Source organism: Anopheles cruzii, chromosome X, assembly GCF_943734635.1.
Source record: "Anopheles cruzii chromosome X, idAnoCruzAS_RS32_06, whole genome shotgun sequence".
Classification (NCBI taxonomy): Eukaryota; Metazoa; Arthropoda; class Insecta; order Diptera; family Culicidae; genus Anopheles; species Anopheles cruzii.
Genome location: NC_069143.1, coordinates 3,953,966 through 4,088,965, shown reverse-complemented (window position 1 = coordinate 4,088,965; position 135,000 = coordinate 3,953,966). Strand labels below are relative to the sequence as shown.

Here is a 135,000-nt window from a genome sequence, read left to right as displayed (position 1 = left end):
CAGTGGAGTGAAGTCACGCTCCCAAGAGCAAGCCACGAGGAATAGGAATATCCGCGAAGACGAAGCAAAATTACCTTAAGACACCTTCAATCGTCGCCGCGCCCGCATGACGACCTACTTCGACTAATCAGTGTATCAGTGTGTGTGTGTGTGTGTATGAAAGAGAGAGAAAGAGATCGTGTGTGTGTGTGTGTGTGTGTGTGTGCGCGCGTATGTGTGTGGCATAGTACAATTCGATGCATTTCCTTTCTAACCTCGAGCTGGCTGCGCTCTTACACGGGGGCGTCACCTCGTCCCTCCATACTCGCCACACTCTTCACAACCTCCCCCATCCCCCGTCCACCCACAGAGCCGGTCAAGAAAACTTCAATAAAGATTGTCACCACTGAGAGAGAATAGAATCTGCCGAGTGGTGTTTTCCCGCTGATAGAGCAGTCGGTAACGCTCTTCGCTGTCAGCGCAGCTGGCCGTGGTTCGAATCCCGGGATCGGTTGTAACTCAACCGGCCATGGTTTCGATTCCCGATACCGGCGTGACAGGGGGGTTGGCGCGGGGCTAACAATCCCGTCCGTAAAAAATTAAATGTTACAGAAGAGCATCAGAGATTAGCATTGTCTCTGGTGCCAGGCCAAGACTGCTCAGCGGTTGTAGCGCCAAAAGAAGAAGAAGAAGAAGAAGAGTGGTGTTTTCCCAATGTACCTAGAGCGCGTTGTTCAGGCGACTGGCTGGCTTATATTGGTGGTGTTACTTCTTCATTGACTTGGCAAACTGTAGCTACCGGGTAGCAGCAGGGTCTATTAACAATCCACCGCGTGCGAAGCAGCTCCACTGAGCAGGCTTCTTCTTCTTCTGACGCTTTCTGTAACGTTGTGTTTTTACGGCGTGGTGGTCCTGCGCCAACCCCTGGTTTCACGCCGGTATCGGACTGAGACTGAACTCATATCGAGACTGAACTCATACACTCTGTCAACTTTCTATAGCCGCACTTTGAGTTTTGCTTCCGAGGGTAGTTTTCATAACGAGTTTTGCAAGTGGATTATTAATTACTAAGCCTACTACACCAATAAAAACGTGTAGAATTTGCTAAACTGAACATGGCAAGTCGGTGGGACATGGTATCTTTGGGTTTTGTTCTGCATTTTCAAGACCATATTTTGTTTCAAAAGAACCAATTCCGTTTTCTGGTTTTTTAGTGTAGGTGATCTTTTCTGATGAAAAAAAGGATAATTTGGAGTGGCTTGATGGGCTAACAGGCTACTGGCGAGATTTACGCAAAGATCGGGAGTACTTCTCCATCCGTAACTTTGGAGGAGGATCTCTGATGGTGTGGCTGGGGTTTTGCTCTGCGGGCAAGCTCAATCTGGCTTTTACATCTTTAAGGTGGACTCTAACGATTACATCCAGATTCTAGAAGACATCCTGATCTCGTTTACAGCTGTCAACCGCCGAAAAAATTGGATTTTCAACAAGATAATGCTAGCATTCACACCAGTTCGATAGCTAGAACATGGTTTGCTTGGTTGGCCAGCGCGAAGTCCGGATCTAAATCCAGTAGAAAATGTCTGGGGAATATTGGTTAGACAAATTTATGCGGATAGGAAACAATACAGCTCTATTAATGAGCTTAAGGCATCCATTTTGGAAGCTTGGGGACATATGGACACAAAAATGATGAAAAACCTGGTTGACAGTATGACAAACAGAATTTTCCAAGTCATTCAGCGATCAGGAAAGCCAACTGACTATTAGGAAAGCCAACTGACAATGAATACAGAGACGTGAAAAAAAACCACACATATTGAACATTTTATTAGGTGCGGCTATAGAAACTTGACAGTGCCTATGTCGTATTTGGTCGAAAAAAGCTACAAATCATAAAACTTCAATCCAACCAAATGGTCTTATTCATAATTTTGCCCACTCCCAGTCCCAAAACCAGAAGTTGAATCGGAAAGACGGTTTGGAAGATACGTTAAAAACGTGGGTGCGGCTATAGGTATCACACCGTTCAAAAAGTCCCGGGACTACCATAGAGATGGCGCTAATAATGCCATTTATATACCGACGTTCGGAAGTACCAACCTTCAGATGAGGTGTGTCAAAATTTGAAGTAATTCGAAGCATAACCAAGAAAGCTATAGTGGTTAAAGTGACGCTACTTTTGCAATCCTGAAAAAATGGACCAAAGCGAGTTTCGTGTGTTGATAAAACATTGTTTTCTAATGGGAAAAAACACTGTTGAAGCTCAGCAATGGCTTGAAAAACGTTGTCTGGACTCTACTCCGTCAAAACCAACCATTTTTCGGAGGTATGCTAACTTCTATGCGGTCGTGCTGATACAAATGATGCGGAACGATCGGGTCGGCCAAATGAGGCACTAAATCCAGAAAACACCAAAAAAGTATTGAAAATCGTGATGGATGACCGCAAAATGAAAGTGCACGAGATAGCTAAGATGGTGAACATATCAACTGGTAGTGCATTTACTATTTTGCACCAAAAATTGGATATGAAAAAGGTTTTCTCAAAATGGGTGCCGCGTTTGCTCACAATGGAACAAAAGCCACCATGGCACAATTCAATTGAAACGATGATTAACTTCAACGAATTAGGCTTTCAACTGCTTCCTCATCCGGATCTGGCCTCTAGCGACTACTGGCTCTTTACGGATCTCAAAAAGATGCTCCAGGGAAAAAGATATGGCTCGAATGAGGAGCTGATCGCTGCTACTGAGGGTCATTTTGAGTCAAAAGACAAACCGTTCTACAAACATGAAATTGAAAAGTTAGAGAAGTGTGGAATAATTGTATTACACTTTAAGGAGATTATGTTGATGAATAATTAAGAATTTTGCCGATAAAATGTTGTTTTCATAGTTAGTCCCGGGACTTTTTGAACGATGTGTTAGTTGACAGAGTGTACACCGAATGGTTTCTTCCAAGTCCCACCACAAATATACATTGTTAAATGTGCCGAATTTTGCTCAGTGCTGACTTCCATGTTAACATCTTGTAACTTACAAATCGAATGGAAGTTTTTTTTTTAGTGCGATTGTGTCAGCTTGATAAGGAGCATATTTACTTGAAATGGTTTGTATCGATCACGGGACCACAGGATTTCTGTTTTAGCCTTACAACTCTTACATTTATTGAGGTGTACATGTTTGGTGTCCCTGTGGTGTGGTAAGTATAACAAAAAGGCTACAATAAGTAGTCACTGCGAAAGAAATTGACGCACGCAAATTGTTGCCGGGTGTCAGACGTTCGACGGCTTGGCATCCACAGGTAGGGCCACATCCACACACTGTGAGCTGTACACACAGTGAGGGCAGGGTCTCGCACACGGCCGGCAGGTCGGTCGCCGGTGCGGGTGGTGGTGGTGGTCGCAGTCACCGCCGGACGGCAGGCTGACGATGAGCACGACGACCGCGAACAGGGCGACGAGGGCCACGTTCCAGAACAGCCACCCGATGCCGATGGCGCGCAGGAGCACCGGCAGGAGCCGCACCGCCACGTACACCGTGCCCCAGCTGATGACGGTGGCGAGGGTGTGCAGCGGGAACCGCAGCTCCTCGTCGTCCAGCTCCGCGTCCAGCAGCTTCCCCGGCAGCCGGTGGAAACCGACGGCGTAGCAGGTGTAGTAGAGGGCGAGCGCGATCAGTGGCCCGTTCTGGTGGGCCGCCGGTGCGGGGACGTGCGGAGACGGCGAGTGGGTACCGCGGACGTGGCACTGCCAGCCGAGGGCGAGCATGGCGAGCGCCATCAGCAGGGTGCTGGTAAGGAGCAGCACCCGGTGCGGGTAGTTGCCGGCCTGCAACCGGTGCCGTAGCAGCCACCCGAGGAGCGGGCCGGTAGCGGTGAAGACGGCCGCCAGCAGGGCGGCGGCCGCCGCTTGGCCACCGAACAGCCCGTGGCCGGTGTGCCCGTTGACACCGATCAGCTCCAGGACGTCGCTCAGGTAGAACAGCAGCGGAACGGCTCCGACGCAGGCCTGGAACGCGAAGAGGGCCAGCAGTGGCAAGAGCAGCGTCAGGTTACCCTGGCGGCGGACCGCCTCCAGCAGACCGCAGGGCGGCCCGGCAGGACTCGAGCGCTGCTGCCAGCGCTCGAGCAGCTCCTGCATCGCCTGCTGCGTGGCGTGGTCCGTTCCGTGCGTCCGCTGGAGCGTGGCGGTGGCGTGTGCCGGACGCCCCACCGCACTCAAGTACTGGGCCGACTCGGGCAGGAACAGGCAGGCGACGAAGGTGAACACACCGAACGCACCGCACAGCAGCGCGCTCAGTTCCGTCCGCACCGGCAGCAGATCTGATGGAATTGAGTGGAGTTGGAGTTGCATGGAGTGGGAGTCGAGTGGAGGCCACTTCCTCCTACATACCGACGGTGAAGCGAAGCAGCACGCCGAGGGGAAAGGCGGCCGCCACTAGTTCGTCTACGAGCGAACGCCACGGGGAGCGCCAAGGGGTCGCGGCACCAAGCTCGGCCACGTACGAGGGTACGAGGGTGAACGCGATGCCGGCCCCGACGCCGGCCAGGACACGGGACACACTGGCGCACCAGAAGGCGCCGGAGGAGGGGGCGAGCGCCTCGAGGGCGGCGGAACCGACGGCCAGCAGGGACGCCGCCAGCAGGAAGCTCTTGGTGCCGATCCACAGGTACCACCGGTGGACGAAGCACGCGGTGACGGCGAGCACGGCGGCCGGCGTCGCGATCAGCGAGATCGTCCAGTTGTCCAGCTGTGGTCCCGACCGCCCCCGGTGCAGCGCACCACTGCTCCAGCCCACCATCGCTCCACACGCCACATAACTGAGGGCAGCTGCAAGTGAATCGGGTCGGGTTTAGCGCGCACTCGGCTCGGACAGGGGAAACCCGGACCTGACTCCGACCTACCGATGAACGTGTACAGCACGGTGGCCAGTCGGTAATCCAGTAGGGGTTGCTTCTTCGCCTGCATCGCGCGGATCCGGAGCGATTGCACGTTGATTGCAGGACTTCTTGAGCGGCGCACTCTCGCACTAGTACTCAGAGACACCGACACCCAAAACGGCGCGGCACGGACTGTGGACTGTTTGGAGGCACGCGTAAGCGACTGCTTCGTCGCTAGACCGACTCCAGAATGACTGTCGGGCGCACGGGAACCCTGTCCAGTCAGACGCTGCGCCTACATCCGGTATCCCGCCGGCACCGTGGACGTCAAGATGGCGCCGGCTCACGATACGCCCGGTGGCAGAAAAAAACCCAACACACAGCACCGTTCCGCTGATAACTGTCCCGTTCTAGTGATCCGCTGCAACCCCGCCGGCGGCTTCGTCCGGGTGCCATCGTCGGGAATGTTTTGAGGAATCTCGACAGCGAGACAGAGAGAGAGAGAGAGAGAGAGCGCTTAACGGGCGTAATCTGGGTATTCGGGAGGGCGCACCAGCGTGACACCCAAAACAAACCGCGGGCCGTTCTGGGGCGAGCTCCTGATAAGCTATCAAGCTGATAGCACGTTCTATAGTGCATCCCGGCCAGTCGACTGTGGGACCGCGGGCAGCGAGCGCCGACAGTACAAGGTACGCAGGGGCATCCCACGGCACTGAAGGTGCTCTGTGGCCTAGATGACCAACCAGGGAAAGTCTGAGAGAGAGAGAGAGAGAGAGAGCTTGTAGTGTGTCTCTTCCGTTTGCTCAGTTTCTGGACCGGACCGGACAAAGTTCGTTGAAGCGTGCGGTGGCGTGATCGCTTCTCTACCCTGGCGCAACCGGATTCCGGTCCGTTCGGCTCAAACCTGACCCACGATAGAACGGCCTCCTGCCTCCAGAATTAGCTTCAGACGCCGCGTTCTAGACGCCGCCGGCGAGCCTTATCGCTACGGGCTACGATTAAGAATATATACGGCCGGCTTTAGCTGCAAGCGTTGTGTGGGAAGGCCACCGCGCTCATCGTACGATGTTTCCCTCCAATGCTGGGCCGGGGTTACAACCGCAACGGGAGCACCACAACAAATCCGCGGTCCGCGAGCGTCCGGGTATACTGTTTTGATGATCTGCTGTCATGGAACCCACCGACGACGACGACGACGACGACATCGGGCATCATGTAGTGTTATTGCGCCGTTACGGCACTTTGAAGGTTGATAACTACAGCAACTACAACAACAACAATCACCGCCGGGGCGGAAGTGATGCTCTGACCACGGCCGACGCCTGGACATCTGATTCAGACGACGGATTGGAGGCATTTGGTGGCGCGCTCGAACTCGGTTGCGGTTCTTTAAAAGGTGTGACGGGATGACGACGCGAATGGCGACCACACTGAGCGAACCGGTAACCACACCAAGGCCGGTAACACCTGCCGGCAGTGCCGGCAGTGCCGGCGGTGCCTCGGAGATGTACGACGAACTGTGTGTAATCGATCCTGAAGTAGCTGCCGTATTACGTGGCGTTAATTACTGGAATACAGTCTGTTCAGATGCTGTGTGTGTGTGTGTCCCCAGCATCGGAATCGCCGGAGAAGGATGCGTTGTTAGATGCTATATCTGTTGTGTTTTGATTACCACCCCTCCAAGAGAGTGCATTTGCCGAGTGCGCCTAACTGACAGGCAACCCGCATCGCACGACTGTCGTCTAGCCGAGACGCCGATTCTCACCGGCGGCAGAATCTTGGTTTCCCAGGCCGGAACGCGGAATTCCATTGGCGGAACTTGGTTCAGCAATTTTGGTTGCAGCGGACTGCAGCTACTTGTTTCGGGAGCTGCGGGAACTCTATTAACGCAGGACTCTCTATTAACTATTACTTTAAAAAATTATAAAGCTTCCCCCACGATAGCAAACGGTCATAGATAGTAACGGTCTGTGTGTAATTTAACTAACCAGGACTGTTCTCTGGGCCTGTGGTCAACATGTAGCTGATCGCGACAGAGTTCCAATAAAAAATACCACTCCGACTTTTTACATCATTCAATGCTATGGCTTTAACATGTCTTCAACATCGTGCTGCAGCGAACCATCCGGGACTCGAGAGTGGAGACCTCAGGGACAATCTACTTCAAGTCCAGTCAGATCCTGGCCTATGCTGATGATATAGACATTATAGGTCGACGGCTCTCCGATGTAGCCTCAAGCCTACACAGGGATTGAGTAAGCTGCTGAGAATCTTGGCCTGCAGATAAATGCAAATAAGACCAAGGTCATTATAGCGCCACCACCGTCAGCAGTCTCACCAACAACATCGGCGAGCATACGTGGGGGTAACGTGCTAATAGGTGACCGGAAGTTCGAAATCGTCCCGAGCTTCACCTATCTAGGGTCAAAGGTTAGCACCAATAACGACATAACTGAGGAGATTCGCGCCAGGGTGTTAGCAGCCAACAGGTCATACTATAGTCTGAGGAAACTATTTCGCTCACATCTCGTGTCGCGACGGTCGAAGCTGGGATTATACAGAACCTTCATAATCCCAGTACTCACATACCCATCTGAGACATGGACACCTTCTAAAACTGACGAAACCCTCTTAGCCACGTCCGAGAGGAAGATGCTCAGATTGATTTTTGGCCCCGTATGCAAGGAGCGACAATGGAGGAGCCGCTACAACAGCGAGCTGTACGCAATGTACGAAGACCTCATAGATTGCGTCGACCGGGACGCGATATTGGCCTGAGTGTCCAATTGTGGTGGACGAAGGCTCTCGACCGCGAGCGGTGGAAAGGTTCCTTGAAGCAGACAAAGACCGCTCGGCGTCTACGCTGCACTGCGCTGTCATCATCTGAAAGCCTACTTTGGACCAAAAAATGTACCTCAAAATTACCAAACAGCGGGACCAAATCAGGTGTGCTATCTCTCTGGGTGTTGGAATAACGAATAACGGGGGAAACAGAGCGCGTACCTGTGGCCCCTTGTTCTAGGGTGGCCACATAGGTTTTGCTTGACTAGTCAAGTAAACCGGCGTCCGTTGGTGGTCTCGGAAATCGGCCGCACCAATCGGCCGATTACCAATCGGCCGATTAGGCAAGCCCAACGCCCAACGAGTTTCGGTCTCGTTGTAATTACCGTCGCATGGGCCTCGTGAATCGAACAACTCACGTAACGGCGTCACGCGCCACGTGCTCAGCGGAGGCCCGTTTTCAATTGACCGCACGCATGTTTCCAGCGTAATCACACCATCGATTGCGTCGATTGCGTCGATCGCCAGCGGGAGTTGCGACCGGGAGTTGTATACTCGTCGGACGTCGGATCAATCCGGGCCGATCATCGTCATCATCATCAGAGAGAGAGAGCGAGAGCCGTTTGTGGTACGTTAAGCCTTTTAAAACTATTTCTCTCTTTATTTAGTGATAACAAACTCGTTAAGATGTCCGATTTCAGATACATACCGCCCCGTACAATATAGCCTGTAGCTTTTCGTTTAGTTTCGGTGTCTGGATGTTTCTGTCTGTTTGTTGTATTGCTTTTTCCGTATTCGTCGCCGTCGCCGCCTGGTGCCCCCGGTGGACGCACCCGGTCTACCCAGCCTTCCAGCGTGCGGGCCCGGTTTTCTGCGGCTCACGGCGAGATCTGGTCGCTGCTGGGTCCACCGATGAAGCTCTACGTGGAAGCTCTTCTACGGGAATTGGTCCCGGGTCCTGGTGGTTATCACCCATCCCCGTGGATGGGATGGGTGTGTGGGGTTGCACCTCTACGATTAGGGTTCTCCTCCCCCCCCGGTGGGGGGATCGAGCGGGGAGCGATCAGCTACTCACGAGCAGGAGCACTCTGGAGGCGCTCCCCGTTCCACCGCACGTCTGGTGACGGGTGACGCGCGCGGAGAACTGGTGGTGACAGTCGCACTCGAGAAGTCTGGCGCACGGCGCAGCAGAGGATTGGCTAGCTGTGTGCGGTGGTGGTGTTGGTGGTGGCGGGTGGTTGGGAGTCGAAGGAGTCGGCAGTAATACTGGAGGAATCTCGCCGGTCCCGTAGGCCGGTGATCGTGATCGTGAGTATTTGGCTAGGAGTATTCTCTGTGTGGTGGTTCGTTGGTTCGCTGCGGTTTGGCCAAGTTGCGGGGACTGCTAAAGGGGGCCGGGGGGGCGGGGCCCTTAGTAGTGGTTGTCCCATCGCCCGTCGTACGAACCGTCGTCTTCGTGGCCGGCAGGAGCGGCCCAGTTGCGGGCGCTGGCCTCGGCCAGCGCGGCAAAGTGGGCACTCTTGGCGTGCTGCACTTCCGGCGTCTCGACCGGCACACCATTGTGGATGACCGGGATGTGCTGCGGGTAGTAGGCGGCCGAGTGGGCGTGCGCCGGCGCGTATCCCTGGAGCTTGGCGTGGGCCGCGAAGTGTGCGGCCTTGGCGTGCTGCACCTCGGGCGTTTCGACCGGGACACCGTTCTTGATCACCGGCACGTGCTGCGGGTAGTGGGCCGCGTGCGGGGCAGCATACGCATGGTGGTGGGTGGCGGTGTGCGCGACCGGCACGGCGTGGTGGTGGTTGGCACGGGCCGCGGCATGGGCGGCGGCATGGGCGGCCTTAGCGTGGGACACTTCCGGCGTATCGGCGACGGGTCCGCTGGCGGCTCCGTAGCCGAGGGCCTTGGCGTGGGCGGCCGCATGTTCGGCCTTGGCATGCTGGACCTCCGGGGTGTCGATTGGGACGCCATTGTGGATGGCGGGCACGTGGCCATAGCCGGCCCAGAAGGGAGCGGCGGCGCCGGCGTACAGCGAGCGCTTGTGGAGCCGGGCCTTCGCCTCCAGGTGGGCGGCGAAATGGGCGGCCTTGGCCGCCTGCACTTCCGGCGTCTCGATCGGCGCCCCGTTATGGCCGAGCACGACCGGCGCGTGGAGGTAATGGGCGGGCGCGTAGTGAGCGGCGGGCGCGTAGTGGCCGTGGGCCGGGGCCGGACCCTTCGGCAGGTTCGTTCCCGACACCTGGAACCCGTTGATCGGGTCGGCCGTGTAGTGCACGTGCTGGACGTGGCCGTGCGCGTCCACGTACGAGTAGCCACCGTGCGTCACCCCGTGCGCATCCTTCTGCTCGTGCTTCTGCGAGTTCGGCTCGGCGTAGCCGTACGAGTAGCCACCGTGCCCGTCGTGCGCCTGGTACTGCGACGACAGCGCCACCGCACCGTACGAGGCGGAAACCGAAACTGCCCCCAACAGCAGCAGCACCGACGCTCCGAGTACCTGGAAAAAGCGACCAAACAAAAAGACACGACCACGAGCTTGAGTATTTTTGGAGCGTTGCAGGTGCGCGCGCTGACAGGTGGACAAAAGGTGTCGGCGAGTGTGGGAGCAGCAGCAGCAGGTTGGCAGTGGTTGATAGCAGTGTGGTTGTGATCGGTGATAGCAGCTGCTCCCGAACGCTTCTTGGCCCTACTTTGCGTCACAGGCACACACACAGGCACACTGCGATTACTTACGAAAGCCTTCATCCTGAGGTTCGTCTGCTCACACTAGATCGGCTCGAATCGAGAAAACTCTGCACGCACCACGCACGCACGCACCGACACACACTAGTCAACCGGAATGTGTCACTTCCTCTGCCGGGAGCTGGATCAGTTTGCTCTGCTCGAGAGAGATCTCGAGGCGGAAGAGTGCTCTGCGAGTGCTGAAACCTCCTAGGAGTGCCAAGGGATGCGTTGGACTCTAGGACTGTTTGCGGACTGTGCCTGAACAATGTGCCGGGACCGGGTTTTATAGGCCGGCCCGGGCCGGGCCCGAGCCGGGGCCGAACCGAACCGAGCGGCCGCTCTCCGGCCGCAACGATGACGTGCGCTATGTTCTTCGCCGCCCCACCCGGTGCCGATGCTGCTGCTGCTGCTGCTACTGCTGCTAGGTGAGTTGAGCCCTCCGGCGTGCGGGAGGGATGAAAGCGGGCTGCAAGCACACCCCAAAGCACCCCCTTTTTGGACTGGCCGACACACACGGAAACACATCATCACCTCGCACACCTCGCCACCACTACTCGCCACTATCCCCTAATCGGATTGAACTGTTTGCCAGAGCCGAAGAGAATGAGAGAGAGAGAGACAGAGACAGAGAGACCGGGGGGAAGTGAAGCGTGGGGAAAGAAAGCGAAAAGCCCCGTGAACGGTGTACCAATCGGTGGTGGCGGCGACGACGCCAGAACGCCAGAACAGGCCCTGAAATCGAGCGTCGAGCCGTGGCCAAGCGGAAATAGCACGCAGCTCGTTCCCGGACGGTCGCCGCAGCGACCCAGACCAGGTAAGTCTCTGAAAGGGCCGAAAAGCTGTCATTATCTTAGACTCAAACCAATCAATCCGAGCAATCTGAAAAAATACGCTTCTTTTAGGTGCTGGTCAACACAAAACCACCAGAAGAAGAACCATTGGCACCTGGTGCATGGCGTCCCCAAAAATCGCAACGACGCAACGCGAAAGGCACACATTCCAACCGTAACCGAGGAGCACGAACCGACGGACGGTTCCGGCTGAATGAATTCTCGAGTATTCCCGGTGATTCCCGAAAGGGTTGGTCCAGGTTGAGCTCAGGGAGAGGGTTTGTTGAAGTTCTTTGTCTTCGGAGAGCGACGGGCGACGGCGTCGGACAACGCCAACGCCGGCCACCGCCACCTGTGCGTTGGGAGGAACCGCCAGACCAAAAGACGAGTGAATGTCGAGGGCCCTGTGGCCGGGCGATTAAAACGGTATGAAATATTCATAGCACCCCCGCTCGGCCCCCTCCCAAGAGGGAATTAGGGCCGCTCTACTGGGCGGCCGAAGCGCTGAACCGGGTGAACTTGCTTTCACGATTCTAATACGTCTCCCACGGGGGGGTCGGGGGCGAACCCGAGGGCAAAGATAACATTCCATCCGACGAGCTCCGAGGGGCTCAACATCTCGGGGCGTGAATGTTGTTCTTGCAGGTGACACGGACTTCCTGGACGGCACGAAGGACGAAACTGCCGTTCGGCGCCATTCTATCATCAGCGTGCTCTCTGGTTGGATCTTGTTTTTTTGCGCGCGCCCCGTACGGCCCATCACCACCTGCGCGACGGGCCACGGATGGGGAGGAGCACCTCCGACAGCATCCGACAGGTAGTAGCGACGGCGTAGTTGACTGCGCAGGCGGCCTCAAGCGAATTAATCACGGTGTGCGGCGCGGCGGGGCGGGCATGTCAAACAAGTTCTGGAAGCCTCTCACCCCGGGGTCCCAACGCTGACCTCGCCACCACCGGCGAAGAGGACCTCCGGTGTGCGTAACTGATACCTCCCCCCCCCCCCGCGCCGGGGTTACCTCACCATCCTCACCTCCGTTCCAGTTGTTCCAGTGTTCAATCTGTTCATGGAACGCACCGTCAGATTCGCTTTCCATTCGCGATTACGCGGCGCCGTGCCGTGCTGTAGCCGTCGCTGCCGCCGCCGCCGCCGCCGCACCACCTTACCATTTCCCTTTTCACGCAAACACAGACACCACATTAGCGCAAAAAAGAATCGACAGACCAAACGCACAGACCGATCGAATTATGAGCCGCGCCAAACTGCAACACGTTCGGTTTCGCATCAATGAATCCGGGCTATTGCAGTTCGGCAACTGCTACACCGCCGCACCGCACCGATGGCCCTCTCTCGGAACCACCTCTCAGAACCGCCGCACGGCCACATTTCGTTATTTGCGTGCTCCTCTAATTTGGTCCACGTTCGAACGTCGACGACGCACGAGGAAGTCGGAGGCTTCGGTTACCTCAGTTAGGGGAAGCCCAGCCAAAGAAAGCTTGGCATCAACACCTAGAAGCCTACTAGAAGATTCACGAGATTCTTCGAGACTGGCTCTGTCAAGCTTCTGGCTATTCAGCATCCACTAGGATTTCAGAAACCGTTGATTCAATGTTGTGGTTAAGTAAGCGAACTCGGACTAACTGTGGGACAAAGTGTTAACGGAACCTTAGACGAGGATACTGAAACCCCTAAAACTATGTACCTAGAAAGAAGCAGGCGTCCTTATAGGTTATACGCAACATCAATTCCCGAATCACCAATCCAGGAGTCTCACACACATACTGTTCGGGAGTACGATGCGATAAACGAAAATAATTAGATTGGGGAGAAAGTAATCGACGTTTCTCACGATAGATACCTTTTGTGATTGATATCTCGTGAAGTATGGTTTGTACAGTTTCAAATTTAGGCTCGTTTAAAAGCTGAAACTTTACGCTTAAAAAGATGCTTTCACTGTTAAGTGTTTGTTCCATTCGTTTGTGACTCGTCATCGAAAGTGTCGATAAAAATCAAAGAAATAATCAAAGTTGATCGGCATGTTAGTAATCAGAGCATCGACCAGAAACTAAAGGTTAACCATCACACAGTTTTAAGCCATTTGCGCAAAGCTGGATTTAGAAAGAAGCTCGATGTTTCGGTGCCACACCAAATCACACCAAGAAAATGATGGATCGAATTTCCATCTGTCAGGTTCTACTATTTCCATCTGGTAGGTGGGACTTGAAAGGAATCGTTTACTATGAGTTGTTTTTATGTGGCCAAACACAAAATTCAGAACTCTACCGTCAACAACTGCACCGTTTGAAGCTAGCAATTGACCAGAAACGACCAGAGTCGGTCAGCAGAAGAAAACTTGTGTTCCATCAGGACAACGAAATGTTACGCACGTCTTCAGTGACTCGCCTGGAGCTTGGGAAGTTTTTGGAGTTGAGAAGTTTTAATGCTTCCAGCGTATAGTCCGAACCTTACACCAAGCGATTGAAACCTTTTTCGCACATGACAATTTGTGATGAAAAACTGAGATCAAAAAAGGATTGTGTAAACGGATTGCTAAAGTTTTTCGACAATAATGACTAAGTCTTCTACAAGAGAGGCATTATGAAAGTATTTAAAAAAAAGGCACATTTGTCATCAAAACGGTACATATTTGACGTAAATCAGACCATCGGAAAATATCTTAAATAAAGTTTTGAAATTCACGCACAAAACATCGATTTCTTTTTCCCAGCCCAATATACGTGTAGTAGAGTTAGGCAATAAATTAATGACGATAGCGATGCTGCTCGTAAACTTAGACACTCCGGGCCATCTGGATATGAACAGTCTAAGGACCAAACGAACAGTTGAACAAGTGAACAATAGCCCATTAGTAGCGTATGACTGACATTAGACTACGGGCTAATGTTTTAATAAAGTACTTAGGTACAAGGTTTTAATTAGTATTAATACTAGGCGTACTGCTGGCAGGTGTTATGATGGTAGCAAATTGGTTTTAAACATTCCGATAGCAGCCACTTCAGCTAAGCTAGCAGCAGTGATTACTTAATGGGGAGTGTGTTCCGAGACCAATGTCGATGTCGATCGCCCAATATCGTGCCAATTACAACGCACCAACGCAGCTGATGCAACTGTCATACGAAGCAAGAAGTGGTGGCCTCCCGCAATCGGCCGTGTACGCGGAAGCCTGCGCGTCGCGCGTTCTCCACCGGTTCCAATCTGTGAAAAATACTTGTCAAAAGCCAACTTCTTGGGCGTAGTGGTGTCTAGTGGACGTTCGTTCGTTCTAGTGGACGAACGCAACGCCACCTTTTGGCCATGTTGTTTCTGCTGGGACAGGACTAAAAAAATGTCGTTTCATGGCCAATCCCTCGCTGAAGCGGAAATAGATTTTTGAGATCTGGTAACGGCGGCGTAGCGTAGTGTCGCCACGATAGCTGGACGTTTATTGGACTCTCTCTCCCTCGGACCCGAACTATGGCGCCCGAACATGGCATGGCGCCAAGATCTGGCGCCGAACCCCCGTCTTGGCTGGTGGCCAAGTAAGAGAGAGAGAGAGAGAGAGAGGGAGGGAGAGCAAGAAGTGTCGGGTGATCGGGTGGTCTGAATTTTTGTAACATTCCTCGGTGCCGCCCAGGAACCAACCGCCGACCCACCGAGCCAAGCGCAGCAACCCAATCGCTTCCTTTTGTTGGGCGCGGACGGTCCGAAACGAAAGGTGCGCGCAGCAAAATCTTAGGTCTTAATTGGCGTGCCACAGACTTACGCGGCGCGCGCGGCCTCCACAACGTTGGCGCGGCGTGGCCATAGCGAATAGCGGGACCACCACCACAACACCTACCAGTAAGAGGGGACAGATTCCGGAGCATTCCAATGGCCAAGTGAGCGCGCTACGGCGGCCCCGAGCGCAGAACGATGCTGATGAGCGCGCGTAGGGTGCCGCCAAGTCGCCAGAAGGCCCCCCCGATTGGGATCCATAAATTCTCCACTCACCTGGGCGGCTCACCTGGGAGGCCTGCAGCACACCACCGCACCGCAGCCTCAGCCAGCCGCGCAACACCCGCTGCGACCCGCAGCACGCAGCCTTCGCCTGTGGCGTAATTTGGCGCGAGAGTGGAATGTGCCCGCACCTGCACTTCCCGGGTGTAGTGGGTGAGCGGTGTAGCGGTAAACTACACGGGGTCGGCGGCGGCGGGGTGGGACCGCTGGGGGACCGCTGCCGGCTTATCTTGGTTTCGATCGGCCGCCAGTGCTCGATTGCATTCTCGGTTGACTCTCGACGCTCGACGCGACTTCCTGCTTCATCCGAGCTCACCCGGGGAGCACCACGCAGGATCCGCCGATCCAGAGCAGCCACATCATTCATTAATTCCACTCCGAATTGCTCACTACCGCCCCGCCCACAGTACCATGACAACAAGAGCGACGACAACATTGTACAGCGCCATCGCCAGCCAGCAGCTTCGGTTTCGAAAGTAGTCCATATTCTGGGCCCCGGGGCCCACCCACTGAAGCGAGCGGGCGGGCGGGCAGCGCGGAGTCGCCGTCGCCCAGGTAGGCTCCCAGGCTCTCTAGCGCCGCGTCGACATCGGCGGCGTCGATCAATCATAATAACCAGTCCAGCGCGGCTCGCCTAACAGGTGAGCGGAACCAAGCCAGAGACCAGGTGCGCGCCTGGACCCGGGCCCGGGGCCCGGTGCCGTGTCTCTCGTCACATGTTGCGGAAGTGAGGCTGAGTGTGAGTGTGCGGTGTGGGTGCCCCGTCCAGGGAAGGGATCGCCTGAGCGTTTCTAGGCGACCATATAGGGCCAGGCCATGCAGACGACGACGGTGGCGGTTCTTGGTCCATGATTACAACCACCCTTGAGCACCGTCATTCGCACAGATTAGCCCTCACACGCAACAACGGGTCGGCATCGCGGAACGGGTCGTTACGGATCATTTGTTTAGTCGCTGGCTGAGCCGGTGCGGAGCGGAAGCTAGGACAGAGAGGACGTGCTCCGGTTCGTTCCAGGCTGTTCAGTAAGTTTGGCGGTTCGAAAAAAAACAACACTATTTTATGGTTCGGAACACTCTTTGTTATTCACAGTATAGTCTCCCGGAACAACCGGGTACCTGTACTTGTTCCGACGAGATTTCAATTGATGCATTCCGTTGCATTTTTTCGCAGGTCTGGAAACACAGATGGACGAGTCGCTAAGAGCTAGCTAACTCACTTTCAGTTACTCGACGATTCAGTAACCAATATTTTCAATGTATTAGATGCGAAGCGAAGAGTCCTCATATACTTTCAACATTCCGGATTCAAAAAAACCTGTGACACGTCGATACTAAATGGCTTGTGGATGACGGAATGAAGTGACAGATTGAAATGAAGCTTCACATACGTTCATATGAAGAGTGTACCAGCATAACAAGAAAAAGTAAGGTCAGCAGCAGCGCAGCCCTTTGTTGTTGAAGCGCACGACTGATTGAACAGCCCAGTATTTGCCTATTCAATCATCTGAACTGATTGACTTGTCAGAGCGACAGGGCTGCGTGACTGTCAGAACAGCGGCGTGCGGCTCACCCACCCCTCCCACCAAACGGTTGGTAACCGGTGACGGGTTACGATACCGGCTGCTGCAGCGCGCTGTGATCCACTGGATCCTCTGATTTCCAAGCCACTTCAAGTCCGGTCCGGTTTGATTCCGGGACTGATGGACTTGCTAGGTGCCACCATCTCGATCGCTCGATACGATTGCTTCCACGCCGGCATTGGCTGCGATTGGCGATGCCTGATCAGCAGGTGAAAGCAACGCATCAGAAGACATTTCCATGCTAGGTTCTATCGTCCCACGTCACCTTGTAGAAGGCCCGCTAAGGCCCATAACCAAGCGAAACTCCCGTCCAAAGAGCTCAAGCAAATGGAAATTGTCCTGGCAGCAGCAGTTTTGGGAGGGTATGCAAGCGATCCGAGCGGCATTCGTTCCGAAAGCGGCCGGCAGCGGCTTCGGGAGGAGTGAACTACCAAATTAAAATCGATTTCACGAAGGGCACCGCGGCACTGCGTAAACTAGATCGCAAAAGAGGTGCGTGGGGCTGTAGCAGACTGTTGCGATAAATTAGGTGTGTGCGAAAGGTGTGTGTTTGTGTGTCTGAGTTTGGGTGGAGGGCGTTTTGGCGGACCATTCTTGCGTAGCCGTAGGAGAGTTTTCCGCTTCGGTTGTGGCAACGAAAATTAGGAAAAGTTTATCTTCTCTGTCTGTGTTGCCAATAGCCCCCCCCCCGGGCCCACTTTCCCCACCCGGGGGAGGGGTTCCCACTCCCACTAGTTCCATAGTTCCACTAGTGTGCCTTCGCTTTGGGTTTCGTTCCGTTCCACCGGAGAACTGGTGGCGGCAATTATTTTTGTCTATTGAACCTAATTATCGCTCGCACCATACTCGTTGCGGCCTGCATCGTTGCCTGCCTGCATGAGGGTGGCGGCGGTGAGAGCTTTATAGTCGCGCAAGGACGTGGTTAACGCGGGTGAGGACATCGGAAACCGTTCTCCTTTCCCTCTGCCTGTCCCTGTCTTGCTCAGACTCATGCGTGCTCTGGCATCTTTCTTGCTCGCTTGCTCGCTCACCTTCAACTCCGTGCCAAAAAATGCAATGCCGTGCGCTACAGCGCGTGCCTATGCAAGGAAGTAACAGGGCCGGTAGAACGAGGTTATGAATGAAATGACAGAGCACCGGAGGCCGGCCATAGCCGCATGGGCATGGGCATTCCTAGACCTAGGGTTACGCGGTGGACACCCAGAACGGCCAAAACGACTGGCCCGCAAAGCCTGCCACTGTCATGCCTAGTGACACACCAGCGGCGTGGGCGTTTGAACGGAATGCGCGCTGGAAAAGCAGCCAGCCCTGGCTGGCTGGCTGGCGCAAGCGGAGCAGCGGCAGTAATTTTATTGGCGTGTTGTGAAACGGTCCCGAGGCCTGGCTGGAAAGCGATTGGTTTCATTAGCCTAGCTGCCCCGGCTCTAGTCATGCTGACTTGGCCGGATGGCTGGAACATGCCGGGGTGTGTGTGTGTGTGTGTGTTACGTGTAAGTTTTGGTACCAATCGAATTTGGATTGCTTCGCCGCCAACTGGGCCACGCTGCACTGCCGGTAGTGGCGGTATGCCTAATGGGACTCGATAGTTATAGGTGATATAGACATGCATATGGATGTATGATTTCCCCACCGCTGGCCAGTAACCGAGTGACATGCTATCCATTTTGCAGCCCAACTCAACACCATGCCTACTTGCGACCGCCGCCCCATGCCTCCCTGTTTGCTATTCAGTGGCAACTGTCCGTTATTCCGTCCGTTTGATTCGATATCTCACGCATGCGTATTCTTGTCATTGCCGGTGATGGTAGCTGTAGCGCTGATTGGTTAAGGCGATTTCTTCGTTAGCGGACGTGAATGTTACAACCCGGCGCCCACAGGTGCCATGATTGATCCAAACTGCACACGAGGATCAGACGATTATCGTTACCATAGCTACAGAGCTACGCGAATTATATCGTTCGGACCGTTCCATGACCGACTTGGTGAGGGTACTTCACCAGTACTTCCGATACATACCAACCATTTAGAGCGACGAAGCATTCGCACCCGCCTCAAACTCTACCGCCAAGGTCTGCCGAAAAAAATCCGTCCATTTTTATTACACTCATTTTGCGAGAGATTTGTTTTTATTTCAATTGATGCATGCATGGTTTCTGTTTTAATCAATAACTTTGCTAAAATCGAACTATTTGCTGTTATTGTCGCAAGTCATCCTGGGAAAAACGAAGCTCACAAAGTCGGTTAGTTAAGTGCAAAAAATAATTTAACACTGCAATATCACATATACAAGTTGAAAAAATAATTGATCAAATTGCACCGTATCAAATCGTAGTATAAACACATTAAAATCGTTTCTTTCATTTCTGTGATTAAAAATAATTTAATGTAAATTTTAATTATAATTTGAGTATAGACATTTTTTCTACCACTAGATCGGTGAGTTTTAGAAAAAAAAAGACCAGATTCTAGAAGGTACTTCGTGCAATTGACTATTGTTACTACATACAAGCTTTCTGCGAAGACTAGTCTCTAGAGGTATTCAAGCTATCCTTTGACTAAGAAGTTTAACGATAATAGAAATAAAATCAATAGATAAAACCTAACACCTAACATCATAAATAGAAGATTAAAATCCTCGATTCAAGTATGAATCAAGTACCAAGAATCAGCATATGGAATCAAAAAATACTTTAACCGTGCGTTGTGTCATCCTCCACGAAGTCGCGTGCTATCTCTTTAGTCACGCAGTCCACGTGACTTACCTTGTTGCGAAATCGTACCCCGTAAAACTTATGCGCTTTTTCCATCAGCTCCAAACGGAAAGTAGTGGTAATAAACTGAGCTTTATCGCTCAACTCGTGTATCATGTCAGCCACAGCACTTCGGTGTTGCGCATCCAATGCCTGATCGATTTCGTCAAATAGATAGAAAGGAGCCGGGTCACACTTTTGGATGGCAAATATGAGCGCTAGAGCAACCAGTGACTTTTGCCCTCCGGACAGCTGGTTCATTTCACGCATCTCGGCATCGACGCCTGTGAAGGACACTCGAATGCCGATGCCAGTGAATTCGTCGGATGTCTCAACTTCACGTTCCATATCATTTCCTTGGGTGTCGTTTGTGGTGCGCAGAATCAGATGACCGCATCCCTGAGGAACTAACTTCTTGAAAACCTCTGTGAAGTTGGCTGCCACCTGGCGGAAAGTGAATTGAATGGCCTCTACTTTCCGCGCTTCAAGCAGCTGCATCAGTTCACAAATTTTATCCTTTCCCACATCCAACTCGGCCTTTCGCTTGTACAATTTTTCCTTTTGTTCCGAAAAACTCAGAAACTGATCCAAGGCTTTCTTATTGACGTGATTATATTTCTTCAGATGTTGATTGGCCTTTTCCAATTCTTTGAATAGCTGCAATGGAAATTGAAAAGAGAACGAATGAAGATATGAATGTATTTGTCACACACCTTATTGCAGTGACGTCCTTACCGCCTTCAGAGACATCTTCTGGTAACTTGCGTCCGCGTTGGGAAGAGCACCTAAGCCAGCTATCTTTTCCGTGCATTCTTCCACCTTCTGATGTAACATATTTTCCTTGGTTGCCCATTTTTCCATCCTTTTGGAATCTTCTTCCATTTTCTCTTGTGCTTCTTTTTCCTTCTGTATCCAATTTTCTAACTCTTTCTGTTGGGTTTTCTGCAACTTCATGGCTTCGGTTAATCTGAAAAAGGAGTTCTATGAAAACGAATTCTCCGTTAACAGAATTATAGCACTAAAATACATACTTTCGATCAATATCCTCCGTATCGGTCAGCACTTTACGAATTCTCTTCTCCGTCGAAACCACCTCATTACGGCAGTTGTTGAGTTGGCGTTTACGGTCTTCAACAGAAATTTCCTGTAACGCCTGCACTAATTCATCCTTACGACGGAACAAATTATTAGTTAACAGATTTTCCAGCTTATTTTTTGTCACTTCCAAGCTCATACGCGATGTAAACGCTTCCTTGTTCTCTTGGTTTAGACGACGAATTTCGTCATTCAGTGAGTCCACCTCATGTTGGTCCTGCACCGACAGTTGAGACATCAATTCCTGGTGCAATTCGTTTTCTAAACCATCCTTGGTGCTATTCATAGCCTCGAGATTTGCCTTACACTGTGCTAATGAACGCTCTTTCGGATTTCGGAACCGCTCAATGCGCGATAGCTCGTCTTTCATGAGTCGGATATCGGCTTGGATCTTTTCGAATGCATCTTTCGATTTACCCTGTTTTGTTTCGGTCTTCTGCATCTCCGACACGACCGAATTGATGTTGCTCTCCGTTTGCTTCAGTTCATTTCGAAAGTCCGATAACTCTTTGTCCAGATCTTGAATAGTTTGTAGAAACTCGGATCGTTTCTTTTGCATCTCGAGACGTGAACGCGATGTGTTGAAATATCCGCCAGTGAGTGAACCTTTCGAAGAAACCTGATCACCTTCCAGAGTCACGCAATCCAGGCCCGTACTTTTGGCCAATTCAGTGGCACGCTCCAAGTTACGACAAATAAGCGTTCTTCCAAATATATATCTGAGCGCCTTATCATATTGTTCCTCATACTTGAGTTTCGATATCATTGGAATCGAATCGGGATCTTCCGGGTAATCGTGAATTTTAACCTGCAAACGATTTAGTGGCATAAACGTCACTTCGCCAGGTAGCTTCTGTTTGTTCATTTCCTTGAGAATTTGCGTTCCAACCCGGTCTGATTCAACAATGTGATGAAAAAGGCGATTGCCGGCAGTTACTTCCACTGCAGTATAAATGGATTTGTCACAATTAAAATTCTCAATTACAGGCCCATAATAGGCATCGGCAATTTCCGCATGTTGTCCGCCTCTTTGTTGGAAGCTTTCAAGTACCTTGCGCACGGAATCACGCCCGTTAAGTATTGGCTTGCCGGCCATCGAACGTAACGCTTGATCAGTTTTCGCCAATTCTTCTTTGTGACCAGAAAGAGTTTGAGTGACTGATGTTTCCTTTTTCCAAATGTCGTTCCGGATACTTTGATAATGATCTTTCTTTTTCTTTAATTCGTAGAAGTTTTTGTTGTGTTCATCAATTTGCACACGCAGTTGCTCGAAAGATTCTGTATGGTCCAGGATTTTTTTCTCTAGTTCGCTCTGTTTCGCAATATCCTTCTTAAGATCATCTTGCAGTTTATTTTGATGGGATATTTTGTCTTTGATCTGCTTGTTCAGAGACTTCAGCTCGCTTTGTATCCATTTATCACGTTCTTCTTTTGACGAGAACTGAGATCCTCGTCCTTGCTTAGCGTAAAGCTCTTTCCGCTTCTGCTCTTTTAGGTTCAGCTCCCGTGAACATTCCTCTTCTTTACGCCGCATAGCTTCGTAACGTGGCCGAACAAGCTCAAGTTCTTTTTCTTTCTCAGCAATAGTGATCTTCAACCGGTCTAATTCTTGCTCAGCGCGTTCTTTCGATTTGTTATCACCCTGCACTTCGTCAGACAGGTCAGAAATGGTCAGATCCAGCTTTGTTTTCTCACGCAGCAGCTGCTGATGCTCAGTTGCTAAAACTGATTTTTCATCCTTTGCTGAAACAACATCTTTCTTTGCGTCTTTCAATGCCTTTTGAGCTCCCTTCACCTTCTCTTGAGCTTTCTGTATATCTTGTGTCAGCAGTTTCTGTTTATCGCCGGAAGACTTCCGTTGCACATCCAAATCCTCCAGCTGCTTTTTCGTGTCTTTTAACTCCGTTTCATAAATAATGTACTCTAAAGTTCGTCTGGATTTATCCCATTTCTGGTACTCTGACAGCTCTTCCTTTTCTTCTTCCAGCGTTTTTAAACGGTCCTCGATGGTGCGAAGGTACTCGGAAATTTTTTCCAATTTTCCTTCACTCTCTCGCAAAAGGTTCATTGATTCTTCTTTTCGTTCGTCGTAAACTCTTGTGCCAGCTACTTCACGAAGCAGCTTGAGACGCTGTGAATCCGGAGCAGTTGCCATTTGATTGATTTTGCCTTGTTTGACGATATAGTAAGGATTTGAATTAGAGAAGCCAGCCGATTCTAACAAGTTCACCACTTCCGAACGCGGTACCACTTTTTTGTTTAAAAAATATTGATCCTTCTTTGCCCCAATCACACGTCGTAAGAATATTTCATCTTTATCAATCTGTAAAAAGGATGCAATGTAAGCAATTCATCTTGGCAAAAGTGTCCAGATGTTCCGGCATCATATGAGCGTCAAGCGACCCAATCTCATTGTGAGATAGTATGCATGACGATAGCTACACTTACCGGGACACGACTATCGGAATTATCGAAGATTATTTCAACATACGCAGACATAGCTATATATCTGAGCGCCTTATCATATTGTTCCTCATACTTGAGTTTCGATATCATTGGAATCGAATCGGGATCTTCCGGGTAATCGTGAATTTTAACCTGCAAACGATTTAGTGGCATAAACGTCACTTCGCCAGGTAGCTTCTGTTTGTTCATTTCCTTGAGAATTTGCGTTCCAACCCGGTCTGATTCAACAATGTGATGAAAAAGGCGATTGCCGGCAGTTACTTCCACTGCAGTATAAATGGATTTGTCACAATTAAAATTCTCAATTACAGGCCCATAATAGGCATCGGCAATTTCCGCATGTTGTCCGCCTCTTTGTTGGAAGCTTTCAAGTACCTTGCGCACGGAATCACGCCCGTTAAGTATTGGCTTGCCGGCCATCGAACGTAACGCTTGATCAGTTTTCGCCAATTCTTCTTTGTGACCAGAAAGAGTTTGAGTGACTGATGTTTCCTTTTTCCAAATGTCGTTCCGGATACTTTGATAATGATCTTTCTTTTTCTTTAATTCGTAGAAGTTTTTGTTGTGTTCATCAATTTGCACACGCAGTTGCTCGAAAGATTCTGTATGGTCCAGGATTTTTTTCTCTAGTTCGCTCTGTTTCGCAATATCCTTCTTAAGATCATCTTGCAGTTTATTTTGATGGGATATTTTGTCTTTGATCTGCTTGTTCAGAGACTTCAGCTCGCTTTGTATCCATTTATCACGTTCTTCTTTTGACGAGAACTGAGATCCTCGTCCTTGCTTAGCGTAAAGCTCTTTCCGCTTCTGCTCTTTTAGGTTCAGCTCCCGTGAACATTCCTCTTCTTTACGCCGCATAGCTTCGTAACGTGGCCGAACAAGCTCAAGTTCTTTTTCTTTCTCAGCAATAGTGATCTTCAACCGGTCTAATTCTTGCTCAGCGCGTTCTTTCGATTTGTTATCACCCTGCACTTCGTCAGACAGGTCAGAAATGGTCAGATCCAGCTTTGTTTTCTCACGCAGCAGCTGCTGATGCTCAGTTGCTAAAACTGATTTTTCATCCTTTGCTGAAACAACATCTTTCTTTGCGTCTTTCAATGCCTTTTGAGCTCCCTTCACCTTCTCTTGAGCTTTCTGTATATCTTGTGTCAGCAGTTTCTGTTTATCGCCGGAAGACTTCCGTTGCACATCCAAATCCTCCAGCTGCTTTTTCGTGTCTTTTAACTCCGTTTCATAAATAATGTACTCTAAAGTTCGTCTGGATTTATCCCATTTCTGGTACTCTGACAGCTCTTCCTTTTCTTCTTCCAGCGTTTTTAAACGGTCCTCGATGGTGCGAAGGTACTCGGAAATTTTTTCCAATTTTCCTTCACTCTCTCGCAAAAGGTTCATTGATTCTTCTTTTCGTTCGTCGTAAACTCTTGTGCCAGCTACTTCACGAAGCAGCTTGAGACGCTGTGAATCCGGAGCAGTTGCCATTTGATTGATTTTGCCTTGTTTGACGATATAGTAAGGATTTGAATTAGAGAAGCCAGCCGATTCTAACAAGTTCACCACTTCCGAACGCGGTACCACTTTTTTGTTTAAAAAATATTGATCCTTCTTTGCCCCAATCACACGTCGTAAGAATATTTCATCTTTATCAATCTGTAAAAAGGATGCAATGTAAGCAATTCATCTTGGCAAAAGTGTCCAGATGTTCCGGCATCATATGAGCGTCAAGCGACCCAATCTCATTGTGAGATAGTATGCATGACGATAGCTACACTTACCGGGACACGACTATCGGAATTATCGAAGATTATTTCAACATACGCAGACATAGCTCGAGGGCCTGTTCCTTCATGAAGTAGAGCCTGTCTTTGCTCAGGCCGCAAATGCGTGAACTCATCGCTAAGGACGAATTGAATGGCTGGAAGAGGTATTCATAGAGCGTCAATCTTAAATGGCAGTCATTTTTTTACACAATTTGCAATCATAGAATAAGTCGTACCATAGAAAAAGTTGCTTTTGCCTGATCCATTTCTCCCCACAACAACATTGTGCCGTTTGTCGAAAGGCTCCACAACCGTTTGTTCACGATAACTTTTAAAACCCTGAATGATGACCTGATGAAGAAACGTTTTTGTAGTAAAAATAACTAAACACAAAAGCCGGCATTACCTGTTTTATATGCATTTTTAAAACATAACACACAATATTTTGCCCGCGAATGAACGCGTCATCTGAAAAGACGCCGCGGTCTAAAGTCAGAGGGATAACAAGGAGAATCGCACCTTGCCTACATAAAGACCGTGCGATACCTATTCAAGCATACTTCGTTCGCACAGCCTTTATGTAGGCAAGGTGCGATTCTCCTTGTTATCCCTCTGACTTTAGACCGCGGCGTCTTTTCAGATGACGCGTTCATTCGCGGGCAAAATATTGTGTGTTATGTTTTAAAAATGCATATAAAACAGGTAATGCCGGCTTTTGTGTTTAGTTATTTTTACTACAAAAACGTTTCTTCATCAGGTCATCATTCAGGGTTTTAAAAGTTATCGTGAACAAACGGTTGTGGAGCCTTTCGACAAACGGCACAATGTTGTTGTGGGGAGAAATGGATCAGGCAAAAGCAACTTTTTCTATGGTACGACTTATTCTATGATTGCAAATTGTGTAAAAAAATGACTGCCATTTAAGATTGACGCTCTATGAATACCTCTTCCAGCCATTCAATTCGTCCTTAGCGATGAGTTCACGCATTTGCGGCCTGAGCAAAGACAGGCTCTACTTCATGAAGGAACAGGCCCTCGAGCTATGTCTGCGTATGTTGAAATAATCTTCGATAATTCCGATAGTCGTGTCCCGGTAAGTGTAGCTATCGTCATGCATACTATCTCACAATGAGATTGGGTCGCTTGACGCTCATATGATGCCGGAACATCTGGACACTTTTGCCAAGATGAATTGCTTACATTGCATCCTTTTTACAGATTGATAAAGATGAAATATTCTTACGACGAGTGATTGGGGCCAAGAAGGATCAATATTTTTTAAACAAAAAAGTGGTACCGCGTTCGGAAGTGGTGAACTTGTTAGAATCGGCTGGCTTCTCTAATTCAAACCCTTACTATATCGTCAAACAAGGCAAAATCAATCAAATGGCAACTGCTCCGGATTCACAGCGTCTCAAGCTGCTTCGTGAAGTAGCTGGCACAAGAGTTTACGACGAACGAAAAGAAGAATCAATGAACCTTTTGCGAGAGAGCGAAGGAAAATTGGAAAAAATTTCCGAGTACCTTCGCACCATCGAGGACCGTTTAAAAACGCTGGAAGAAGAAAAGGAAGAGCTGTCAGAGTACCAGAAATGGGATAAATCCAGACGAACTTTAGAGTACATTATTTATGAAACGGAGTTAAAAGACACGAAAAAGCAGCTGGAGGATTTGGATGTGCAACGGAAGTCTTCCGGCGATAAACAGAAACTGCTGACACAAGATATACAGAAAGCTCAAGAGAAGGTGAAGGGAGCTCAAAAGGCATTGAAAGACGCAAAGAAAGATGTTGTTTCAGCAAAGGATGAAAAATCAGTTTTAGCAACTGAGCATCAGCAGCTGCTGCGTGAGAAAACAAAGCTGGATCTGACCATTTCTGACCTGTCGGACGAAGTGCAGGGTGATAACAAATCGAAAGAACGCGCTGAGCAAGAATTAGACCGGTTGAAGATCACTATTGCTGAGAAAGAAAAAGAACTTGAGCTTGTTCGGCCACGTTACGAAGCTATGCGGCGTAAAGAAGAGGAATGTTCACGGGAGCTGAACCTAAAAGAGCAGAAGCGGAAAGAGCTTTACGCTAAGCAAGGACGAGGATCTCAGTTCTCGTCAAAAGAAGAACGTGATAAATGGATACAAAGCGAGCTGAAGTCTCTGAACAAGCAGATCAAAGACAAAATATCCCATCAAAATAAACTGCAAGATGATCTTAAGAAGGATATTGCGAAACAGAGCGAACTAGAGAAAAAAATCCTGGACCATACAGAATCTTTCGAGCAACTGCGTGTGCAAATTGATGAACACAACAAAAACTTCTACGAACTAAAGAAAAAGAAAGATCATTATCAAAGTATCCGGAACGACATTTGGAAAAAGGAAACATCAGTCACTCAAACTCTTTCTGGTCACAAAGAAGAATTGGCGAAAACTGATCAAGCGTTACGTTCGATGGCCGGCAAGCCAATACTTAACGGGCGTGATTCCGTGCGCAAGGTACTTGAAAGCTTCCAACAAAGAGGCGGACAACATGCGGAAATTGCCGATGCCTATTATGGGCCTGTAATTGAGAATTTTAATTGTGACAAATCCATTTATACTGCAGTGGAAGTAACTGCCGGCAATCGCCTTTTTCATCACATTGTTGAATCTGACCGGGTTGGAACGCAAATTCTCAAGGAAATGAACAAACAGAAGCTACCTGGCGAAGTGACGTTTATGCCACTAAATCGTTTGCAGGTTAAAATTCACGATTACCCGGAAGATCCCGATTCGATTCCAATGATATCGAAACTCAAGTATGAGGAACAATATGATAAGGCGCTCAGATATATATTTGGAAGAACGCTTATTTGTCGTAACTTGGAGCGTGCCACTGAATTGGCCAAAAGTACGGGCCTGGATTGCGTGACTCTGGAAGGTGATCAGGTTTCTTCGAAAGGTTCACTCACTGGCGGATATTTCAACACATCGCGTTCACGTCTCGAGATGCAAAAGAAACGATCCGAGTTTCTACAAACTATTCAAGATCTGGACAAAGAGTTATCGGACTTTCGAAATGAACTGAAGCAAACGGAGAGCAACATCAATTCGGTCGTGTCGGAGATGCAGAAGACCGAAACCAAACAGGGTAAATCGAAAGATGCATTCGAAAAGATACAAGCCGATATCCGACTCATGAAAGACGAGCTATCGCGCATTGAGCGGTTCCGAAATCCGAAAGAGCGTTCATTAGCACAGTGTAAGGCAAATCTCGAGGCTATGAATAGCACCAAGGATGGTTTAGAAAACGAATTGCACCAGGAATTGATGTCTCAACTGTCGGTGCAGGACCAACATGAGGTGGACTCACTGAATGACGAAATTCGTCGTCTAAACCAAGAGAACAAGGAAGCGTTTACATCGCGTATGAGCTTGGAAGTGACAAAAAATAAGCTGGAAAATCTGTTAACTAATAATTTGTTCCGTCGTAAGGATGAATTAGTGCAGGCGTTACAGGAAATTTCTGTTGAAGACCGTAAACGCCAACTCAACAACTGCCGTAATGAGGTGGTTTCGACGGAGAAGAGAATTCGTAAAGTGCTGACCGATACGGAGGATATTGATCGAAAGTATGTATTTTAGTGCTATAATTCTGTTAACGGAGAATTCGTTTTCATAGAACTCCTTTTTCAGATTAACCGAAGCCATGAAGTTGCAGAAAACCCAACAGAAAGAGTTAGAAAATTGGATACAGAAGGAAAAAGAAGCACAAGAGAAAATGGAAGAAGATTCCAAAAGGATGGAAAAATGGGCAACCAAGGAAAATATGTTACATCAGAAGGTGGAAGAATGCACGGAAAAGATAGCTGGCTTAGGTGCTCTTCCCAACGCGGACGCAAGTTACCAGAAGATGTCTCTGAAGGCGGTAAGGACGTCACTGCAATAAGGTGTGTGACAAATACATTCATATCTTCCTTCGTTCTCTTTTCAATTTCCATTGCAGCTATTCAAAGAATTGGAAAAGGCCAATCAACATCTGAAGAAATATAATCACGTCAATAAGAAAGCCTTGGATCAGTTTCTGAGTTTTTCGGAACAAAAGGAAAAATTGTACAAGCGAAAGGCCGAGTTGGATGTGGGAAAGGATAAAATTTGTGAACTGATGCAGCTGCTTGAAGCGCGGAAAGTAGAGGCCATTCAATTCACTTTCCGCCAGGTGGCAGCCAACTTCACAGAGGTTTTCAAGAAGTTAGTTCCTCAGGGATGCGGTCATCTGATTCTGCGCACCACAAACGACACCCAAGGAAATGATATGGAACGCGAAGTTGAGACATCCGACGAATTCACTGGCATCGGCATTCGAGTGTCCTTCACAGGCGTCGATGCCGAGATGCGTGAAATGAACCAGCTGTCCGGAGGGCAAAAGTCACTGGTTGCTCTAGCGCTCATATTTGCCATCCAAAAGTGTGACCCGGCTCCTTTCTATCTATTTGACGAAATCGATCAGGCATTGGATGCGCAACACCGAAGTGCTGTGGCTGACATGATACACGAGTTGAGCGATAAAGCTCAGTTTATTACCACTACTTTCCGTTTGGAGCTGATGGAAAAAGCGCATAAGTTTTACGGGGTACGATTTCGCAACAAGGTAAGTCACGTGGACTGCGTGACTAAAGAGATAGCACGCGACTTCGTGGAGGATGACACAACGCACGGTTAAAGTATTTTTTTGATATTAATCGCTGATATTTTATACTTGATTGATATACCATGATTTAAGCATGGATACTAATCTTTTAGGTGTTTAGATTTAGTGTAAAGGTTTTATTGTTATTTTAGTTAAGCCACTTACTACGTATTCATCAGAAACTGCAACCTCCGAGCAGTCCTGCCCTGCAACCAACTACCTCTACTGTTCCTCGATTGTCGTTTGACATATACGGGGACAAAAATCAATTTGAACACCTTCCTCTCGGACGTTGCTAACAGTGTTATGCCACTTATGGAGCGTGTTTTTAGGTTTTTTTAGCAGCCGGTATGATACCGCTTTGTAAAATTGTCTTGTGGGTCCGTATCGTACTCTATTTTTCTCGAGGTTTTCATCTTCCACCAATCATTTCTTTTTCATGACAACTCTTCTCAGCATTTCAGTGCGTTTTAACACCATAGCCAAAAAATAACGGAAAGTTTTTTTTCGAACTTGTTAGTGATTCCGATTAGTGTGAAATGTTTTTATTCCTAAGTAGGCAACACTATCGTCCGTTGATAGAGTCGTCGCTACTGCTTGTCGTTGCAATGTCGCTGGCCTATGTTCGATTCCCTAGACCAGCGTGACAGCAGGCGGGTTTGGCGCAGAACGTTACAGTAAGTGACAGCGATTAACATTGTCTCTGTTGCAGGTCAAGACCGCTCGGTTGTTTTTATTGCCGGATAAGAAGCAGAATCACTTATAACGGCAGTTGGTCAAAGAACTCAACGTTACAGTAAGCCACAGAGATTAATATTATCGTCAACAACGGATCGCCCCCGTTGTTGACGATACCACCGCACTATCTTTTTGAATAGTCTCGTTATAGTTAAATGAATGTCCAATTGTAAATGACAAATAAATTCAACAAAACTGCAAAGCATTTACTTTTAAACTTATATATTTTTCAATCATAGCGTTTTACAACAATACAGACCATTGCTCATAGTAAGACGCACAGTAAATAATCCGATACATCCGATAAGATACCTACAGTATGGTGCCGAAAAGTACCAACAAAGATGGCGGTATTTCAATGTGAAATCACCTATTGGCATGTTGGCAGGAAACTGAAACGTTTTAGCATTACAAGTCGCTGGGCGTAGTCGGTGTGCAGTTGCGTGTACGCTGAGACTTGAAATACTAAACTGTGGCTAGGCGAAAAACAAAACGAAACTTTCACATTTTCGAGCAGTCGACGCCCACCTGTGTATGCGGTGCCATGCGCGTATACTACACGGCAGCCAGATGGAGGGGGCCTGCAGTATGTGCAACCGAGCTGATACTATCTCGCAGCCCCGTCACCGATTATCCGCTGCTTGGAGAGTGTGTACTAGACCGGAATGTTAACCACGCAGGGAAGCGGAGCAACAGCAACAGAAAAAGGGGAACAAGACTGAAAATGAAGGCAGTAGGAGTAGTATGGACACCGTTTACGGATTAGTGTGCACCGCCGATTCGAAAACGAAACTGGACCTTCGGCGCACACGCCATGTAACGCGCAAGATGATTGAAACCGTGGCCACGAAGTCGTACCATACCGACTGCCACAAAGTACTCTCAGGATCCGCGGACGCCGGTCGCACTGCAGACAGGGAAACCCAAGCGCTACCGAGACCAATCGAGCTCAAGTCTCGATCCTTGCAGCCAGCATCGAAGCCTGGCGCCTGGCGTTCAGGGACAGCAAAACGGTACCTTCGCGTACCGCGTACCCTTCGCGTCCCAAACGCCCACACCCACACACAGTTCAAGGGCTTAGCTAATGATATTTTTTCACCCCCTAATGATCAATTTAGTCGTGCCTTGGACCCACGAGCCATTTTTCGACACGCTTTCAAGACACCGCTCGGTGATACGTGGGCCTTGCGCGGACCCTCGGCGTACGTCGCCACCCTGCAAGCAATCGACCTTCCGATCTCTTTCCGCGTCACGTTGCTGTACTTGTTCCAGGCGGGGCTTTAACGCGCGCGCGCGCGCGCACCCGCGCACCCGCGCAGGGACTTTTAGTATCAAGCAGTCCACACAGCGGGCTGAGCGATGCTGGCCACAGCTTGTCGGGTCCTCTCTATGCTGGTTACTTAGCTTAGCTCTCTAGGCTAATTGTAGGGTGGACACCGCTCCTCGGCTGGGTGGCGGCGGAACACTCGCGTGCGCGCGTGCCCGCGTGTGTGTGTGTGTGTGTGTAACGGGATTAGGCTTCACGCCCAACGTGCTGCTGCTGCTGCTCGAGAGAGAGGAAGGTCTGAGTACACCGGGCGGCTCGGGCTCGGGCAACTGTAGCCAAGGGTGGGCCAATAGAGAAGGGGAATAGGCTCAGCAGCAGCAGCAACAGCAGCACACGGCTCACGGCTCGGGGCTCGGGTGCTGGAACCCCCCCGTGCCGTGCTATGTGTGTGAGAACTAGTTTCATCGGCGGTGGTCGGTTTCGTGTTGTTTTGTTTTCTTGCCTGTCGATGTAAATGTAAGACCCGACCCTGCTCTTTTCTTAGCCCGTCCGTCGGGGTCTCTCCCTGTCCCGGGCTGATCTGCGAGCGCCACGAGCGTTCACTCTCGCGGTGCGGTGGGGGTGGGGGGTTCGCGTGTTTGAAATTTCGCTGCTGCGTGCGCTCAGTGCAGTCTAGTTCGGTCCGCGATAAAGAACTCCTTTGCGTACAGGGTCGCGCACGCGCTCACGTCGCTTGACTTCTGCAGCCGTGTTGTGGATCCAGGATCCGATCGCGTGCATGTGTGCATGTGTGTGTGTGTGTGGGGAGGGAAAGGTTTGCGTTTGCGTTGGAAGGCCGCGGGAATATCGGGACGGAACCCTTTGTAATCTGGCGGATTACAATCGAAGGGTAGCGTGTTGTTAGCGGGACGCTATCCTGACGCACCGAACCCGGGTGCCAGCCGTGTGGATCCGAGAGGATCGCCTTACCGGTGGGACCTCCTGCCCCGGAGCCCGGAGAGAAAGTGGAAGCGAAGTGTCCGTGAGGTGCGGAGTTCTGCGAATCTGCAGCCTGCAGTAGCAATTAGAGGGTGCGTACCGGAGGGCGGAGTGTGCAGTCCGGTGTTCGGTGCCAATTACCGCGAAAGGCAGTGTTTTTGCAGCACCCGAGCAGGTCGATAGGACGTAGGAAAAGTGAAAGGAGTGCGGCCACACAAGAAATGACCAACCTCACCGCGTAGGAGGCCGCTGCGCTGATTCCTGCGGCCGGGGCGTGACCGGACGAATTAGAACATCGACCATCGCGGGGGTGGGGGCAAGAAACATGAAAATAACGGCAGTCGACCGACAGTACACTACTAGAGCCCGTTGGACAACCGCAATCGCTAGATTGGCCGCCCGAAAGAAACCGCTGAATCGCTGAGTCCGCCATGAGAGACGGCGAGCGTCGCCATTGCCGCGTTTGGTAGATCGTGCGAGATCTGCCGTTTATGATATCCGCCCTTCCGCCGTCCCGTCGTGTCGTGGTGTGGTCCCGCGTGTTCCGGTTCGCGTGTGTAGTACCGTGTGCCACCCCGATACCGAGTGGCGCTAGTGGCACCGGTTGTTTCCCGACGAGCGTGTCGCAGAGCGTGTTACATATGTCATTGCTGCCTGCCAGTGCGCGGTCCACGGTCCAGAGCACCCCTCGCCACCACCACCCGAGCACTGTCGGCGTAACTTCAACTCATCTCGGCTGGGACTTTCAGGCAAATCCCCATCACCATCATCATCATCATCAACATCTTCCGCTTCACCGCCGTATTTACTATCAACGCGACGCTAAAAGCAACGATCAACAATGGTTAGTAAAATGGCGCCCAGTAGTAGTGTGCGAGTAGTATATTAGCAACCTCCTGGGGCAACTGGCTGCGCATTATTATGTCACACGTCGCACACGTGCGAACACTACTCGAAATCGAAAAGCCCAACAGCCGGCCATCCGAAAATCGGACATCGGCCCCGTGTCCGACGGAGTGATCGAAGCAGGCTAACACCTAAATAAAACAACACCAAGCCCCCCGCCCGGGTTGACGATTATGTAAATGAAGCGAAGCGCGCACACACGCGAGAAAGAAGAAAAGCGAAATTGGTGGCAACGACATCGCGCGCTACAAATGAAATCGAAAGGGGATGATGCGAAAGGAAACACGCTGATCAGTAAACGGTGGCTGGCTGGCTGGCTGGCTGGTTGGCCCATATCCACGGGCCGCCGCCGGCTCTGACGGAGTGTGGAGTGTATCGTTACGTAACCGACGGGTTTCTGTTACGCTCGCTCGCATGCGCCCGCGCGCGCGCTGCGCTTTCGGCGGCGCTGCTTTCTATCATCATCGGCCCCAGCGGTCCCCCCGCGGGTTCCCATCGTGCAGGGGCCGGGTGGGCCCAGACCCCGACCCAGGACGGTCCGGTTTTTCGCCGCGGCCGCGGCCGGTTTTGATTTCGTTTCGCGTGTTGGTCGTTCCCCCGCGCGGTCGTTTTCTGGCGGCTTCTTTTTGCGAAGGAACCTGCGCCGAGAGCGCTCTCTCATAACCACTAACCACTTAGTAGATTCACTTTCGTTCACGCACTATCTCGCCGTGCCGAAACGAGACATTATATCATCGGGGGGGAGGGGGGGGCAGGGGGCCCGGTGCGAGTGCTTGTGTGTGGATCGTGCATGGGTCGGTCTGGGGATGCCGCGATTGCATCGAAAAAAAAAACAGAAAAAAAGAGGGACCACCAAACGGCTCTAGTCGAGTGGAGCGGAGTGGAGCTTGCGGCTCTGACTTTGACTTTCTCTTTGCTTCGTTCGTATCGCTGGCGCCACAAGGGTGTCCCAACATGGGGCTGGTAGAATACGGGGCTTTTCACCGCAGAACGAGACCACCGCAGCAGAGGGCAGTCCCTGCCAGAAGTGGGCACCACCTGAAAAGGCTAAAGCATTATTCCCATAGTGGCCCAGGCTTCAGGCGATAATCCTCGCAATATCTGCGGGAGCTGCGGGTACTGACGGTACGGTGTGTGTGTGTGTGTGTGCGTCCATGGCCACTAATGGCGCACCACGGTCTGCACCACATTCGGACCACCGTGAGAAGGTGGCGGGAACCCCATTATTTGCCGACCAGCCGGGCCCGGTCTTATTGCTCTCGTTCTCCCACACGGTGGCCACGACTAATTCTTACTTTAAATTATCTGCTCCGTTTGGGGCCAGACAGCAGCAAAAAGTAGGCTCCCACCCCGCCGCCGCCGCCGTCGTCGTGGGGCGCCTTCACGTCCATTGCATAGCGTCGACGGGCAGAGACCCCACGGTACCTCCCTACCTGGGTAACCGGGTGCAACATGCAACGGTATTGTTTGTTTGCCAATTGGTGCAGCACTTGATGGGACGGAACGGCGGTGGCGGCAACGGCGATGGTGGTGGCACCACCCAGACCAGACCCCAGGCATCCAGGCATCCCACTCACGCGGAGCGGTCCAGTAGCAGCAGCAGCAGCAGCAGCCCTACGATACAGCGCCCGGGCCACGTCAAAAAATCTATCAGCTGGCATTTACATTTAGCAACTGCTGCGCCCGCCGCTCTCAAGGCTACGACGCTTGCAAGCCGTTGGGCTTTTAGGTGTGTTCCATTTTTCGTCTTCGTCGCGTTACCTCCCCAGATTCCCAGCATCGGCATCGGCAAGTGCCCGCCCGCCCGCCCGTCACACAGCGTACAGCAGCACCGCGCACCGCGCACCGCGCACCGCGCACCAGTCGTGACCGGTCTCGGTTTGGCCGGACCCGCACCTTGACGGGCGTTGGCGACCTGACGGGCGACCCGGGGCCCTACCGAACCATTTGCTAACCGCATGCGGCAGGGTGCGGCTCTCGACTCTCGCTAGGCGAGCTGTGTGTGCCGTGTGCTGTGTGTGTGTGCGGGCGCGCGCGCGCGTCCTCGAACTAGTTGGACCAGTTGCGGTGAGTCGACCCCTCCCCACCCGCCCCGCACCCTTCCCATCGCAATCGATGGCGACGGTTTCACCGGACGAAATCATTTTGGGGTGGCAGAGCAGTGGGAGCGCAGCGCCTCGCGCGCGCGTTCACGTTCCAATCGCTCGGCACCAAATTCTCGGTTCTTAATAAAGTAAGGACAAGCTTACTGCCCCGGGGCCCGGGCATACCTCCGCTCTCTCTCTAGCGGCACTCGTTCCTCGCGACCTCGGCCTGCTCACCGCAGCAGGGCAGGGCAGGGCAGTCCGCGCAGATACCAAAAGCCGCCGCCACCGCGCCGCCGAGACCATTTAAATGCCAACAAAGGGGTGATAGTGGTTCTCGAAAATTGCTTTTGGAATTACCGAGGCCACCGGCAGGAGACGGGGAGTGGAAGCGAATACCCTTTAACATCGTTCGCGCGAACGTTCTTTCACTTATTCGCGCCACTCGCCAGCGCTGTACTCTACGCCCTGGCCCCCTGGGACTGAGGGACCTGGGCGAGGTTCGGTCCAATTAGTAGAGCGGCCGCCCGGTAACATTACGTACGAAGCACCATGTACCAAGCAGCATCGAGAGGTTCCCCTTTTCATCGATCGATTCGATCGTCTAACGTTCTGGTGCCGCAGATCCCTATCCTGCTCTTAGAGTAGAGTCTCACGCCGGGGGTTAAGGCTGCACAGGCCAGGTTTCCAACGGGGGACAGATGTTCAGATCTCCGGGCTCCGAAAAAGCGGAAGCTGGCGGAAGGCAACCCACAGCATCGTTGCGCAGGATGCAGCTACACAACCTTAATTTAATTTCTGCCATCGATCTACAAAGAGAGAGAGAGAGAGAAAGAGAGGGAGAGAATGTTTTAATTAATTACTATTAATTCGGTTCGCCTAACCACTTTCGGTTTAACGACCCACATAAGCGGCCCCGTTTACCCGTGTTTCGCTCAATTTCTCCACACGTTCGATCGAAAAGCGAAACCAGTGTGCGGGGTGGAAAGTGGAAAACCGCCAGCATGCCAGCAGTGCGCTGGCTGTGTGACCATTTGGCCGCCGTGTCGATGGAACGCCCCTCGGTGCGGGCCCCACCTACCCAGCCCATTTTTTACCGCCTTCGGTTGGGCTTGGGGAGGAGGTCCAACTCGCGTGTTATGGCGCCCGTTGACGTAAGCAGCTCACGAGCAAACATCTCACATAAGAAACGCATTTTGAGTGTGGCTAACGAAAAATGCAGCCCAATGCGGTGGCGGACATCGACCCCCCGTTTTCGTCCCGTAAGGGGTTCAACCCTCATAGTAGTCCATTTGTCCGTTCTGGCTCACGTCCTCGCTGGTACGTGGCACATCTCCGAACTCTGCTGGCTCCTAGTTCGTTCACATTACGGTGATACGCTGCAGCAACCGTGGCCCACTTATGCTGATCCGGCGCCGATTGCGTAACTGCCCTTCGGATGTGCCCGGACCGCCGTAAATGATAGTGCTCCGATGTGGTATTTCCCGAGTGCTGGGCACCCTATCCTGCGACAAATTGTACCGCGGGATCTCTTCGATTGATGCATGCGCCAAAGTCTTTGAGATAATCGTTCATGAAGCATTACTACGGCGCACTAAACAGATCATCTCACCGCTCCAACATGGTTTCGTACCAAGCCGCTCTACCACCACGATTCTCATGGAGTTCTGCAGCTACATCCGACGTGATCTGGACAACGGCTGCCAGGGCAGCATCTTAGGTCCTTTGTTGTTTAACTTATACCTTAACTAGCAGGCCGGGGAACTCTGTTTCGCCCCAGAGGCAATGGGCCCCCGGTGATAGGAGCAGTCGGTAACGCTCGTCCCTGTATCGCAGCTGGCCATGCGTTCGATTCCCGATTCCGGCGTTCCAGGGGGGTTGGCGCGGGACTAACAACCCGGCCCGTAAAAACGAACGTTTAGAAAGAGTATCAGAGATTAACATTGTCGCTGGTTGGTGCAGGCTAAAACCGTTCAGCGGTCGTTGTCCAATAAGAAGTGAAGCACTTCATTTCGTCAGCTGATCTTGGAATTACTGGCAGTGTTTGGCGGAAATTTCAGGACAGTAAAATCATTGCCCCTCCAAAACATCTCGCAACATGCGCCAAACATCTCGATTATATACGTCATTAGTGAGCTAGTGAACGCTGCATTAGTGAGAAAGAGAAGCCAACAATTGTTTTCTGTTGCTCGCTCTGTCTGTCTCGTTGCAGTATATGAAAAAAAATACATTGTGCGTATTGTGGCTTCATTGTGACGCGATCGGATTATAAAAAGTATCCTATCTGGGGCCCTTGGATCTAAGCTACCTCCACACCAATTTTCAGCCAAATCGGTTCAGCCGTTCTTGAGTTATAAGTAAACAGCCAATAACGCGGTACTCTTTTATATATATAGATAACTTGATGTCAGTGGTGTCCTCGTTTATGCTATGCTGACGATGTTAGGTTATACAGTAGTATTAGGCAAACAAATGACTATGACAAATTACAAACGGAACTTAACAATGTGTGGGCATAGTGTTGTCGAAATGAACTCTGGCTCTGCATACCGAAATGCCAAACAATTATCAATTTTGTTGATCGCGGACCCCCGTTCCACGAACATATACGCTAGGTGATAATGCTATAGCGAGGTTGAATCAAGTTGGGGATCTCGGTATTATTCTTGACGATAAACTTACATTTAACGACCACTTAGATTCCCTCATTGCTAGAACAAACCGATTATTAGGTCTGGTAGTCCGTATGACCCGCGATTTCCATGATCCGGTTTGTCTCAAATCTGTGTACTGCGGTATTGTCCGTTCGGTCCTTGAGTATGCCTGTGTTGTTTGGAGTCCTTATGTCGATATATACATGTCCCGTCTGGAACGTATACAGCGCAGCTTCACCCGCTACGCTATTCTCCGCTTACCCTGGTATACTAGAGACTCTATCCCAAACTACAACACGCGCTGACTGCTGTTGGGCCTTGAACCACTATGCTCCAGGCGGGCCACTGCACAGTGCTGTTTCGTTGCTGGACTGGTGAATAATACGATCGATTCCCCATCGCTTTTACACCAACTACACCTGTCAGTCCCGGCTCGCTTGCTGCGCTCTACTCCGAGTCTGGAAGTCGCGTTTCGGGAAACTCATTCGGGAATGTTTGAACCGTTGAATTTCGCCATCAGACAGTTTAACGCCAATTATAAATATTTTGATTATAATAATTCTATATCCAGTTGACGGGCAACGTCTCCGCATGTCAGTAATCGATGTTTGTAAGGCTTAATTTATGTTTGACCATGCCCACGTTCAGGGTTATAATTTAAGGAAAACGTTTGCTAGTAGATCTTAAGAAACCGTGCTTGATTAAGCTCCTAGGCTCGTCAAGTTTGAAATAAGCAATTACAATTACAAATTTTGGTGGCCCATGGCACACTCTGTCATCCGGCCAATACTGTTTACAAAACAACGCCATGACAGTGCGGCGGCACTCGGAGTAGAGTTTGAAATCCAAAGCACATCCCGCAAACAATGCGGCGGCGGAACACACTACGAACGAGAGGCAGGTACACGGTGAATGCAGATTGCGCTGGCAGATTACTGCTGCACCCCCCGTAGCTCTATATATTCTGATGACTATTACGACTGCGTTTTGATCGATTCAGGTGTTCTCTTCCAGCCGAGCCAAGCCGAACCGGAGCTCGTCAGATCAGGGCTCCAGGTTAGGAGCGGATATCACGTTTTTTTTTACCTACGACTGACACCGTAACCTTCACACGGCAGGAAGTAGAGGTACGCGGCGCGCAACCTTGAGCCGTTGCACGAGTGGGTTGTGTAACGCGTAACGCAAGCCCGCGAATGAATGAATATCGATGACGACAACGAGCGACGAGCAAATATTTGTGATTAGTTTGCCGAACCAGCCGAGATGTGGACATACAGCCAATTGCGATGCGGGCCGAAGCACGGAAGCGCCTGCCTGTCGCCCAGGCTACTCCGTAAACCAGTTTGGCACGGCGGTCAGCCGCAAGAAAACAAAGAAATATCTATTTTAGTTGAAAACTCATCAATCAAACCGTGCTCGCGGGACACACGAAGGTATTTGCGGGGGGGGAAGTCCGTTAGCCTATCACAGCCGGCCTGTGCCGTGTTCGTCGTTATTGTCGCGGAATGAACTGTTGATGTTGAATATGTTTCGGATGGACGGGCAGAGAAGAGAAACTCTCTCTGGCAGCAACTCTGTAGACTTAATTTCGATGTTAGTTGGATTGATCTTCCTTCCTTCCCGCAGATGAATCGGATCCGGTTGGCGCCGGTGCTGTACCTCCTGCACTTGCTGTTCTGCTTGCACCGTGGCAGTGCCGACACGTTGGGGTCAGCTAGCGACGGAACTGGACGGTAAGTTTGAGGGGCTCTGGGCTCACGTGTTGCGCGTTATTCACGTGCTACTACGTCTTGCAGTGACATCCGAGCACGCACCGTGCGGAAAACACATGGTGGAGTCGAGGATCGCGCGAACGGGATCGACACGCCGCTGGACCAGCTACACCTGAAGTACTACAACCTGGTGCAGGTGGACCTGGTGCGCATGCCGAGCGAGTCGAGCGCTGGCACACCGCTAGTGACGGCCAGTGCTGGCGAGGGCCTCAAGAAGCTCGACCCGGCGGCGGCGGCGGCGGCCCCTAAGCAAGCCAAGCCGGACAGCCCGGCTCCGGTGAAGACGCTGGCGGACCAGGTCGCCGAGGGCAAGTACGGGCTGATCCACCGGGAGCTGTTCCAGCGTCGACCGCACCGCGTCGGGGTGCTGAGCTACCAGCGCAACGAGGAAGTCCCGCTAGACGACGAGCGTAACTACGGTGGCCTGAGCCCGGACGAGATCTGGCTGGCCGAGGACCACCTGCTGGTGCTGAAGGGGGGCTCGATCAGCTTCAACAACCAGCAGCAGCCGAACCGCTCGGTGTCCCCGTCCGCGTCCGTGGTGTGGAAACCGATCGACGACTACCGGGCGCCGGACCGGCAGGTTCAGATCCCGGCCAACCCGTCGGTGCCGCCTCCCTTTCCTGTTCAGCTCCGCGAGAACGGACCGATTGAGTTTATCCGAGGTCATCAGACAGCGGCATTTAATCCATTTACTAATGAATCGGCGTTCCTATTCACCAACAAAGCGTTCCCGGTCATACGACCGGAAGATTTCGGCGGGCAAAATATACTTGCCGGGCCAGCGGCGCACAATGGTACTGGCCAGCACCACGGGGTCCAGTATCCGGCCCCCGTCCACCCGCCCCCGGTCAGCGACAATCGGACGTACTCGAACCCGTTCCTAAAGCTGCCCCCGCTGGAGCCGCCCCTGGGACCACCACCGCTCGGTTCGCTGGACGACGCGCAGAATCGCACCGGGGTGCGCGACGAAGACGACCCGTCCCTATACTATCCGCCGCCGTACACGTTCGAGTACCGTGCGAACTACACGAACCCGGTCCCACCGGGGCCACTAGTGCCCGGCATTATCTTGCCGCCACCGCCAAACTTCTTCATTCTGAAGCCGACCCCCAGCGGGACCAACGGGACGGGCACCAGCGAAGCCGCGGGCGGATCGTCGTCGGCTGCGAAGCCGATGCACCGACCCAGCCCAGGACGCCCGACTAGCCTGCTGATGGCGGTCCCAATGCAGACCCAGATGCCGACGAGACCGCCGGCCCGTGTCGAGATACAGAAGGCCGTACTGAAGTCGTTCGTGCCGGTGATTGAGGTGTACGAGGCCGCACCGCTGCCAAAACCGACCGCTGCCGGCAGCAAGCGGCCGCGAGTGAAGCCGACGACCGTGCCGGACATCTTGAGCACCACCACGACCACCACCACTCCGACGGCGGCCACTCCGACGACGTCACTGTTGACGCCCTCGACGAAGCTGCACAAGATTCCGCACGAGGCGCACCGTCAGCCCGGCGGCAGTGGCCCGCCGCCCGTCAAGGCACCAGCTCACCCGATCTATGCCGAGTACTTCAACATCAAGTCGACGTCCGCGCCCTCGTTCTGGGGTGACGTGGTGTCACCGACGCCGCACCCGCCACGTACGTACCTGCCGGCCAAGGTACGGAACCCGGCCGGACACCAGAGCAACGAGTTCATCTCCACTTACGGCTACAGCCCGATCGAGCAGTTCCACCGGGAGGTGCACACGATCCGCCAGACGCTGCAAATCTACGAGAAGGCCAACAAGCTGTCGAAGGCCTCGCGGACGTCAAAGGTTCACCCGGTCCACCACCACTACGCAAGGCCCGAGCCAGCGGCTCCCGGCAGCACCCTGTACCACAGCGTGTTCTCGGACGTCGCCCCACAGTCGCCGGTAGTTGGGCCGCACAAGTACGCGTCGACCGGCAGCGGAACCGCGTACGCCAACTATGAACCACAGGCACCGGCGTCGCCACCACCGCCGCCACCAGCGTCGTATCATCACACCTTCCGACCGAGCCCCGTCCACCAGGAGCTTCCACCGAGCTACTACGTCACCACGACCACCGGTGACGGCGCCCCGTTCGGGACGTTCGGGCGTATCTATCCTTCGTACGTATCACCCGACCAGAGCGGCTCACACCTGGGTCCTGGGCCACAGCACTACTACCAGCAGCAGCAACAGCAGCAGCAGCTGCCCGCCGAGCCGAAGTACCCGTCGCAGACGGACCTGTCCTACATCGCACCGGTCATCCTAAACAACGGGGCCAGCGGATACAATCGGCAGCCGACCGAGGTGGACGGTACGACGACCAAATCCTACCTCATCCTGGACCACCGGACCGCGGGCCGTTTGCGTGAGCGCCAGCCACGGCCCTCATTGGTTGCACCACCACCTGTCGGGTACCTGTCGGGGTATCGCACCAACACGGCGACCAACGGTGGCCTCTACGAGGGCGAGCAGGGGCTGCCGGCACGAGACCGGTACCTGGAGGGCGACATCCTGGTCAACTACAAGCACCCGCTGCCGGCGCTAAACCCGGACAGCGAGTACTTGCCGTACCACCACCGACTGAAGGTTCGCAAACGCCAGAACCACCGCCAGATGGTGAGTGAGCCGAAAGCGTACCCTTCCACCGGTCAGCCGCTGTATTCGCACCGATAGGGCTGGCACTATTAGGCAGTAGCAGTAGCAGTAGTAGTAGTAGTTTGGCATGGGAGCGACTGGGCAGTGCACGGAGGCAGTTCGAGACGGATCGATCGACTAGTTGTAAATAGGTAAAACACTTTGGCGGTTACGTGAGGCGAGCTGTGGGAACGGTGGGGTGATCTAGCTAGGAATTGTTGAAGCCACGTTTGGGTTATCGTCATATATTAATGCAATACTGTACAATGGCACTGGGGAGGGCTGAGGGCCACTGCCTACACTGTTCACCACCACCGGCAGGGACGAGCAGCGTAGTCACAGGGTCAAACGGGATGCCGCAAAGATGCTAGGAGTGTTGCTGCTCGGTCTGCTGCGATCGTTGGGGACGTTATGTAAAAGACCACAAAACCACAATTATGTATGTACTACTCTGTACTTCCGCTTTATTGCTTGATGAATACAAAACTACGCATCCGATGAAAAAACAAAGAAAAAAAAATTGCATTGCTACACAACAGACAACGTCGGGCCAACTCATTCGCTGTACGTCGTGGGAGGCGCTGCCTTGGACTGCCGGTACTTGAGGTACCGGCTGATGATGAACTCGCCGACGAAGATGAGCAGCCCGGCCGAGAAGCCGAGCAACAGGATCCAGTAGGATCCGGCCATATCCGAACTGTTGACGGTGTGGTTCTGCACATCCATCGTTTTGCTCGTGCCGCTACACTTGTCCTTCGACGGTAAGTACTGGGAGATCCAGCGCTGTATGAAACCGAACTGGTGCATCCGCCGGATCTCGTTGTTCACCAGCTCCAGGTACGGGCTGTCCCGCGGCATGACCAGCGCAATCTGTTCGTCCAGAAACTCATCGGTGCTGAGCGCAAAGTCACACCGACCCGTTTCCAGAAACTGGTTCTTCATCAGGTACTTGAGATTGTTGCGCCAATCGATGTGGACGTGTCGGCCGCCCTCGATGCGGTCCACCAGCTCGTCCGTCACCTCCGTGATCATCTGGGCACCGCGGTACAGCTCCATGTACTTCGGGTCGTTCGATTCCTGCAAATCCACCGGACACCGAGGCGTTAAGCGAGGCATTACATGCAACGACAGGTTCACATCCGGCACTCACAACTAGAATCTCCTCCAGAAATGTGCCTTTGCGGATGCTCCAGGTCATACCGCGATCGTTTCGTAGCAGCTGCATCACCCTATTCACGGGGATGTCTATCTTCGGAAACGTTAAGAACGCCACCAGATTGCCACAGTAGGTGGTGACGATCACCAACACCACTACGTATTCGCAGGGAATCGACGGGTCGGTTCAGGAGGGGTGGGTTGCGGGAGGGCGGGGGGAGAATTAAATGTGCCTTCATTAATTATGTATCCTACTTTGAGGATGAACTCAGGTTTCAGTTGTGTACCTACCAAGCCACCAGGTTCCAATAATGATGCGTCCACTGTCAGCGTACGGAAGGTACAGTCCACCTGCAACATAACGGGCATTTTGACTGACTTTTTGGGAGAACTTCATTCCGCCATCACACTGTTACCTTGCTGCAGCAGTGCTCCGTATATGTACCAGAAGCAATTGTTCACTTTGCCCAACCCGGTGTTGGATGGTTTGTGGTGGATTTCATAGTAGGGGCTTAAGTTATTGATGAGGCACAACACCGGACCCATCAGCAGTACTGCTGTAGCGAGGCACATCCATGTCTAGAAGCGACAACCGGACAAAAAAAACATGCAAAAAAGCTGAAAGTGCCTGCGAGAGCCCCCAGTCTTGATCTCCAGTCAACACTTACGTCAGAACCGAAAGGAGACAAAAACAGCAGCACTCGGCTCAGCTCGCTTGTGGGGTTGAAAGATTATACCGATAGGTACAATTAGTCGCCTTCCTCCAACTCTATTGGTTCTAACACGGATCGTAGAACGTGTTGCCAGCTTACCGTGGTCTAGAAATGACGAAGCTGTACGTTTGGATGCTGACGGGATCTGTAAAGCCAACCAGTTTCTTCTGTCGCTCGTTAACCGTTGTTCCGATGGCCGCCAGCAGGATCTGAAATAAAACGATACATCCACCAGTTCAGTAGTTGCTGCACTGGCTCCATTGTCATCCATTCCACCTTATTAGCGACCAGTGTGTTGAAAATGTCTTGCGGTATGTCCGATGTTAGGCCTTTGGTTTCGTACTGCTGCAATTAATAGTAGTTTTCATTGCAACGATAATATTCGTTTACCGGCTACCGGCTACCGGCGGCTAGAACGATTGCATTTACCGTCGTGTTAGCGTCCAGGAGAGTTGCGTTTTGATCGATCACTCCTTGCGTGATGATGAGCGTGTAGGTAAAGTTCAGCTTACGGGAAAGCTCTGTGAGTACATCGTAAATCACACCGCTGGTTACTGTTGCGTATCCGGACTCGTTGTAGGAGACGAACTGCCAGGGTGGATTCTGTGGGCATCCGGAACGTGCGGAGCGTGTAAAATAAACATGTGTAATGTGGCTCCCGAAACCGACTTGAAAAGCTGGCCGCAAAACGTACGTGATAGCTGTAAAACACCAGCTGGCTGCCACGGAACCCGTAGCGAACGTGGGGAAACAGTGCGTCTGACAGCATAAACCCATCCTGCGGCGACCAATAGCCAATGTCTAGTAGAGAAAACTTTTTGCGCTCCTTCGAATCAACGCTCTCTGTAATGTGCGGGCAATGTATTACAAACGATACGTCGGTACTACTGCATAAAATGTTACGTATTACCCATGGCATAGTCTGTTCTGTAGACATAACCCCAAGTTTCCGCCGTTTGAACTTTCCACTTCGAGCATCGGTTGCAGTCGTCCTTTCCAGCTATCGCCGTCTGACTCAAAGTAGTAGAAGAAGTGAAGGAGGAGTACAGGAGTAAAGTAGTATGCAGTAGCATCATCCGAACCTACTCTGATCAGCTGGAGAAACTTGCTTTTCCGCTCCGCTTTGCTTGGGCGAATTATTTCCCACTCTTCGTCGGATATCTGCCCAAAAACCACCTGCTCGTCACGGATCAGCTTCGACAAACTTTGGACGAAGTGCAATAAAAACTTTTCCATGTAGCACAAAATGTTCACCTGAGAAAGAGTACGAACTGGCGCTTTAGTGTGGTTCCCGATGGCGACCAATTTTTACACTGCAAGTCTGCTTACGGTACAGTTCTGACTTTTGCTCTGGGAATTGTAAATGAAGGCCACATTGTCACCCTCATTGATTATAGTGGTGGTTGAGGTGAAGTTTTCGCTGCTCGATATAGGCAAAAAGTATAGCCACTGGGATGAAGGATTTACCAGCTTCAAATCCTGCCGTAACAATCGAGAGTGCGAAACGAAAAACATTGAATTCAGAGGAAAATGGGGCCAATTGGAAGTTGCTGGACAGCGTGTGCCGACTTAAGCTAAACCTAGACAAACCTTCGCAATTTCCATCAATAAAGCCAATGTAGCCGAATTCACAATCGATATGAAGTTCTTCCCTGAAATTGTTACACGAAACAAAGAGGATGGCTGTTGGTGGAACAGAGAGGGCTCAAGCCGGTGATGGATTTTACCGGTATATGCTGTTGGTATGTTCAGAAGCATTCGACGAATTTCCTTTCGTTTTTCCCAGCTATGCATCGGCGTATGGATCTTGAACTCCGTTAACGACAATCCGCGCATGCCCTCGCGGTCTTCCAGCAACGACAGAATACAACGGCTTATCTGGGAATCTGCAAATGTAAGGAAGTCGAGATAGAGATGACCGAAACAAAAATACAGTACCTATGTTGTCCTGGCACGGTTTCACATACCGAAGCTTTCGTCATACAGCAGCGTAACCGTGCGCCAGTCGATCGCCCGGGAGCTCTTCATGTCCAGTATGATTTGCGAAACCTCCTCGAAAATGCTGCCCAAGCCATCAGTTCGCGGAATCTGTAACCAACGTCATAGTTTTCGCCATTTTCATTCAAAGATGTTGGTACCGTCCCGATTCGGTACCGTCGACGTAGTACGTACCATTATTGCGGTGCTGGACGGCAGTCTCGGACAGTCTGGGTCCGTAATGCTTAGCATCACCAACCGTTCTCTGGATGCTTCTTGGTATATGGCCCACGTGTTGTCGCAATTTGATACCGAAATCACTGCTGAGAAGTCTACGCCATAGGTGGAGATGGGAAAACACGATTTTCGTTATCTTTTCGGACGAAGCATTCCTAGACTTGCTTTTGATTCGATTACCTTACCTCTCTTGAGGTTAATGCTTGTCCATGAATAGTACTTCACAACCAGCCCACCGTTTTTCAAGTTTTCTCGAATCATCTTTTCGACAATCTCCTTTGTTTGTTCTAGCATTTGCTCGTATATGTCACCTAGATACTCTCTATCAAGAATGATAGCTGATTCAACGAGATGCAACAGGCATGGCGAAATAAACCGCAAAGAGAAACACAACATTATGTTAACATGTCTCAGGAAAGTTTGACCGTAATTTAAAACGGATGTTGAGTGTGTTGGGTTGGGGATTACTAAATGGTTTGGTAGAAGCCTATTCTTGGGCTTGGGCTAAAACGGTCCACAGTGGATATTGTTGCATCATTGTGCATCATTATTGCACCAATGTGCGCAGTTCCGAAAAGAAATATTCAAACCGACAGTGACTCACGCTGAACTCGTTTTACTCACCGGCCCTTCTTTGAGGCCTTATCGCTTTCAATCGAAACGCAAATGATCATGATCGGATCTGTAGGGACTGCATTGGCTTCCTGGCAAGGCAACCGGATGAAAATGGTGGATTATGGGGTGGGTAAAGTTACATCACATTCCTTTTTCGTTCCGTCGTTCACAGGATTGGTCCCAATCCGTTTAACCGTGTAGTGTTCGAGGGAATTGCAGAGTAAAGAGCACCCAAATCGTACGGGAACGGTGGTATGAAAGCGTTTACTTACCAATCGATGCGTTCGTCGAAAGCAACGAAGGAAAATCGTCACAAGAAACCAAATCGAATAGAGAAACAACTAGTATTAACATGACTGATACCGCTAAGATTTTGTTGGCTGTACGTTTCTGCCGCCATACTGCCATCGAGTCGTTTCCTGGTGCACTGAAGTAGCTTCGACTGTTACCGTACACAATCCGCAACTGCAAGCTAAATATGTAGTTACAACGGTTTTTGTTTATAGTCCATGAGTAATTTCCTACACGGCCGTCGAAAGGGTTCCTAATCAGAACGCCAAAAGGTCAGCTGCACCTGGGCGGTAGGATTCAGGAGCAACAGTACATCCATAATTGAGAATCAATTTTCGTTTCGGTTCAACGGCAGCTCGAGGTGTCTGTGGCAGTCAATATATTTTTAACTGAGCTAATAATTCATGCATGTCAGTGACGACCCACTAGGCCTGGTCGGTTCGTCGAAGGATGCTTTATACAACTCGTCATCTAGTAGTGGGCCAGGCAATACTGTGCTTTGCAACGAAATCACAAATCAACCTTGCACCTGTACAAGTACCAGGATTGTACCTTCAATCAAACATTTTTCTTTTAGTTTTTTACCCAAATATAAAGCAAAATAAATGAAAAATATAACTTATAAATAAATATAACTTACTTATCCGGCCACTACAACCATCGAGCAATCTGGGCCTGCCAGGAATATAACAGAAGAAAAAAGATTAATGCTGATATTACTAAAAAAACAAAACGTTTGTCTTTTCTCGAAGTTTGTAGTGGTGAAGCAAAGTATATTTCAAATGTGATAAAGAAAGGTAACTAATTTGCTACCGTCTAGGCGAATTTAGTCGACGAAGTTTCCATACAATGCAACATATTCTGAAAAGTCGTGGAGTTTGCTTTCGTCTTTCGCACATCCGTTGCAGATCAAAGTTTCTTGTTCAATAATGGTTTGCTACAATATATGTTTATAAATATATGTATATATATTTATGTTTATATATATACATATATATATATATTTATAGACCTATATGTATAGATATTGTTTTCGTTAATTTAAAATCTAGGCGTACCTAGGACCACCATAAACCGTCTAACGCAAACTCCTAACATTATGATTGATTCGTAAGATAGATTCTATACAGTTTTACAATTTGTAATATGCTTGCATATTGCATCACATTAAGCCGTGGAATGCTCAATTCTCATTTAAAAGGCATGCTTTATTTTCTGTGTGTTTGGAAAATCAATCTGTTTCTAAACGACAAATAATAGACGAAAAGTAACGAAAGCAAATTTATTATCAGTTAAACCGGCTATGAGCACGCAACGCTGACGTCGATAAGTTTCTTCCACAGATCTATCTGTTCACTGTTTTTCACCATGTGAATGCTGATAGCTTTTTTGATGTTGCACTGATTAAATGCTATCCGCCGATTGAGGAATTCCTTCACGTTGGTCCGATGTATATTTAACAATTGTGCCACGATGCCTGTCGTGTAGACGTCCTCTAGCTTCAAATATGTTTGGCTTAGCGATTTCTCGAACACCTCACCGATTATGTCGGCAGTGAGTAAATAAGCGGGTCCTATAAAATAAGCGAACGTTAGATTTATAAATTACTATAGTTTACTAGCGCAAAATACATTGCCACAACCCGCCACGCTCTGTATTTTTGGTGCATCTTTACAATAGACAATACAAAATTCTCTCAAAGCATTACCGCACATACCTGTTGTAAAAGGTGGAAACACCGGTGGATAGTATTGTTCCGGGCTGACATAATATTTTGACTTTTTGTTTCGGATCGGTTTCCATTTTTTTGCCAACCGTCCGAAAATTGTTCGCCGTTGATTGTTGTGCACTTCCATGAATTGTAGTAGCTTCGGTACGTTAATGAACATGTCATCGTCCGTTTTAAGTAGGAATGATGCGTTAGAGCAGTGAAGCTTTGTCCACTCAAGAAGCGAAATGGTTTTTAACGTGAGATTCTTATAGCTGTCGATGAAGTTGCCGCGAATCAGATCACTATACATATAGCTCTCGGCCGCTAGCTGATCCTCCATTCGCGAATCGTCTGTTTGGCCGACGATAAACCCGATCGAGATATCACGGCGGCTACCATAGTGACCCCAGGACTGCCGTATGGCAAGTCGCTGATCGCGGTGGGTCGGTGCGGACGTAACAAGAATTAGTAACGACACATCGGTACCATTGTTTGGACACAGATTTCGTACGCAAGCGACATCCGGTAGGTGTCCGGAGCGGTACATATCTCGAGTTTTGATGACCATATCGCCATCAGTATCGACGGCAACAGCGACGGCGGCGGCGGCGGCGGCCGGTCGAGATGCAGGCGGTGATGATGATGAAGATGATGACGACACAGACGACCCTTGGGACGACTTAACCACCGACGGGTTTGGAATTCGCTGTATGTTGTTATCGGTGTTTTCGGCTGCCGTATCTTGTTCCGTTAATAACTGCTGCTGGGCAAGAAGTTGTGTCCTGTTTCTGTAGGGGGGCACGCGTTCCAGTGTTTTGCTCAATATATTGAGCCCACAGCCCTGTACAACTATCTGAAATACGTTGCACTTTTGTTTTTCGTAGACCGGTTCTATCAGCAATGCATTTTCGGACGATCGGGGAACTGTGCGATTCATGAGGTTCGGATCGTTTTTTCGGTGGTTTGAGTATCGTTTCGGCTCCAGGATGAAGTGCCGTCCATTTAGCGATGAATAGAAGACAATCGTTATTAAAATTACAATCACAAACACTACGTGTGAGACTTTTAACCCAGGGCAGGGCATCATATACTGCTGCTGCCGAGATCGGCACTGTGCTTAACTGCTTTGGCACTTGCTGTAGAGGACCAGAACTCGTCCAAAAAATCATTAAGATCGGCTGTTCTAAAAAACAAGAAAACCGAAATTAATCAAGGCTGTTCTTCCCCCCCCCCCCCCTCCCACAATATAGAAACAGGTGCAGAATATAGAAACAGGTGCAGAAAAGGAGAACTTGCAAAGTAAACAATTGCTACAATATACATCAATAATGGGCTGGCATTTTTTTCCCGCTCGACAACCCAATCCGGCATGGAAACGCGGGCAGAGCTTCCCACCTTGGTTCAGTTTACTTAAGTCAGGGTCAGTAACAAGAAGGCAACGTACCTTTTCGTAGCGTTGTATTCGGACGGAGATTAAAAATAATAAATGATTGGCTGATTGTCGCAGCACTTATGAATTATTTTCAGCAGTTAAAACGATCTGCAGACAGGTTTCTAATGGATCGGGTTACTACGAACTTCTTATTCATCCGAAATGATGGCTTTTACCTGTCGTGATAACACAATGTCCTTTGTAACACAATGTCCAACCTTTCTTGGAAACCAACATTAACGACCGACTCAACGAAATACAAAAAAACTGTAAGGCCTTCGCTTAGTGTAGAAAATCTTCGTAAATCACGATTTTACGGAAATCAACACAAACTCCCTCGGAAGTCTTCATTCCGCTTTGTTTAGCAAAAAACAAGTACCCGTATCTGAGAGAAATTTACACGACACAAGATACCCAGGAGAGACGGAGAGGGAAGTGCCAACAACAGCAAAATGTCATTTCCAACCAATCACAGCTAGAGATCCTGAACCGAGAGATGTGTGAACCGATCCTCTTGACACATGGTGAGTTGTCTGGTCTTATTTTTATTATTTTCTACTTTAGCCTGGTGCTGACTTTTGTCTTTCCGTAAAGTTGTTGATCACCAGACTCTTGCGTACACATAAACAAGCCGGTTCCAGGCACAGATTCGGCTTACTAGGTTCAAAGAAACAGGTAAATGACTAATTGTTGCTAGATACTCACATGAAACGCAATACACCCGTACAGGCAGCAAACAATCAGCACACACAAGCAGCAAATAACCAACTAAGTAGCTGCCAGGTACCTTGTTTAGTAGTGCAATGATTACTCAAGTAATAGGTTAAGTAATTACTAATACATGTGCTCTATATCGTCTCATTGTTTTCTTCCAGATATGTTTCATGTATGGCTACGATGTTCCATCCTAACACTGATTATCGCATTGGTTGAACAAAGCAGGGCCTGGACTGCCCGAGGGTGTGTCGATTTAGACTCTTCCACCTTCGATAAGGTGGTGGGAAAGTTTGATTATGCGCTGGTGAAATTCGATACGGCCTTCCCTTACGGTGACAAGCATGAAGCCTTCACGATGCTAGCTGAAGAAGTCGCAGCTAGTAACGATCTGTTGTTTGCTTTGGTGGGAATCAAGGATTACGGCGAAAAAGATAACACTGACCTGGGAAAACGGTTCAGCATTACGAAGGAGTATCCGGTTATAAAACTTTTCGCACGGAATGCAGTCGAACCGATCGATTTCCCTGCCGATCAAAGTGTAACTGTTGAAAATTTACGCATTTTTCTTAAACGTAATACAGATTTATACATCGGACTTCCAGGATGCACTCAAGAGTTGGACAGTTTTGCAAACAGCTTTCTAATGTCCGTACCCAGCACGGCGAGAAGTTCGATAATTGATCAGGTTGAAGCTATAGAAAAAAGCCTTGATGAAGCTGATCCATTGAAAAAATCATACATGATGTATGCCGCATTAATGCGTAAAATTAACAATTCCGACAAGCTGCCAGCGGATGTCGTTCAAGAGGAAATGAAACGTATTAAGAAAATATTGCAAGGTAAACTGAGTGATACTAAACGAGCTGAACTAAAACTGCGTATCAACATTATGCTATCTTTTCAATCGAATCAACCGAACATTATAAAGTCGCATTCCACGGAACTGTAAAATAAACACAGCATCATTCTCAAATGTGCAGTTAAGTGCACTTATTATTGATGTATGACCGTGAAAGAGTAACATTGCTATCTGACTTTTCTTTATTTTATTTTAAGCAGCAAAGCGGCACTACTAAAGAGTGGAGATTGGAAACAATTTAAATGAACTGAAAGTAGGGCTGTTTTGAATCACAATTAAAAAGGGAAAAAGGATGGCAGCAAACGTTAACTCGATCGACACTACTTTGCATAAAATAGAGTAACATTTATTATACATACTTTCTACTAAACATATATTTAAATATTATAAAATACGATTGGTGCGTTGAAATCTTTTGAAAATATTAACCGATTTCTTATCTCATCTGCTCAGAGTACAGTCAAAATCTGCAACAAGCGGACACAATAAAAACTCTACACAAACTTTTACTACTACACACGTCATGTGTGAAAACGTCAACCGCGTTGGCATTTGAGCAGCAAGCAAACATCAGTAAGGTGAGTTATCAACCGGCACCGCCATATCTTGCTTGCATAAAGCCTGAGCGATATCCAGTGGGTATGCTCAGTTCGTTGAAAAACTAAATTAACGACGCAAACGGATCGCATCAACGCACCAACTCTATATCGAAAATATGGAGTTCGGCAAAATGAAAGCGTATTTACAACACATTGAGGGTGGTTGAAGTTGCATAGTTACCCTTTTTTATGTGTTTCCACGAATAGAGCAGCTCCGATTAAGTATCGCCCGGACTTTATGTAGGCAAGGTCGGCAGTGATGGTGAGCAACGAACTTTATACAAGAGTAGTCTGACCTATGAAAAAAAAACTAATGCCGTGTACTGAGGAGAAAATTTACAGTTCAGTTTCAAAAGGGGTGTTTCCTTTTATCAGATATATTTTGCCATAAGTTAAGTTTTCCACCTTGCCGTTGGTCAGCGGGCTAGTGTGATCGAATCTTCGTCCCAAAATGCAAAAAAATAAGCCTTGTCGCCATGATGGCTTACGCTTGGGTGTAGTTTTATTCGCGATACTTAGCGTGAATATAGTGGATAGCGTCGAGCTGACTTTCGAGCTTCCGGATAATTCCCGCGAATGTTTTCACGAGGAAATACGGAAGGACCAGACTGCAACACTAGAGTTTCAGGTGAATATTTGTGCTCGATTCGTAAGTTGTTACGTGTCCTGATGATTTCCTATTTATGCTCGTGGCAGGTGGTAAGCGGTGGAAGCTATGATGTGGATGTGACTCTGGAAAGCCCTACTGGCGAAGTAATCTATCGTCAAATAAAGACACAATTCGATAACAATCAATTCGTTGCCACGGTGAGTACCCGACAGTGCAGCGGCTTGTTGAGCCTGAAACATCACGGAGCTTCCCTTTCATTATCTCCACCACAGGCTACCGGCATCTACACTGCGTGCTTCAGTAATGAATTTTCAACCTTTTCACACAAAATTGTGTACATGGATTTCCAAGTTGGAGAAGAACAGCCGCTGCCGGGCATCGAAGAGCACTCCACGGTTCTGACGCAATTGGAAACATCTGCACAGGAAATACACAAAGCATTGAACGCCATTCTCGATTACCAAACACATCATCGGCTTCGCGAAGCTCAGGGTAAGAACAGTAGCTCCCGATATCTTTGCAGCTGTTGACCGCACTAGCAGCTTCACCGATACCGATAACCGGTGCCGCTATTGACCTCTGCATATTCTTTTGGCATTGCAGGTCGGAAAAGAGCCGAAGATTTGAACGAACGTGTTTTGTGGTGGTCTCTCACGGAAACGGCTGCGATTCTGTTGATAGCAATCGGACAAGTGCTTGTGTTAAGAAACTTCTTTTCCGAAAAAAAACCAAGCCAAATGAACTATCAAGTAATGAAATGAAACTTATACTTATATGTAATAACGAAATAAAACTAATATGTACAGCTAGATGGTTCTGAGCTAAGTTGGCGTGATTTTCTTGGGCTTGGGCCCTACACAGGCACCCGAACAAAACATATGTGCGCAAACAATTGATAACGGTGAAAACAAAACTTCCGCACGGTTGGTTTAAGTTAATGACATTTCTTTATTTATTCTTTACAATTTTGCATACTATACTTTAAAACCATTCTTCAATCGGTTGACAAAACACGTCGCTAGCATGATAAAGGATTATTCGTCTGTGGGAGTATCTACGGAGTAAGCGGTTTAAAATAGTACTAAAAGGGAGAAAATGGCATACAGCAGAGCGCAGGGATACGCCAATAAGTATCGCTGATGGGGATCGCCCGTCATCAGGCAGAACATTTTGCTAGAGTTCATGCTCGCCAAAGCAATTGCGGCACCGGTAATCACCACACCGTAGAAATTGTTCAACGGAATCATAACGGACACAATGGACAGGCAAACGATAGGCAGCATACTGTAGCCGAGCACGCTGGCAATGCCGGAAATGCTGACGAACGATTCCACCAAGTGGCCCATTAAGTAAATCAAACAGTACATCACCACGACCGAAATCGCCGACAGACCGTAGATATACCCGAACTGAGCTTTGCTGTTTGATATGGACAGGCATGCGGCTAATACAAGCAAGAGCAAAATTGGACCGGCCAAATCACTTTCCTTGAACAAATAGTCCGTCGTATCCTTGAAGCTCGGTGCATGGAAAGGATTCAGCACAGCGAGTGATTTTTGGAGAATGCGTTGTGGGTAGATTTCCAGCTCATCCAATAGTGGCGCTTCGTCGAACTCGGACTCACCAATGTTGTCGCTCTGGCCCGGTACTGATTGATCGTACGGCAGCGTACTGTTGATCGTGTGTAGCGGGTACGGTTGCATATACTGTCCAGGCTGGTACAGGCCGGGCGTGTAGAAGGTCGTGCTTTGGTCAAACGTTTGAAAGTCGAGAACTTGTGCTTTGTCGGGAAAGCCACCGTAGCCTGGTGGGGCAACGCTCGACTCCTGCCAGAAGCCATCGTTCGATTGATTTTCCATTACCGCGGCGAAGAAACCTGGTTCTTGAATGTATAATAACGGGCACCGAAACACAGGCGCAAAGCCCTTTATGAGTGAAACAGTTTTCGGTTTTATATTTTAATCTTCCACACAAAGCATAAGCGATTTGACATTTTTACTGATTCAATCTTTTTTAATCATCTCAGATATTTCTTTAAATTGTTTAAACTCTTCCTCCTCTTGTATTTTTATTAACAGGTTGTCTATTTCCATCTTAACGCGCTCAGCATCTAATTGCTCACTAGGCATTACGGGGCCGTTTAGAAGCCCTAAAACTTTCTCGGAATATTTTATAATATTAGGGCGAAGATTGACATCTACTCGCGATTTTACCCATCGAACGATTGTGCTAACAGTTCGCCGTAATTGGATGAGGTCAACAGATACTAACCGGTTGGCAGAAAAACTCGTGCCGTGTAAGCAAACCACTCGGAAGAAAACAAGGGTCCAATCTAAAATGATTCGTACGGAGAGTGTTCATGCGCTTACCAAGGCCTTCACTAACCCAAATAAACAACGGATGATGATGATAAAAACGTGTCTTTTTACATGCCTAAATTTGACAGCCACCAGTTTATAGATACCAGTTTAAGACTCTATGTAAAATTCTACCAATGAGTTTGGTATTTGACAAAAAAAATCTTTAACATTTATTAACTTATCTTACTTATCTCAGGACTCAGGCATAAAATTTGAATACGGCTTTGATTTCTATACATGAGCCCAGCGAAAGGTGCAATAGTTGCAGATTTTGAGACTTACAACTCGCGAAAATTGAACATTTAATTAGAAATTATATAATGATCGTACGGTTGTTAAATATGATATACATATCACACCACATCTGGCATTAAATTTCTATGGTCTACTATTGAGAGACTTTACTGTATTCGAAAAACAAGTCCGGGATGGTTGTTAGTCTTCGATTCAAATGAACCTTTGCCAACTGAAAAGATTTTATTTTGACGCCACTTGTCAGTTGCAGGTTGTTTCCCAGCGTTTTGTAAACCAACGCCAGCGTCACAAGCAGCGATTCATTTTACAACGGACAAGTAGCGATTAAGTTGAGAAGAGCGGAAAAGTAAAAAAAATCACTGTGCCGATACACCCCGAAACCGATAGTGATGATGTACGACCAAGAAACGGATGAACGGGGCTATTTTGTGTACAAAAACCGGTACAACGGGAAGCAGGAGCACGACAATCCGAACCTTCTACTAATTCTTCTAACGATCAACGAGAAGCACGCTGCTTCACGGTACAGCACCTATCGTTGCGCCAGCAAGTTGTATGAGTTACAGAAAGCTCTCAACAGTAAGTACCGATCGTATTTCTCAAATAGAAAAGCTAGCCACTCCTAGCAGTTATCGCCTCTATTTTCTGTACATATTCCTTCGGCAGCTTCGACAATTCCATTTGATTTAGTGTGCTCGATTTTGAAACAACACCAGTTAAACCTTATCGACAGTGCACCATCGGTGAAACCAGCTCAACTTACGGCTGCCATTCACGACATTTTTTACGCTGCAAACCTAGTAGGGTGCTTCAGAGAGTTGTCATCGGTCCTGAACACAGAAACAGCCATCGCACTATTGGCAAGCTTCTTCTGGGCCGTCTTTGATCCTCGCCGAACGACACCGATCTCTGTCCTCGAGCTGCGCCAAACGTTTTTGCTGCTGTGCGATCATGCGGCTGTCCAGGAGCTGATATGGGAGCACTTTCGTTTGACGAGCGATCACAATTTATGTGTGTCGCGACATCGTTTTGAAATCATGCTCGGAGTGTTGTCGAAAATTCTGGCCTTCATTGGCGAACCGGATCACCTTCGCCCGGCGATGGTACAGCAAATTACTAACGAATGTTTCGCCAACTATCCCGGAACTATCGGGCTGACCGAGTATCAGTTTTCGTGTTTGTGGAAGCTATCGTCGCTTTTCTCCTACTACGCCAACGTAGTTTCGCTGGGCAGACGGCTGCGGGATTCGGAGAACGTACTTCATGGTATACAATGCACCGCTTGCCGCTTTCCAATTCGGGGACTCCGCTTCCAGTGCCAGCGATGTCTCGGGGTATCATTGTGCATCGAGTGTTTTAGCGCTGGCTACACTAATAAGCGACACGTTTTGACACATAAAATATTCGAGATCAACAGCACCGAAGGAAACGAGCGCTCGCGATGTGGTGGCTGGTTTTCGTTGATAGGGCACTGGCTGGCAAGCAAGGAGAAGGTCCTACGCGAACCGAATCCATCGACGTTCGACACAATCGGTGCGAAGCTGATTGACACTAAGTCTGTGGAGTTGATAGAGTCGCCGGATCCGACAGAGGACAAAGCTGGTGCAACAGAAACGATGCTGCCAGGCAGTTCCGTATCCCGTGTTGTTAGCTCTACGTTGACCCGCAACCTGAGCGGCTTTAGCGCGGACGAGTGTGCTGATTTCAGCAATGTAAAGCAGAAACAGTTACTCACAAAACTGATGAGCGTGACTAATGCGATGGAAGAACAATCTGAACATTACACAAAAGTGATCACAGAGTTGAGAAAGGAGTTGACGGTCGACGAACAGCAGCGGACAGCTGGCATTTACGCTTGCATCGATGATTATGTTCGCAGTCTTGCAGACAATCTTGTGCAGTTAAAACGGATCAATGCGCAAATGAAAGGTAGAACTCCGCCGAGTTGTAGTACGCCTTATCGTCACGGTGGCGGCAATGGTACCGGTGTTCGTCTTTGTGAACTGGGCAACGGTAAGCATTGGTCTGGCGTTATCCTTAGTTCTGTGTAACATCAGCGTCAACACTTATCACTTTTCAGCCACTGAAACGGATACTCGCAAATCAAAACGCGCCAACACAAAGCTTAACAGGACAGAATTTTCGATTCGCGATATCAGCACCTGGTTTCACATCGATCAACCCATGGCAGGCAATGAGAGGGAAAGAGCACCTCGTACCGCAGCATCAAACGAAACTTCGACAGTTGAAGGTAACCAAATGGTGGTCACAAATCGCCCCGTTGACGAACTTCCACGGAGCACCGAACGGCAGAAAATTGATACGGATCTGGTGAACTTTCGGGATTTGCTACAGAATGTGCGCGAAATTATTGACGACCTGTACAGCGACAATGTTGAGCTGGCTCACACGACGCAGCAAATCGAGATAGCGCTTGATCGAATCATCGCAGACGAGGAGCTAAAGCAAACGAACAACGACGATTAGTTTGCTTAATAACATAAGTAATTGTATATGTTTTCGGCAATGGGGCACACAACAACGATCATGATGTTTGGCACCATACTCCGCGTGCCGGGACGGGTTACTATTCGATAAAAATGCACGTCATTGGTGCTTCCATTATTGATATTGCCAGTAGTTTATCATCCGCGTTGGTGGTTTTTTCCTGCCAACGTTTACCTTCATCTACAGTCATCGATTGTGGGGACTGTGCAAGTTCTGCAACATATGTTTTAGTTAACATTTAGCATTTATTAACTCGCATTGTAATGTAAAAAACTAAAACACAGACAAACAATAAATGAAACTTCCATGATGATGAACTTACGAAGAAACCGCTTGCTACGTGTTCCGTCTCACGTTTCAGTAACGGCAGCCTTTACCTCGTCCAGCATGGTCTCGATCTGCTGATCGAGGGCGAGAATATGGCCGATATTGCAACTTTCATTGCCTATGAACGTTACTAAGAGTGGCAACTTGTTCATCTGCACCACTTGGTAACCGGTGTAGATGGAGATAATGTTCCGGTTTCGGCCCAGCCCGAGTTTGTTCGATTGCTCCGTGGCCATAGCAAAGGTGGTGTGAAACGCCGGGCGCATTATCATTCCGAGTGATTTATCGTCACCAACCCGCATCAGCGGCACTCCATCTCGGTCGGTGATTATGATGCAATTGAGACCAGTGACCCTATTGAAACGGGATAAAGAACGGAAAAATAAAGCGTCAGAAGTGCCAGCATACTCCAAACACCAAATGTAAGGGGTAAATATGGCCAATTTGATGGTGGACGGTATCAGAATTCCATCCCATTTGGTTGTGCACAGCAGAAGCAAGGAACACGGCGGAAATATGTCAAACATATGGTTGTTTAATCGGTCGCGGTCTTTTCGTTCTTACCGTTTCAGGATTGTGAGGAAAAACCTTTTCACATCATCGGTCATGGTCGGATCAGTGATCGGATCGGAGTTAAATAGTTTCGAATTGATTCTGTCTTATCACGCAGAAGAAATGGTTCACCGATCGAATTTCAATGTGTTTCTGTATTCTGACAGCCACGAAGACGTTTAAGGCACTATTTGTCAATATTTACGTTGATGTCACGTTGCGTCAGACACACTGCTAGTCGTTGCTATAACAACAATTGCAATTAAGCAAAATTACAAACCGGCAAACTACGTCATAATCCGATACCGATGCAGTCGGCCTTATGATTATTGTAACATTCATAATAATCAACACTCATTCGCTCGAGTTTTTGTTAGTTTTTAGTTTGCGTTTCGATTGTGTTTCATGTGGTGGTCTTTAATTTTACTTTCAGAATATTCATAAAAGTTCTATGGAGCGGAGCGTGGAAACCACACTGTCGAATTCCAATATGCAAACATGTGAACATTTTAGCTAAAAGGAAGACTTTCTTTACACCGTAGATGAAAAGATGCGTCATGGTAAACAAAACCCCCAATTTGATTATTGGAAGTTATTCAACGAACCGCCTAACGGAGTGAAAATAAGCATGCCTTGGTCGTAGTAGACCGTTAAGTCTCGCATAGCCTGCCCTATCGCCGAGGTAATCTCTGGTCGGCGTTTAAAGAGTACATTGAGGGCGAGCAAAGGAAGACGCTTACGGTACTACTATCGATCGTTGCCCGAGCAGCGGACCCGCGGTCCGAGTAGCTGGTAGCGAAATTGGGTCAATTCATGCGTTACTTATTGAAAGAAGCACACTATCGGGCGCGCGCGGGCTCACGATTAGCATCCGGCAATGTGTACCACAGCGATGACACAGCGTGGCAGGGCGGAATTTCTTTGTGCGCGCGCCTGCGCGCCCTGCCGGGGCTCGAGTTGCAATAATGCGCTGTCACCACCGCTCGGCATGATATAGGATCGAAAATACAATTGTAAACATATTTAGCAGCGCGCTGTTTGGTTCGCGACGGCGCCCTCGCCCAAGGGCCGCTAAGCAGGCGTTGGACTCTTTCTGGCTACGGCCGACAGGCATGATGCGATAAGAAGCGATTCGTCGGTGTACGCCGCGTGCAGGTGTATAGTCGGGGTTGGGGTTCTGCGCACATTGCGAGATATACACCACTGTGTTTACCTTCACCCCAGCCAGCTGACTGCCGTGAGTCACAAGCATTTTCTTTATTCCGCCGCTGTGCACCGAGCCGAGCGTCGGTGGAAACGACGAAGGACATTCCGCACGCACTCTCGGAACGAGGACGGCCATCCGTTTCTTGTGGGGTTCGCATGTGTATCGCATCGGTTTACCGATCTCCGATTTCCGATTCTTGCGTGTTTCAATCGACAGTTTTATAATCGTCTGAACAGTGTAAACGTGTACTGTGGAGTGTAGCCCAAAAAACACCGGTTCCAAACTCGTGCTCTGGTTACGCAGTTGGCACAGCACTGGACTTGCAGCATACAAAAAGAAAATACAAACAAACCGTTGACCGACCGCTCAGAATAGCTGTGGAGCTAAAGAAAAAGGAACACATTCAAATCGCACCCCTTTTCGCGTTTGCGATACGCTGGTAGTGTGCTGTGTGCTGTGCGGCCTGTATCTTATTTTCGTAGTATTGCGTCGTACCGATATTGACAGGTGGGCGCGCATTTCACCTGCTTCGAGGCTGGCTCGATTTCACGGTGTTCCGGTGCTCCGATAAGTGGAAGATAGCGAACCCCTCTATTCCCCGGCGGTGGAATCCCGTTGGTAGGTGGCGATAGTGGACCGCGAACTGGACTGTCACCTGCAAACCTTGGTGGTCTTGGTGGACATGTGTGTCAGCAACTGCTTGCACGACAGGCATCACTCTGCCTAGCTTAGTAGACTAGAAAACCTGATGATCCGACCCATGATGATGGAGAACAACGTGAGCGAGGGCGGAAGAAAATGGAAGATGATGGCACGCGTCGCCACTCTAGTAACGGCCCTGCTGCTGCTAGAATTGCTGACAGTCTCAGTGCCGACCGCGGGCTCAGTACCGGTCGGTTCTTCGAAGTTGGTAGGTAATTTGGAAGTACACCTTTATGCTTTGGTTTAGTCTTCAGTACTTGTGTTAACAACATGAATCAAAATTTTGAAGGAAATTTTCAATATGTTTAATTCAATGATTGTTAAAATGGCTCTTAGATGGCGTATAAGGCCGGGAAGTTTTAAATACATATCTCTGAATGGCAGACGTAGAACCGTTGATTGCAGAACAGTTACACTCGCCTGTGACGGTTTGATAATTTTCAAATCATTTCATTTGCATATAATATGATGGATATAGCGTCGTGGACATGTGTGACGACACAAGAGGCGAAGGCTACACAAATAAAATACTCCAACTCAATGGTCAGGTTCGAAATGCTGACCGGGAATCGGAAGGCCGTCTCCCAGGCAGTTGTCCGTGTTGAGCGCACGTCCATCCGATTGTCTCAAAACGCGTCCTCGTGAAGCCAAAAGCATTTTGAGTCAAAAATGAGACATAAATTAATTATGGTTCTTGCGTTCTTCTTTCGACCCCCAGCTCGTGAACGGTACCGACTGCACGCTCGTCGAGCCGATGTACAACGTGACGTTCGACTTTCACGATCTCAGCTCTGACCTCAGCCATCATGTGATTTCGGACCGAAACGAACGCTTTGTGTTCAACGTGTGTGGTGAGCGCCGGCCTTCTGCCTACCTGATCCGTCCAACTGGCAATACGACACTCGGTGACACGGCCGATTTGCGGCTTGAGGACGGTCGATTGCAGTTCAGCTTCGTCGGTGATCCGTGCGGGGCAAGCGGGCAACGCTACTCGCTGGACCTCATCCTGCTGTGCAGTTACGACCGCGCTAGCTCCGAACTGAGCGTCATCCCGTACTCATCGGACCAGTGTCGTTACTTCATCTTCTGGACCACGCCGCATGCCTGCCTGCCGTTGCCGAAAGAGTTACGCGACGCGCACTGCACCGCGACGGACACCGCAACCGGGCATACCTACAACCTCAGTCCACTGGCCAACGTTAACCATCTGGTAGCGGATGGACGCGGATCAGACTTCCTGGTCGCCGCCTGTCGGCCCGTCCACTACGGTCACCTGGCCATGTGTCCGCCGGGCAGCGGGGTTTGCTTTGTGAACGCCACCGAACCGGACATTCGGCAACGGTACCGTGACTATGGCCAGATGGTGGCCAACCCGGTGCTGAAGGACGGCCAGCTCGTGATGGAGCTACGTTCGGCCACCCAACAGTGTGGCGATTCACGGATTGTCTTCGAGTGTGGAGTCGAACTGGGCAACGAGGGTCCACAGTACGTTGGCAAGAAGGGCTGCACTTACCAGTTCCGGTGGTCCACGTCACTGGCGTGCGCCCGCAGTCAACGCCCGTGCTCGGTGTCTAATCCGACCTCCGGTACCGTGCACGATTTGGGATCGCTGGCTGAACGAGTGTATGTCCTGGCGGAAGCTAATCGCACGTATGAAGTGGCCGTTTGCCGTATGCCACAGACCGCCACGTGGTGTCCTTCCGGTTCCGGTGCGTGTGAGGTCTCCGGGGCACAGTCGGTCAGTTTCGGAGCAGTCAACGATGAGCTACAGTTTGGCACGACGGGAGCACCGTACTTGCTGTACCGATCGGGTGCCATGTGCCGCGGTGATCAGCGTTGGACGACGAAGCTCGAGTTTATCTGTGAAACGGATTCAACTGAGCCCGACGGTGGTATGGTGGCGCCGCGTGTCGTCGAGAGCGGCGAGGCGGCCAACTGTCAGATGGTGGTGCAGTTTGAAACCGTGCTCGTGTGTGAACCGGCGATGAAATGTTTGGCGTTTAATCGCACCACCGACGAGTACATCGACCTGACACCGCTCGCCAACTCCGTCGCCAACTACGAGGCACGGTTGGGCTCCACGGTAAACGCTTCCACCGCCGCCGTCGCCGCTCACCGTAAGTACTTTCTCAACGTTTGCCGGCCACTTGTGCCTCAGTACGGGCTGAGCTGCCGAGGAGGAGCGTCAGCCTGCGAGGCCATCTTTGACGGAACGACGTTCCGCAACGAGACGACTCTCGGTTTTCCCGACATTTCGCTCATGGTGGCTGACGATGCGGTGCTGATGCGGTATCTGCGAGGCGATCGTTGCACCAACGACCCACACACCAACTCGTCGTCGACCGTTGCGTTCCGGTGCTCGCCGAAAGCCGGTTTTGGCCAGCCGGAGCTGCGCGAAATTGAGCCCGATTGTCACTATCGGTTCGATTGGGACACGGCTATTGTTTGTCCTCCCACGACCGCCATCCGGTTCGAGAAGAGCAACTGTAGCTTTACGAACGACGCAACCGGCGGTTGTTTGTCGCTGAAGGAGGCCCTCGAAAGTGATACCGCGAATAATTCCCTCTACCTGGACGCATTCTGTAGCGGCCAGCACGATGGGTTCGGTGCGTGGCTCGATTATAGCTTGGGTGCGTTGCGCCTTAGCACGTCCGCTGCACTCGCCGTGGGTTCGACCAGCGGTAAGTCATAGAAACGCCCGTTTGTGGACAGGTATCATACTATCTTATCAACGTTCACTTTCTTCGCTTCTTTCTGGGCATGTTTTTCGTCCATCAACAACAGCGACCATAAACTACAACCTCACACTGCTGTGTCGAGACGAACGTGCGCTTCAATCAATTACGGTAAGTGTTTGATTTGTTTCCTATAGCCTAATCCGCATCTTACCGCCGGCCTCTCATTGAAACTTGGGCAAACAAACCTGAAATGGGATTTGAGGATCCCTAAACGCCCAACGATAAAAGGACAAATTCCACAAAACGATAAACATAAACATCGCTCGCTCGAATGGAAATATTCCTAATTTTGAGATTACAGGGTTTAGGTAAGCAATGCAACTACTAACGTGAATTGATAAATGTGTAGTTTATTTAAAAAAACCATATCTTTTGAATGATACGTCTCATTCACACCGCTATGGCCAAATCGTTCTTACAGTATACATTATTTCTATGTTGACTAAGTTTACACTAAGACTTCGGGTCGGAATGCAAGTATGATTATAGTTTAATTACTATTTCGTTTTAAAACGAAAACGCACACCGCACACATCGGTCGGGGGAGACGCGAGTGTAGTTGATGCCAGTGTTATAGGCCAGTTTTGATTGATGTTTGCTTTTGAGTATCGATCTGTCGTAGAAAGCTAGCAGTGGTCAATCTTAAAAAAAGCCTTAAAAAGGCTAACCACAGTCCACCGACAGGCGATTTGGAAATTCACCATTTTGGTTTCGTTTTTGTTTCGCATTGTTTCCTTGTTTGTCGGTTGACCCGTTGTTTGCTATTCGAATGTTCATCCCAAAATCTCTTCCGTGATTGTGCGAGAGGAGCAACGTACAATTCGTCCAGCCCCCGGCAAAACCACACACACAGAGCTCCTACAGCAATCCATTGCTAATCGTGAAAGGTTGTTTGATGGTTCCGTTTTGTACCGATGCTTCCTCGGAGATCGCCATATGCTCGATGGGGAGCTGCGGCTCCGCGACTTTATTGTTTTCCGGTTCGGTTTGAGCCATTTCTAAGTCCCCCGTCATCTTTAGCTTCCCGGTCGAGGCCATTTGCAGGTTTTGATCCAGATTGTGTCGCCGGCCATCTGCTGCATTCTTGGGAGGGCGCGGCATGGCATAGGTTAGCTTTTGCCAGAACCAGGTGTCACCCCACTGTAGGTAGGTGGTCGATCGGAGAAACGCGCGCAGATCTGCATCCAGCTCGTCGATGTTGCCGATGTCCTCGTAAATAATGGCGATCACGCGATTACGCTGCTCAGACACCGACTGCAAGTACGCGGTGCGGAACTCCATCTTGCCCCAGACTGACTTTAAGTAATTCTGCGACAGCACGATAATCGTTCGGCGGGAGTCTTCTACTGCTTTTGTAATCTGGAGTGTGAAAAAGAAATGGTTTGATAAGGAATGCTACTTTGTTTCACTCCTGGCAGCACTGGCAAGGGTGGACACAACCATCGTACCTGCGTTGAGATCATTTCGCCGGGCGTAAAATCTCGCACGTGCCAACAGAGCCGGAAGCGAGGGGGATGTTGCTCCAGGCGCGGAACCAGATGGTCGGCAATGAACGATTCGTCGACGTGAGAGTACGATACAAACGCATCGTACAGCTTGCCGGCATCGCGCTCTTCACCGTCGTCCGTTAGCCAGTGGAAGATATTGTGCGTGAAGAGCCACACCTTCACTTCGAGCCGGTAGCGATGGTAAAGCAGTGTGAGCAGCGCAGCTACCGACGCAACGATGGCGAGTGTAACACAGCTAAAGATCAGTCGTCTGGTTCTTGCAGCACAAACCGTCTCCGTGGTGGTCGTTTCGAGTGGAGCACCATCGGCACAGTGAAGTGTGGCGAAGTCATTTATACGCTTCCGTTGCGTGTGGGCGAACGACACAAACTGGGGCGCATCGCAACTGCAGCTCCAAGCGTTTCGCGACAACCGGAGGCTTACAACACGACCCAGTGCACTCAGAACGGGCTCCTCGAGCTGCGTGAGAACGTTTCCGCTCAGATCGAGCGTTTCCAGCTGCGTCGGTAGACTAGAAGCTTCCACCACGGCAATGTGATTGTCGGATGCGTACAGCCGGTGAACGTGGCGCCATCCGCTCTCGTTTACTCCTTCCACCGGCAGGTTGGGTTCCCGCAATTCCGAGAGGGCATTTCGCTCCAGGTGCAACTCAATGAAGCTGGAGTTTAGGATGGCGTGCGGTGTTGGTAACAAGGGCACCTGGGTGAGATTGCGTTGTGCGCAATCGATGATGGCGTAACGATCTTCGGGCCTGGTGTAGCAACTGCAACTCACCGGGCAGTCCTTTTCGGGCGCCTCACACAGCAGGTCCATGGGGCTAACGTCTCTGACGGGTGTGTTGTGCAGCCGTTCGGGTGTGGCACACCGCAACTCATCCGTCACGAAGCGCACTTCCTCCGTTACCACCTGGACGTAGCGTATGAACGCATGAACCTGGCAGTCACACTGCAATGGATTATCGTTCAGGAGCACGCGCCTGGGCAACGATCGTGCGCTTGATGTGCGGTGTTTGGAGAAGTCAACCGTGTGCAGTTTGTTTCCTCGCAGATCTAGCTCCTGCAGTTTTTTCGAGCTGAAGACAAAGTCTCCGAAGTCGATGGTCGTAACATTGTTTCGAGCTAAGTTGAGTCGCTCGAGCAGCGGCATAAAGTCGGCAAACGTGGCAAACACCGTGCGAAGAGCGTTATGCGAAAGGTCGAGGTGTGTCAGTTTTTTTATGGTATCGAACGGAGTACGGTGTATGAGCAGTGCCTTTCCGTCCACATAGGCGATACTTTTATCGCCCTCGTAGAAGGACAGGTTGTTGTGGCTCAGGGAGAGCATCCGTAACACGCTCTGTTCGCGGAATGCGTACAGATCGATCACCCGTAATCGGTTGTGGCTCATGTGCAACTCTTCCAATGCCGAGAGCGACGCAAATACGTTTCTAAAAGCAGCATAAAAACAGGGGAAAATGTATACGATTTTTAAACATTTATTCTTCGTCATGTTTCACTTACTTATTGATGGTCTCCAGTTGGTTGTCGGTTAAGTCGAGCACCCTAAGTTGCGTCGTATTTCGCAACAACGCATCGGGCAGCTCGCCGGACAGTGCGTTGCGCGATAACCGCAGCTCCTGCAGCCCCGCCTGACGTTGCAGTAGGTTCGGCGGAAGCGCTGCGAGACGGTTTCCGGACAAATCGAGCGCAGTAAGCGCAGTGGTCGCAAGGAAAAGCGTAGCCGGAAGCGTTGTTAGTTGATTGTTTGCGAGTGATATGCTCCTAAGTTGGGTTTGGTCCTGCAACAGCCCGTCGGGCAGCTCCGTGATCCGATTGTAGTGCAGCTGAACCGTTTCGAGGTGTGTCAACCCACCAAACAAATCCGTTGGCAGAACGGTGAGCTCGTTACCGCTGACGTCGATGGTTTTCAGTCGCGGTGAACCGCTCAGCGACTGCAACCGCTGAAGACGATTGCCAAACATGTTCAGTGTCTCAAGATTAGCTAGATCTTGAAGTAGACCGTCCGGCAACGATTGCAGTGTCGTATGGGTGAGCTCCAGAACACTCAGCTGGGTGAGGTTCGTCAGCAGGGTCGCCGGAACATCGTAATGATATTCGCGCAAATCGAGCCAGCTTAGCAGTGGCACATGGCGAAAGAGATCATCATCGGGAATGGGCTGGGCGGTAGCGCTCTTCAGTGAAATCGTGTGTAAGGCGGGCAACTCGTCGAACAGGACCGCGGTAAGTGGTGCACTGTGGGCGTTGTACCCGTTGCCGACGAAGAAGAGCTTTTCGAGTTTTTCCATCGCGCCGGGACCGAAGAATTGCAGTGTGGCAGCCAGCGAGCGGTTCGATGGTATTGCGCAGTTCGAGTACGTCAGCTGAAGGAAGCTGCTGTTCTCAGACGCTGTCAGAGGCGGAATGCTCTCGAAATCGTTAGCATTGTTCTTCGAACAGTGCACTTTCACGTGCGAGATGCTGTAGTCAATATCGAGCTGGAAGCTTGGGCACCGAATTTGTTGCTTTTCGCTTCCTCCGTGTACCTGTGGGCAGCTACATTTCGCGGGACACTCGAGGCTGCCGGCGGTCAGCTGCACTACTAACGACACGATCAGAAAGCAAAACGCGTATGACATGATGCGAGCTGCTTAGCACTTTGGTTTGTTCGCTTTGGTGCTTTCAGCATTCGTGTCAATACCTAACAGTGAGCATTACCTTCTCCGCTCGACACCGAAATAGGCAAGCCTTGCTGAATGACCTGGAATGAAGTAACATTCGTTGTATTTAGACGTTTCTTAACATTTATAATTTGTAACAATCATTATACTAATTAACTTAAATTTATTCGCGATTGAGGTGGAGCGACAGCAGCGATAACGATGCAACCACTATTTATAGATCGCAGGCTGGTGGAGGCGAGGACCACCAAACAATGTTCTTCTGTTTGAAAAGGCAAATATTGGGCAACGTTACTCGAGCCATCCATCAGAGTTTAAAATTTTAGTCTTAGATGCTTAGAAGCAGGCTGTTTAGTCAAAAAATACTCATTCAACCGGAGCCAACAACAAATAACAGGTCGTTCTTTTTGTGGAATGTTTTAGGAAAAAGGGCGGTATGTTTTACTACGTGCTGAAACGCCAATACACACACTATGACTGCAAACGGGTTAACTGCGGTTTTTAATGTTGCGATATACGTTGTAGCGAGTTGTGTTGTACATTATCTGCTAGATTGAGCTGTTGACAATCATCCGTTCCCATACTGAAATGGGTTTGCGCGGCTACCGCCTCATGGAGTTGGCTTTGCCAGTTGGAATTGATTTCTGCCACGCGATGTTGGAGATAAAATGACTGAGAATTGGTTGTCGACTACAGGCAGCATCTTTTACGACACCCGGGATGAGTTGTTTTCAGTCCGCTCGGGGCCGGGGCCAAGTAGACGGGTTAGAGTCGAATGCGTTTCTTTTATTAATCTTATCCCAAACCGAAGTCACGCGAAGGGCAAGTTTGCTTTACTGTATGCATATTATCAGTACGTGCTGTTAACTGCGTGATCGCGTTAGCTGCCACGTTCGTGCTGTGTTTTGCAAATCGTAGTAGCCTATCTCTCATCATGACCATCGGGTCGAACAAAGCTTTCTATTCCCGCTCCGAAAGTACAACACAATCCGCTGTTGCTCTTGCACAACCGCCGCGTACTGCGTTATTAATCGACGAATCTCTTGTTTGTTTCAGCGCTTACCTTCCTTTTTTTTGTAATAACTCTCCAAAAATTCGTCACTCCGACTTCGATTTATGGTGGTTTCGCGGCGATCTCTGACGTCGGTATGCACAACCTGTTGTTCGCCCAGTAATACCTTCTGCGAAAGAAACGCGGGTTTTCCCGTATCGATCGTAGCCGCTACCAGTCAAGGGGGAGGCGAACACAATCAAGTCACAATGAACCAACAACGCTCTCCACTCTCACGCGCACATACATCATAATCCGTTCAGCACACTTTGGAGTGAGTGACACAGCGCCAAGTAGTAGCAACGCACAAAAACCTGTCCTGCAGCAGCAGGCAATGGTCACTTGGTTGGTTGAGACACTTATTGATAGATGGGATGATCGAAGTCTACTGTGCGGTTGACGACGACGATGAAGTTCCGGGACGTCGCTCGATCGGGTCGCGATCGCAGCATGAAACTGTGGTAGTGTTGTGATGCTCGGGCGTACCGATCAACGCACACCGAGCGGAGATGGCTTTGGGCTGGAGAGCACGCACGTCTAGACCGCCCGTTTCGCTGTACGGCTGATGCTCTACTGCTTGGTGGCTGCGTTGTCCGTCGGCCAGTCACCGAGAGCGATCGATGAACGGCGCTACCCGGGCACCGATTGGCGTCGTCGATTTTTCTGAAATTCCCACTGCGACCAGATTTCCCGACATAGGGAATTTGATTTTTTCGGTTTTCGTTGCTAATCGTTAGGCTGGTTCAAGTTTCGACTGTACTTTCTGGTTTTGGATCGGTTTTGGTTTGTGAAATTCACTCTCTCTCTCTTTCGGTATTATCTCTCTCTTCTCTCTGCAACGGAATGGTTATACATAATGCAAAACACTATTCGCCGCGCCGCGACCTTTCCAGTCAAAAACAGGGTTATTGAGTTCCTTCCAATGCTTGCCGCATTCCTACCCGTGTGCTGCTTACCCTTAAGCTCCTGGAAAACATGCTCCTAGCATAATAATTTTGGGCCGCATTAATTGTGTACCCGCCGGTGACGGTTTGCTTGAAAAGCAGGAAATCCCGACCGCAGTTGGTCCCCGGTTTTCAGTAGGTCGATTTTCTCAGGGTTACATTCACCGTCGTCTAGGTGACCAATATAAAAACAATTAAGGCTAGCTTGGTGGTCGATGACACACGTTACACCGGTGTTGCTAGGGGACGGCAGTAGAAGAAATGTAAAAATTTCATTCCATTTGTTGATGCTTCCGGGGCGCATTTGGCCACCTAATATAGTTTAAGGTATTTTTATATAAAACATGAAGCTTGAGAAATAAAAAAAAGCACGGTAGAATCAGGCGCAAAAGATTCTAGAACGAATTCGTAAATGAAGCTTATCCATAGTATTAGTTGACCCATGTTTGGGGGGAACCAGACTTGGCGGATATTTATACACCAGCGGACACAACGCAATTATCAAACAGTCCGCCTCTTTTTATGCTACGCTCCACCGACAGAGAAAGATAAAGATGTGGCTTGTTTATTCAGCCAAACAATTTTTTGCCATACCGTCCGCCGAACATCACGCTGCGAGCCTTGGAACACGTCTTTTTAGAACCGGTTTACCAATTTAGCGAAGCCATTAATCGGAACCCGAAAGTATTGCTGGAAACATCACTTTCGTACGGTTTTCAAAACTGCTAATCCCTGTGAAGAACAAAATGCACTATAAAATCCGTAACAGCTAGCTAAAGTAGGTTGATATACATTTTAATTTTATCTTCAAATATTTTACGCTTGGATTTAAAAAAACATATGTACTATGCTATCATTTGTGTCTTGAGTTGAGTCTTTCGTGTAAAATTTCTCTAAATGTAACGTACATTATTTCTCTCTCTCTGGGCCTGGACAAAGTCATGTTTATTGGAACACATACCTCATCTGCAGAAATGAGTGCGTACATTCGGTCCGCAGTGCCCTCCATCTCCTTCATGAGGAGCACATTGCTCTTGGTTTGTTTAATGTTGCCAATCTATGGTTATGCAAGTAACGCGTCTGATTGTCTGATTTGCTGATCCAGCACATTTGGGGCACATTGTACGTTGGTGTGAGGTTCAATGTTGGCTTTCTAATCTTTCTATCGCGCTAGAACCATTTTGTAAAACGTATCGTTGGGTTTTCCTATGAATTGTTCTTCATTCTTAGCCGTCCGATGAAAGAGACCCTTTCGCTGCTTGATGCCTCTCACAGTGAATGCAGAAATTAGCGTGTAGCATATGTGAGATTAGTAAAATGTTTCAAATGATAACTAGGGTATCACCAGTATTGTGGAAAATTCGTCTTGTCCGCTCATTCGGAACATTTGGTTGCATGCTGTAACTTAAGTACTCTGTTCGTGAGAAGAAGAAGAACCTACCCCCCTAAGAGTGGTTAGCGCGTGTCGCAAATAACACTAGGACACTCCGTTTTCACTTTTTCTGCTTTGGAAACTGTCTGCCTTGGTTGGTGGTGTGGTTCGAGATTCGCGTTCGTTTACTTACTAAAAATTACATTGACTAACTGGATTCTTTGACTCTGGTCTTATCGGCTAAAATCGATCAAAAGACACATTCCTCAATCGAGTAGGAAGCGGGAGGGGGATGAGCAAAAGATGGCCGAATTCGGTGGCCGACTAAATGCTAGCTAGTCGTTATTTAAATTATCAAAATATACATCTCTCGCTAGGCTAGCAACACAACCCGCCGCCCGCGTACGTTATCGTCGCCCGAATCGGCTTTCTGGTCCTCTTACCTCTTCTACTATTACCACTCATTTATCCACTCACTCCGTTTCCTCTGTCTTATTGCAAATATTGAGCGCGGTACTAATGGTAGCCAATGCTATCGCTAACACCTCAAATCTCCTTCTAATCAGTCTGTAGGAAGTTAGGATCATGTCTAGTTTCAATTGGTTTCAAACGTCACTCTGCTTCGCGTTTGTGTTGATTACGAAGGCACCATTGATGTGCCCGTTGCCGGCACCGACCGGATACACCAGCTGCCGACGGTGACCACCGTTGGCCGTGGAGAATGGTGGCAGTGGTGTAGCTGTGGCGGTTTTCTCGTGGCTAACGGTGAACGGTGATGAGGTGACAGTTGGTGGGGTACTCGGTGAGCATACCGATTCGAGCGGTGGCTCGGTCACCGTAACCGACGTGGCCGACACTACCGCGGGTTTGATGAGCTCCAGCTTATCGTCGAGCGAACTTTGTAGCTGCTTCATGAACAGTCCACCCAGCTTCCGTCCGTCCCGCACCATGTGCGCGGGGTGGGGCATCGCGTAGCGCACCTTGTCCCAGAACCACGGATCGCCCCACCTCACGTAGGTGTTCGTCTTGAGGTAGGCCCGTAGCTCTGGCTCGAGCTCGTCGATGCTGCCGATGTTGTCGTAGATGATGATGATCACTCGGTTGCGCTTTTCGGTCAGCGATTGTAGGTGCGCGGTGCGAAATTCGAGCTGACCCCACAGCGAGGTGAGAAAGTTGCTCGACAGTACGATGATGGTGCGGCGAGACTTTTCCACCGAGCTCGATATCTGTGTGTCAAAAGGATGCAACCGAAGGATGGGATGGTAAAGTATGGGCATCGGAGGGTGGGGCATCGGAAACCACAAGAGACCTCGCGGCCGTCGCTTACCTGGGATGCAATCATCTCGCCCGGAATCCAGTCACGCATGTGCCAGCAGATCTTGAAGTTCATCGGGTGCCGCTCGAGCGTCGGCACCAGGTGCTCGGTGATGAAGCTTTCGTCCTTGTGCGAGTACGAAATGAATGCATCGTACTGCTTCTCGCAGTCCGCCTCTTCATCGGCACCAAGCCACATGCAGAGACCGTGCTTGAACAGCCACACCTTCAGCTCCAGATGGTAGCTGTAGTACAGGAACGAAAGCAGCGCCACCAAACACGCCACAATGGACACGGCAACGCAGACCAGCACCACAACGGTGTACGTTTCCGCCGTGCACAGATCGCTGATCGTGGTCACGTCAAAGTGGCGCCCGTCGGCGCACTGTAACCGGGCAAAGTCTTCGATGTGCTTCTGGTTGGCGTGCGCGAACGTCAACAACGGTGCCGTCTCGCAGTCGCAAACCCATTCGTTTTGCGCCAGCCGCAGGCTGGTGGGCGGTTCCTCGCCACTGTCTCCGCTGAGCCACCCGATGGTGGGTGCGTCGAGTTTGGTGAGCCGATTGCGTGTTAGATCCAGCACGCGCAACCCTTTGGGCAGCTGTTCCACCGAGATGTCGGTGATGGAGTTGTTGGCAGCGTACAGCTGCTGCACCTCGCTCCAACCGCGCGCAACATTCGGCAACGGCAGGGCCGTGATGTTGTTGTTTTCCACGTGCAGCTCGATGAAACGGTAGCCGAAGGAGCTCGGCACGGGCAGCTCGGGTAGCTGCACTAGCGCTTGCCCGTTACACTTCATCACGACACCGAAATCGGCCGGCCGTATGAAGCACTTGCAGCTGTCCGGGCAGTGACGGATCTCGGTCGACGGGGGATCCAACTCGCACAGCAGCTCCCGCAGCGGGATGTCCCGGATCAGTATACCGTGCAGCTGTTCGGGCCCGTGGCAGCTAAGTTCGTCGGCCACCAGCTCTAGGCGCTCGTAAACGTCGGCGCTCAGCTTGCGCTGCACGTACCGGGCAAAGGGATACACTATGCAGTTACAGTTGAGCGGGTTATCGTTCAGCAAGATTCGAGCCTGCGCCTTCCTGCGCCGTACGCCAGCGTCATCTTCGCCCGCGGCGGGCGGCGGGTCAGTCTCCAGCTGCACCAGTCGCTCCAGGTCGGCTAGGTTAATCTCAAAGATGTGATTGTGCCGCAAATCGACCACCACCTGCTGGGCCAGGAACTGCAGGTTGGCCACGGTCAGACTCGTGATGTTGTTCCAGCTGAGGTTCAACCGTTCCAGGCTGTGCATGTTCACGAGCAGGTCGCGGAACACCGTCGATAGGGCGTTGTGCGATAGGTCCAGCTCTTGCAAGCGGTGCAGATACTGGAACGGGGTGCCATTCCTGACGAACAGCCCGAGCTCGCCGCTCGCCTCAGCTTCCGCTTCCGCGACGCTGATCGTGTTGAACGGGTCGAAGGTAAGCTGATTGTTCTGCAAGTGCAGCGTTCGCAGGTTGGTCGTGCGCTGGAATGCCTGCAAATCGATGTGGTGCAGCTGGTTGTGGGCAAGGTACAGCTCGTCCAGCTTCGTGACGGACCGTAGGAAGCCACTGGAAAACAGAAGATAGAAGATTAGTGTGGGGCGTCACCGTCAACAGTTGCAAGGCCTGTTGCATACTTACGCCGATAGTTGTTCGATTTGATTGTGAGTCAAGTGTAGCGCTTGCAGTTCCAGTGTGTTCTGCAGCAAGCCATCCGGTAGGCTTGTCAGCTGGTTGGACTGCAAGTACAGCACTTGCAGGGAGCGCTGATCGTACAGGAGGTTCCCCGGCAGATCTCGCAGACGATTCGACGCCAGATTGATCTCCGTAATGTTCGGCGAGCCCTTGAACATCGTCCCGGGGAGGCTCGTCAGTCCGTTCTGCTCCAGTATTACCTGCTTCAGTGCCGGTAGATTCTGGAACAAATCGAGCGGCACCGTTGCCAGCTCCGCCTGCTGGAATGCTAGTTTTATTTTCTGAAGCTCCCGATTCGCCCGAAACAGTCCTTCGGGAAGGGCGCGAAATCGGTTGTAACCGAGGGCGATCTCCGTTAGACGGGGCAGAACACTGAACGTATCACCGGCAACGTTTTCCAGCTTGTTGGCCGATAGATCGAGGCGCTCGAGTCGCGGCACGCCCTCGAACGTGTGTCGGTTGATGCTGCGCAGCTCATTGTGCCACAGGCTGAGCAGGCGCAAATTGGACAGGTTCCGCAGGAGCCGGGGTTGCAAATCCTCCAAACCGTTAAAGTTGAGCTCGAGGATCCGTAGCTTCGGCAGACGGTCGAACACCGTCGGTGGAAGGTTGAGCACATTGTCGCGCATATCGAGCCACGTGAGGTTCGGCAGATGCTCAAACAGGTGCGGCTGGATGTCTTGCAGCTTCCCGTTGCTGATCGCCAACCGATCCAAACTGTCGAGACCCTTAAAGTGGTGCGGCACCAGCGCTGCACTATGCTCGTTGTGAGCGTTGTTCTTCAGCCAGAGCAGCTTCACCTGCGACGTACCCAAAAACTCCACAAACTGCAGTATGGAAAGGTCGCCGCTCGGCAGCGGACAGTCGTCGATGGTCAATCGCTTCGTGTCTCCGATCGCCAACTGCGGAATCTGGGCGAAGTCGTGCACTTGATTCCGGCGGCACTTGACCTCCGCGTACTGGTGCGGCTCTATCCGCAGCTGTACCGTCGGGTCCACGCTGGGGCAGTCAATTTCACTCTCCGAGCCCGTGTACGACTTGCACGAACAGTTGCGTATATCGGCCGGGCAAATGCCGAACCCATCGAAACCGATGCCTCGGTAGTTCGACAGGAGGCCGTACGTGGCCGGTGCCACGGATACGAGCACAAGGAGCGTCAAGGGCGTTATCGGGATCATCCTGTCTTTGGTTTAGTCTCTTTCTCGCTGCCTCTCTCGCTCTCTCTTTCTTTTCCTTTTAGCTGTATCTGCAGTCGACGCTGACCCGGTGTATACCTGTTGCACAAAGAACACTACCGCAGCTGTCCGACGGTGTTGCTTGTACCTATAACGGTACAATCAAATTGAGTATGAAATGATTGTGCTCAAAGGATACTGAAAGGAAACAAAAAGCCTGCAATGCCTGCAATCGACGTGTCACAGTATTTTAAACAACGGAAAAAATCAAGTATCGTGTAGTGATTGAATTTTTATTTTTGGGAGGTTTGAAAGCAAGGCAAATTTATGGACGAATATTGAAAGAGTACTAGGACTTCAATTAAGGGGTTAAAGGGGGGTTTCTAAATTAAAACGTGGTCGTAGTAGCCTTCAAGACGATCCACGTCAAAAACGTAAAAAACAGACACAACACCTGAATTCGTAGAATAAATACAGGATGCTGTATTGGAAAGCTGTCGAATCACTGAAAGAGTAGTCACTGAAAGTATAAGGCCTAGCCATCTCATTGAACAGTATAACCAGTATTTTGACTGAAGCTTTTGGGTTCCTGAAAGCGGTTTGCAAAATAGGTACCGCATTCGTTAAAAACGCATTCGAATGCATCTTTCTTGACAACATTTAAAGCGTTTTCGATAGGATTAAGTGGATTTTATGCATCGAATCATCACTATGGATGAGACCGCCGGGGTCTATCGCCATAATCCTGAATCGAAACAAGAGGCTAAGGAGTGGTGTGAACCTTGTTCTTCGGCTCCGAAACGAGTTCGTGTCCAGAAATCGCCCATAAAGGTGTTTGTCAGTTTCATCAGTTTGTGGGATGCGAATGAACTGCAAACTTCAGGATGTTCAGGAAGGCCATACTGAATAATAGGGTGTATTTCAAACCGTGAAAATGTGTTTTTCTTGACGAGGCTACGAACTTATAGATCAGTCCACGCATGTTGATACCTGGTATGATCCCTGGTATTTTTGGTGCAGTATCTATACAATCCCTATAGCCCTTATTTGCCGTCTTCAGTCCATGACGTCATGAAATTTTCGCTTTTGTCGTTGGAAAACGGGCAACGGTTCATAAAATAAACCAGCGCTTTGTGTGCGCTAGGTTTTAAACTAAAAACTGCTCCCTGCTTTCGTCAATGCTTTCGCAGTTCGTCGCTTCTCACATTCGCAGTGACACCACGCAGCTGTGATTAGGTAACGAGCGAGCGAACTGTGAAAAAATTGTGCGAAGCTTTAAAGCTTGTTTCGCAGCAGTGTTGTGGTCATTCCAAAAACGGTTACGGCAGTGACTCGGAGCATCTTTTTTGAATTCTTTTTTTTAAAGCCCAACACCCGTAACGGTTACGATATCCCCCCACCCGTCCCCAACGGCGCCAATTGAAAATGACACAGGGGCGGGAGGGATCGAAAGTAAGTTGGCCTTTTTCCTTCCCAGGGCCAGAGCGGCGGGACCCAGTGAGAAATCACAGAAGTTTGGGTGATATAATGAGAGTTTTGTTTTTTTTTGCTGCTACTTTGAGTTTTCCTCGCTGCTAAAGGTTATTACATTGTGGGGGGTGGGGGTTGCGGGGTGTGCGCTCTCAGACAGACAGCATAAGTTATGCTGCTGCTGCTGCTGTTGGGGGGAGATCGAGATGTGTGGGAGCCGAAGTCCGAAGAGAAAGTCGAACCGACATTGGCCAAGATTTTTGGTGAGGCCGACCGCGATCGAGGGCAACATTGAAAAGTGTATTTCCGTAACAGAAGGAAGCAGAAAAAAACACACACACATGCTGCAGCTGTGGCAGTAAGCTGGAGTCGGCAGCGCGTACAGAGGAAGTAGAAAATTGTGGCTCCGGTCGACGGGATTCAGCGGATGAGATTGAGAGCAGTTCTTAGAAAATATGAGCGGATGGTTTTATTCCCATAGCGAACCGGAGTTCGGAGCCATGGCGGTTGGCGGTTTGGAGCTGACCAAAAAGTCTCTTTGGCGCGATTATATTACATCAAACGCTTTCGAAATGTAAGCGTACTCAATTCACCTTCACCGTATGTGCCAACATTAGTAGTTTATTACCCAAAAAAGCCGTGCGCGCTTTGCACTCAAGTCACTGAGCAATATTTTCGATTGCAACGCCACGCAACGCCACGGTAAAAAAGGGCAATAAATTAAAAGGACCAACTCATAGCGATAGCTCAAGTGAAGTAAGTGAATGAAAAAAAAAGCGAACAAAGTAACGAACAAATTAAAATATGAAGGAACGAACGAAAACCTCGAACCCTACGCCTAAGTAACTAGGTGGGCTCGGCTCGATAGAACCAGACCCACAACTCGGAGTACAACCCGGAGAACCCGAAAGTGTTACGGGGTGGGGGCCTATCATCCTATTTCCCTGGAATTCTACGGACAGACCCGGGCAATTGTAGGAGCCTCGGCTGTACAGTTCGAAGCGGTACTCTCGGTGTGTGTTGTTTTTCACGGTCAGCTGCACTTTCGGACCGACCGACGAAGGGAGTGCCGCACCGGGCGGTAATATTTTATTCCAGGCGTTTTCTTCACGTATCACTGCGCGCTTCACGCTTCAACCCCGATCAGAGTCCGGCCGGCCGGCCGACCGGCGGGCCAGCCTGCTTGGCCCGGATGTGGCAAGTCGGAGAGTCGGTGTGCAGCGCAAGCAAGCAAGCAAGCAGCAGGTGCTTGACGATCCACCCCGCCCCTGCCACCAGGATCAGCCCTTCTCATCACACGCCCAGCGTTTTCCGCGCCACGCTCTCGCGCCCGACGCCATGAAATCTCATTTCGTGAGAGGAAATTGCTGTTTTGTTTGTAATGCTGCTGCTGCCGCTGCTGCTGCGGTCATTGAAAACACCAGCCCAGCCGGAGGAAGGAAGGCCCAATCTTGTCCCCCCCCCCCTCCGTCCCAACCCTGCCACACACACGCACGCAGAGGAGGAAACGAAATCTGCGAGAAAACACCACAAAGCAGCGTGGTGTGGTGTAGAGTGTGCGCGCGCGGGAAAATGGCCAAAGAGGCCGGGCGGCCGGGGGTGGCCGGAAGGGTGGGTATGGTTACAGAAAATTCGGTACGGTGGTGGCGGTGGCGGTGGCGTACCGAATTGGAGCATTTTCTTAACGGTAAACACGCTTCGGACCAAACCAGGGTGTCCGAACACAAGACCACGGAAACGCCACAAAATGAATGAAGGGGACGGTAGGGGGTGAGCGGAAGGGAGGGGGGTTTCGGGCCCGCGCGTGTTTGTTATTGTGCCTGCCTGCCTGCCTGGGTGGTAAGTGGCCCTGCGCGGTGGAAGATTGGATGGCTGCTGATGGCTACCTGGGCTGTTGGGGGGCGGGGGAGGGCTTTGGGAATGTGGAAAAGCGATTGCGCACCGAACAACGACCCCCCACCGCGGAAGGAAGGGTGGGGTGGGTGGGGAATAGGTGGAAATGGTAGGGCCGTAGGGCCGGGCCTCAGGGGTTGGCTAGCGCATCAACAATGGGCCCCGGCAGCAACCACGATGAACCTCGTAAGCCGGCGGCGTGGGAGGGGGTGGTGAGGGGCACTACCCTCTGGCTGAGGGAGGAGGTTGAAGGGTTGCACTCGGCAACAATCAGCTTCGAGAGCGCGAGTTCATGAGAACCACGGCCCGAGTCTTGAGAGCAGCGCTTCTCCATCGGCAACACTTTGCCCGGCGTTTCCTCCACAGAGAAGGGCGAACCGAGGGCGGTGGGGGGGGGACCGTGGATTAGCTGCGGAGTCGACCTACCGGTAGTAGCGCCGACTACACCATTTTGAACGGTTTTTCCGTGGTTTCCGAAGCCAGCTCCGTATCTGATCACTCCCCGGTTCTTCTCCGGGAGCTCCGGGCTCTGGGTTGGGTCGAACTAGAATCTTCATCCCTTTTGCTGCGTTGGCAAAACGGGGTTCGCACTCAAGTGTCAGACTCCCCGTCTTCCCCGAACGCTTCAAGAACGCTGACTGACTGGAGGCGTTTGCACGTTCCACAGTGTCATATTTCCAGCCAAGCCTCCAGTCAGGGCAAAAACAGACCACAACCCCGGCTCCAGCTCCGTTCGACGGCGTGACCACCACGGAGTTGGCTGTGGCTAATACTTCTAAGCCCGGCTTATGGCCCACGTTAACTGTACTGTAAGATTTGATCAACATTTTTATTCATTACCCCCGCCCAACAGTTGTCCGTTGAAAATGTCTTGTCCGGCAACACATTATATAGCGCGATGTTCCAAGAGTCGTTTCGTTAGCTTTTTGCGCCAACCGGCGACTGCTTCGGTAAGGGAAATATGAGAATGGTTTGCTGGAAGACCACCTAAAAACGGCGAGACGGTGACCAGTCGCGCCGTGTTGTGTTGAAAACAAAGCTCGGTTAACATGCGGTACCACCACCACCACCACAGTGGGGGGACACTTGCAGAAACGGCAACATTTTTTTTGCTGCCGTTCCAAGTATCAACACCATGAAACCGCAGCCCGCCGAAGCCGGGTCTGGTCCTTCGAGAGAACGCGCGCCGTTCATCGCGGCGTCGCTTAAAAATTAGATAGTGCATTTAGGAGCCTCCTCGTGTCAACCAGCCGCAGGTTACTTACCTTTAAGAACACCGTTTAGTAGAACCACATCTTTTGTGAGGGTTTCGCATTCCCGGCCAGATTGATTGCAGCAGCAGCCAGCGCGGTAAGACCCGCGCAGGCACAGAGGGTCACGTTGCGCGATCTGATGGTGATCGATCGCTCGGATCTAGCTCTCGGCAAAGTGCTTACTCTGCGGTGCAGCTTCATGCATTCTGGACACCACCACCACCACACACAGCCGAATGCCGCCGAATGTAGCGATTAATGTAGCGCACTCTAAAAGGAGTTGACTGCAGGAGTTGTGTCGGTTGAACTGCTGTTTCAGTAGCCGAGCTCTTGCTCTTGCAGCTGCGATTTAGTTGCGGCGAAACATTAACGCCCAGTAGCAGGCCCCAACGTTGTCGAAACGAACACTCTGACCCTCTCGGGGAGGGGGGCACGGGATACGCACACAAAACAAAAACGCACTTGACAGCCGGCTGCACTCGATTCTTCTTTGGTTCTTTCACGGACCGGAGGAGAGATTCCTGCCTGTGTAAGTCACGGGCACTGTCGACGGACGGAAGAGGTACACCTGCACACCCGGGTGCATTCGGCGGACAACTGATGATGCAGTGTGTGCGTTCGAAATGCGTTGCCAGAGAGAAACGAATTGTTTACCGTTAGCGGGTGCTCAAACCGGGGGCTCTCACGCGCGCCACCGAGCACTCGACGTGAGCACCGATGGCCGCCGCCGTACAGTGCACGCCGATGCAGTAGGTGCAGCCGATTGTTTGACATTCTATTTTACATAAACCGGAAAAAAGATGTCGTGTTCTGGGTTTTTTTCCAGTAGTCCAGTCCATAGACTCAAGCCCACTCTATATTCTGCAAACTAACTACAAGAATGATGAAGAATTTGCTAGAAGCGTTCTTAGGTTTTTGGCGATGGGATCTCCCGGCGCAAATCGAAGAATAAGTCTTTCCTGTTTGTTTTGGTGTTGGTTTTTTAGTAGTCCAGTCCCTAGACCCAAGACCACTCTATATTCTGCAAACTAACTACAAGAATTATGAAGAATTGGCTAGAAGCGTTCTTCCGGGTTCCGAGGATAAGGAAAATTGTGCGTATTTCGATTTTTTGGGATCTTGACGCAAATCGAAGAATAAGCCTTTCCTATTGGTTTTGGTGTTGGTTTTTTAGTAGTCCGGTGCCTAGGTTCAAGACCACTCTGTATTCTAAAAACTAACTACATGAATTATGAAGAATTTGCTAGGAGCGTTCTTCCGGGTTCCGAGGATAAGGAAAATTGCGCGTATTCCGTTGTTTTTGGCGATGGGATCCAGAGGCGCAAATCGAAGAATAATCGAAGAATCGTGTTGGGTTTTTAGTAGTCTAGTCCCTAGACTCAAGACCACTCTATATTCTGCAAACTAACTAGAAGAATTATGAAGGATTTGCTAGAAGCGAAAATTGTGCGTATACCGATTTGTTTTAGGTGATGGGATCTTCCGGCGCAAATCGAAGAATAAGCCTTTCCTGTTGGTTTTGATGTTGATTTTTTAGTAGTCCAGTGCCTAGGCTCAAGACCACTCTATATTCTGCAAACTAACTAGAAGAATTATGAAGAATTGACTAGAAGCGTTCTTTCGCGGTTCCGAGGATAAGGAAATTTGTACATATTCAGATTTTTTGACGATGGAATCTCCCAGCGTAAATCGAAGAATAAGCCTTTCCTGTTGGTTTTGGCGTTGGTTTCTTCAATGCCTAGGCTCAGGAACAATCTATATTCTGAAAACTAACTACAAAAGTTATGAAGAATTGGCTAGAAACGTTCTTTCGCGGTTCCGAGGATAAGGAAAATGGTGCGTATTTCGTTTTTTTTGGCGATGGGATCCGTCGGCGCAAATCGAAGAATAAGCCTTTCCTCCAGCACGCATTTTAATTTCCGGATGACAGATAGTAAAAAAAAAGATAGCACCGAGGTAGGGGTGACGAACACAGTTCGCAATGCGGACCAACAAAAAAAAAATCATCCAATCCCCCGATAACACACGCAACGGATTACTGAAACGGATTACTGATACGGATCAACTGCGCGTCGTCGTTTGGGGCGCTATGTTGTGGACGCTCTGGTGTCCGGAAGGTGATCATGACGTCCGAACATACCACTGTAAGTGACGGGAGGCAGGGTTCGCCCAACTGGTTCGTTGTGTAAATGAGGATGTGAGTGAGACAGTATACGCGACAGTGGACGACCCTTGGACGAACTTGCTGTCTTTTTTCACTTCACTCTCGAACACTCTGCTCCGTTGCGTGGTGGAGAGTTCGCGCGGTTTATGTTGTGATCGTTCTTCGGCCCCACGACCTTCCACGCAGCAGCTAATTGCGGGCGGGGTGGAAGAAGCAGCATTATGTGTTGCCGGCCATCTGCTTGGTTTGGTCGCTAAAATGCCATCATTGATGAGTGCCGCCGCCGCCGCCGCCGAGTCGGAAGAGGGCGAAATTCTTCTGAGTGAGCGCGCGCCGGTGCCGGTGAGAAAAAGGTTTCCGTCGGCATGTGAAACTGTCCTGGCCTGGCCATCAGCTTCGAAAAAAAAAGCAGCGTCCGCGACTCATAATGCTTCATTCAGCAGGTTTTGATTACACCACCGCGCGTCGTGTACCCTCTCACCGCTTGGGCCCTTACGCTTACGGGGAGGCCTCTGCAATGGATAGTTTAAAAATTCCACACACCCGAGGGCCCGGGCTGTGAAATCTTACAAATAAAAAGGGCCACGCCGGGTCTCTGGGATTCTATTTCAACACGTTTCACGGGAGCAAGAAAATGGATATCATGTTGCCCTGTTTTTTTTTTTTGGTACGAAGAAACTAGATTTCTTTTCCGCGAACTAGGTGTTGGAATTGATATACTTTTGTTGTTGTTGAAAGGATGCGTCCCAGAAAACTCACTGAAATTAAAATTAAATTCTTTTCGCCTGTTCGCAAGTCTGCTCTCGAAAAACCCGATGTTTAAATAGTAGTGGACGGAAATAAAAAGGAAGCATTCCGCAGACACTGGCAATCAGGAACGGCACCTGGGTGGTCAACGCGATCAGCCGGAAGCTCTACTGTTCACCGAGGGGATCGCGCATTACCACTGACGAGTCACCCTGAGAGACCCTACCCGGTGGTAACACCGAAGGGCACCAGCTGCGCGCCCTTCTCGAGATAGTTTTCTAAGCTTCGCTTTTTCCAGGTGTAGGGCGGGAATCTAAAAACTACGATTAAGTTGTACCCACTTCAATTACTCCGATGGCGGTTCCCGGTTGGGAACGGAGCTATCATCGTCCTGCCAAGGGTCCGGCAGGTACAAAACTTCGGCGAGCCGGTCTCGCCTAATTGTGATGTACACATAAAGGCCCGTGCTGACTGTTATCCTTTATTTTTTCTTCCCACAACGGTCGGCTTTTTCTACCCGCTGCGCCGCCGCCGGTTTCGGCGTTTGTTGGCGGCGCTTTGCCGCCGCACTACCTGTAGATATGATGAGAGTGTGTGTTCGTCCCATTATTCCGTCATCCTTTTACAACTTCATCATCACGAAACCGCCTCTCGCCCGAAACGGCGTGGTTACACTGCATGGTTTCGTAAAGTAACGAGCCCCACCGATCCACACAGCGCGTGTGTAAATGTTGTACATTGAAGATTCATAGAGTTGGAATGTGTTTGGAACATTCGGAGAAGCAAAAAATTGGTCGGCTTGTAACTTTTTTAACGCATGTATTAGGGATAACCGAACGGAGAGGAGCGTAAAAAGGACTCCCAGAAAAGGCAAAGGAACAAACACACAACGAAAATGGGGGAAAACAAATCCCTCACATGCCGAATAAGGTACCACCTACTGGCCGGTAGAAAACCGAGAGCCTCTTTCGTCGTGCCGCTACGGTTCGACGGTGTTTTATTTCGAAACTGCTCCTTTCGATGTCCCAGGGAGCGCGGTGTTCGGTCGAAGGAAGGATGGCGTCACCGAACCTACCTGGGTCGCCGACGACGACGACGACCGTGGGATTGATCAACCTGGGGTGTGCGTTCGTGATAGACTCGATCCGCCTGGCTCACGGATGAAGCCAGCTTAGTGTCGGTATTTGACTGCATCGGACATTGGGAGAATATGTCTGTCTGTAGACGGAACCGTAGGGCTGTTTAATTCAATTCTAGAGCCCTCCGGTCTCTATTCCGGTTTCGGTGGGCTATAAGAGACAGATAATGGTCGTGTATTCGGGCCTCTGGCACTCGAAGTCGGCGTTAAAAACAACCTTCTTGGTGGTTCTCGATTTCTGTCGCGGTTTCCCGTTTCGGGTATTAAGTCCCATGTTGACCGGGGCGCGAACGCAGCCTATGCTATCGGGGAGGGCGGCGCAGGGGGGGCCCGCAATGCACATTTGATTTTCTTGTTCCATCCGTCCAAAATATGCGGTGCGGTATAAATTGTGAGTAAAGACTTTACGGCCAACAGCAGTTTGGAAAGAATCACTCACTCCTTCAGCGTTGACAGAAATCTCTTCGCAAGCCTCCATCGGAGCTGCGGATCACCAGGAACGAATTATAGACCGGACCGGCATTCTCCGACGGTCCTTTTCAGGGCCAGGACTAGGGCTTAAACGCCCAGGGCCCAGGGCAAAACAACTGGCATTTGAGTGATTTGATGATTTACAATAGAATTAAATTAGTATCATAGTAACCATAAGGTAGAGTTAGAGTTAGTATGTAAAAAGAGACGAGAATGTAAGGCTATCGCAGCTCAAAGTCTCTAATAGAATATACATGTAGGGTGTTCCATCACGATCCCAAGATTGAAATATCAAATAACTCCGCCATTTTTTAGTCGATTTTGACAAATCAGTCAAATTCTGAAACGTCAATGTATGCCATCAAAAATAATCATTCAATTGGGACAACTTTGAAAATTGTGTGTGCTTTTTGTTGCGCAATTTCTTCTCACTTCTTTCTGTGGGGCTATTTGAAGAGCAAAGTTTATGCCAGCCAACCGAAGACGATTGAAGAACTGAAACCTAACATTACAACGGAAATGGCTGCTATAACGTTGTCTATTACCGAAATGTTGTCAAATACAATGCAAAATGCCCAAAAAGGGCCGCTTTTTGTGTGTGTAATGGAGGCGGTCATTTGATCGATATTGTATTCTGAGTAAATTATCAATAAACGGCATCCTATACCCTATACGGCACCCCATATCCATTTGTCAAAATCGACTGACAAATAGCGGAGTTCATTCGACATTTAAATAATTGGATCGTGATGGAACACCCTGTAGAATACAAAGAAAATAAAAATAGAATAGAAAAATCGAAAAAAAACAATACAAAATTAAATTAAAGAAATTAGTGTAGTAAACGTCGTTGCATCGCATCCGTGTAATGTAATCCGCAAAGCCCTCGCGGGAGTTTGACGACGACGGCGCTACGCAATCGGAACCCCGAATTGATTCCCAAAGATAATCGGGCCGTGACTCTCGGCACTCGGCGGGTAATATTGCTTCTGGTTTTTTTTTTGAAGGATAAGAAGTCGTCTGGCAAATGGAAGAGGGCGCGTTTAGTGGCATAATGTGGCACGAGTGCGGCAGTACGGCCGCCCTTGCCCCTTGCTGCTGCTGCGTTACTCAAAAATTCGTGCGTTCGGCGACACTTTCCAGGCCTCGGGCGTACCGCCGGGGGAATACGGAACACGCGGCGCGGCGCGGCGGCTCTCGGAATATCACTCAAGAGGTATTAGCTTCTGCGCCGGGTCTGCCTCAAGTGGGCCGAGGGCATTACCGCCGCATTACAGACGACGGATGTGCAGCAGCACGAGACGCCGGGAGCCGCCGGGCCTGTGGTAAATTTTCCTGCTCGACTTTTTTCTTCCTCCGGCCCAAGAGTCACATAAACAACCAGATAAATGGATAAATGTGTATCTCCACCGCGGTGTGCCCGGACCCTCGGGCGTAACGCCGGCTCTAAACGTTCGTGAAGTACCGAAATAGGTAGACGAATTTACTTGAAAGCTGACTGGTGCAGCAGCTGCGGGTGAGGGGGTGGCTACTAAAAGGGGTTTTTGATGGCTGGTTTGGACGGAAGTGTAATTAATAATCAATCCTCGAACACCGCAGGTCTAGGGAAATTTAGAGGGGGTGCTTCAGCTCCAACTCCAGTGTGTCTTACAGACTTTGCTCGATATTTGTGTATCCGCATTAGCGTATAAAAGCAAACAATAAATTCATAAATCTCAAAATTGGGGGATTTGGGAATGGGAGGCTTCGGGGGTGCTTGTCAAACTTCAGATAGCTTCAGATGACAGTTAAAATTGTGACAGTTCGCGTTCGCGTTCGTGTTCGTGTAAAATACATTCTGCATATTCTGCACGAGCCCACTGGGAAAAGGGACTTGGGATCGAACCAGCCACCGCAGGGTGTATGCAAAAGATTGCCTATCCTTTGAATAATCACGTTCGCCAGGACGTGATGAGAGGGCCGTGGGAAGGGATCGCTCGAAGGCCTCGAGCGTGTTCGTGTTTTCCACAAAAGTTACCGATATTCGCAAACGCACGGGAAGGCACGTTTCACGAACATGGGCCCCTGTGGTGGCGAAGAATCGCTGCTAGGATGGATGGAGGGACGACCCTCGTAAATGGTCGTAAAACGGCAGCCTCTTAAAGGGCTACACGCCTAATGTATTCTTAAGGAGGAGTTCAAGGAGACTTCTGCGACAAACATGTGTGCGCGACATTCTGGGTTCAGGCCAAAGAGAGACAAGCGTGACGTGACTTTAAACACGTGATTTCGAATGCACCGCCGTCGCCGTCGGGAAACTCCGTTCCGTGTTCCTTCCTTTTGGACCTTTCTTTACTGCACCCGCCCGCCGGGTAAATCCCGGTCCGGAAACGGGGAACATATGTTTTTTTGTGCGACGTGCGGAGGTTTTGCCGGGGTTTCTTCCCGTGGGGTAGTTGCTGTGCCGATCCTCGCGCCCGACTCGATGCGATTCACGCGGCGCAGGTTCATTCATGAACCCCAGCAAAGGAGCAGAAACTTCGCTTCCCGTGTTCGTGTGTCAGTTCTGTAGCCTAAAAAAAAATGGAAAAACTTGTCCGAAAGAAGCGTTACATCAGAAGGCATAAGACGGTTGGTTGCTTGATGCAACAACAACAGGATCCAGGAACGTGGGTCGAGGATGATTCGTGCTGTACAATGGCACTGATCGGATAAGCGCTGTTTGCGCTCGACCCCATTCCGAAGGTTTTGCTGGTGCAAGGTAACGCTGCGGCACTGCGAATCCTGGGAACCGGGGAATCGAAAGGATTCACAACCCCTTTTTTATGGTGTGCGCAATCGGAGAATCGGGTTGAATGATGGCTGTGTGGGGGCCCCCGAATCCATTTCCATTGCCGTCTTATTGCACATGATATGGTCGGTTTTTGGCCTTCTCTTCCCTGAAAGGTCGTCCGGTTGGCTCAGCCTTCGATTGTTGTTTGTTGATTGGTGTTTCCCCCGGCGCGATGATGTCTGGCAAAAGGTTGTTCGCGCATCGCGTTATCAGTTATGATGGACACGCCGCCGCCGCCGCAGCAGCGAAGAGGAGTTCCGAAACGGCTTCCGTACCGTGCCGTGTTCGACGCTGATTGATCGGTTCGCTTCGTGCGCCGCATTAAGTATCGAGCATCGAGTTGGGATCGGTGGGATCAAAGCCGCCGTAGCGAATATTGTTCCGAATCTTCCAGAGTCCGCGAGTCGTGGAAAAGAGTTACCGCGGGGTAAAGCGACGGAAGGGCGTCCATCCTCGGTGTCTGATCCGTAGAGGCGTGTCGGGTGCATCTGGTCGCGTGGTGGGGGTGATCGCTTCTCCTGGGCATCCTATGGGCGCCTATTTTTGGATCGCGGGCGTGCATCGCGATGAGGAATTCGAATGCTTCGATGGGCTCCCGCCGGATTATCTTCCGCGGGGATTCGGGGATTGTTATTTTGGGAACTTCGGCTCCGGCGTACCCTTACAACAATAGCCACACCACACCACCGCGCGCGCATGGCATGGTATCTATTATGGGGGGCCATAAATTAGTTGAGGTAAGTGATTAACCTCACCCTAGTACGAGGGTGGAATACCCGTAATGCAACACACGCCAGCTGGCCAGCCGGGTCTTAGGGCGGGGGGGGATCTTGAAGGCATGCGCACGCCCGTGTGTGTGTTGTTTGTAAAACCACCGTCAACAATTACTGGCACCCGCGATCCGCACATTCGTCGTCGTACCGGAACATACAGAGGCAAGGACTCGGACGGTGCCGATCCATCAATGTTTGTGGTTCAATCGTTAAAACACAACCCACTTCCGGCAACGGGGTCGCGATTGCTCATCGCGGGTTTTGCAGTTCAAAAACGCTTCAGCAATTCAGCCTGTGTCAAGCCTGCTCAAGGGGCACACATCCTGCGAAACGTTGGCGTCTCTGGGTCATACGTCATACTAGGTTGTTTACTAAGTTTTGCGGGTTGATACCAGAGGGCACTGCTACGAGCCTAACGTTTTTGGCTATATTGGTACACTCTTCATATGAACGTATGTGAAGTTTCATTTCAAACGGTTGCTCCATTTTTTTTTACAAGCCATTTACTATCGACGAGTCACCATGCCAAAAACGTAAAAAAAAGACACAACACCAGCAATAGTAGAAAAAATACAGGATGTCCTATTGGAAAATCGTCGAATCACCGAACGAGATTTAGTATAAGGTCTAGCCATCTCATTGAGTAGTATAACCAATATTTTGAGTAAAGTTTTAGGTTCCTAAAAGCTGTTTGCAAAATGGGTACCGCATTCGTTGAAAATGGAACCAAAACCCATTTAAATGCAACTTTCTCGGTAGCATTTAAAGCTTTTTAGAAATAGTTTGATAGCGAAACGAGTTCGTGTCCAGAAATCACCCAAAAAGGTGTTAGCATCAGTTTTGTGGGATGCGAATGGAATTTTGTTAGCGGATTACTGGTAAAACAATTAATTTTGATTATTGTTGTAACATTTTAGACCAGCTGAAAGACAAAAATCATGAAAAAAGACCCGTTTTGCAGAAGAAAAACATCCTTTCCAGTTTCTCACTTCAGGGATGGATGGATGGATGGAAGTGTGTCCTTTTTATCGACCCACAAAACTTAGTAAACAATCAAGTACCCTGGTGCCTGGGAAGGAAAAATTCCAAAGAAACAATCGGCGATTACTCTACTGAGTGAGGTCTCGGGAGTTTGTGCAAACTCGTGTGCGAACTCACCGGCGACGTCACTGAGGGTGCTGCTGTTGACAGCAAAAGTTAGCGGACTGACAGTTGGAATATGATGTATCGTGTACCACACGGGTGGTTGTTACATGCTCGACACCCGACATTTCAGAATGAGCACCACCGATAAGGCCATGTCCGGCAAATGTCTGGCTAATCACAAGCATGGCTGCAAGCATGCTGTTACCTATATAAGAGGTAGCTTCTTGGAGCGTGCCGGAAACACTTCGGATCGACGCCGAGAGTCCGAGTCGCGAATCGAGCGGGGTTCATCAGGATCAAGAAGTTTCTGTGTCGCGCGCGTGTTTCTGCAAAATCCATATACTCTGTGCCGTGTGCTGTGTCGTGTGCTGTGGTGTCTGTGCCAACGAAACTGAAACGAGACGAGTCGGACGTGGGTGTAATGACTGCCGGTAGGGGGCGCCACCGCGGGCGTATCGGCGCACTGTTGCCGCTGCTGCTCCTGGTGATCGCGGGACGATGCAGTGCGCAGGGTGTGGGCAATGAGCTGTGCCCGGAGGCGCGCTGTGACACGCAGAGCGCCATCGAGACGCTTTGGGGTGTACCGGATCCTAGCTTCTTCCTGCAGTGTCGCCTGGTGCCGGACGGGAGCTGGCAGCTGGAGCTGATGCCGTGCGCTCCCGGCACCTGGTTCCACTTCCGGCTGCAGGTGTGCGTGGTGTCGGACGTTTGGGAGGGATGCGATGGAACCGAAGGACCCACCACCACGCCGTCGGGTCCCGGGACTGGCGAGCCGGGAACCGAGTTGGATCCTTGCCCTGGACCTCGCTGTGTGACGTCCGCCGAGATCAACACGCTGTGGGTGCACCCGTCCCCCGGCCACTTCTATCAATGTCGCCCCGGCACGGCCGGTTGGTTCCCGCAGGAGATGCCGTGTGCTCCGGGCACGCTGTTCAGCTTCCGGCACCAGGTGTGCGTCCACCCGTGGGACTGGGTCGAACCGTGCCCGGGCGGCGTCACGACTGTGACGCCCGGACCCCCCATCACCACTACGGTGGGACCTCCACCATCAACCGTGTCGCCGCCACCGACACCACCGATCGTCGTCGACTGTCTGGTGCCGAACTGTGCGCTCCTCCAGGATGAAGTCATCCGGTTTCCGACGCGCGAAGGACCCCAGTACTTCTACCGCTGCGAGCTGCTACTCAACAGTTTCTGGGTCCCACGGTTGGACCTGTGCCCGGGTGGGCTCTACTTTTACTTCGGCGTCCAGGACTGCGTCCAGCCGGTGGACTGGATCGATCTGTGCGCCGGCGTCCCGGACGACTTCACGACGACGCAGCTGACGACGGTGGAGCCCCCACCGACAGAGGTACCCCCGCCGATGCCACTGCCGGTGATCTGCGGCTCCCCGCGCTGTTCCACCCCCGCCGAGCGCAGTATCCTGTGGCCGAGCACGGTCGCCGACATGTTCTATCGCTGCGTCTGGAACGAACTCCTGTTCCAGTTCGTGCCACGGGCCGAGCGCTGCCAGAATTTCCTGTTCTTCGACTTCCTCGCCCAGGAGTGTGTGTTCCCGCTCGATTGGGTTGACATCTGCCCCATGTACCCGACGTTGCCACCGCCGCCGGCCCCACCCTGTGCGGAGTGCTGTCCGACGTGCCCGGAAGCGCCCGTAGATCCGAGCCTCCCGCTGCCGATCATCTGCGGACAGCCGCGGTGCGTGCTGGACGAAGAACGAGCCTTCCTGTGGCCGGCCCTGGAGCCGACCGAATACTACGCTTGCGTCGTCATCGGCGAGGGTTGGGTCCAGGCGACGCTGCAACAGTGCGCGGCCGGCCTGCTCTTCAACACGCTCGATCAGCGGTGCGTCACGCCCGATCTGTACGATGCCAGCTTCTGTCCCGTGTTTCCGCCGATCGATTCGACGACCCCGACACCGGCGCCGACCCCGACGCCGACGGTCTGTCTCGAGGCCTACGATCCGTCGCCCCTGTTCCCGATCATCTGCGATGTGCCGCGGTGTGGGACGGCCGCGGAGCAGGCTACCCGCTGGCCAGCCTGGGATTCCGGGAGCTACTTCGTGTGCGATGGCCCCGGAGCCGTCCTGACGCGCTGCCCGGTCGGCGAAACGTTCCATTTCCTCGCACAGTGCTGCCGGGCAGGTCCGCCCGCCACGGTGCAGGTTTGCCCGGTGTATCCGCCGATCGTGACCAGTCCGCCGATTCCGCCGTTGCCCATGTGCCTGCCGGACTTTGATCCGGTGCCGCTCATTCCGCTGCAGTGCGACGCGCCGCGGTGCGGGACGCCCACCGAACGGACCACCCTGTGGCCGTCGTCCGATCCGCAGATCTATTACCTGTGCTACGAGCAGCTGCCGGAGCTGTACGAACCGGTCCTGCAGACGTGCCTCGGGACGACCAACTTTGACTTCCTGCAGCAGTGCTGTAGCGCCGACCAGCCCGCCGTCGATGCGTGCACCCTGTTCGTGGAACCGATTCCGGACGAGGCGACGCTGCCGCTACCGATCGAGTGCGATCGGCCGCGGTGCGTCACCGAGCGGGAGCGCCAGTTCCTGTGGCCGGCCACCGACCGGCAGCTGCTGTATGCGTGCGAACCCCCGGCCAACGGGGTCGGCGCGGTGTACGAGCCGCGCACCTACACCTGCGGCCCGGGTCAGGCGTTCCACGTGTGGAAACAGGACTGCGTGGCGCTACCGACGGCGATCCCGGTGGTCAACCTGTGCCCGGTCTTCCACGGGCTCCGGAACGGAACCGCCCCCTGGCAGCCGACTTCCGGGCCCGTCCTGACGCCACCCGCCATTGGCTGAGTGCGTGGTGCGAGCGAGTGCCGCGAGGTGCTCCCGCGACAGCTCCCTTTCGGACATAAGCAAAAAAAAAAAATTATACAAAATAAAATAAACCACCCTGTGTAGATTTCGAAACCAATATCCAGGGTGGGGAGGTTTCAGTTCCGAGCGAATCTGCGTTCTTCCAAAGCCCCGGCAAATCCATCGGCGATGACGAACCGGTAGATAAAACCGACACGCACTTGCCAAACTGTGCGTAAGCGTTCGATATTAGACAGTGCGAGGGGGGGGGGGGTCCTGCCGATTTTACCCTCCCTCTTATGCCGCAAAGAGACACTGCTTCGTATCTCGTCTGGACCGGGACCGAACCGAAACAGAGATACGTGGTCTGATCAAACATTTTTGCGACATTTGAATTTCCACGGGCCTGCCGTGTATATCCGATTTTCGATGTTTTTGTGGCGTTAGGTTGCTACACATGTCAGTGACTTGTGGTGGAAAGATCGGCCATTTTGAGTAATCGGTCAATTTTTGACAGCTGTTTTGCTTGGACAAGATTTGGCTCATCTTCGATTTTTGTCTCTTCCAAAAATTCTTCCAAACCAAAGAATCTTTATCAAATTTGGTGTTAAAGTTAAAATTAAGAGCGCAGGCGCATTCAGAATGTTGACTGTGGCTTATGGTGAAGCTTTTATAACCCAAAGTAGCGCTTTTCGGTGATTCAAAAATTTTTCAGAGGGCCGAGAAGATGTGAACATCGAAAACCCATGTTTGGTCGAATGTGAACAGTTTTGATTACAGTTTTCTTCGATTCACGACCCTGCAATCGCAATCGTGCAATCGTGTATCATGAGTTGCTGCCAAAGGATAGAATAGTCAATAAAGAATATTTCCTGCAATTTATGCGCAATTTGCCCGAAGCAATCCGTCACAAACGCCCGGATTTGTGAGAAACCCAAAATTGGCTGTCGCAACAATGTGCTGCCCGAAGTTTTGGCCCACAAATGATGCCACAGCCCCAACCATTCCCCCGATTTGGCTATCTGTGACATTTTCCTGTTTCCAAACCAAATCAAATTACCGCTTCGTGATCAATTACTTTTGGAGTCGGATATCGGATCGAAAATCGGATATACGTAGCCTGCGGAAATTCTCGAATGTCGCGAAAATGTTTGATCACACCACGTACTTCGCCGACACATACATTTCGTATCTCTACCGTCTGTGGCTACGATTTTAAATAGTGGACGGTGGATTTGACTATCTTTCGAGTCGAAATCTTAGTCGATGTTTTGATTCTCCCGTGTTCACGGTCAGTTTTGCGGTATCTGATGCTTCGACCACTGCCTGAAAGAAAAGAGTGGGCATTATTGATTTTGCAGACGACAGACCTACCTTAAATTTGAGAGATCTTGAAACGAAGATCTGGTCTGTGAAAGAATCGGACAGGTGAAAGCAGTAAGCCTTACGCGCTTACGCACTTCACCTCAAAGTCACTAAGACGCTCACAAAGGAACAGCCCGCGAGCGAAGTGTAGTGCGAAGTGAAGAATTACTCGGCAGCCGGATTCCGATAGCGGAACCGATTGAACCTAAGCTGTAGCTGTAGATCTCTAAAAGCGATTTTCGAAGGAAAATTGTAATCCTTTTCTGGGGGTGTCGATAAGAAGCAACTGATTATCGGGAATGCGCTCTGAGCCGCTATAAAAGTTCGCACGATTCTCCGCACTTCGCGGCTCACAGGCTAGTTGGCGCAGCGCGTTCATTGAACCAAGTGTAACCAAGTGAACTGTTTGGAACTTTGCATCAGTGTCGAATTATCCAGTGACCTGGGTCCTCTGTGTGACAGATTTAGTAGCTCTTGGGCGTACAGTGGTGTACAGACAGGTTATCAACATGAGTGCCAGGTGCATCGGCATGGTGCTGTTAATGCTTGCCGGGAGCTTTGGAACCCCCAGTGGTCTGGCGATTGACGGTAACGGACAGTTACCACTGGCGGTTGTGCCTTACGCAGTGGGTAACGAGCTTTGTCCGGAACCGCGGTGCGACATTCAACCAAACATCGAGACGATCTGGGCTGTGGATGATCCAAGCTACTTCCTGCAGTGTCGTCCGATGCCCGGAGACTACTGGGAACTGGAGTTGATGCCGTGTGCCCCCGGGACTTTGTTCAGTTTCCGGCTGCAAGTGTGCGTCCGGCCGGACATGTGGGAGGCGTGTGATGGCACGGAAACACCAGCACCACCACTGACGACCGTAACTCCTACTGAGGAACCGTCCACGGAGCCACCGTCAACGGTTACGTCCGAACCGGAAACAACCACCGGTCCGGAGGAAACGACAACGCCAGGCGGCGGCGGCGAGGGTGGGGATCCTTGCGCTGGACCCCGGTGTGTGACGTACGAGGAGATCAACACGCTGTGGGTGCATCCGCGGCGCGATCACTTCTACCAGTGTCGGCCGCTGCGGGGTGGCTGGGCTCCGCAGGAGATGCCCTGTGCGCCGACCACCCTGTTCAGCTTCCGGCACCAGGTGTGCGTGCACGTAACGCTGTGGGTCGACGACTGTCCCGACATCTAGCCGTGGACTATGGCCGTGCACTCAGTGCGAGGTGGTGCGAAGAATTGGCGAAAAACGATGGATCGACCATAAACCGTCTCTACCACGACGATAATGGCACACTTTGTTAGCCCATTATCTCGACTACTGGAGCTGATTGGTCAATGCGCAGCACCCTTCAGTTAGAGTGACATGTTTTCGGTTCCTTCATAATCTAAATTATTTTAATCCTTATTTTATAGCATTCAATACTAGCGCGCGCGTTGGCAAAATACACGATAAACCCGTCACACCAATAAAACGGTACACTCAAACTCAAACCGCAAAGGTTGCAAGTCGCCAGCGAGCGCCCACCGAGGTTTTGGGATAATTCGAGCTCTAATATAAAGAAATGTTCGTCCGAAAACCATCCAAGCCCATCAATGTTTGTATGAAAATCTTACGAAAGAAAGTACAAAGTCTATCAAACTATATCTATAGACACTGCGTTCCAATCGCTAACGTCCTATACGTTGGCTGATCTGGCGTCATCGAATGGAAAGTAGTCCCCGAACCACATTCGAGCCAGTGGACCACGGTCATCACGTGAAGCACACAGTGTTTGATTGATGCTGCACTCTAGCGCGTCGTGCATTCTTATATCGGTTTATTGTGAGGAACCGGAGTGCCGCCAACTGAACGTCGGGCTGGGACCGGAGTACCCCGGACATCTCAAGGCTTCAAGGTCGGCTAAGGGGCGCACAGACCGGCTCCCACTCCCAGTTGTCCCAGTCGACGCACTCGAGCTGCGACGGGTGGAACGCCTGGTGTTGGCAGCTTTGCAGGACGGCCGGTTCGTTCAGCTTGGTGCACTCCCAGAAGCGCGTCGGGTCAAAGTTGTGGCGCCAGTAGCCCTGGTCGATCTCTTCCTTCGTCTTGCATCCCGGCTCGCCGTTGGTATTGTCCCTGATGCACCTGCCGCCCAGGGCGACGGCGAACAGGGCACCCAACAGTACGGTTACCTGTACGACTTCGTTAGACAAAACGTTAAAAGGAACGTTGCTCTGTAGGGAACTCTTCCCGTCGAAGAGCCACGGTAAACAACTCACTTTTCATCCTGTCTCCCAGCAAATGTCGTTCGACGTCCCGGAGACAGGGAACTTTTATACTTTCCCCAACCGAACCGCGAGAGCAGTGTGAAATCTAGGAAATTCTTCCACTTTCTTCTGCACTGCGCTGCGGCGACCCAAAAAGGCATGTTGCGATGCTCTTATCTACTGATGGTCACGGTTAATAGTGATAATATCGCATTTTTTATCAACGGTGTCCGATTCTCGCGCGGTATTCCCGGAGACCAACGGGTGACAGCGAAGCCCCGTTTCCGTGAATGGTGTATCGGGAAGTACACGCACCTATCTCCATTGCATCTCATCTTTTTTCACACTATCGTCGTTGTACGTCGTTTGTTTGGCACTTACTGGGCACTTACTTACGATTTCACGAGCCCATCCGAGATTTCCAAATGATTCTTTACTTGCCGGAGCCTCTATTGCAGTTCGTTTTTGGTACCAGAGAAGCCCTAATATCAGCTAGTCTAAAAAGTCATCCATTATTTTCACGATAGATGCCTTTAGTGATCGACATCTCGTGAGGTATCGATCGTACAGTTTCAAGTTTAGGCTCATTTTAAAGCTGATACTTTACACGTTAAAAAATGCTTTCATTGTTTTATGTTTGTTCCATTCGTTTGTGAGTTACAGGGTGTTAACAATGGAGCCAACGATCAATCATCGAACAGCTTAAACCCAATTCCGCAAAGCTGGATTCACGAAGAAGCTCGATATTTGGGCGCCACCCTATTTACACTAAAAAACATGATGGCTCGAATTTCCATCTGCACAATTTTGGCCAAACGGAACGAAATCGACGCATTCCTTAAATGGATGGGTACTGGGGATTAGAAATGGGTCACTTACGACAGTATTGTGTGAAATCGTCCGTGGTCTAAGCGTGGTGAAGTAGCTTAACCGGTGGTCAAACCAGGACTCAAGGCCAGGAAAGTTCTACTGGGTATATGATGGGACTGGAAAGGAATCGTTTATTATGAGTTGCTTCCGTGTAGCCAAACACTAAATTCAGACCTCTACTGTCAACAACTGCACGGTTTGAAGCTAACAATTAACCAGAGACGACCAGAACCGACAGGAGAATACTGTTTGTGTTCCACCAGGACAACGAAGTGTTACGTACGTCTTTAGTGACTCTCCAGAAAGTCCGTGAGCTTGGTTGGGAAATTTTAATGCATCCACCGTATAGTCTGGACCTTGCACCAAGCGATTGATACCTTTTTCGTGCATTACAAATTTTCCTGAGTGATGAAAAATTGAGATCAAGAAAGGATTGTGAAAAAAGATTGCTCGAGTTATATGTCAAACAACGTGTGTTTCCTCTTGCCAATTTCAGGTGTCAGACGAGTTGGTACTACTTACGAAGGACACCAAAGCGGTTTGTGCCCTCGTTGGGCGCGAATCCCCCACCATCAATGGCGGCGTAGTAACTTCAACTCCTTCCGATTCTACTCCGACTCCCGTCACCCCGGAGGCGGCCGGAAGTTCGTCGACGGAGCAAACGTGGCATCGCCCCAATCACAACAGTAGCCAATCTGTTTTCGGTAAGAAAGCAACCGAAGCCACCCTCCCCCGCTGTGGTGCCGCATATTTAAGATTTTTTCTTTACTCCCCTTTTTGTAGGAATAATTCTAATTTGTTTGGCCGCGTGCACCGTAGGTGCGTCGGGCGCGTACTTGGCATTCCGCAATCCCCATCGGCGTCGCCAGCTGTACAAGGTTGTGACGTGCAATTGGGATGCCCGTCACGAGTGTCACAGTACCGTCTATTCCCGGGTAAGCTTAGAATGAGTCCCCGTCATGTTGATGCTTATGGTCTCATTTGTTTAAATAAAATAGAATGCCTTCCCCATTTTTATCCTCCGTCCCCGAGCTCCGTTCCTAGAGTACTCGGTAACAGTCGGTGTGGTCAGTTTTCTGCTTCCTACACCCCGCCGCAACAACGACGACATACCTCTTGCATGGGGCACATTGCTTATCGCTAAATTCTGTTTGTCTGTTTTACAGGTAGACAACAACGAAGTCTCTAGTCTGCTGCTAAATGCGGCGCATGTTGCAAGTGATAGTGATGACGATATGTTGATATGAGCATCCACGCCGCGGCAACGATGATGTGGGGGGCGGGGCGATGGACTACTATTACTACTACCTAAGTCAGCCGTAGCTTTCGAGTGTTGGCGTTTATCGAGTACAGGGTGTTTTTGGGCGTACTAAAATGAAATAAAAGTTGATTAAAATTATCCCGCACATTCTTACTCCCAAAATTAGCTTTTCTGCCAGCAAGTCAGCGGTTTTCGATGACGGCCGATAAACGTGTTCTCAGGGAACGCGTTGTGCTTCTTGCAGGAGGGCGGATACCGTTCAATATTTATCGGGCATAGCTATCGGTCGGGTCGGGAAGCGAACAATCGCGATCATAATTGACCCGTAAACCTATAAAGATATGGCCCGTGTTGCAACAATACAATACCGTGTGCGCAGTTGTTTCGCTTCCGCCGTAGTGAGCCCGGGAAGCTTCGATCGAAAGGACACACGAAGGTGGTGCAATGATTCGGATGAATAAATTGATCGGTTTCGTATTTGCCGCTTGGCCGGTACTGATTGTTGGGAGCCGCGTAGCGAACGATGGTGCCTCCCGCGAGTGGCCTGTGACGTGTATGGTACCGGCCTGCTCAACCGCGCTGGATCGTGCTACGCTGTGGCCGTTCCAAGATCCAAACTTCTATCAGCGCTGTGTGCCGGACAGTGCGGAAGTTCAGTGGAACTTGGTACGGCAGCCTTGCCACGGGCGCCGTCTGTTTCACTTCACGCGCCAAACGTGCACTCGGCCGGAGGATTGGGAGGAAGCGTGCCCTGCGGAGCCGGTTGAACCGCTTCCGCCGGCACCGTGTCCGGAGGTGCGATGCGATTCGATAGACGACACCCGGCAGCTGTGGCCAGACATTGACCCGGCACGGTTCTACCAGTGCATCCCGCAGGCCACCGGCGGTATCGCTGCGGTCGGTCAGCTTTGTCGCTTTGGCACACTGTTTAGCGTCCGGAATCAGGCGTGCATTGTGATGAGCCGCTGGACGGCGGAGTGCAGCTTCGAAAGCCCCACGGACCCTACGACGGAGACAGAGCCCACCACCACGGGCAGCACCACTCTGGAGCCACCGCAATCAACGACGCCCGATGCCGAATGGACGCTCTGTCAGCCACCCGTCTGTGGCCTCGAAGACCCGATACTGTATCCGCATACCGATCGCACGCTCTACTATCAGTGCGTGCCACAACCGGACGGCTTCTGGGTGCCGCTGGAGCGACCGTGTGCGGCCGGCACACATTTCCACTACGGCCTGCAGCACTGCGTGTTTCCGGCCGATTGGGAGAACTTCTGCCCGGTTTAATCAGCAATCGAGCAGCAATCGAGTCCCGCCGCGGTTGTGCCCGTTGTTTCTGTATCTCCACAATAAAGCATCACGCCATTCAACCGCAGGTTCCGCAACTGATTACGGCTCGCTATGAATGGGCGAAAAGGGCCCCCGCTACCACCAACACTGCTTAGGGTGAAAATCTTAACTGTACGATAACTTGGGGTGTGATTATTGATTCTTCGTTTTATGTTTTATGAGAGGAAACGGAACTTTGCTTTCGGAAATTTAATCATCAGCTCATTCGGAGAGCTAACGAAAGATTCGACGATTAGATTGAAAAAGCGTGTTATGTGAGATGTTATTGGACCGCGATGGTGTGAAGTCCATCCGGTGTGGCCACAGTGTTATCAGGTTTGAGGAGCGCTAGCACCCAACTCGCCGTGTTGCCGTGTGCTCCCATTCCATCGAAATGTTTGAACAGGCAACGGTGATCAAACCAAATATCACACAAGCGTGAAGAGGACAACGGTGTTGCTTGATCGACGAGTTCAACTTTATTAAACTCGAGTAGTTTTAGAAACTATTTAAACTTTCTACTAGAGTAAATTACCATGATACACGGGGTGGTTGATCGGCACGGCTCGCGAAGTTCTCGGTCACCTACAAAGAGTAAATCAATTAGTTGATCGATCATCGATTAATTCAAGGCACGGTGCTTATCGCATTTCATTCCACCTATTCGTCGCCGACCTACGGATCCCGGTCGGCGTTGCCTCGGTTCGGTTGATCCGGATAGTTCTCTATCACCAGCGAGTTCTGCCTCCGCAGCGTCACGTGTAGGTTTTCGGTTTGCGGCACGATCGACAGGATCTCTACCCGGGACACGACCAGATGTTCCGGATTGTTCGGGCTCGGACCGCGCACCACATCGATCTCGTCGTCCGCCTCGAGCGGGGCACTTTTTTTCAGCAGCTTCCGCCCGTTTACGCGTATTTTACTGTCGTAGAACATTGTCTCCACCTTGTTTCGCGCGATCCCTAGGCCGGCTTTCAGAAGAAGGTCCGCCCGCATCGAGCTAACCGTCACCTTCACGATACGGCTGTGCTTGTCGGCAACCAGCGCCTCGTACGCGTCACTCCCGTGATCCGGATCGGTCGTGTCGTCGTCGTCTTCGTCCACCTCGCTGGACGGTTTGGCTCGATCGCGCCGCCCGGAAGACGATTTCTTCGACTTGTTTCGCCACAGTTGATGGTTGAAAACGGTCCGTTGAACCGCAGCCCACGGATCGATGATCGCACACGGGCTGATGGTTGGTTGATTGATTGCTGTTTGGGTAGGTTGAAAGCGTCCTTGCGACACGGACGTGAAACTGGCGAACGGAATGCTACACTTACAAACGGTACGTACGTAGTTGTGGCCATAAATTAGGCGCGGGAGAAGCGACATTCCTTGGAGCTCAAACACAAACCGTGCCTCGAGCAGTCGGATCTCGGATGATGGTTTTTGTATTATTTTGCGAGCACAGGAGGATTTCTAACGCACCGACAGCAACGTGTTCCGCCTAAACCGGACCATTTGAAGGTTATGTAATGTTATTGTTTACTTCCTGAGCCAGCAACTGACAAGAGCCGTTGTTTGCCTTATGTTTCCCCTCTGAGCTTTCGTTCTCTATCGTGTTTCAAGGACGGATTCAAGGATTTTCTTTGGGAAGCTTTAAAGGGCGAGAAGGAGCGCGTAATATAGAGTAAAAGAGAAGCAAATATTAAAAGCTGCACAACACAACGACAAATACCAACTCTGCAAAAGTAAGCTCCTTTGACAGAAGGTCATTTCGGTTGATTTGTGGCGTGGACCGAGCTTCGTTAAAATGTTGGGTTGGGGGAAAAGTAATCCATTATTTTTGGGTGAAATTCAAAACCTTAATAAAGATACTTCCGATGGTCCGATGTACGTAAAATATGTACCTTTTTGTTGGAATTTGTTGTCTTTTCAAATGCCTCTCTTGTAAAAGGCTAAGTCATTATTGGCGAAAACCTCGAGCAATCCATTTTCATAATCTTTTATTGATCTCAGTTTTTCATCACTCAGGAAATTTTGAAATGCGCGAAAAAGGTGTCAATCGCTTGGTGCAAGGTCCGAACTATAAGGTGGATGCATTAAAACTTCCCAACCAAGCTCCCGTACTTTCTGGCGAGTCACTAAAGACGTGCGTAACATTAAGTTATCCTGGTGGAACACAAAACCTCTTCCGTTGGCCGATTCTGGTCAATCGCTAGCTGCAAATGGCGCAGTTCTTGACAGTAGGGATCTGAATTTAGTTTTCGGCCACACGGAATCAATTTATAATAAACGATTCCTTTAACGTCCCAACATAAACCCATTAGAACCTTCCTAGCCGTTATTCCTGGTTTGGCCACCGGTTACTTTCTTCATCACGCTTAGATCCCGATCGTTTTCGTTAAATATTGTCACGTTTTTCACGTTTTATGTGTTAATAGTGGATAGTGTGGCTCCTAAACATCGAGCTTCTTCATGAATCCAGCTTTGCGCAAATGACTTAAAACTATTTGATGCTTAATCTTTAGCTTCTGGCCAATGCTCTGATTCAACATGCCGATCAACTTTGATTATTTCAGTGATTCTATCGACATTTTCGATAACGGGCCTGCCTGGGCGAGGTGCATCTTTAACATCAAAAATAACCGAAATGGGTCAACGAAACCAAAATTACACAATCATTAGCTTTTAGAGTATCGGCACCATAAACACCACGCAATATTTCAGCAAATTAGTCTTTTTTAAAGAAAAATTGTAAAATGTACCGTATTTTCTCTATGGTGACTTCCATTGTTAACACCCTGTAGCTCACAAAGGAAAAGAACAAACAATAAACAATGGAAGCATTTTTTTAAGTGCAAAGTATCAGCTTTTAAATGAGCTCAAAGTTGAAACTGTACGATCGATACTTCACGAGATATCGCCCATTAAAGTCATCTACCGAGAAAATAATGGATTACTTTTTCCCCAACCTAATACTATTATCAACATCAAAAAATCTCGAGGAATGTCTAGGAATTTATTGTTAATATTTTAACGAACGTGGTAGTTTTATGGAGAAAGTCTTCTGGTAGGGGAAAATTCCATGAAACCTCAGAGCTCAGAGGAGAAAGTAAGGGGAAAATTGCAAAAGCTTGGTAGCGTTTTGATAATTTCCGCTAGATGACACTGTTCAACACTGCCATCTAGCGGAAATCATCCAAAGTGTATAGCTTGCAAGTGCAGAAACAGCTTTCGGAAAAGTTTAATGTTCTTAGCTTTGTCGACTTGTCGACATAAGGTTACCGAAGCCGAAAGTTTCAATTGGAAGCAATTTTATTGACCGTCAGCTTGCGGCGATAACACCGAGGAGTAACGGCGATTTAAATGAACATTCCCCATCGAGCTCACTCACTGGGCCCTGCCCCCATTATCCATCGGCTGAGACGTTTCTTCATGTCGCGCGTTAGATTGTGGGAACAGACGTCCATCGCTTTCTGGTGGAACATCGGCGAAACGTGCGGATAGAAGGCGTAGATGTGGCCGAGATAGCCGAACGAGAGTATCTGCACCAGGTACAGCATCGGCAGCCGGTTGACGTGGCGCAGGAAGCGCGTTAAAGTGCCGCCGCCGCCACCGCCCCCGGTAACCAGCACCGAGTCGTAGTAGTCCCAGGCAAACTCGACGGCCTTCGTCAACCCTAGCGTATAGATCTGATAGCTCGGGTACAGGCAGTAGGCGACGCCGGCCAACAGTCCGGCCCAAGCATACCGTCGTCCATCGTGCGGCGACACTGAGGGTAGCGTACAGGAAGCGCTGCGATAGATGCCAACGTAGAGTGCCAGAAACAGTCCCAGCTTTGGGTTGAAGGCTGCGAAAAATTCCCTCGCAAACACAGCAACGGACGCTCCCCCGGAAAGGAGCAATGAGGATGTGCGCAACAACGCCCGGCCTGCTTCCAGGATCAGTCCAACAGCACCGTACTGGACCATCCCGTCGAGCAGGTGCCGCCGGCACGACTTCGGATGACAGCAGCCGCCCGGTAGTTGGGTTGCCGGATCGCTCACGGTGGTGGAGGGGTTCACGAACCAGAACTGCTTGGCGGACCCGGTACTCGCGCTGGCCAGTATGATCGCACTGTACACCATAAAGCTACCGGTAGCGATCACTTTCGAGCCCCGTAGGTACTGCACCAGCGGTGAAGTGCTCATGCGGATCGAAGCCTCCAGACCCTGTGGACGAACCGGACGTCAGCTACGCCTCACAGCAACGTGTGGCACTCTCTTACCATGTTGAAAAAGGTGATCGCCTGTAGTCGCAGCAGCTGCTTCGGTAGCGGAGGCCCCAGGGCCACCCCCAGCAAGCAGGGCCAAAACATGATGCACCAGTAGTTGAGGCGGTTCAGTGAATTGCTGACGCCACAGAGCCCATTTGAGAAAATCATCCGTCAGTGTCAGTGTGTCGGGCGCCGGTCGACCGAATGCAGATAGCAAGACGCAGATACTTACTACAGGGCACACTGCGACGACAGCGATATGGCCGCCTGCACGTAGGTGCAGAGCGCAATGTAGACGTACTGGGACGCATGGTCGCACAGGTACCGCCAGGTCAGCCCGTCCAGCTTCACCAGCGGCGGAAGCTAGAGAGCATCGGAGAGATTCAATCCAATCCGATTGCCCGGGGAATGCGGGGTCGCAGTTTGCGCTGACGCAGCCGATCACTTACGATCAAGAACGGAAGGTACAGCTTGAAGCTGCCCGGCATTATGGTGCGCCAGAGGTGCACATTATACCGGGCGCAGCTGTCGAACCGGGGGTGCCAAAGGTCGCGGCAGGTCCGCCCAACCGTGACCCAACTGAACAGCTTACTTTGCGAGACCATAACGCTTACTGAGCGGGCCCTGCGTGGCCCTCGTGGTCCATCGCGGCTCGGCGTTTGGTTTTGTGTATGCAAAATAATATGATCCAATACCTCCTCCAAGTATAGGGTGATCCATGCATTGTTTCGGGGATTTCGAAGCCAGCATTTCTCGGTACGGTACGCCATATCGCCGACGGTTCATTCTTAATAAAAAAAAAAAAAAAAAGAGGTCGACGATGGACCGCCAGACACTAAACTCGTTGCATTGGCTTCTCTTGCACGCAACGATGTGCGGATTTTCCGAGCCTCAAATACGAACGATTCTGTTTACTAGCATAGCCACCGAGTTTCTGGTACATCCCAATTTTCTGCGTCTTATTTTGAAAATGTCAAACTTGTTTACTATATGTTCACAACTTCCAGAATGAAGTTTGACGTTTCGAAAACTCAAGTAATCGGTAGTTTCCAAATCCAAACACTTGGTTGGTGGGTTACCCTATACAAAGAGTTTATTTTTCGGCATGCGAGTAGAGTCAGCAGCCCCCCTTCTGGTGCCAGGAGCTCTCGAGCATCCATCCGACGAGCCGTCGCTTGATGCGTTCGACGCGAAAGTTCGAGCAGTAGTTGACACACTTCGAGTTGAACGCCGGTGACAGGTGCGAATGGAACACTAGCGCGTGGTACATGTACCCGATGGACACCATGTGCACCAGGCGCAGCCAGGGAACTCCCGCGAGCAGCACCATCCACCTGGGGCGCACGCTGACCGTGCTGAGCAGATGTTCCCACACCATCTGCAAGCGGCGCAAATAAAAAAGGACAGGTGAACACCGGATGGCCCTTTACAAGTCTGGTCGATACCGTGGTGATACCTCCAAGAACTTGGTAAACCCGAGCGTAAAGACTTGATACCGCGGGTACAGCAGATAGGCGGCCCCGCTCAGGAGGCCCGCCACCCGGGCCTGCGTGGGATGCTCCTGGCCGGCGCGGCGCGCGAGTAGGCAGCTGATACCGCGGTAGCAGCTGACGTACGTGGCCAGAAACAGCATCAACGCACCGTCGATCGAGTTGCGCAGCTCGTCCAGACAGCGGCCGCCCGGCGACTGGCTGAGGAGCGCCAGCCCGTTGGACACGAGCACGTGTGCCGCCTCGATCGTGAGGCCTACCAGCGCGTACTTCCACGTGCCCTACGGAGAGACCGATCGAACACAAAGGGTCTGGGGTTATGGGGGAGTTCCCGGAGATTATCCCGGAGCACTGGCAGATATCACTTGCATCGAGTATGTACCAAACGCACGGCTCTTCGTGCAGGCACGGCCCTCGGAGCGAAGGAGCTGGTTCGCCGACTGGTTCGCGAGCGGGGTACATGATCCAGAATTGATTGGCGGTGCCGGCCCGCAGCACGTGCATGATGGCCGCACTGAACACCATGAAGCAGCCCGTCGCCCAGACCTTCGAGTGGCGCAGTGTTCGCACCCAGCCCAGGCCACTCTTCTTGATCATCACCTCGAGCATCATGTTGAAGTAGGTGATGCCCTGCAGCCGGAGATGGACTTTCGGAAGCTTCGGGACGAGCGCTGCACTGACGAGTCCCGGGATGCCCATCAGCAGGTAGTAGTGCAGCCGTCCAAACATGTGGCTATGGGGGCGGGATGAAACGTGGAGTCGAGTGTGCGTGGAACCAAGTTGACCCAGTTGACTCACTAGAACAGACACTGCAGCGTCAGCCCGCTGATGGCTTGAATGTAGGTTTTGATAGAGATTCCTGCGTACCCCAGGATGTGATTCTTCCAGTACTCGGCCGTATAACCGCCCCCCTTTACCAGGGGAGGAATCTAGCAGAGATAGGAACGACGTTCACACGTCATCAGTACCCGTAGCAGCAGCAGTAGTGTGTTGGACACCGCAAGTCGTTTACCACCAGCAACGTTAGGTACAGCTTGAAGCTGCCCGGCAGCAAGCTTCCGGTGATCCCGACAAACGACTGCCAGCAGGTCCGGTACTCTGGGTGGCACAGATCACGACAGGAACGACCCGCAGTCGCCTGATAGAAACACTTACTCAACGCGGACATTCTGGGGACTTCGGGACTGCGACTGTGACTGCGGTGGCCGCGGTCGCCAATACAGGCACGGGCACATGTAGCACACCCGTGTGTGCCACGTGGGCTGAAAAGTCCCGACTAGAAGTTCTTGATTCTTCACTCTGAGCAGTGGAAGAATTACATGAATTGATCTTCGAGATCTGGCCAGATCTCGGGCTCCCAGCGCGCCTACTGGCTGGCCTCAAAAGAAATGCTCATCGATAAGAAATGTCACTCGGTTGAGGGGAGGGTATCGCCAAACCGGAGGTCTATTTTGGGACAGAAGACTTTTCAGCCCATATATGCTTAGCCCATGCTTTCGAGCTGCGACCCGTGTATGCAAACCAGAGGCCGCGTATGCGTATGCTTCTCTGCGAACGCCAATTTATGCGCGACTCGCAAAGGTCACGCACGCAGAGTGACGCAGGATATTGGTTTTCGTTTGTTTTGGCTGTGGAGACTCTGGGACAGCGCGGCCGCGGTCTGTGCCGTGCCCTAGTTGTTCAACCGTCACAGCCAGATGGCGCTGTTTCGCCGCGCAATGAAAGCGCCCCCCCCTGCGAGTGATGCCAGTAAGTTGCCATTAGGTTGCTGGGTCGTTGCTGCCGTTGTGTGCTAATTCGATTGAACAGTTAGTGCGTGCTTATCCGTATAACGATCGTGTATTCACAGTTGCCGCAACCACATACATCTCCCGGTGTCGGTGTATGTCCAACAGAAAACTAACAACTTAACTTTTAAACTAGGCTTCCACACGGTGAGACAAGCTCTGTCTCTGTGTTGCTTTCTGTAACGGTGTGTTTTACGGGCGGAATTGTTACGGACCCGCACCAACTCGCCTGTTGTCACACACAGGGAATCAAACCCATGCGACCAGCTGCGTGACAACGACGAGACCCCTACACTGCGCTATCAGCCCGGGGTGGTCTCTACCTAGCGGCCAGAAATCGCAGGGCAAAGTTTTCCGACGCCGTCCGCGACCTGTGTGTGGATAGGCATAAAACAGGAAAAATGGTGCTCGTTAGTGCCGGTCCTGATGTTCCGCCGGTCTGTTGGACTTACGCATAGTTGGAGCAGACATCGATGAATTTCAACGCAAACTTGGACATCGCCCACGGGTAGTAGGCACGGGAGTAGGTCACGTAGCACATGGACACGGTCCATACTAGAGGCGCGAACGGCACTCGCCGGAGCTGCAGGTGCAGTGCTGGGCACGACCGGGCATACCTTTCCATCGCGTAGTTCCAGTAGGTCTTGCCGGGGGGGAGGAGGACACATAGGATTAGCAAAGGCAAATTTTGATCAACAGAGCACCGAGGGCGCGTGTGGCTCTCACCTGTCCGAGCGTGGATACTGCTAGGTTGAAGATGTTGTAGTTCGGATACAGGGCGTACCACAGGCCGCTGATAAAGCCGGCCGTCACATTGTCCGACTCTTGCGACCTTCGGCGCCGTCGACGGGCGAGCACACATGTCAGCAGCTGTGGGACCAAAACACCAAAACTAAGTCACAATCCCCAGCCAGGTTCGCCGAAGCCAAGTTGACACAATGCGCTTGACCCTCGGGGCTCCGTCGTGGGCAAGGCCGTGCAGCACGTGTAGCGGCGGTAGCATCTAAGCGTATGCAAAGTGAACGCATTCTAATTGCCAACGCGCAATGGCATATCTAATCGGGGTGGTGCAATTGTTTAACCTCCTGGTTGAAGGAGAAAGGTCTGTGGGACAGGGCTTCCAAAATATGGGGTAGGGGGGGGGGGGGGGTGTACCATCAAGTGGTGTTTGGATTTTAAACTACCTAATTACTTGACGTTTCAAACGTCAAACTTCATTCTGCAGGGTGTGCAACATTTCGTAAACAAGTTTGACATTTGGACTTGGACAACATTCGGTTTCAACGGCTACGGCGCCATACAGCCGACAGCAGCCACAAACGGAGCCATATCTTCGGACAATCTCCAAACACTGGGGATCCAGGTCATCCGAAAAGGTGTAGAACGAACGAGCGGCGCTGGGGCCGTTTTTTGCACTCGTCATTAGCACAGACCACTTCACAAAACACCGTCCTCCAACCTCCATGGAGCGCGGACACACACACACTACTACGCTACGCGTTGTTGTTTTCCCTGACTTGCTGACGCCAGAAAAACGCACACACACACACTCCTCCGCACTCCGGTGAAAGTATACGCACCCGGAAGGTACCGCTGTACAGCGTGAGGAACAGAATCAGCCGGTAGCGTAGCCGGAGCAGCGATCGTAGACGTTCGGTCGGCGCTTGGCCCAGCTGACCGACGGTCACGATCAGCCGACGCACGAGCTCCAGCAGTCCGACGAAGGTGAAGTAGGTGCGCGTGCCGCGCCAGACGTAGCGCGGGCAGCTTTCTTCGTGGTGACAACAGCTAGCACCAGGTGTTCTTTGCTGGTCTTTGATGGGCGTGAAGAACCAAAACTCCGACGAGTGGTTCCGGAGTTTGGCGGCCCACCTGGCGATACCGGCGCTGAGCAGCATGAAGCAGAGCGTTCCGACGGTGCGCGATGTACGCAGCCGGGCGATGAGCCGGCTCGGGCGTGACTTGATCCAGCACTCGAGGTTCTGCAAGTAACCAGCAGTAGTAACCGGAGCAGAGCCAGTAGAGGGACGTGGTGACACTTACCGCCACGAAGATGGCCTTAGCATGCGTGGTTTGGACGTAGGCCGGCATCAGGAGCATCGCGAGCGTCCCGAGCAGTGGTGCCAGCGAGACGGAGTAGTTGTCGTGGATTCGCCCGGTGGTGCACGTCACCAGACAGAACGCTCCGGTCCAGCAGTTGGCCACGAGCAGGGCGTTCACCAGCATGGCCCCGAACTCGCCGAGCGTTTGGCGCAGGATCGCCACCGAGAGCGTACGCCGACGGTAGACGAGCAGCAGCAGGCGTAGCACGGCGATCGGACCGAAGAAGCCCGCGTTCGAGACGATCGAACCGAGCAGGTTGTCCCGCGCGAACGGCCAACAGTCGCGGCCCGGATGCAGGATCTCCCGGCAGCCGGCACCCGCCATCGCCTCGTCGAAGTACTTGCTCAGCGAAGACATCCCATCCGCGCGGCCTGACCGAGTCCGAGCCGTGTGAGGTGAGCCCGCAGAATGGCGACAGGGGGGCGATCGCATCGCAGGAACGCTTCTCCGAGGGGCCCGCGTTTACGTACACTTGAGTGGTGGTGGTGTTACTGTTTTTGTGCGTTGTCGTTGTTTTTTGTATGTTGGGACGACGCGCCGGCTGAAGGCTAACGTCGGCGCCGCTGGCCAAGTCTGGCTGGCTAAATGCTTAGTGCTTTACCTTTTTTTTTTGTACGGTTGGCAGCAGTTTGTGTGCTGCTGCCACAAATGCACGACAATTACTTCACACGGGCATTAATTAATCGCAACACAGCCGCGGCCACAATGTACAGGGTGGTGTTATCCATTTCGAAATCACCGGGACTGGCATTTAACCGTTTACGAATGTATCTTGGTGACCCAACCAGGTGTCAAACTTTTAGTTGAATGTCTGCCCATTCTAGAAAATCTGGAGTCCATCAGCTGCAAAGACCATAACGTCGACCCTCTTTATTTTCGGTAACCGACGAATGGAATCGAGCACTACCGTCAACTCCGAGAGCGATACCTCGGGGCAGATGATAACACACATTTTTGTTTTCGCCACCAGAAACTGCCCTGCCCTGCCCTGCCGAAGAGGAACCTCAATGATTCGAGGGAAGACCTCGACTGTTGTCAGCCGACATACCTGGGGGGGTGGTTCAGTTTATGTTTTGGGGGCTTTACCTCGAACACGACCAAAAAAAAAAAAAACAATTACATACGAAACTAAACACCAGCTCACCCTTCGGACCATTACGCAAGAAGGCTGCGTTTGAAAGTGTTGCTGAAAACCAACTCCGCGTCAAGGTATGACTTGGCGCAAAGGCGAGGTGTCCAATTATGGAGAGCTACGGCTACGGCACCACTACTACACTAGAGGGAGCTCATGTCCCCGTGCGGTGCGGAAGGCTAACGAGGAGCCGCCAGCCAGACGGACAAGGCTTTTGTTGTTCTGTGCTCGGTGGTGATGTTCAAAGTCAAGGTCACATTCGCTTCGAAGCGATGCTGTGCGGGTCTCCGCGAATCTCCCTCACTTTATGGCCGGATTCTCGGTCTTGCTTAGGGTAATAATAGCCTTTAGTTACTTTGCTGGGTTGTTCAGTAAGTTTTGCGTTTCAATAACAGAGAGCGCTGTTATATTGGTACACTCTTCATACTGGGGTGCCACACGGTGCATAACTTATAACGTAACACGACAAAATTTGACATAACATCGATCAGTTTGTGTCAAATCCGTTATGCTTCGTGTGGCAGGTCTGAAATATAACAACGTGGTCACCGAAACGTCAAACGTGTTATCCATTCGCGATTTTGGTCAGAGAAAATAGAAATCGAAGAGGTAAGTTGATTTCCGAATATTTATTTCTGTTTTTTTTAGATTTTGTTGCTGTACCAGCAAAGAACTTACAGCATAAGAACTTACATTATCCTCTGTTTGTAAACAAAGCGTATGCAGACAGTGTTTACGCTCGGTTTTACGCTTCGTGTGGCATTAGCTTAAGAAATATATTCATTGAAATCGATGCGTCTACATTTCCGTCTACAGATTATGCGTGCTTTAGGAGTTTCGTGCTTTATACGAGTCGAACGACGCACATATGGTTGTGGATAGAAACGTAGTGAACCGAAGTCGATTCTACATGAGGGCATCAATTCATGTAGCTGTATGATCTCGGACTTCCGCAGCCAGTGGCAGTGATAAATGGTCAATCTGTTCAGCTGGGGGAACTTTTCCGCTATCTGGTCAAGATCCTTGTTATTTATCTTCAAGCGTCGACGATGTAGCGGTTGACGATGATAAAGTTGGGTTAATTGAACATCACGATTAAAACCTTAGTTACTGTCTCTGATGCTTACCTTGGGAAAAATTAGTTCCAAGCACCGAACGTTATTGCGATGAATGAAGCTAATGCCCTTAGCGTAACATATTTTAAGTTCCTCTAAATGTTCCAATCTGTCAATTCTAACAGAATTGTCGGCTGGTGTCTGCGAAAGAAATCAAAGCGATTGAAATGGCGCGTAGCACCAAACATCTTCAATCGCCGATCGATTCAACTTACCTGTCCACCCAACTCAAGTTGTAAGCGTCGAAGATACGAGAAATTCTCGCAGATGAACTCAATATCCAATTGAAATTGGTGCACGGAATATACGAAGTTGATTTGCAGGCAGCTCAATTGTGGCACAGTTTCGAAAAAGTTCTCGAGAAAAACGCGAGTGGGAGGCATTTCAAATTCAACTGATTCGAGTGATTTGAAGGTTCCGCGAAACAGTTTTGTATCCAGTTTGGGGTATAGACTTCTCTCCGGATAATAATACGATGTTACTGGGGGTCTGAGAAATGAAAGATGCTGCAAACATAACATATTGAGCAAAATATTGCGTTCTTGCGTTTCATTTGCTTACCCGTAGTTTAGTTAGTTGCACCAGCGATTCTAAAATACCTTCTTCCGGATTCATCAAAAAAAGGGACAGATACGTCAGCTCAGGACAGTGGCTAGCAATACTTCGAATCCATTCTACTGAAATAGGCACAGAGACGGAAAGTCTTCGAAGCAAGGAGTGTCTTCGAAAAAAACCATGACTTCTGCTTGTAGCTATCGTTTCCGCCGTCACACCAGAAAAATTTCTCATGGTAAAATCCTCTAGATGTGGGAACGTAAGCTCAAGAAATAGAGAAAAATAGGTTGAATTTGACTCATACACGTAAACGAATTTTAACTGCCCACTCATGTATCTCCATGCTTCCAGGTCACGATTTGTCGCGCAGGTCATGTAAAGACTCTGCAAATTTGCGACATTCATTCGGAAGAAATCAAATTGGTTGTTGCCTGAATTGCTTAGGTTGAGGCATTTTAGCTTCGTTAAAACCGGGAATGGTTCGTTCGTTTTGCAGTTGTAGTCAATGTAATCTCTAATGGAGAAATGCTGTAGTTCAGGAACTTTCAGAAGAATCAATCGTAATTCCTCGAAAGTTAATACATAATCAAATTGCAACATTCGAACAGGAAGCTTCATCGTTTGCAGAAACCGTGAAAGGCGTTCAAACGGACCTTCTGAATGACGAATATTGCGATAGGGCCTTTTGATCTTGAGCAAAGATTTCCAATCTGCACCACCAAGCACGAACCACACACGGTCCATCCTTTGGCCAGAAAAAGTAACTTTCGCCCACCGACTGCAAACTAGCGACGCTATCTTCAGCTCGTACAGATCGAGGTGATCGAAAATCTGCTCTAAAACCTGCCATAAACAAACATTTGTTAGTCAGTTACATTTGCTTGATGTTGTGAATCACTTACTTCATCGGGCAAATCGTTTAGGTTCATGTTTTTCACGAATGTTCACTGCGCAAAATCAAATTTGTATCGTAGACGATCGGAAGCTGTTGATTTGGTTTAGTGTTGTAATTTAATCGGTGAGATCACCGCACGAGTATATTTTTAATTCGCCTAATATTAAAACTTAGTGTGGTCACGTCACTTGGTCACGAGCGACTAAAAATTCATCTACTCTTTTCTGCGGGCTAGTTTGATCTCCCGCTTTTGCGCAAGTTAGCGACGCTCGCTGACTCAACGGTCAATCTGCGGGTACACCAGATAACAGCGACACGCTAGGATTTGCTACGACATCTTGCAGAGCATCCGTTATTTGTTATTTCCGGGACAACAAGTACAAGTTATACCGGGACAACAAGCAGATAAGGCTCTGCAAACACACTTGCGTACATCCAACCTCCGAATGAGTCAGACAGATAGGACTAGGAAAGGATAAGGTAACCGGAAGATAAGTTAGGTAGGAATAAGAAATTATGTAAGATCTGAACAGACAGAAGTAAATCAGTCTTGTACGCATCTTTGAAATGATTGGACGTTGTATTGGATTCGAGTTTTCCGCTAACCGGGAGTAGGTCCGGTCCGGTCTATCCGGTCTAACTCGCATAATCATCTCTCTCTCTCTGCTCTCTGACTCTGCTCTCTCACTCTCGCCTAAACCTCGGTCATGGTAGATCATCTTTTGCGCCTCTCTAGCGCCCTCTATCGTTGGGGGCGCTTATCGCTTATCGGTTATCAAAAAACTTATCGCTTATCTGGCACCGGTGAAGACGTACCTGTGGCGCCACACGGAGCGAAACGAAAACATAACGTAACCAAATTTGACACTTAATCGGTAAGCATGTGTCAATTTAGCAAAAATTTATAGTTTTCACAAATTTCACAAATAAGAACTTACATTATCCTTACGTTTGTAAACAAACGCTCGTTGTTACGTGTTATGTGTTATGTTTTACAGGGTCCGCTGAGCCACAAAGCTTTTGACAACTGCTTACCGATTAAGTGTCAAATTTTTATACGTTATATTACAGTTTCGCTCCGTGTAGCACTCCAGAACCAGAGCCAGAGGAAATGTATGAGCCGCAATGTCCATAAATTGGTACTTCGCCTTCAATTGGTACAGTAAAATGATGGACTGCTGAAGTTCAAACGTGCCCGTACATGCCTTGAAAACGATTCCACGGCAAGAACGTCCAAAATCAGCAACCACACCTGAAATCGTAGCCTGAAAAATACAGGATATCGTGTTGGAAAATCGTCGAGTGACTGAAAGAGATTTAGTAGAAGCCCTAGGCGCTCCCATTGGGCAGTGTAAGCCACCGATCCATCGAAGCCAGCGCTAGATGACTGGCCTGAATGATCGACGTTTCCATGTTTTGCTTTTGGTCCAATCGAAACCTGCCCCGAAACCTGGTGGAAGTCCTATTGCTCTGCTTCCTTTGTGGACGGGGATGTGCTACCTCTGCTTAATCGAGATCATCAATCGCAATCGCTCAGACACCGGACCGGCCCGGCCCAACTACCGCAGCTTACGGAGTCTCCTGAGCAGCCGACGACGAGCCTCAGACAAGCGCGCCTTATCTGATTTCTCCGGAAGCCCGCAAAATGGAGCGGAATTAAGTGCTTGGCCGAGAAGATGGATTCGGTCGCATGGGGGGTGTAGAGCGGGTGCGATGGGTCGTTATGGAGCGTGCGTTTTAGTCGAGCCGAGCCGAGGCTCCCCGGTAGACCCGGAAGACCCACCTTTGGCTGTGCCAAAACCTTTCTGTGTGTGTGTGTGTGTGGCCAAGAACTTAATTACTTTGTGTGCGCGTATGGGGATGAAGGTGAAGGGTGAGACGTAGCACTAGCAGCACCGAGGGAGATGGGGTGCGCACACCCCCCCCCCCCCATGATTACCGGCGGGCAAATTATTCATTATGTAAACATTAATTTCGTGATAAGAACATTTTGTAGTTGACAAATTGTGGTGATATTTTACGATTCTACGCCTACAGAGGCCTCTGCTCTGTAACCACCTCGGATGACTTGCGTTTGCGAAGGCGATGACCGGCCGTCGCCGGCAAGCTAATTGGATTATCATTATCGCTAAGTGCCAAGACTTGTGGCGTCTGGCGAATTCGATTTGGTATGCCCGAAGTGTGCGGCGAGGCTCGAGAATCAGAGAGGAGTCGTAAGCAGAACCGGACCGGAAGTGGTGCGAAAGGGGTTTGAATAATCATTATCGTCAATCGCCCGCAGGACATATCACATCATCAAGCAGCAGCAGCAGCATCATCGTCGTCGTCGTCGGTGTGGCTGGTGTGTGCTGTCGATAAAATGGCAATTAACATCGAAACCGGTAAACCGCAACCGAGAGGGGAGGAGGTTGCACTTCCGTCTTCACCACATCGCAAACACACATATATACAGAGAGAGCGAGAGAGAGAGAGAGATAGAGCCCACAAAGACGAGCTCCTTCGAGCTGCAGCAACAGCAGATCCATTACGGACAGCGCGCGCGATATACGCAAGGGGATCCTGCCAGAAGCCAGAAGCCATCAGCGTGTGTGAGAGAGAGAAAGAGAGAGATAATAAAGGATCGGGGCGCCAAGTGATGGGGTATGCCTGGACGTCATTTAACACACTTTAACAGCCACGTTATAGCAAACACACACGTTCGGGCTTCGTTTGTACATTTACGGTGAACCTCGCCTCGGTGGGAAATGCTTCGCTTTCGCGGTGTGAGTTTGTGCGTGTGTTTGTCTCGTTTGGTCCTTCCAACCAAGGAGGGCCAAGAAAATTGTCAAACAATTAAAAAAAATCACACACAGTAAATCTGGGAAACCATGGCGAAAGTCTTAATGGTCTGGTCGAAGACTTAACGTTTTTCGTCCCACGAACCACGGAATGGTTTAATTTGTGTTATGTGTGTGCTTTTCTACGCTGGTTCTGTGGCGCTTATGACGCTTGTCTTTTGCTAAGCAGCTGAGAAGGAAGGAGACAAAAACTAGAACCCCTGAAGGGCTACTAGGATAAAAGTGGGCCAACAAAAGCAGGAAAGCGCCCGCAATGATTGCATAATGCGAGAGAGAAGGTAATAAAACGGTGTCTGTTTGTCTTTTGCTTGTGTGTGACGAGTTTCGTGTTAATAACAGTTATAGGGTGGTCAAATGTTAGCGTTCTCTTTTTGATTTTGAATTGATGCTTAAACATTTATTTGAAAGGTTGAACATCAAATTTATGTGTGAAAAACAATTTCGCTCAAATGTCCACCACGGCTGGCTTCGCAGTAGCCCATTCGGTCGACCCAATTTTTGAGCATTTTTTCGACTGTCTGTGGTTTTAGTCACCAATTCACGTCACCATTTCTGCTGAATGTTCGATTTCCGAAGATGAAAAGCAAAATTGTGGCTGTCGCTGAATAGCAGGTAGCGCCATCCTGTTGTAACCAAATGTCAGTCAGTCTTCTTCATTCGTTCATATGGCGGCCGCTGATGCCGCTAGACCAAAATCTCCACAAAACAGTCACTCATTTTGGGTGCATTGGTTTCTCTTGCACGTCGTGTGGGTTTTCTGAACCCCAGAAAGCACAATTCTGCTTATTACCAAAGCCATCGAGGTGGAAATTAGTTTAAATTAAATGTGCTTTTCAAATGTCGTACCGTTTGATTGAAGACCTATCACTTTGGAAGTAAGTTTTTAATATTTTCCAGCTTTCTTCAAGCGTATAGCGACCCATTTCGTAAATGTGTAAGTGTTTATTAAATGTCTACTATTTCTAGAATCAAGTTTGACGCTTTAAACTTCAAATAATGGGTAGTTTAAAAAGAGAACGCTTATTAGACCACCTTGTATAATAACAGTGACTCATCGTGGCAGCCGAGCGGCCCTAACCTTCAATAGAGACTCTCAATCAACTCGAAGAAAAATGTTAATCTCTGCTGCTTTCTGTGACGTTGTGTTTTTACGGGCGTTCTTTCGAAAATATATAGTTACTAGTGTGCTTAGTATTCTTGTTCTACTGATTTCATATCCTTGTCCTTGGACTTGCAATCTTTTGACCTTCCGGCAAACGGTTATGGCTTTTGATCGAAAAAAAAAACCCGCTGCCAGTGGCGTTGTGGCAGCGATAAACGGATGGCGAACAGTAGTCTTTGATGACCCTAAATCCATCCACTATGCGTGCTTCAATAAATTATCAAACGTTACAGTTGTACGTGATCCTCCCGTGAAGCTTGCGGATAGTAGGGTTCCCTAGATACGATAAGCACTGCTGGGTAAATAGCCAGTAACAGCGAGGCGCTTAGTTGCCCGCGCCATGTATGCTTTCTTTGTGAAGCTTAGGGAGCGCCCGCTTTATGATGCAACCGACCTCTAGCGGGACAAGGAGCCAGTGCTTGGGTTGACTAGCCCTAGCCCAACCACAAGGACGGGCTGAGTTGGCCGCTAGGTGCAACGGAACCCATTGGAATCGGGGCCATCGTCCACAACGACGACCACAGATCGGTCAGGACATCGGTTTTAGTGCAGCAATAATCGTCGTTCCCCATGAAGGGGTTCCCCAACCTTCAAACCTTGACCACGGTCATTGCGAGGCGCTTGAACGTGCGTCTCGCTACCGGAAGCTGTCGGACGAACGACCGGCGACAACTTATGCTTGACACGAGCAGAACGAACGCAATCAATACTATCAGCATAGTAGCGTATAAAGCATAGCCATAGCATCCTGGACAGTGGTGGCAATCAAAAGTGTAGACGATAAAAAATTCGTCCACTCCCGCCGGCCCGCCGGGGGGGCTATAACAATTATTAACGATTGCGCTTTCGCTCGAGTTGCGGACTTTTACGACACCGGCGCTCCCCGTCGCATTTGGCCGGGCCAGGGGGTTATTGGAAAGACGACGACGTTGAAGATGTAACAGGTCCGTAGGGTCGATAGGTAGTCGGAAGGTTCGGCTCTCGGTGGCGGGTGCTTTTGTTTCTCCGGGCAGCTCCGGATTTCCGTACGCTACGGCGCAGTGTGCCGTCAGGTAGGTCAAGAAGCAGCAGAAGCTATCGAACGACTGCAGTGTGCTGGGTTTCGTCTTTCTGTTTGCTGAAGGTGGCTCTTGACACTGCCACGACTGCTGCAAAAGTTTGAAAACCTTGACTGCTAGCTGCGTTTATTCTTTAATTGTCCATTATAATTATTAGCGACACAATTACACTGTAGAATCTATTACACAAGCCCCAACGTCGCTCAGATCATCCCGGTATCACTTAGTCAACGTTTCCCGGTAACTTGAGATCGTGATTAGGCCTACATACACAGTCCTCCTCAAAGTAAACAGGACTTTTTCTGTGGTTCTGTGGCTTTTGTCTATTCGGAAAACTTCATTTGCCGATGAAAGGAAAACGTTATGCTGACATTTTGGCCATCCTTGGAAGGCTTGTACCGACATACTCCGAGTCATGCCGGCCAACGATCTGAAATCGCCATTGGAAAAGTTGTGCAAATCAGTGTATCGAAGCGGAAGGAAACTATTTTGAATAGAATAAAACGGTTTTGCAGAGGAAACCATCTGTTGTTCTTATTTTGAAAAAGTCCTGTTTGCTTTGAGACAAACTGTGTGCGTGTTAGTGAGCCTGGTGAGTTGTCGCAAGAGCGTGAAATAATTTTCAGCAAATAATTTTCTCAGATATAAAACTGGGCAACAGTTGAAAATATCCCTCTTGAGGCTTATACTAGGTCTATGCGTTGCAAATCGGACTTTTTTAAAAATGGCTGTACCTGTCGATTGGGACTTCGCAGTTTAGCGGTTCATTCATCATTACCTTGTTTTGACATCAGGTAAGTGTGTCCAGGTCGCAAAATAAATTATTTCGGTGTGCAACCCATCATTGAAAGGGTTAAACTATGTCATCTTTTGTGCCTGAAAATGACGTTTAGCGGTGATTATTATTTTTCTGCTTCTCTTAAAGAAAACTGCTTCGGAATCGCGCCAAATGCTTGTCGGGACTTGTGTTGGACTTGACTTGTGGAAGATCGCAGTGCTTTAAGTTGTTCAAAAAACTTCAAAATGGCGATTTTGACTTAACAAAAAAAAGCGTCGAAGGACTCCAAAAAACGGACTTTCTGATGGGACAGAAAGGTGCAGTGTTTCACAAGCTCCTAAAACCTGATGGAAACGTTAATTCCGATCGCTGCTGACAACAAATGATCAATTTGAACCATGCATTGATCGAAAAACGACCAAAATGTAATTCTAGTGGGTTTCAATGGACGCCTGGTAGCCCGTGGCAACAAGCACCAGGCGCCCCAAAAAACAAAACTGTTTCAGGATACTATCAAATCACTTGGATGGGAGCTGCTATCCCTCCCCGCGTTATTCACCAGACTTGGTTCTTTCCGAATATCATTCATTTTCATCGATGGGACACGTATTGGCTGAGCAGCCCTTCGTTTTTCTACGAGGAAGTCGAAAAGGGATGACTAATTAATTTACTTAAAAAGTCGAAGTATTCTTTCGTCTGGGAATCCATGATTTAGCAGAGAGATAGCAGAAATGTATAGCTAGCAATGCCACATACTTTGAACAATGTAGAAAATCACATTCAAATTTTATAAACATTTTTTGTGTGTAAAAAAATTCCGATTCTCGACGCACACCCCTAGTAAATTCGAGTAAGTCGTCGATCGGGTGTTCAATGGTTGTCTAGGCTCCCTAGCGCAACCGCATTTGAACAGCAAATTGAAGCACCAACAGGTCTCTCTGTTCCACAGGAGATCTGGTTTTAATTGGTCTGCTTAAAAAAATATCTGAATTAAAATGATACAAAAAGGTGACCGAACTGGTTGTGCTTAACTTTCTTGAGTCTTGGGCAGATTTTGAAGCCCTTGAGCAGTGTAGGTGAAGTGTGGCGTGCCTAGTGAACCAGTGAGCCTGCGGCGAAGGGCGTTGAGGACCAACCGAAGCCCGAGGACCCTGGATAGACCGACCCCGGCGCCGTTGCCGTTGGGCTGATGATAGCGTTTGAAAAGCAAAACGAAATAAACGTTCCACTTTCCAGGAAAAGCCAGGATTATTGTCAAACCGTATCGGATGGGCCGGCTTTTATCGGCCGCGCACTAAACGGCCCACACACACACACACACACACACACGCACACTTACTCGATTTTGCACGCGCTGGCGCCGCGATTTGAACCACGTGAACCACTTAAAAATCCCCGAAAAGTTGGCAAAGAAAAGCGAAGCGGCCAACCATCCAAGCAGACCAAACAGGAGAAGGGAACCGAAATTTAAAAGGGCCGTTCAGTTCATAATGGTGCGAAAGAGAGGACATGAAATGTGAAACGAAAGAGAGCGTGCGTGAGCGTTCGGTTGCGACATATGTGAGCGAGACTGAAATGCAATAAAACAACAATAAAATAAATCAATCCGCAATCCGTTTTCGGTGCTTAAAAGTCGCAATGAACTCGCGTCGCGGCGCACACACACGCGAAAATGCGAAGGGACGAAGTCGGCAACCCTTTTTCCGTCGTTCGGTCCGTTCGGATTCGGGGTGTCCTTTCCATGCGGGAAACGCGGCCGGGCCAGTCATCGGCAGTTGTCGATTGAAATTTATGTTCTGTTTGGCGTTCCGTTTTCCATCCTTTTTTTTTTTTCATTTTCCATGCACTTTCCGAAAGCGCAAGGGGTAGAGCAGCTCATCGCGAGCCGCGCTAAGTGTTGCTTACCATCATTATTACTGTGTTCCTTCGCCCCGTTCCGCGGGGTGAAGGTTTTTAATGTTGCCACCCTCCTTACGCATCTCTGGGACGCGCCGAGCCGGTTTTCTTTGTGTGACCTTTTATTTTATTTCACGTTGTGTGAATTTTTATTATTATTATTACTTTGTTGGGTGGTGTCGGGGATTTGTTCACAACTTCACCTTTCTTTCTTCGTGTGTGCGCGCCGCTCGGTCCACAATTACTCCAGTGGACCGTGGACACAATGGACGGTTAAAAACACGGAGCACTTAGCGTCTCGGCACTCCGGTTTGTGTGTGTTTTTTCGGGACACATTCACGAGAGGGGAGGGTCGGGAGAGCATTAGTGTCCGACGGGGGAATCGGGGCGATCGAATAATAAAAAAAAAACGAAACGAAACGAAACGCCAAAAAGGTTGACAACAGTTTAAACAGTTTAAAGAGCCATTTGTGCCCCGCGGGACAACGCAAACGCACGCAGGCACAATCAATAAGGCGCAATCGCTAATTTGTGACCGTGTTTTGTTGTTATTGTTGGCACACACACACACACACGCATGCACTTTACACGCTGGGATCGGTTTCCCGGGGATCGGCCGCCGCGAAGCGTTCCCTTCTTTCGCCTGACAGCTCTCGTCGCATTGTTGTCCTTGTTGCGCTGTCGCTGATTTTGTTCGTTGTTTAAAAAGGGCACACACCAACCAACTAATCCAATCGCAGATCCTCGGGCTCCGGGGGGTGCGCTCGGGGTAGCGGAGGCACCCTTCGGTCCGCGTCCGGAAGCCGCGTCGTGATTGTCGCGCCGTGGCAAATGTTTGATTGACTTATTGCCACCAAAAGGAAGTGTGTTTTTCCCCGGGACCGGGACCGGGACCGGTGACTTCTTCGGTCGGTCGGTCGATCGGACGGTCGGAAAAGGAAATTTCGGGGAATTTTCACGCCAAAGGAACGTAAAAAGGCTCCTTCTTCTGGAGGTTTCGTCGCGTAGGGTCGCGCAAAGGTCTCCGCTTCCTGCGTTAGAATGATGCGCGTCCCTGCAGTTATACTCCAGAGCCAGACGGAGCCAGGTGCGGTCTCACCCAGCACCGTCTTTGACTAATTGCGGCGACCTTCTCTCTCTCCTTCGAGGGGGTCAAAGCGCAAATCGCGGATTGCGAAGAGCCCCTTCGGTTGACATACGAACACACTGTGGCCAACAAAAGGCACGGGAATTTTGATTTAGAAAATTTGTGGCTGTCGTTCCATCATCTGTGTCAAAACTGTACATCAAAATACTACCAGGGTGTTTCATTAAGTTTTGCGGGTCGATAAGAAGAACACATTTTTATGGTTTGAAACACACTTTACTATTCAGTATGGACTTCCTGAATATCAATTCACTTGTTCCAACGAGATAACAAATTAAAAAGTTCCATCCTTGAAGGGAAAAACTGGAATGCCTTCAAAATACACTTCCGCAGCAGTTATAACGTCATCCTTTGTTGAAAAACGCTTTCAACGCATGGATTTTTTAGGTCTCGAAACAGATGGAAGTCGCCTAAAGGCCAAATCTGATGAACAACAATTCAAACATGGAACGAATTCATGAATTTTTGTCATTTTTAAAATGCTCTTGTGCACAGGGTGCATTTCCCTGATGAAAGAGGATGTTTTTCTTCTGGAAACCGGGTCTTTTTCACGAATTTTCTCTTTCAGTTGGTCTAAAAAGTTACAACAATAATCGAAATTTTGTTGTTATACTAGTATGTTATACCGAAGCCGAAGACCCAGGTTCACACCACTCTTTAGCCTTTTGTTTTGATTCAGGATCGTAGATCCAAGTCTTATACATAGTGATGATTCGATGCACAAAATCCACTTTATCCTTTCGAAAAAGCTCAAGATGTTGCCGAGAAACTTGTACTCGAATGCGTTTTGGTTCCATTTTCACCGAATGCGGCCAATACTTCAGTCAAAATATTGGTTATACTGCTCGATTGAGATGGCTAGGCCTTATACTAATTCTATTCCAGTGATTCGACGATGTTCCAATACGATATCCTGTATTTTTTCTACGATTGCAGGTGTTGTGTCTGTTTTTTGACTTATTTGATATGGATCGTCTCGAAGGCTAGTACGATCAGGATTAAATTCAGAAACATCTTTTTCAATGTACTAATTAAAGATGAAGAGTCCTTATACACTTTCAACATTCGTTAAATGTTGTTAATTGTAAACAGTGTTCGTTAATTTCCTTTGATTTAAATTTTGATCCGTTTATCAGTTGGCGGAGCGTTGAAAACGAGTCGGAGAGTGACCATTTAAGCTTCAGGCAAGATGAGATGAGGATGAGGACTTATGAGACTTGGACCTGAAGAAACCACGTTCACAAGCAAGAGTCACAAATCAAGCTCATGTTGACAGTTTTCCTGTGCGTCAAAACAGACCAGATTTGTGGAAGGACAATACTTGGCTCGGGAGTTTCGGGATTATTTCGTGATCATTTCTCCACCAAACTCGATTCCGGTCGATCGTTCCTGACATTCAGCATCAAACGACTGCCCCTGACCCCTTTGCCCCAACTAAAGAAACCGATCTGAGGACACCGAGTTTTCAATCAATAATGGAGATTAGAGGACTCGAAACGAAGAATTTGTTGAAGACCCAAAGAATCCCAAAAACGAACTTTTTGAGAGATGGAACGTAGGCTGCAATTGGTGTGTTGCATAGAATTGTGATTTAGACGACTAGAATAACGAGTTCTTGAGTTTCGTCCACGAATTGCCGTCCAATTTTGCTCCCCCCCGTAGCACACTCTCGAGTCACTGCTGCGCCGGGACTCATATGAGCGCTGCGCTGCGCGCGCCTCTGGCCGAGGATTAATTTGTGTAATCTGTTCCGTTTCGAGCCGATGCGGTCTTGTCACCGCGTCCACCTCCCTCGTCCCGTCCCTCGACCCAGTCACCCGCCCGTCACCCGCCCGCCGGAGCGGATGATTAGCGGATCGCTTGCGGTAGCCGAATGACACCACCCCGGGGCGGGAAAAACGGGAAAACACCATGGTCACGTCACAACACAGCAACAACGGAAACGGCAAGGAAAAAAAAGGAAAGAAAACGCAGAGGGAAACCCCTCTACCCCGGCCACGGCTCGCTGAGGCTCTTTGGGTTGGTCCTGGGCTAATCCTTTCATATTCAAATTAATTATCACCGGATTAGCGATTAGACGCTCTCCGGGGCGAAGTGAAGATTAGGGACACCAGGCTCAGGCTCTCAGGTGGTGGCGGCAGGTGCGGCCGCGGGACGGGACGGAGATTGGGGGGTTTCGAGGGCGCGCGGGCACGCGGGTCCCCACCCCGCGGGTGGAGGTAAAACTAATTAAAAATTCTCATTTTCTTCGACCGCGCCACGCCACGGTGACGCGGGCGTGGCATGGTGCCCCTACCCTCCTCCGCCCCGCAGGCCGGAAACAGGACGCCGGGATGGTAATTTAAACCAATGAAATTGAATGTGTTCGCGGATTAGCATCCGCCCGCCCCCCGTTCGCGCGCGCGAGAAAAAAGGGCTGAGGGCGCGGATATATACCTGAGCTACCCGTCAACCACCCACCCGGGGTGGGCACGGGGTGCAGGGGGTGCACGTAGCGCTCCGAAACGGAGCAGATGGTGTTTGATAACTCCGTCGGCCGGCCGTCACGGAGAGGTCGTCGGAGATCTCTCCCGGGCCCGGCCCCGGACCCGACCGCAAGACGTCGCAATTAGCCGCGCGGTGCTCTGATGTTTGTACGTGCGTGCTTCTGTGTGTGTGTGAAGGATATTGTCTACTTTTTTGGGGGGGTTTCGTCTCGTTTAACCACTCCGTTACGCTCGCGCGCGATTCGAGTTTTGGTTGTGGCGAGGGTGGGGAGGGGTCCTGGGGTGGTGGTGAGGTGGCTGTTGCTGTTGCGAAGTAACACATGACTAATGCCCGCGCGTCCCAACCACCACTTCCCCAGTCTAGCCCGCCCGAATGTTGCAATTAACTTCACAAAGACCTCACTAATCACAACCGCAATTATCCTGACGCACAGTTGGCAGTTGGTGTTGTTGTGTGTCGTCGTTTGACATTCGCCATTGCCTGCGCTCCTTTCGTTTTTGGAGTCTAAAGCGAGTTGCGTAATTATTGTGCGATCGATTTATGTAGATTAATGGAACCAAACTTTAAACCCAAATGCATCCCTTTTTCTAGTCATTCCATTCTGGGGATACTTTTCGCCGACGTATCCTTCAAAATGCCTCGGAAAAACGAAGGAGTAACAGAACGACGACATGTGTAAGCTGTTAACTTTTAAATACGTAGGGGATTAGCAGGAGCAGGTGTCGTGTCTTGAATTGTTTTAGGTCTGGTGAGGATACGGTGGATGCTCCAACAATTCGAACGAATCTATTGTTAATAAATCTCTTTCAGTTACTCTACGATTTTCCAATACGACATTCTGTATTTTTTGTTACGATTGCAGGTGTTGTTGCTGCTTTTGGACGTCCTTGACGTGGATCGTTTTCAAAGCTTGCACGGCCACGCTTTAATTCAACAACTCATTGTTTCTGTGTATTAATTGAAGGCGAACAGTCCTTTTACAGGGTGATTATCACGATCCATACTATTAAAATGTTAAAAAACCACGCTATTTGTCAGTCGATTTTGACGATTTTTTAGGGTATAGAATGCCGTTTATTGATAATTCATTCAGAATACTATATCGATACAATTTTTTTGGGGCATTTTTCATTGTTTTCGATAATGACAACATTTCGGTAATAGACAACGTAATGGCAGCAATTTCCGCAGTGATGTTAGCTGTCAGCTCTTCAATGGTTTTCTTATTCTTCAAATAGCCCCACAGAAAGAAGTCAGCAGAAATTCGGCAACAATAAACACGCACAGTTTTCATAGTTGAACGATTTCTTTCAATGTAGAGCGCTACAATTTTAGCGCCCTGTTTTACCGTAAATTGATCCATGACTAAAACGGCACAGACTGACGTTTCAGAATCTTGTTCTTTTGTCAAAATTGACTAACAAATAGCGGAGTAACATTAAAATTGTATGGATCGTGATGAATCACCCTGTATATACTTCCAACATTTCGGTTCATAAATTTCCTTTGCTGTAAAACCTTGAAAAAAAAAATCAATTACTGAGCACAATACTTGATTGAAATGAAACTTCAGATACGTTCATATGAAGAGTGTACCAATATAGCAAGAATAAATTCACGATAGCAACAGCGCCCTCAGTTATTGAAGCTCACAACTTACTAGGGTGATCATTAAGTTTTGACGTTCGATACCAGAGGGTGCTGCTACGAGTCTAATTTTTTTCTGTCATATTGGTACACTCTTCAGATGAACGTATGTGAAGTTTTGATTCAACCGGACACTTAGTTTTTTTTACAAGCCATTTAGTATCAACATGTCACATTACTGTTTTACAGCTATTATGACGTCATCATTTGATGAAAAACGTTTTCCGGGCACGATTTTTTTTTGGTTTGAAAACAAGTGGATGTCGCTAAGGGCCAAATCTGGTGAATTGGGTGGATACTCCAACAATTCGAACTTTAATTCATGGATTTTTGCCATTTTCGAAATGCTCTTCTGACAGGGTGCATTGCCCTGATGAAAGACGATGTTTTTGTTCTGCAAACCGAATCTTTTTTCACGAATTTTCACTTTCAGTTGCTCTAAACTGTTACAAAAATAATCAAAATTTATTGTTTTACCAGTTTGCAAGCAATTCGGTAGCAAAATTCCATTCGCATCCTGAAAAACTGATGCGAACACCTTTTTGGGCGATTTCTGGACACGAACTCGTTTCGAAGCTGAAGAACCTGGTTCACACCACTCTTTAGCCACTTGTTTTGATTTAGGATCATAGTGAGAGACCCAAGCCTCATCCATAATGATGATTCAATGCACAAAATCCACTTTATCCTATCGAAAACGCTTTAAATGTTGGCAAGAAAGATGCATTCGAATGGCTTTTTAACGAATGCGGCACCAATTTTGCAAACAGCTTTCAGGAACCCAAAACTTCAGTCAAAATATTGGTTATACTGCTCAATGAGTTGGCTAGGTTTTGTACTTAATTTCTATCAGTGATTGGACGATTTTCGAAAACGGTATCCTGTATTGTTTTACGATTTCGTGTGTTGTGTCGGTTTTTTTACGTTTTTGACATGGATCGTCTCGAAGGCTACTACGTCCATGTTTAAACTCAAAAAACCTCCTTTTAACCCCCTAATTAAAGGTGAAGAGTCCTTATACACTTTTAGTATTGGTTCATTATTTTCCTTTGCTTTTAAACCTTTTAAAAATAAAAATGAAATCACTGCACGATGCTTGATTTTTTCCGTTGTTATAAATACTGTGACATGTCGATACTAAATGGCTTGTAAAAAAAAAACTAAGTGTCTGATTGAAATAAAACTTTACATACGTTCATTTGAAGAGTGTACCAATCCACCAAAAAACAATTAGACTCCTACCAGCACCCTCTGGTATCGAACGTCAAAACTTATTGATCACCCTAGTAGTGTACAGATTGGTATGTTAAGAAATAAAACATAAAAAACCGGACTAAAATCACTCGTACAGCCCTTTTGACACAGCGCTCTAATAAAATCATGTTCAATCATGTTTTACACATGCTCGTGCATAGCCTCATAGCTCTAAAATGTCTCTATGATGTGCAGACTGGATAATTGTTCGCTTCTGCAGGGACAGGGACGCAGCGACAATGATGATGATGACGAAGAGTTTACGATTTGAACGAAGAGAACGCTTAGCTCGCGACAGAGTGAAACGGCGAAAATGAAAGAAGCAACAGCAGGAATAGGAAGTGTCGTGCGGTGGCGAGCGGGGTGTGGTGGTGCACACGGTTCGGTGGAACGGAGCGCGGCGAGCGGCGGGTTTGCACGTGTGTACCCGCATCTTAACACCCGGATTAATCGGGAATCGGGGTTCCGGAAGATGGGGGCCCAGTCATCAACACACGCACGCGGCCTGCGATCGAGATTGTGCGCGTTTTCGGTGGTGGGAAGGGAGCACCATGGAACCGCCCGCCCGCCCCTGGGGACACACACAGACAGCGAGAGCGCGGTTCAATCTACTTCGGCTTCGAAATCGCGCGGTCCGCTCTCCGATCCACCACCGGTCCAGGGCATTGGGACGTCGGATAGTGCGGGCGTGCGAGCGAGTTCCGGTTCCGGGTGTGAATCTCAAACTCGTCTTCGGCTCAGCGCTTACCATTAGGTCCTGTGCGAAGAACCCACGAGTTTGTTGGGTCTTCGGTTGGGTACGGTTTCTCCTGACTTGAGATCAGGACTGCAGGAAACTTTTCCGGTGTTCTCGGCCCCCTCCGATCATACTTGGGTGGATGCGCTCCCCCATTCGCTGGCACCATGCTCGCCAAATGTTGCGCGCGTGTTTTCGTCCAGGATCCATGGCGAATTTAGCGCCCGGCACTTCATCGCACGGACGGCCGCGGCTCGCAGAATCTAGGGGCGCGCGCGCGCGCCCGCGTTCTCAAGTTACAATTGTCAAGCATCGTTACAAGCTGATGACACAAACACCTAAACCCTCTCCCTCACTCGCTCTCTCTCTCTCTCTCTCTCTTGCGCTCGCTCTAGGACGAACTGTGGCGTGGTGGTGGTGGCAACATTAGCATCTTTGTCGGGTGTGTAACCATATAAGTGGTTTTTTTTTGTTATTCGAGAGCAAGCGAGAGAGAGAGAGGGAGCAAGGGGATGGAAGCGGGGAGGGAGGGGTGTGCGTGCACACGCAACCACCACCACGCAGGGTGAGCGGAGCGCAAAATTATGCTGGTAATTAATATGGGCGCAACGGCGCACACCGTCGTCGTCCAATTGGCCTGCGAACAGGATCAAGCCGTCGGCGTCGGCTGACCACGGTTCTTCCCGACGGCGCGCGCTGGGATGGAGGGGGGGGGGGGGGGGGCGGGAGTGCCCTCGCAACTCCTTGATTTCTTGGCTCGGCCAGGGGGCGTTACGGGCTATCGCCGCGAACAGATCTAATCTACTTACTGCGTGCGCGCTGCTGCGCTGTTATTATTATTAATATTATTCGTACGCCATTGTGTGCGCGAAGGACCAGAGGACCAGACGAGTTTTTTAATTGATATCACCCCGAAAGGGGGTGATATTATCGTGCGCGAATACGGCCGCCGCCCGATGATGATGATGATGATGGTCCCGTCGGAAGTCGCGGATCGCGGCGGCGGCGGCGGCGTCGCACGGGACCATTTAAAAAATAAGGACGAACGATGAGAATTTAAATGGTGGGGGTCGTTCATCGGCCAATAAAACCATTGTTGTTGTTGAGCCCTTCGGAGGTTTAAGGTGAGGTCACATGTGACGTCGTTCCAGTTTTGCCAACTCGCAGACTCTAATCGTTTGAATCCATCGGTATACCTTGAGACTTTGAAACAGATGGCTCTAGCTGTCAATTTGGGCCTCCTAGTTTTGCTTTTTTGGCAACATTCCCTTGTTTTGACATCAGGTAAATGATTTTTTTTTATCTTAGAAAAACGCACCATTTAGTTTGAAACCGACCTTTGAAAGGGTTAGACTGTGTCAACTTTTGTGCCTGAAAATGACGGCTTGCGGGGATTATTGTTTTTCTGATAGCTGTTGAAGAAAACTGCTACAAAACCGCATCAAATGATGGTCGAAGCTTGTTTTTCGAAGATCGCAGTGCTTTGAGTGGTTTACAAATTTAACAGTAACAGCACGACACAAGAATATCAGTAAGATACGATTGTCGGGGCGCGTTGGTGTCTGAAGCGAAAGAATCAATCGATAATCGACGGTATTGGAGCGGAAGTGACAGTGTTGTGTCCGACCGAGTGTCCGAGTGCGTTACGGAGTAACATGGGGACTGAAAAGTCCAGCCCATAAGAAAAACCGCTTCCTGGTTTGGTTCAGAATTGGCTTTGTTCATCGAACGTCACATCTCCATCAAGAGATTATGCAACGATTTATTCGCGAGATTATGCAACGATTCTGTCTCAAAATATAGGGTGTTCAAACGAGCGTTCTTTTTTTCATTCGGTTATATAACAAAAACGGGCTTAACATTTCGAAGCTTAAACATTCATTTGCAAGGTTGATTGTTAAAATTTATGTATAAAATACAATTTCGGATGCAGAAAATGGGGATATACGGAAAATTTAGTTCCAAAATGGTACGTCATCAATTCATTAGTCAAAAGCACATTTTTTTTAAGCTCATTTCCACCTCGGTGACTATATTAATAAGCAGTATTGCGGTTCGGAAAACCCACACATCGTGCAAGCGAAACCAATGCACCCACAACGAGTAACTGTTTGGTGCGGATTTCGGCTGATTGGTTCTTCGGCGAAATTGAAGCTGAGGACTTGGACGGCTTTCGGTTTCAACAGGACGGCGCTACGTGTCATACAGCGACAGCCACAATCGATATTCATGTTACCCAAAGACCCACATTTAAGTTGCTATTGCCGAAATACGAAGATACGAAAGCAGAGCAGTATCAGCGAAAGCAGATACGAAATGTACTCAAAAAAGGTCGATCGAATGAGCTGCTGCCAAGCCAGCCATGGTGGACGTTTGACTAAAATTGTTTTCATACAAAAATTTGCGAATCTACTTTTCCAATAAATGTTAAAGCATCGAAAAATATTCAGCCGTTTTTGTTTCATGACCAAATGAAAAAAAGAACGCTTGTTTGGACACCCTATAGATCTTCGGTTCGGCGATAACCTCTTTCCGTGGGGCGAAATTTTTGAAACCCCCGTGAGTAGCCCAGTAGTGGCTGGGATCCAGATCTGGTGAACACTCCCGTATATAGTTCTCCCGCTGCTTAGCTCAGAACCATCAAGAATCGTTCAGCTATAGCTCACGCAACTTCACTATTCGATCGTCCAAAATTATTTTTTGGGTTAGGTCCGAGACATTTTAGCCCATGTGTTAACTGCTCTCTAGTCCCGTTTTCTAGCTCTCGTTATCGTCCTTTTTTTTGTTGTAGACACACTCTATCGGCATATAGGCGCATTCCCTGCCGTGAACCTCCACGCGACGGTGACCACAAACGAGGAGGCTGACAGCAGTAGTCGCCGGAGGAGACGGTGTCCGACCCCGGGCCCTGTCGGATGCCCACACGATGGGACAGGCTGGCGACCGTGGTTCCCACCGTGGCCGTTCCCAAGCGTCCTGACGTCAGAGGCCCGTCGTTCGTCAACCGCAGCAACGCGTCGGGACAGGCGTGCCGAATCTGTTGCGCCTGTCGGGTATGCAACAGTGTCGCGCGCGCATCCGTCACCGTTTCGAAACCGTGGCTCGAGCGGAGAGCGCTGGTACCGATTCGATGCGCTGGGCGCACGGATTGGATCGATTACCACACCTGGGCTTTAAAGGGCGCCCTCGAGACGGGTCGACGGGTGTGAAGGAGCGACGGAGCGAAGGATCTGGTCCCCTGTGTGATTGACGAACATGACATCGGGCCGGGATTAGCCCCGGTGGCCCCGGGTGTAATAATCGGAGGAGCCGAGCCGAACAATCTGGACAATCTGTTCAAACGGCCGAAGGAAGGGTGCGAGAGGAGGGGAATGGGGGGGGGGGGGGGATTAAGAACGATAAAGTAGGGCCACAAGGGGGACATGTAACGGGGGCCGTCCAGTGGAGAGAGCTGCCTGACTGACAGTTTGGCCAAATGAATGAATGACACAAAAATGACACCTTTTTCTGGTTCCGCAGTTCGTTGGACCGCAACCGAGGTGGTGGCGAGGGGGGGGGGGAATCGGCAGATTAAACGCTTCTCCAACGCTCTGCCCGACAACCCATGAACCCCAGCACGACGGCGGATCATGAATTCGGACGTCGGCCGTAGGTCGAAAAAGATTAGCCAAGCGAATAATTAACGAAAGGTAGAGAGCTCGAAGGAGCCAGCGTCAGGTGGGCGGGAAGGCCGTACTCTCAGGCGAGGAATTGGTACTGATTGCGGAGGTGCGGTTGCTGACCGCATCCGACCGCTGGGTGCTTTGAAAATTTGGGGATAAACAGTTATCCCGACGTCGCCCGCAGAAGCTACACAGAAGAAGAGCGCGCGCGGTGTGTGGAAAACCCACGAACCGGATGGCAGATCACAGGAAGGGGCCGGCGGTAACCGAGAGAGCCGGCGTTCGCCGGCGTTTGGAACACCACAGGATCAAAGGCCGGCTGCCGGTGTGCGAGTGTCGTTCCCGTACACAAATGTTTAATTAAAATCCCGAGCGCCCCGAAAAGTGTGCGGAGAGGGATTCTTCTTCTTGGGGCTCCCGGGATCCGACTTCGCGACGGGCCATTCCACTTCCTCAAGGAGGTTCTGAAGAAATCTCCGTACATCAAGCAAACCGCAAGATACCGCAACCGGAACCAGAGGCAGATGATGTCGGTTGGAGTCGGTGCTCCGGCGCTCCGGAATCAATCAAACTTTCTCCGCCACACCCGGAGCCGGATTTGGCGCACACACCGCATACCGCAGGCACATAAACTGGTTGCGGTTAGGACGTGGCCAGGCTCTGCCGATAGTTCTCCAAACTGTTCACCCTAAACCCTCCGGCTCCGTCGTCGTTCGCCTTCGGTGTTACTTTTCTTAATCTTCCGCACTCGATGAAGAAATCAGACAGAGCGCTTCCCCAGCTACGCGAACCAACAGAGCAGTTGAACGTTGAAGTGTACGGAATGAGCACATCAAATTATCTGAAGGTTCAAGCTTGGTCAAATAACTATTAGGAATTAATTCATGCGGTTTTTGTTTCGGCAATTGTGGTCTAACAAAACATATGACTACTTGAAAGTATTTCTTTCCGTCCTGTCCTGTCAAACAGATATTTTATTAAATTTGGTAATTTTGGTGAGTAATGTCATGTATTGGCCAAACAGTTACAAGGTGGTAATAATGGAAGTCACCAATAAGAATTGGGTACATTTTACAGTTTTTCTTTGTAAAAGGTGAAAATTCAAGCTAATCCTCTGAAATCGTGCATGGTGATTATGGTGCTCTAAATGCAAGTATTGTGTAATTTTGGTTTCGTTGACCCGTTTCGGTTATTTTTTATATTAAAGTTAAGTTAAGTTTAAGTTAAGTTAAATTTACACAAAAAACTTGATGGATCGAACTTCCATTTGCATAAATTTGGCCAAACGGAATGAAATCGATCTATTTCCTAAACGGAGGGTTACTGGGGATGAGAACTGGGATAGATACGACAATATTGAGCGAAAACGATCGGGATCAAAGGAAGGTTCTACTCGCTATATGGTGGGACTTGAAAGGAACCGTTTATTATGAGTTGCTTCCGTGTAGCCAAACACTAATTTCAAATCTCTACTGTCAATTACTGCACCGTTCGAAGCTAGTGATTGATCAGAAGCGGGCAGAATCGACTAAAAGAAAAGGTGTTGTGTTCCGTCAGGACAACAAAATGTCACACACGTCTTTAGTGACTCGTCAGAAAGTCCGTGAGCTTGGTTGGGAAATTTTAATGCATCCACCGGATCCAGTCCCCGGACCTTGCACCAAGCGATTGGATCTTAAAAAAAGTTTTGAAATTTACGCAAAAACGTCGATTTCTTTTAAGCCAACCTAATACAGGGTGTCCAAACAAGCCTTCTTTTTTTCATTTGGTTATAAAACAGAAAAGGCTGAATATTTTTGATGCTTAAACGTTTATTTGAAAGGTAGATTCTTAGAATTTATGTATAAAATATAGTTTTGGTTGTAGAAAATTGGGAAATATGAAAAATTTATTCCCAAAGTGGTAGGTCGTCAAATCATTCGCCAAGAGCACATTTCATTGAAGGTCATTTCCACCTCGGTGGCTATGTTAATAAGCAGTATTATGGTTCGGAAAAGCCACATATCGTGCAAGAGAAGCCAATGCACCCACAATGAGTTATTGTTTCGTGCGGATTTTGGCTGATTGGTTTTTCGGCGAAATCGAAGTTGAGAACTTGGACGGCATTTGGTTTCAACAGGACGTCGCTACGTGCCATACAGCGACAGCCACAATCGATATTAATGTTACACGAACACACGAGTAACTATTGACGACCTCAAGTTCCATTCAAGTTGCTATTGCCGAAATAAGACCAGATACAATCGAAAATGTACTCAAAAATAGGTCGACCGAATGGGCTACTGCCAAACCAATTGTGGAAGACATTTGACCAAAATTGTTGTTCATAAAAAAAAATTAAGAATCAACCTTTCAAATAAATGTTTAAGCATCGAAAAATATTTAGCCGTTTCTGTTTTATAACAAAATGAAAAAAAGAAGACTTGTTTGGACACCCTGTACATCGAGTGAAAGTAACTGAACCTGGTGGCTGGTCTGCGACCTAAGAAGAGTCTAGCGCAAAAGAAGGGACTTTGCGATGCTACCAAAATGATGTGTTTTGAAGAAGAACTTTCAGAGGGCCGTCGTTCGTTTGGTAGTTGCAGTTTTCAACATTACTATGTAAGGACGAATAACACGACGACGACGATGACGAAAACGGCATTTGCATATCCAATTGCAGTGCAACCATAAAAGTAGTCCTAATGCTTAGAAAATGACAAGGTCCTAATAGCATAATAGCATAGCATTACATACCAGCGCGGTTCAGCGCGGCAGCAACAAAAAATGCAACCCGGCAAACCCCTTAACTACCGCAGGGAAAGTTCACATTCGATCATTAGGCCAAGAAACAGCAACCAAGAAGCACAATAATTGAGCCAACTAATTGAGTGGCCGTGGCACCATTCGTAGCCCGGAGGAACCCGGAGCTGTCCCTGTCTATCCGCGGCCATAAGCGCAGCGCGAAGGCTCCGGGCGAAAGACATTTCGACATTCGTTCCATTACACCCATTTGTGTAATGTTTATTTTGAGCAATTTATCATATTTAAAGTTATTGCGGCGGCGGCAGTGGTGGCCCTCGGCGCGGTGGCATGCAAAACATGAAACCAATCGAACCAGGAACGAACGAAACCGACAACGACAAAAAAAGGCACCTAAAAGGACGAAAAAGCGGAACCCTCCTCCGCGGCGGCGGAACGGGGCGAATTGAAATGTGACAAAAAACCGAACGAAACAATCAAGCGAACCGAAACCGCGCGCCACACTCGTTATCGTCCTCCCGGATAATATGCCGGGCATTTCCGAGCGGCACAACAAATTACACGTGCGTCCGTCCGTGCGTGCATGCGTGTGTGTGTGTCGCAGTGGGTCGACAAAAAACGGAACAGTAAATGGATGGCATCCTAATGGACTCGTCATAGCCCGCGGCCACCGCTTGTCGTGGTCG

At 49.9% G+C, this 135,000-nt stretch overlaps 22 protein-coding genes across 30 annotated transcripts; 8 read left to right on the top strand and 14 right to left on the bottom strand.

Moving 5' to 3' along the window:
• Nucleotides 1-2,911: 2,911 nt before the first annotated feature.
• LOC128267308 (uncharacterized) lies at nt 2,912-5,306 on the bottom strand. Its single transcript, XM_053004120.1, has 3 exons — nt 4,887-5,306; nt 4,375-4,812; nt 2,912-4,304 (listed from the first exon to the last, which is right to left on the bottom strand). Exons 1-3 carry the CDS (start codon nt 4,948-4,950, stop codon nt 3,256-3,258), a joined length of 1,551 nt encoding a protein of 516 aa, XP_052860080.1. The 5' UTR covers nt 4,951-5,306; the 3' UTR covers nt 2,912-3,255.
• Nucleotides 5,307-8,272: 2,966 nt separating this feature from the next.
• Nucleotides 8,273-10,605, bottom strand: LOC128270624 (pupal cuticle protein). Its single transcript, XM_053008037.1, has 2 exons — nt 10,371-10,605; nt 8,273-10,134 (listed from the first exon to the last, which is right to left on the bottom strand). The coding sequence occupies exons 1-2, from the start codon at nt 10,380-10,382 to the stop codon at nt 9,055-9,057; spliced, it is 1,092 nt and encodes a 363-aa protein (XP_052863997.1). The 5' UTR covers nt 10,383-10,605; the 3' UTR covers nt 8,273-9,054.
• Nucleotides 10,606-19,000: 8,395 nt separating this feature from the next.
• LOC128277318 (structural maintenance of chromosomes protein 3-like) lies at nt 19,001-25,254 on the bottom strand. The gene is made up of 6 exons (XM_053015766.1): nt 25,240-25,254; nt 25,070-25,184; nt 24,849-24,988; nt 20,547-22,933; nt 20,251-20,482; nt 19,001-20,172 (listed from the first exon to the last, which is right to left on the bottom strand). The coding sequence occupies exons 1-6, from the start codon at nt 25,252-25,254 to the stop codon at nt 19,456-19,458; spliced, it is 3,606 nt and encodes a 1,201-aa protein (XP_052871726.1). The 3' UTR covers nt 19,001-19,455.
• A 266-nt stretch (nt 25,255-25,520) lies between these two features.
• On the top strand, nt 25,521-30,204 carry LOC128277697 (structural maintenance of chromosomes protein 3-like). Its single transcript, XM_053016201.1, has 6 exons — nt 25,521-25,535; nt 25,591-25,705; nt 25,787-25,926; nt 26,052-28,438; nt 28,503-28,734; nt 28,813-30,204. Exons 1-6 carry the CDS (start codon nt 25,521-25,523, stop codon nt 29,527-29,529), a joined length of 3,606 nt encoding a protein of 1,201 aa, XP_052872161.1. The 3' UTR covers nt 29,530-30,204.
• Nucleotides 30,205-32,589: 2,385 nt separating this feature from the next.
• Nucleotides 32,590-43,029, top strand: LOC128270130 (uncharacterized). 2 transcript variants are annotated; one of them, XM_053007539.1, is made up of 3 exons: nt 32,590-33,323; nt 39,750-39,856; nt 39,920-43,029. In XM_053007539.1, exons 1-3 carry the CDS (start codon nt 33,321-33,323, stop codon nt 42,573-42,575), a joined length of 2,766 nt encoding a protein of 921 aa, XP_052863499.1. In that variant the 5' UTR covers nt 32,590-33,320; the 3' UTR covers nt 42,576-43,029. The 2 variants fall into 2 exon arrangements, with proteins under 2 accessions (XP_052863499.1, XP_052863503.1); XM_053007543.1 differs by lacking the exon at nt 32,590-33,323 and adding an exon at nt 39,498-39,556.
• LOC128277763 (ionotropic receptor 93a) lies at nt 43,002-51,126 on the bottom strand. Its single transcript, XM_053016284.1, is given in 19 exon segments — nt 43,002-43,613; nt 43,687-43,847; nt 43,983-44,042; nt 44,108-44,270; nt 44,360-44,405; nt 44,504-44,613; nt 44,681-44,746; nt 44,828-45,007; nt 45,099-45,247; nt 45,315-45,414; nt 45,491-45,658; nt 45,734-45,883; nt 45,995-46,056; nt 46,132-46,290; nt 46,372-46,492; nt 46,577-46,713; nt 46,804-46,956; nt 47,506-47,552; nt 51,047-51,126. Coding segments are annotated over 19 exon segments (2,634 nt in total). The 3' UTR covers nt 43,002-43,091.
• LOC128270147 (beta-1,3-galactosyltransferase 5-like) lies at nt 48,539-51,005 on the bottom strand. 3 transcript variants are annotated; one of them, XM_053007554.1, is made up of 3 exons: nt 50,680-51,005; nt 49,242-50,418; nt 48,539-49,097 (listed from the first exon to the last, which is right to left on the bottom strand). In XM_053007554.1, the coding sequence occupies exons 2-3, from the start codon at nt 50,320-50,322 to the stop codon at nt 48,826-48,828; spliced, it is 1,353 nt and encodes a 450-aa protein (XP_052863514.1). In that variant the 5' UTR covers nt 50,323-50,418; nt 50,680-51,005; the 3' UTR covers nt 48,539-48,825. The 3 variants fall into 3 exon arrangements, with proteins under 3 accessions (XP_052863514.1, XP_052863522.1, XP_052863530.1); XM_053007562.1 differs by having other exon boundaries at nt 50,844-51,005; XM_053007570.1 differs by having other exon boundaries at nt 49,242-50,413; nt 50,844-51,005.
• A 136-nt stretch (nt 51,127-51,262) lies between the features above and the next one.
• On the top strand, nt 51,263-52,386 carry LOC128268792 (protein windbeutel). 3 transcript variants are annotated; one of them, XM_053006023.1, is made up of 2 exons: nt 51,263-51,342; nt 51,543-52,386. In XM_053006023.1, exon 2 carries the CDS (start codon nt 51,545-51,547, stop codon nt 52,331-52,333), a length of 789 nt encoding a protein of 262 aa, XP_052861983.1. In that variant the 5' UTR covers nt 51,263-51,342; nt 51,543-51,544; the 3' UTR covers nt 52,334-52,386. The 3 variants fall into 3 exon arrangements, with proteins under 3 accessions (XP_052861983.1, XP_052861975.1, XP_052861993.1); XM_053006015.1 differs by having other exon boundaries at nt 51,278-51,450; XM_053006033.1 differs by lacking the exon at nt 51,263-51,342 and adding an exon at nt 51,478-51,482.
• A 752-nt stretch (nt 52,387-53,138) lies between these two features.
• LOC128268373 (transmembrane emp24 domain-containing protein 7) lies at nt 53,139-54,254 on the top strand. Its single transcript, XM_053005444.1, has 4 exons — nt 53,139-53,470; nt 53,539-53,649; nt 53,725-53,944; nt 54,056-54,254. Exons 1-4 carry the CDS (start codon nt 53,294-53,296, stop codon nt 54,211-54,213), a joined length of 666 nt encoding a protein of 221 aa, XP_052861404.1. The 5' UTR covers nt 53,139-53,293; the 3' UTR covers nt 54,214-54,254.
• Nucleotides 54,255-54,399: 145 nt separating this feature from the next.
• LOC128268481 (protein YIPF5-like) lies at nt 54,400-55,834 on the bottom strand. 2 transcript variants are annotated; one of them, XM_053005600.1, is made up of 2 exons: nt 55,724-55,834; nt 54,400-55,334 (listed from the first exon to the last, which is right to left on the bottom strand). In XM_053005600.1, the coding sequence occupies exon 2, from the start codon at nt 55,309-55,311 to the stop codon at nt 54,523-54,525; it is 789 nt and encodes a 262-aa protein (XP_052861560.1). In that variant the 5' UTR covers nt 55,312-55,334; nt 55,724-55,834; the 3' UTR covers nt 54,400-54,522. The 2 variants fall into 2 exon arrangements, with proteins under 2 accessions (XP_052861560.1, XP_052861567.1); XM_053005607.1 differs by having other exon boundaries at nt 54,400-55,328; nt 55,724-55,772.
• A 625-nt stretch (nt 55,835-56,459) lies between these two features.
• LOC128269222 (uncharacterized) lies at nt 56,460-58,622 on the top strand. Its single transcript, XM_053006627.1, has 3 exons — nt 56,460-56,646; nt 56,734-58,065; nt 58,148-58,622. The coding sequence occupies exons 1-3, from the start codon at nt 56,460-56,462 to the stop codon at nt 58,552-58,554; spliced, it is 1,926 nt and encodes a 641-aa protein (XP_052862587.1). The 3' UTR covers nt 58,555-58,622.
• Nucleotides 58,623-58,806: 184 nt separating this feature from the next.
• On the bottom strand, nt 58,807-59,599 carry LOC128269232 (ragulator complex protein LAMTOR3 homolog). Its single transcript, XM_053006638.1, has 2 exons — nt 59,467-59,599; nt 58,807-59,256 (listed from the first exon to the last, which is right to left on the bottom strand). The coding sequence occupies exons 1-2, from the start codon at nt 59,508-59,510 to the stop codon at nt 58,926-58,928; spliced, it is 375 nt and encodes a 124-aa protein (XP_052862598.1). The 5' UTR covers nt 59,511-59,599; the 3' UTR covers nt 58,807-58,925.
• A 1,825-nt stretch (nt 59,600-61,424) lies between these two features.
• LOC128277757 (cation-independent mannose-6-phosphate receptor) lies at nt 61,425-64,055 on the top strand. Its single transcript, XM_053016271.1, has 2 exons — nt 61,425-61,571; nt 62,082-64,055. The coding sequence occupies exons 1-2, from the start codon at nt 61,425-61,427 to the stop codon at nt 64,053-64,055; spliced, it is 2,121 nt and encodes a 706-aa protein (XP_052872231.1).
• A 382-nt stretch (nt 64,056-64,437) lies between these two features.
• On the bottom strand, nt 64,438-75,848 carry LOC128277747 (uncharacterized). Its single transcript, XM_053016258.1, has 7 exons — nt 74,617-75,848; nt 72,960-74,544; nt 72,274-72,858; nt 68,303-68,345; nt 67,109-68,186; nt 65,550-67,035; nt 64,438-65,460 (listed from the first exon to the last, which is right to left on the bottom strand). Exons 1-7 carry the CDS (start codon nt 75,846-75,848, stop codon nt 64,960-64,962), a joined length of 6,510 nt encoding a protein of 2,169 aa, XP_052872218.1. The 3' UTR covers nt 64,438-64,959.
• A 14,285-nt stretch (nt 75,849-90,133) lies between these two features.
• Nucleotides 90,134-92,521, top strand: LOC128277737 (uncharacterized). Its single transcript, XM_053016247.1, has one exon. It carries the CDS (start codon nt 90,134-90,136, stop codon nt 92,519-92,521), a length of 2,388 nt encoding a protein of 795 aa, XP_052872207.1.
• A 3,224-nt stretch (nt 92,522-95,745) lies between these two features.
• On the bottom strand, nt 95,746-96,255 carry LOC128269242 (uncharacterized). The gene is made up of 2 exons (XM_053006650.1): nt 96,147-96,255; nt 95,746-96,067 (listed from the first exon to the last, which is right to left on the bottom strand). Exons 1-2 carry the CDS (start codon nt 96,151-96,153, stop codon nt 95,778-95,780), a joined length of 297 nt encoding a protein of 98 aa, XP_052862610.1. The 5' UTR covers nt 96,154-96,255; the 3' UTR covers nt 95,746-95,777.
• A 2,565-nt stretch (nt 96,256-98,820) lies between these two features.
• Nucleotides 98,821-99,552, top strand: LOC128277727 (uncharacterized). The gene has a single exon (XM_053016236.1). The coding sequence runs from the start codon at nt 98,821-98,823 to the stop codon at nt 99,550-99,552; it is 732 nt and encodes a 243-aa protein (XP_052872196.1).
• A 493-nt stretch (nt 99,553-100,045) lies between these two features.
• On the bottom strand, nt 100,046-101,134 carry LOC128268305 (mitochondrial transcription rescue factor 1). Of its 2 annotated transcripts, none has more exons than XM_053005360.1 (2): nt 100,255-101,134; nt 100,046-100,179 (listed from the first exon to the last, which is right to left on the bottom strand). In XM_053005360.1, the coding sequence occupies exon 1, from the start codon at nt 100,963-100,965 to the stop codon at nt 100,270-100,272; it is 696 nt and encodes a 231-aa protein (XP_052861320.1). In that variant the 5' UTR covers nt 100,966-101,134; the 3' UTR covers nt 100,046-100,179; nt 100,255-100,269. The 2 variants fall into 2 exon arrangements, with proteins under 2 accessions (XP_052861320.1, XP_052861328.1); XM_053005368.1 differs by having other exon boundaries at nt 100,109-100,179; nt 100,270-101,134.
• Nucleotides 101,135-102,962: 1,828 nt separating this feature from the next.
• Nucleotides 102,963-104,436, bottom strand: LOC128277708 (uncharacterized). The gene is made up of 4 exons (XM_053016212.1): nt 104,281-104,436; nt 104,064-104,194; nt 103,844-103,967; nt 102,963-103,787 (listed from the first exon to the last, which is right to left on the bottom strand). The coding sequence occupies exons 1-4, from the start codon at nt 104,434-104,436 to the stop codon at nt 102,963-102,965; spliced, it is 1,236 nt and encodes a 411-aa protein (XP_052872172.1).
• A 512-nt stretch (nt 104,437-104,948) lies between these two features.
• LOC128277688 (uncharacterized) lies at nt 104,949-106,489 on the bottom strand. The gene is made up of 5 exons (XM_053016189.1): nt 106,334-106,489; nt 106,120-106,250; nt 105,691-106,054; nt 105,288-105,602; nt 104,949-105,209 (listed from the first exon to the last, which is right to left on the bottom strand). The coding sequence occupies exons 1-5, from the start codon at nt 106,487-106,489 to the stop codon at nt 104,949-104,951; spliced, it is 1,227 nt and encodes a 408-aa protein (XP_052872149.1).
• Nucleotides 106,490-107,196: 707 nt separating this feature from the next.
• Nucleotides 107,197-109,568, bottom strand: LOC128270367 (uncharacterized). The gene is made up of 5 exons (XM_053007769.1): nt 109,152-109,568; nt 108,689-109,090; nt 107,835-107,978; nt 107,561-107,751; nt 107,197-107,479 (listed from the first exon to the last, which is right to left on the bottom strand). The coding sequence occupies exons 1-5, from the start codon at nt 109,566-109,568 to the stop codon at nt 107,428-107,430; spliced, it is 1,206 nt and encodes a 401-aa protein (XP_052863729.1). The 3' UTR covers nt 107,197-107,427.
• A 1,402-nt stretch (nt 109,569-110,970) lies between these two features.
• Nucleotides 110,971-113,061, bottom strand: LOC128268962 (uncharacterized). Of its 2 annotated transcripts, none has more exons than XM_053006286.1 (5): nt 112,916-113,061; nt 112,020-112,856; nt 111,674-111,964; nt 111,471-111,599; nt 110,971-111,377 (listed from the first exon to the last, which is right to left on the bottom strand). In XM_053006286.1, exons 1-5 carry the CDS (start codon nt 112,940-112,942, stop codon nt 111,111-111,113), a joined length of 1,551 nt encoding a protein of 516 aa, XP_052862246.1. In that variant the 5' UTR covers nt 112,943-113,061; the 3' UTR covers nt 110,971-111,110. The 2 variants fall into 2 exon arrangements, with proteins under 2 accessions (XP_052862246.1, XP_052862252.1); XM_053006292.1 differs by having other exon boundaries at nt 111,674-111,947.
• Nucleotides 113,062-135,000: the final 21,939 nt, after the last annotated feature.

Bases quoted from the DNA above. Each gene is read 5' to 3' on its own strand.
- LOC128267308 (XM_053004120.1), bottom strand. From the start codon at position 4,950: ATGCAGGCGAAGAAGCAACCCCTACTGGATTACCGACTGGCCACCGTG. The intron at 4,813-4,886 runs GTAGGTCGGAGT...ATTCACTTGCAG, and splicing joins CGTGCTGTACACGTTCATCG to CTGCCCTCAGTTATGTGGCG. The intron at 4,305-4,374 runs GTATGTAGGAGG...CAATTCCATCAG, and splicing joins GCTGCTTCGCTTCACCGTCG to ATCTGCTGCCGGTGCGGACG.
- LOC128268305 (XM_053005360.1), bottom strand. From the start codon at position 100,965: ATGTCGCTTCTCCCGCGCCTAATTTATGGCCACAACTACGTACGTACC.
- LOC128277318 (XM_053015766.1), bottom strand. The intron at 22,934-24,848 runs GTAAGTGTAGCT...TCCTTTTTACAG, and splicing joins ATTCCGATAGTCGTGTCCCG to ATTGATAAAGATGAAATATT. The intron at 20,173-20,250 runs GTAAGGACGTCA...TTTCCATTGCAG, and splicing joins AGAAGATGTCTCTGAAGGCG to CTATTCAAAGAATTGGAAAA.
- LOC128268373 (XM_053005444.1), top strand. From the start codon at position 53,294: ATGCAAAAAAATAAGCCTTGTCGCCATGATGGCTTACGCTTGGGTGTA. The intron at 53,471-53,538 runs GTGAATATTTGT...TGCTCGTGGCAG, and splicing joins CTGCAACACTAGAGTTTCAG to GTGGTAAGCGGTGGAAGCTA. The intron at 53,650-53,724 runs GTGAGTACCCGA...TCTCCACCACAG, and splicing joins ACAATCAATTCGTTGCCACG to GCTACCGGCATCTACACTGC.
- LOC128268481 (XM_053005600.1), bottom strand. From the start codon at position 55,311: ATGGAAAATCAATCGAACGATGGCTTCTGGCAGGAGTCGAGCGTTGCC.
- LOC128269232 (XM_053006638.1), bottom strand. From the start codon at position 59,510: ATGACCGATGATGTGAAAAGGTTTTTCCTCACAATCCTGAAACG. The intron at 59,257-59,466 runs GTAAGAACGAAA...CCGTTTCAATAG, and splicing joins TTCCTCACAATCCTGAAACG to GGTCACTGGTCTCAATTGCA.
- LOC128270367 (XM_053007769.1), bottom strand. From the start codon at position 109,568: ATGTCTTCGCTGAGCAAGTACTTCGACGAGGCGATGGCGGGTGCCGGC. The intron at 109,091-109,151 runs GTAAGTGTCACC...GGTTACTTGCAG, and splicing joins CTAAGGCCATCTTCGTGGCG to AACCTCGAGTGCTGGATCAA. The intron at 107,979-108,688 runs GTGCGTATACTT...TTGGTCCCACAG, and splicing joins TGTACAGCGGTACCTTCCGG to CTGCTGACATGTGTGCTCGC.
- LOC128277688 (XM_053016189.1), bottom strand. From the start codon at position 106,489: ATGTCCGCGTTGAGTAAGTGTTTCTATCAGGCGACTGCGGGTCGTTCC. The intron at 106,055-106,119 runs GTGAGTCAACTG...CCGCCCCCATAG, and splicing joins ACGCTGCAGTGTCTGTTCTA to CCACATGTTTGGACGGCTGC. The intron at 105,210-105,287 runs GTATCACCACGG...CGCCGCTTGCAG, and splicing joins GGTTTACCAAGTTCTTGGAG to ATGGTGTGGGAACATCTGCT.
- LOC128277727 (XM_053016236.1), top strand. From the start codon at position 98,821: ATGGTACCGGCCTGCTCAACCGCGCTGGATCGTGCTACGCTGTGGCCG.
- LOC128270130 (XM_053007539.1), top strand. The intron at 39,857-39,919 runs GTAAGTTTGAGG...TACGTCTTGCAG, and splicing joins GCTAGCGACGGAACTGGACG to TGACATCCGAGCACGCACCG.
- LOC128277747 (XM_053016258.1), bottom strand. From the start codon at position 75,848: ATGATCCCGATAACGCCCTTGACGCTCCTTGTGCTCGTATCCGTGGCA. The intron at 68,346-72,273 runs GTAATCAACACA...ACTTCATTCCAG, and splicing joins GGCACATCAATGGTGCCTTC to GTCATTCAGCAAGGCTTGCC. The intron at 67,036-67,108 runs GTAAGTGAAACA...TGCTGCTTTTAG, and splicing joins CAACTGGAGACCATCAATAA to AAACGTATTTGCGTCGCTCT.
- LOC128277757 (XM_053016271.1), top strand. From the start codon at position 61,425: ATGATGGAGAACAACGTGAGCGAGGGCGGAAGAAAATGGAAGATGATG. The intron at 61,572-62,081 runs GTAGGTAATTTG...TTCGACCCCCAG, and splicing joins CGGTCGGTTCTTCGAAGTTG to CTCGTGAACGGTACCGACTG.
- LOC128268962 (XM_053006286.1), bottom strand. From the start codon at position 112,942: ATGAACCTAAACGATTTGCCCGATGAA. The intron at 112,857-112,915 runs GTAAGTGATTCA...TGTTTATGGCAG, and splicing joins TAAACGATTTGCCCGATGAA to GTTTTAGAGCAGATTTTCGA. The intron at 111,965-112,019 runs GTAAGCAAATGA...TTATGTTTGCAG, and splicing joins TGCAACTAACTAAACTACGG to CATCTTTCATTTCTCAGACC.
- LOC128277697 (XM_053016201.1), top strand. The intron at 25,927-26,051 runs GTAAGTGTAGCT...TCCTTTTTACAG, and splicing joins ATTCCGATAGTCGTGTCCCG to ATTGATAAAGATGAAATATT. The intron at 28,439-28,502 runs GTATGTATTTTA...CTCCTTTTTCAG, and splicing joins ACGGAGGATATTGATCGAAA to ATTAACCGAAGCCATGAAGT.
- LOC128277737 (XM_053016247.1), top strand. From the start codon at position 90,134: ATGACTGCCGGTAGGGGGCGCCACCGCGGGCGTATCGGCGCACTGTTG.
- LOC128269222 (XM_053006627.1), top strand. From the start codon at position 56,460: ATGTACGACCAAGAAACGGATGAACGGGGCTATTTTGTGTACAAAAAC. The intron at 56,647-56,733 runs GTAAGTACCGAT...TTCCTTCGGCAG, and splicing joins GTTACAGAAAGCTCTCAACA to CTTCGACAATTCCATTTGAT. The intron at 58,066-58,147 runs GTGAACTGGGCA...ATCACTTTTCAG, and splicing joins TGGTACCGGTGTTCGTCTTT to CCACTGAAACGGATACTCGC.
- LOC128268792 (XM_053006023.1), top strand. From the start codon at position 51,545: ATGTTTCATGTATGGCTACGATGTTCCATCCTAACACTGATTATCGCA.
- LOC128270147 (XM_053007554.1), bottom strand. From the start codon at position 50,322: ATGATGCCCTGCCCTGGGTTAAAAGTCTCACACGTAGTGTTTGTGATT. The intron at 49,098-49,241 runs GTATGTGCGGTA...CTTATTTTATAG, and splicing joins GTTTCCACCTTTTACAACAG to GACCCGCTTATTTACTCACT.
- LOC128277708 (XM_053016212.1), bottom strand. From the start codon at position 104,436: ATGGTCTCGCAAAGTAAGCTGTTCAGTTGGGTCACGGTTGGGCGGACC. The intron at 104,195-104,280 runs GTAAGTGATCGG...GATGCTCTCTAG, and splicing joins TGTACCTTCCGTTCTTGATC to CTTCCGCCGCTGGTGAAGCT. The intron at 103,968-104,063 runs GTAAGTATCTGC...CTGTGGCGTCAG, and splicing joins TCGTCGCAGTGTGCCCTGTA to CAATTCACTGAACCGCCTCA.